Below are 111,028 nucleotides of genomic sequence, written 5' to 3'. Positions count from 1 at the left end.
CTGTCAATGTTTAACCAGCTCTTTCTTTTTTTCACCACATAATTTCCGACGTAGCCGTGCAAACCTCGTGAAAGGGCGTGGCCGACACGTTTCTCTCCGTCCGTGTAACCGTGGCGGTAATATTATTTTCCCCGATGTAGGTACTGGCGTGAGCAAGAGTTCTACCACGCGAAAAATCTGCCTCTCTCCTATTGCACCGACGTGGTGTTCGGTACTCGAACGCTCTACAATAACAACACGCCGGAGGCCAAAGCCAGCGAGAGCAGTTACAAGCTGCAGAGAATGCTTATCACCGACTTGCAGTTACAAGGAAAACTGCGTCACAGGTGTGTAAACGTTTGCTGTAACTTATCGTGCTGTATGTCACTGGACATACGATGAAGCCGAACGGCGGCTGCTGGTCGAATAAATTAATACACACATACCTTTATCGTAATCGAGTAAAGTAATATAAAGTTGAAATAAAAAAGGATTCCTCGTATTTCTTCGTTTTCTAAAAAAAAAGAATAACAAAGCGGTCTATTGAACCACGTTCTTAGCCGTTTCTTGGTTTAGAATTGATGAACCTGAATATTATTAATATTAAGAATAATATTATTATTAGTAATACTATCAATAGACAGAGAACTAGTGCCACCTGTTGACCTTTTTGGCCTTCGGCTCCCTTTGGCAGGGTAATTTAATCGCCAGTTGCTGTGTAACGTCGCCGACCTTTGCCTGTTGAACGCTGAAGGTGTAATTGTCTCTCGTTGTGATATTTCCCTAGGGCGTCTATAGTTAAGATCTGTGTGGTAGAGCTCTTCCTGCGGCTCTCGCGTTGCTTTTAAGCGTGGGGATTGTCTTAGTTTGTATAATTTCTTGTCCTCCACCGATTGGTGACTGGTTACAGACAAAACCAATGTTGAAGACCAAGTACATCAGTTTACGGAGTTTGTATTGAGCAGTATGCTCAAACACATTTCGCAGCACTGACCTAAGCACTCTAAACATCCCCACTGGTTCTCATCTGAACTTATAAGTGCCCAACAGCATAAAGTTTGCGCGCGCCAAAAACCTGTGCTTAATGACTGTAGAGAGTTCGCGCTTTCTGCAATCGCCTCTATACCTATTGCTGCGTTTGTTTAGTGAAAAGCTCGTGAACGAATGGGAGAGAGGAAAGGGGGGGGGGGGGGGCTTTCAACGATTGAAGTGTTCCCTTTTCTGCTGTCCCGAAGGCATCCCCTTCTGAATTACTAGAGCTTACGAACGTATACTTGACTGAGTGCTCATATCTATATTTAATATGGTTTGCGTACGTTCACTACCCCTCGCATGTTAAAAAGTGCTTATGTTTTTTCTGCATTTAAGCCTGACTTTAAAACCGATGCCGCGAATTATCGGCCGATTTCTCTTCTCTGGGCTACGTCTAAGAAAGTTCACCTCGTTCTTCGGAACATATTACTGCGGTAGCACTTATATGGACACTCCAAGTGCATTTCTGCCGAAGGCGTCGCCATTGCCGGGTTGTTCCGTGTAAAGTCCAAACACGATAACATCGTGTTCAAAGTGGCTGGTTGGTTCATCATTAGAAAAGTACATAAACAGCGCGACACATGACAAGTAAAGAGCGCCCTGTCCTGTGCTCTTTACTTGTCCTGTGTCGCGCTGCTTCTGTACTTTTCTAACGATAACATCGTCGCCGTACGCTGTGTGCGAGTGAAAGCTTACGAGGGTCAGCTGACGACTGCGGCTAAATCTCGTGCACGCGAAGGTGGAAGGCAGGGCAGAAGCGCGCCGTCTGCTTTCGCGCGTGAGGCACGGCGGGGGGGGGGGGGGGGGGGGCGAGGGAGAAGGCGGCCGTTGCTTACGGCGTGGGCGTGGCCACGCGGGCGTCGTTTGTTAAGAGCAGTCTGCTGTGTGGACAAAGCGCGCCCGCACTGCCTAGTCTTCAAAGAGATGTGCAGTGTGGACAAAGTGCTCCAAATGTCAGTAGCTTCGCATGCGCTGTGCCCTCGCACTGAAGCGAGAGACAGCACGAAGGTCAATTCGCTCATTGCTGCTGCCGCGCTTCCTCACTCCAGCGTTCTTACAGGGAATTTTCGCGGTCATGGAGCGAGACATGCTTGCTTACTTGCGCGCGCATGACACCGTGGTTGCTAATTTAGTCAGTAAGTGAATGTTTACAACATTGTACAGCCGATAAAACTACTATCCTTACTTCGCATAGCTGTCTACTCATTTCCTATCGCAATCGATGCTCCGACTTTCGGGCGAAACTGCGACTATTTGTCATTTACTGTGAATAACTCCTACCCACCGCGGTGACTCAGCGGCTATGGCGTGGCGCTGCTAATCACGAGGTCGCGAGGTCAAATATCGGCGGCGGTGGCCGCATTCTGATGGGGGTGAAATGCAAAAACAAAATCCCGTGCCCTGTACATTACGGGCATGTTAGAGATCCCCGTCGTGGTCAGCAATTATTCCGAGTACCTCACTACGGCGTTCCTCACAATCAGATCATGGTTTTGGCGCATAAAACTCCAGAACTCAGTAGCTGCTTTTTCCCAAATCAGCATGCATTTCTCTGTCTTTGCTATGAGAAATTCTGAAGTTGAATGATGCAGACCTCCACGCCGGTATTTCTGAGGGGGCAGATCGACACAATTCATTGTCACCTCAGCTTTAGGTAATCAGCCATTCACTGCTTCTCGTCAAGCTTGAAGGAATACTCTACCGTTTTTCAAGGACCTTTATTTTGTCGCGCGATAGAAAGCCTACTGTTGCCGAGCCGCTGGGAAAGTCCGTACATCCGGAAGGAAATCAGACAGCGTTTCCAGGCATAATGCGACGTTTTATTGTCTCGGAAATATATAGAAAAGGCGGGGGGGGAGGAGGAGGAGGTGGGAAAGAAGAAAATGTGGCACACGGCGCAAGGGCAGCTGCCGCATGCCGATTCGGCTGACGTAAGTGATAACATTCCTTTCCCCTTAATAACCGTAGCGCTCTACCGGCTTCTTCGTACGAGTGGAACGCCGCAGTTGGGGCGGGGCTTCTGAGCCGTCCGACGTGGTACTGGAATCCAGCGCCCTCTTCTCTGTGGGCATCGGGTCTTCCTGGGGTTCGGCGGATGGGGTCCCGGATGTGTCGGCAGAACGCTTGCGCACTTGATCCGTGTGTCTGCGAACCACACCTTCATCCGTCTGAACAGTCACAAACCGGGCACCTGTGGTAGACTTGACTTTACCAGGTGTCCACTTGTCCCCGACTCCGTAGTTGCGGACGTAGATGGTGTCGCCTGGGGCGAAACTCCCGGTAGTGTCGTCGGTGGGTTTCCGCCGATGTTCTGTCTGTTTCCTGGGTGGAAAACACATGTCTAGTCTCGTCCGCAGCTTGTACCCCAAAAGCAATTCTGATGGAGACAACCCCGAAGGCTGTGGCGCGTTCCGGTACTTGCACAAAATTCTAGCCAGCGCAATCCCGAGATCCACTCCAGTCATTTTCTTTAAACCGTCCTTTATAGTTCTGACGGCGCGTTCTGCCAATCCATTGCTCTGTGGATGATAAGGCGGCGTGCGAATGTGCGTGATACCGTTCCGCAGCATAAAACGGTCAAACTCTGACGCGGTAAATGGCGTGCCGTTATCCGAGACCACGGTACGAGGCAGTCCGAATCTGCTAAACAACGCCCCAAGAGCGTCCACGGTGTTTTTAGCAGTGGCCTGGCGCATCGGTATAGCTTCTATCCACTTGCTGTGCGAGTCCACAATAATCAGAAACATGGTGTTATTAACGGGCCCCGCGAAGTCTATGTGCAGTCGCGACCATTTCTCGTTCGTACTGGGCCAGCTTACAGGCTCCTGTGTCGGTGGCATGGGTAAAGCTTGTACACAGCTGTGACATTCATCCCCGACACGCTGAATGGCTTTGTCAAGACCGGGCCACCAGAAACTAGACCATGCCACGGTCTTCATGGTTGAAACTGCCTGGTGGGCCTCGTGTAACAGTTTTAACAACCTCCCACGAGCATCTTTGGGGATTACTACCCGATGGCCCCAGAACAGTAACCCTCCTTCCACGGACAATTCATGTCGCCGTTTGTAGTACTCGGACAGTGCCACGTTTCCTACAGGCCGTGGTGATGGCCAACCCCCGATAACATACCGGCAAACACTTGATAACATCTCGTCTGCTGCTGTCAGTGCTTTCAACTCCTGGCGTGACACCGCGGGATGGTCCCATCCGTCGATGGCGAGCACCATGTCATCGCATTCTTCAACTGCTGGTTCCGGCGCCTGCAACATTTGTGGCAAACGGCTCAGTGCATCCGAGTTGAGCATCAGTTTGCCGGGTTTAAACATCAATTTATACTTGTAAGCTCCCAGCAACAGAGCCCACCTTTGAATTCTTGCAGCGGCCATAGCCGGGGTCTGGCGATCTGCCCCCATAAGGCCTAGCAAGGGGCGGTGATCAGTGACCAGCGTGAATTCACGTCCCAGGAGGTAATCCCGGAACCGAGTAACTCCGTATACTAGCGCTAAGGCCTCGCGTTCGATCTGGGAGTATTTCCTTTCGGCTACGGTCAATGTCCGAGATCTAAATCCAATCGGTCTGTTCTCGCCATCTATGCGATGAAAAAGCACTGCACCGACGCCATGCGGCGAAGCATCACATTCCAAGAGTAGCTCCCGTTTTGGGTCAAAATGTGTTAAGACCGGTGCAGCGCACAGCTTATTCCTGGCCTCTTCGAAAGCTCGCTCTTCTTTCTTGCCCCAAACCCATTTTGCTCCTTTCTCTAAAAGCCGATATAACGGCGCGAGCAACGTAGACAGATTCGGCAAGAACTTGTTGTAAAATGTTATCATGCCAAGAATTGACCGCAATTCGGTGACGTTTCGTGGGGCCGGAGCTAGCCTTATAGCGTCAACATTTTTTTCTAGCGGATGCAATCCCTCTGCGTCGATGCGGTGACCAAGATAGGTTACTGATGACTCAGAAAATCTACATTTGTCGGCACGAAGCTTGATGCCATGCTCCTTGAAACGATGAAGTACCGCTTCAACATTAGCATTCTGATCCCCGGCGGTGTCTGCTATTAGCACATCATCTAGATACGCTTGGGTACCTGGCAGACCCTTTAGCACCTCCTCGATCTTGCGTTGAAATATAGCGGGTGCCGACGCTATGCCAAAGGGTAAGCGATTGTAGCAGAATAGTCCCTTGTGGGTGTTAATGACCACCAGCTTTTTGGAGTCGTCGTGAAGCGGGATTTGATTGTAAGCGTCTCGGAGGTCTAGAATGCTGAACTTCTCGCCCCCACAGAGATTACCAAATATGTCATCTATAATCGGCAATGGATATTGTTCCACTTCGCACACGGGGTTCAAGGTGGCTTTTAAAGTCACCACAAATCCGCACCGTCCCGTCTTTTTTCAGCACGGGTACTATGGGCGTAGCCCATTCAGAATGAGGCACGGAGGAAATTATGCCCGCCTCAACTAGCCTGTCCAGCTCTTGAGACACTTTTTCGCGAAGTGCAAATGGAACCTTCCTTGCCTTGTAAAACTTGGGGTTTGCTCCTTCTTTGACGTGTAGTCGGGCCGGAGGGCCTCTCAGCGGTCCAGTTCCGTCGGTGAACAGCTCCGCGTAGCGCTCCAGTAGTGCTGCGGACGGCGATGCAGACGTGCTTTCCGTGCTTGTTTCTTTGACGTGCAATACAGGGACGCCTTCTGCACGCAATTTCTACAAAAGATCCCGCCCACAAAGGCTGGGGCCGTCACAATTCAGAACCGTTAGGCTACAGTTTACTGCCAAATATTGGTAAGAAACATTCATCTTGAGCACTCCAAGTACCGGAAGCTTGCCGAGATAACATGATAACTTTATCTGTGCTTCTTGCAGCTGCGGCCATCGTTGACGGTACGTTTCATAAACTGCCCTGGGAATTACACAGACTGGCGATCCTGTGTCGATGTCCATCATCAGATTGATGCCACCCCAATTGAAACATTTCCTGATAGGTGGAACCAAAGCTGGAGCAGTGGTCAATGACCAAATCTGCGATGCGTTGCTGTCGCTATCTTCAGTATCGTCCTTCGTATGCGCTGTTAATGCTAGCGCTCTGTCGGTGGTGGTTTCGGGCGAGCACATTCTGGCTAAGTGACCCTGCCGCCTACACTTGAAACATCGCCGCTTCTTTAGCCTGCACGTCGAAGCTTTGTGCCCATAGCTTCCACAACATCTGCACAGTGCTTGTGACGTTACGGGTTTCTTTTTACTCGAGCCTGGTTCACGTCGCTGGGATAATTGTAGCACGTGCGTCTGCTCGTTGTCGGCCGAAATGCCTTGTGAATCAAGTTCTGCGGTTTCCGCGGCAAGAGCGAGGGCCTCAGCGTCAGCCAAAGACAAATCCTTTTTTGCTAGTAGCTGTTTCTGTAAGCTCTTGGACCTTACACCACACACTATCCGGTCCCTTATCATGTTGTCCAACATTGACGCAAATTGGCAATTATTCGCCATTTGGCGTACGGCCACAATGAATGCGTGCATAGGCTCTCCCTCTTGCTGACAGCGATGATAGAACTTGAACCGCTCGGTAATTTCATTCGGCTGTGGGTTATAGTAGCTGTTTAAGGTCGTCACAACCTCATTGTAGCTCAAAGAACTTGGCGGTAGGGGTGCAACTTTTCCACATAATACTTCAACTGTCGAAGTTCCGAGCGCGGCAACAAGCAAGGCTCTTTTCATCCCATCTTCGGTGATACTGTTAGCTTCAAAGTACGCTTCGATTTTTACAATGTAGGGTTGCCACTTATCTCTCGTATCGTCGAAGTCTGGTAGCTTGTGGGCCATGGCTGGCGTTGGTTCCGGGCGGTTGTCAGGTCCTGCAGGAACCTTCGCTTGTTTCAATCCCACATTCGTCGCCACTGTTGCCGAGCCGCTGGGAAAGTCCGTACATCCGGAAGGAAATCAGACAGCGTTTCCAGGCATAATGCGACGTTTTATTGTCTCGGAAATATATAGAAAAGGGGGGGGGGAGGAGGAGGAGGTGGGAAAGAAGAAAATGTGGCACACGGCGCAAGGGCAGCTGCCGCATGCCGATTCGGCTGACGTAAGTGATAACACCTACCATTCGAAATGTCTAAATGTGCAGAGGCCTGTGTAGAAAGCAAGTAGATATTTTATAAGAGAATGTTTCTATCTGTGCAGTCTGCTCCTTTAACTGTGTACGTACTCCGACAACCCTGATTACTCAGTGCGATGGCAATCTCGAAGGCCATGCATCAATGCCCCACTCCACTCACCTTGACTCCATTCGCTTGCACAAGGCAGCACACTTTTCAACAAGCGTTGGCTAAAAAGACCAAAGCTACTTGCACACACATATAAAATTTCGCAGAAAATAGAAAATAAAATTTCAGGCAATACAATATTGCATAAAATAACTCTCTCGTTGCGGTTTTTGGTTACGTAACGATACACCGTCGAGCAGCGCCATGATGAGAGGGTCTTTCACTGTCGAGCAGTGCCAGATGTTGTTCTTGCGCACCTTTCAAAGCCAAATTAAATATATAATTCCTTGTTTACGGAATACCAGCATGCTCGTTTTCTTCAATGTGGCGCACATTCATCTTATTCCCACCTCCATCTAAAGACATGTTCCGAGTGGTAGACAGTCGCTTTAAATACTTTGGCGTTGACTCGTCAGTTTTCATTCCCTTGAGCAGTTATCTTCTTGATAGATCTTGGTATGCTGGCGTAAATGACCAAACGTCTTCTTTGCACATGGGAAAGAGCGGCGTCCTTTAAGAAGCACTATTACGACCGCTCTTCTCAAAAAGAACAATTTATTCATAACTTTTTTTGCTATTCAGCATTCTTCCTTCTATATGCCGATAGCATCAAGATTTCAAAGGAAATTCATACTGTTGATGAGGATGGCATCCTGCAGTTTAACATGTTTTCTTTTTCTAAGTTCTAAATATTCTCACCTGGAATGCTGCGAACCCCGGAGTTATTACTTTCACTCGCAAAAACAGCAAGCATTCCGTTTTCTAACTCTATAGCGTGGACACCCTTGTGTAATGTCTTTGAGATGAATGACCTCGGTGTACACTTTCATAGAATCTTACACTTTCGTACTCGCACTGAAACGGATCACAGTGCAGAGTACGCGCTCTCTAGGCCATATTGTCACGTAGTAGTGACGGGTAAGGAAACAGTATCAAAACTGTGAATGACGAACGGACTTTTTACTGGGCGAACCTGCGCCCACAAAACCAAGTTGCACTCGAAGCAGAACGATAGCGGCGAACACAGTCGGCGATCGTCGAACTCTGATCAGCTGCGAAACGCGTCGGCTTTTAAACATGAGTCATCGAAGGTTCCAGATTGATCCCTGGTGCCCGCGTGTCTTCCAGAAAGTACTAGAGTCGCTCATACAATCAGATTACATAAGCGTCGGTAACAACAGACAACCCATAGAATCATCGATAACTTTCGAGAAACTTCCGATACATGCAGGCGCGTCCTGTGCCTTGCGATAACGTTTAACATTTGTTAGCCGGTGAAAAGCGGTCACCGGTAAAAGATAAACATAAACACGTGCCAATACCCACCCCTTAAAATAACATCGTCCCGATGCTACAGACAAACACGAAAGCGAAAACAAAACCACGCGTAATAAAGAGAAAAAAAACATTAACAAAGCAACCAAGTACCTAAGTTCGTCAGCGGGCGTAGAAAGGCTTAAGACGCACCACGTGGATGACTTCAGGCCGTGCCTGGCGCCGCTGTGATTACAAAATGCCGTCGGGCACGACGTCATATAGTCCAGCACGTCAATAAGTCGGATGATCTTATAGGGTCTGAAATAGCGGCGTTACAGTTTCTCGCTAAGTCCTCGTCAGAGTATCGGAGTCCAAACCCAAACACGGTCGCCGGGCTGGTACTCGACGTAGCGTCGTCGAAAATTGTAGTGCCGGCTGTCGGTCCTCTGCTGGTTCTTGATGCGCAGGCGGGCGAGCTGTCGACCTTCGGCACGCTGCAAATAGGTGGCAACGTCGAGATTTTTTTCTTCGATGACGTCCGGTAGCATGGCGTCAAGCGTCCTTTCCGGGTTCCTTCCGTGGACCGGCGCCATGTGCGTCGTTTCTTACACGGCCGTGTTGTGTGCGAAGGTCACGTACGCAAGGATGGCATCCCACGTCTTCTGTTCGACGTCGACGTACATTGCCAGCATGTCGGCGATGGTCTTATTTAGGCGCTCGGTGAGGCCATTCGTCTGCGGGTGGTAGGCGGTAAAGTCCCCATATAAGAAAAGTACCGCCATCATTTGATAAACGCCGCTTCGCTCTCTCCCTTATCTCCGATTGGAAGATGATAGCGCGCGCTTTTCACTTCTTTATATTTTCTTTTTTTCCGCCTCAGAGCCATGTTGAAAGTCCTCTGCACAGCCGCCGCCGGCGGCGGCGGCGGCGCGCGCCCGGCCTGAAAGCTTCAACGTGGACTGTCTAGGTGCGCCACCATCGACTTGGCTTTCGCAAGCAAAAAGTAAAGAAAAAAGCAAGCGCTTTAGGAGAGGAGGCGGCGGAGGAAAGAGTAGATGGCGGTACTTTTCTTATATAGGGACTTTAGTAGGCGGTGGTCCGGCGATGGCTTATCTGCCTTTATCGCCGGATGGCCTGAGTTCTGCCGTAAAGGCCGTACATCTGTCGGTGATGAGGACTTCTGGGGCACCATAACACTGGAGGATGTTCTCAACGAAGAATATGACTATCTCGGCGGGACTGTCTTTGGACAAGGCTTTTGTTTCGGCGGAGAGGGTGAGGGCGTCCATAGCTACGACGATCGATTCCCGAACGTCGAGGTCGGGAAAGGCCCCAGTAAGTTCATCCCGATCAGCTGGAACGGTCGGCAAGGTGGTTCGATCGGCTGTAGAAGTCCGGCTGGCCTTGTCGGCGGTGTTTGAGTCGCTGACAGTCTCGGCATGTCTTTACGTAATGGGCGACATTGGCAGTGTGGCGACGTCCGTAGTATTTTTCTTGTATCCTCGCGAGCTTACGGGAACAACCGAGTTGTCCAGCCGTTGGGTCGTCATGGAGAGCTTGCAGAACCTCTCGGCGCAATGCTGAAGGTACCATGAGGAGGTAGTTGGCTCGGAGTGGCGAGAAGTTCTTCATTGGGAGAATGTCGTTTTGCAAAAAAACGACGCCAATCTTCGCCTGAACACCTTCGGCCCAACGACGGTCTTGCCTTCCAGGTAGTCTACAAGGCTCCTTAGTTCCGAGTCGAATCGTTGTTGTTCGGCGAATTCGTCGGCACTGATGGGTCCCACGAAAGTGTCATCATCTTGGTGGTCCTGAGGCGGGGATAGGACGGGGGCGCGAGACAAGCAATCGGTGTCGGAGTGCTTTCGCCTGGACTTGTAAACGACAGTGATGTCGAATGCTTGAAGTCTCAGACTCCAACTTGCGAGGCGACCTGATGGATCCTTTAAGTTAGCTAGCCAACATAAGGCGTGGTGGTCGCTAACTACGTTGAAGGGCCTGCCATAGAGGTAGGGCGAAACTTTGATGTAGCCCAGATGATGGGGAGGCACTCTGGTTCTGTGGTGGAATAATTTGCTTCCGCCTTCGACAGCGACCGGCTAACGTAATTTACAATCTTTTCTAGTCCGTCAGTCCTCTGCACAAGCACGGCACCGATTCCTACGCTGCTTGCGTAGGAATCGTCTTAGCTATCGGCGTTTTCGTCGAATTGCGCAAGTACTGGCGGCGATTGCAGGCGTCGCTTCAGTTCTTCAAATGCTTCCACTTGATGCGTCTCCCACTTAAATTCGACGTCGGCCTTCGTGAGGTACGTCAGTGGCTTGGCGATCCGTGGCCCGAAATCAAGAGCTCCTCGTATGCAAAGCGTCACTTTATGGCTTCAACGTGAGTCCAGAGGCCTTGATTGCTTGAAGAACTGTTTCAAGACGCTGGAGTGTTCTTCGAAGCTTGAGGCAAACACAACGAAGTCGTTCAAATAGACGAGGCAAGTCTGCCACTTCAAGCCTGCCAGTACTGTATCCATGACGCGTCGGAAAGTCGCAGGTACCGAGCAAAGACCAAACGGCATGAGCTTGCACTCGAACAGTCCCTCTGGTATTATAAAGGCAGTCTTCTCCCGGTCCTGTAGCCGGTTTTGAAGTCCATTGACGAAAAATGCTTTGCGTTGTAGAGTCGATCCAAGGCGTCGTCTATCCGTGGGAGAGGGTATACGTCCTTTTTCGTGATTTTGTTGAGGCGACGATAATCGACGCAGGATTACATCCTTCTTTACTAACACCACAAAGGATGCCCACGGACTTTTGGACGGCTGGAAGATGTCGTCGCGTAGAATTTCTTCGACTTCTTACCTTATTGCCTTGTGTCCGCGGTCCGAGACTCGGTACGGGCTCTGACGGAGTGGGCGGGCATATTCGCGGGTTATAATGCGGTGCTTGGCGACAGGGGTTTGTCGAATTTTTGATTACGACGAGAAGCAGTCCTTGTATTGGAAGAGCCGGGCGTTTAGTTGTTCTTTCTTATGACTGGGAAGGTTCTCATCTACGTTGAAAGCTGGTTCAGGTACTACAGTCGTCGTAGCAGGTCCTGTAGAGTCCGGAAAGGCGAAAGCACTGCTGCCTTGTACTATTCCATCAATGTAGGCGACCGTGGTGCCTTTGTTACTGTGCTTGTATTCGTGGCTGAACTTTGTGAGCATCACTCTTGCTTTCCCTTCCCGTAGCTCTGCTATGCCTTTAGCGACACAAATCTCATGGTCGAGCAGTAAGTGATGATCGCCGTTGACGACGTCCTCCATGTCTGCAGGCACTTCGGTACCGACTGATATCTTTTCGCTTCAGCGAGGCGGAACGGTGACTTGTTCTTCAAGCACATTCAAGGCATGGTAAATAATGTTTGTGTCCGGCGGTATCGCTTTTTGCGTTGAAAGCGTTATCGACTTGGACCTTCAGGCGATAACTGCACCTTGTTGGTTTAGAAAGTCCATGCCTGGAATGACGTTACTGGAGCAGTGCTGCATGATTGGGAAGCTCGCCCGGTAAGTGCGATTGTTAAGCGTGACTCGCGCTGCGCAGATTCCAGCCGGCGTTATTAGGTGGCCGCCCGCTGTCCGGATATCGGGTACTTGCCAGGCCGTCTTCACCTTCTTCAACTTGGCGCCGAACGGGTCACTGAAGACGGAATAGTCGGCTCCAGTGTCGACAAATCGGTGACGTTATGGCCATCGATTAGCACGTGTCGTCTAGCGTTGCGGTAAAGTCGTGGCGTTGGAACACGGTTGCGTAGGTTTGCTCCGCTGCTGCTACGTCGCTTCGGTAGGTCTTCTTTCGGCGGCGAAGTGTTGTCGTCAAGGCTCTTGCCAGGCGGTGTGCTGATACCTCGTTGTGATGATGCGCGAATCGTTGTCGGCGGCGGCGGAGGATCTTCGGTATTGCGTCGTACAGAAACCGCACCTCCATCGCTTGCTGCTTTTAGGTTCCCGGATGGGGGCCCACGGACCGGCGCTGGGCTGGCCCACTGTATGGTCGGCACTGCGGCGACAGGTAGCATCCTGGCGATGGCGAACGCGAAGGACGTCGGTGTCTCCACTGCGTTCCGGCGATGTAGCCGGCGAATGTCATGTGCCCGCTTGCGAAGCTGTGGATGCGGTGCGTTAGCGGCGAACCCTCGTAGGCCCATCTAACGGTATAGGCATCGGCGGTAGACATGGCCGGCTTCCCCGCAGTGATTGCAGAGCGGGTGGTGGTCGGGGGCGCACCAAATTTCCGTCTTTCTCGGGTAGCTGCGCTGGGCGACGGGCGGGCGTGCTGGCGGCGGCGGCGGTGGACAACGGAACTGCGTCGTTACTGGGCCATGGTGCGGGCGCAGAGGGGGGCTTTGACGGCGTGCGACGGCGGCATATGTAATTGTTTCCGGCTGGGCTTGCGGTGATTGCTGCTGCACATCGGGAACTCCAAGTGAGCGCTGAATTTCTTCTTTCACGATGTCGGCGATAGATGTCACTTGAGACTGCGACCTGGGAAAGAGCTTTAGCAGTTCCTCGCGAACGACCGCTCTGATGGTCTCGCACAAGACGTCGCTGCCAAGTGCTTGAACGTCGATGTTGTTCGCGGCCAGTGTTCGGCGGTTATATTGCCTTGTCCGCATGTCAAGCGTCTCCTCAATGGTTGTGGCCTCGGAAACAAATTCAGCAACAGTCTTGGGCGGAATGCGTATTAATGCGGCGAAGAGCTCTTGCTTGACACCCCTCATCAAGAAGCGAACTTTTTTCTCTTCTGGCATGTTGTGGTCGGCGGGCTTGAACAGGCGAGTCATCTCCTCCATGAAAATCGTGATGTTCTCGTTGGGCAGTTGCACCCGGGCTTCTAGGAGAACGTCGGTCCTTTCCTTGCGCACAACGCTTGTACAGGTCTGCAGGAAGCCATGACGGGACAGGTACCTGTTTTCAAGGTCGACACCCGATTCTCGAACCACGTCCTGGCGGCATCTTCCTATGAGAAGAAGACATGGCACAGCTTGCCGTCACTGTTGCAGTTGTTAAATACAGCGACCCTCCCGTACGTCTGCAGCCAGTATTCCGGATCCGCAAATGTTGATCCGCGGAACGTCGGTGGCTCCAGGGGGTGCTATCCAATGTCCGGTGCTGGGGTGCTGTCCCACGACAGCACCCCCATAAGCACCCCCAACGGGTGCACCCCCAACGGGTGCAGTCCAACGACAGCACCCCTTCCGAGGGTGTTGACCGGGGGTGCCGACCAACGGCGATAACCTCGTCGCCGCGCGCCGTATGCTGTATGTGCGACGGACGCGCGCTTTCGCCGAGAGCGAACGCATGGCGGAAAGCAAACACTCCAGTCGTACGAAAGGCCGTAGGGGTATGGGAGGGAGCGAGGGAGGGAGGGAGGGAGGGAGGGGAGGCGACGTTTAGCTGCAGCACTAAATGCGTAAAGGCCAACCTCCATGGAGCGAACTTTCGCGACGAATCTCACGTGACAAAAAATGCAGCGCGAAGCGCCGTCGCGAATTCGTCACACCACACTCCATGTAACGAAGAGCTGGCGAATGCCGCCGCCCATGCGGTCGAGCCAGCCCGCGAGGAGTCTTTGTGGCCAGACGGGATAGGCTACGAAAGCGATGTTGGTGAATGAAAGCAGAAGGCAAAACAGCGCCTAAATCAATATTCTTACACGTAAAATAAGGCACATCACCTGAAAAAGTGCGTACAATAAGTGTTCGCTGTTAGCCGGAACCTATTTAGACTTTAATTTTTTTTGTGTGTGTGAATATGTGGCACGTCGGTATTTCGCCGATACTTATCCCTCATCTGTCACCCTGTGTTCGTTTACGGCTCTCTCCGCTCGCGCCCAGCTGAGTTTTTCTCCCGTCAGCTTCCGCCTTCGAGCCTACCCTACCATCGAGGAAACACGGAAAGCTATTAGACAGTTTTAGTATAGCAGACACAACTAATAGCGTATGCTAAGCAGCGCACGTTTATTAGCTTTAGCTGGCCTGCGAAATCTTCCGATCTCAGAGGCCATATGCCATCGTCGCGCCTACCTCTCGACTTCACCAATAGGTGGTGCTGACATATCTCGAAGGTTATTAAACAGTCATTACCAGGACTGATGTATGCGGATGACATTGTACTTATGGATGACAGCAAGGAAGACTTGCAGAGATTAATGGACATCTGTGGTAAAGAGGGAAATAGCTTAGGTTTGAAGTTTAGTAAAGAAAAATCGGCAGTCATGACTTTTAATGATAATCAGGGCAGCGAGCATAGGATACAGGAGGTTACGCTGGAGGTGGTGGATAAGTACAAATATCTTGGAGTGTGGATAAACAATGGGGCTGAGTACCTAACGGAACATGAAAAATATGTGACGGCTAAAGGTAGCAGAAATGCAGCTGTTATGAAAAATAGGGCACTGTGGTATTACAATAGGTACGAAGTGGTGAGAGGGATTTGGAAAGGGGTGATGGTCCCTAGTTTGACTTTCGGCAATGCGATCCTGTGCATGAGATCAGAGGTTCGAGCAAGGTTGGAAGTTAAGCAGCGAAGGGTAGGTAGACTGGCTCTGGGAGCACACGGAAATACACCAAATCAGGGGGTACAGGGTGACATGGGATGGACGTCATTCGAGGGCAGGGAAGCCAGCAGCAAGATAGAATTTGAGGAGCGATTGAGAGAAATGGCAGAAAAGCGGTGGGCACGGAGAGTTTTCAGTTATTTGTACATGAGGAATGTTGATACAAAATGGAGGAAGCTGACCAGAAAACTGTCAATCAAATATTTGGACTGCAGGAGGGGTGCAAACCAGGAAACAGCGGTTAAGAAAAGGGTTAAGGAAACAGAGAGGGGTCTGTGGAAAACGGGGATGCAGACGAAATCAGCACTGGGAACATACCGAACTTTCAAGCAACAAATTGCCAAAGAAAATATCTACGATAATTCTAGGGGAAGCTCTTTGTTGTTTGAAGCCAGGACGGGAGTATTGCGGACTAAGATGTACCGAGTCAAGTACCAAGGTATAGACACGTTGTGCTGTGCGTGTGGAGAAGAAGAGGAAATGGCTGAACACCTCATACTTTTCTGTAAAGGGCTTAACCCTACAGTGCAAGGCAACGGGGCTGATTTTCTCAAAGCATTGGGGTTTAGGGACAGTGAAGGCAAAATATACTTTAAGCGGGTAGAAATAACCAAACAGAGGTTATCTGATTGGTGGATAAAATCAAGGCAGGGGTGAAATTTCACCCACCACAAAGTACAAAATCGGTTAATAGTCATGGCTAGGTGGCGTATGCCACCGCCCGGTTTAAAGGGTTCAGCCTCATCCATCCATCCATCCATCCATCCATCCATCCATCCATCCATCCATCCATCCATCCATCCATCCATCCATCCATCCATCCGGTTTCCCTCGTTAGGCTTCGTGTCGTTTGAAACGAGAAACGATCTCGAAAACTCCACAAGGTTATCCATAATAGACTGCCTTCGAAGCGGCCTGAGACTAAGCGAAGCCGTTTACGCAGTTACTTGCTACGAACGAGGCGAATTCTACAAAAACCACGCCAAATTCAAATCAAAGCGGGAAGCGGGGACCGCCGCCATGTTTCACGTACGTGGTTTGCGAGAAGGCTCTTGACTCTTAAAGTAGCGAGCTACCCATATGCCGCACCTACGCGATGCTTCAGCTCGCGTTTTTCTCGGATGTGCCAGTGAACGACACCCTGCAAACTTCAATCAAATGGTTTTCCAAAACACGGCAGTACGCAATGTATCATGTTGCGGGTATGCATGGGCACAGCATCATCGGGAAGCGAAGCCTCTAAATACATGGAGTACACAAAACAAGCAGTGACCAGATATTATTCACTAGAACATTGAGGCAGAACAACCAACACGGAGTAGAAACAGCGCTCGAAAACAAGCGTTTGCAACGAAGGTAGGAAATATCCGAACAGTAGCCAAGCGTCAACAACCAAAATTCTCGTCCACGGGCGACCGACGTGAGTCAACCTCGGTGCTATATGGTTCGGTTGGTCCACGCTCTCGGCCGCGCGCGCCGACTTCCGGCGGCGGCGGTTCGCTGGGCGGCGAATATCTGGAAGGAGTGGATCGGCAGCTAACAGCCAGTTTTTGGCCGTCGGGCGGCGGGCGGCCTTCGCCGAGCGGCGGCCGCCGAAAGTTCGTCGAAAGTTCGTCGCATTTTCGCTCCATGGAGGTTGGCGTTAAAGGCGCAAGGGGAACTGGCGACTCAATCTCCCACGCGAAAGAAGGAAAGCGGGAAGACAGCGCGGGAGGGAGGGTGCGCGGCTTCTACTCTGCCAGGAATTGCGTATTTGTACTTCGCGCGGCTGAGGGCTGTCGCGCGCACCGTATCTTGAAAGCGATCTCCACACGGCTTTGACCTTTGTATGCGCTGTGCTTTCGCCGCTCAGTTTCCGTTGAAGCGATACACCGTACGACGAACCTTGGCACGCTGCTTGCTCACGCCAGCGTTTTTACAAACGGTTGTCTGCAGTCATCGAGTGTGATCTATTCATGTTAGCTAGTGCGCGCTGACGCCAAGCTTGCTACTTCAGCTAGTAAGTGAATGTGTGCAAGTTTATGCAGCCGATAAAACTATTATGCTGACTCCGTATAGCTCTCTTCTAGTTTGCTATCGCAATAGATGCTTCGCCTTTCGGACAAAACTGCAACACTTTTTTTGTTAACTAGCGCGTCTGCTCAACTAGGCACTCATTGGGGCATCGTCCCGTCTGGCCAACGTAGACTTTGCCACATGTGAATGAGATTTCACAAACTACCCTGTCCTAGATTGTACGTTGGGTGCTCTGACTGTATTATACATTGCGTACCTTTTTTTTACCTAGCATGCGCAGAGGCTAGCAAACTTTCGACGAGCCGAGAACTACCACATCTGCTCCGTACTTATAGGCTGGCTTCTTGAGGTTGTGGGAGGTTTTATACACATATGGTATTACCTCCAGCGTGGTGGCGTGGAGCAGAGGTAGAATACCCGGCCTCTAATCTGAAGATCGTAAGTTCGAATCCTACTCCAGCCCACCACATTTTCACGCATGGAGTGGTGCCTGACACCGGCAAGAAAAAAAATTATTGCCGAGAGCTAGTGCGGCTATACTAGTTCAGGTGCAACCAAACTAGGAAGGCCCACTAAGCTTCATCAAAGTCACTCCCTCACCAGAACAGGAATTGGCCTCCCTGGTGCAGTATTCGGCCACTACCTCCCTCATGACTCCGACAATTAGACCATGGCCCTCAGTCCCCAGAGGCTGCGGAGCACCTGACGAAGGCGGCGGTCAGACCTGCTACGCGGCAGAGGGTGCTAAGAATCTCTGGGTCCGGACAGGCCGCCAATGGAAACTGAACCTGGCAACGTTCAACACGCGCACCCTCTCGAGTGAGGCTAGCTTAGCCGGACTATTTGAAGAATTATCATGCATTGCCTGGGATATTATTGGACTTAGTGAGGTTAGAAGAACTGCTGAGGCTTACACAGTGCTGACTAACGGCCACGTCCTCTGCTATAGAGGTCTTCCAGATAAGAGAGAATCCGGGGTAGGACTTCTAGTCCATAACAACATAGCGGGCAACATTGATGAACTCTACAGCATTAATGAGAGTGTAGCAGTCGTCGTAATTAAGCTTAATAGGAGGTAAAAAATGAAGGTAGTACAAGCCTACGCCCCAACCTCTAGTCACGATGATGAAGAAATATAACAGTTTTATGAAGATATTGAATTAGCAATACGAAAGGTGCAAACTCAGTATACTTTAGTCATGGGCGACTTCAATGCAAACGTGGGGGAAAATGCTGGTTGGTGGGCAAGCAATTAGCAACTACGGCATCGATTCTAGGAATGCAAGACGAGAGATGTTGGTAGAATTCGCGGAAAGGAATAGGCTCCGAATAATGAATACCTTCTTCAGGAAGCGCAGCAACAGGTAGTGGACCTGCAAAAGCCCTAATGGAGAAACAAACAATGAAATAGATTTCATACTCTCTGCCGATCCGATTCTGCAAGATGCAGAAGTGTTAGGTAGGGTAAAGTGCAGTGACCATAGGTTAGTGAGGCTTATGATTTCTCTCAATTTGAAAAGAGAAAGAGTAAAATTAGTCAAGAGGAAACCGGCCAACCTAGAGGCAGTAAGGTTTTAAAAGCAGACGAATTCAGGCTGGTGCTCTCAAACAAACATGTAGCTTTAGAACAGGAAGATAAAGACAGCATAGAGGTAATGAATGAAACGTAACTAGGTTGATCTCAGAAGCAGCAATTGAAGTGGGAGGTAAGGCACCAAGGCAACCAGTAGGTAAGCTCTCCCAAGAAACAAAGGACCTAATAAAGAAACGATAAAACATGAAAATTTCCAACTCAAGAGATCAGATAGAATTCGCTGAACTGTCAAAACTGATCAACAAGAAGAAAGTAAGGGATATTCGAAATTATAACGTGGGGAAGATTGAGGAAGCCGTAAAATATGGACGTAGCATTAAATAAGTAAGAAGAAAGCTTGGCAAGAAGTATGCACTGAAAGATAAGCATGGTAATATCATCAGCAATTTCGATGACGTAGTAAAAGCAGCGGAAGAATTCTATACTGACCTGGGCCGCGATTTTGTAGAGAGGCATTATGACTTATTCTACTCTAGTCTTATCATCCACCGCTCATGGCCGGCTGATCCCGTTGATAACGCGAGCGGACCGTCGCTCCAATCACTGACAAAGCGCGATAAGCGCGAAAAGGCATTATTACTTTAAAGGCATCGCTACAAAATACCGGCCCTGGGCCGCGATTTTGTAGCGATGCCTTATGACTTATTTTGGAATAGTGTTATCATCCACCGCTCACGGCCGGAAGATCCCGTTGATAACGCGAGCGGACCGTCGCTCCAACCACTGACAAAGCGCGATAAGCGCGAAAAGGCATTATTACTTTAAAGGCATCGCTACAAAATACCGGCCCTGTACAGTGTCCAAAACAGCCAAGCTACTTTCATTCGAAATAGTGATGAACCGCATACAAAGGCTCCTTCTATAACCAGCGATGAAGCTAGAAGGGCCTTGAAAGACATGACCAGGGGAAAAGCTGCTGGAGAAGATGGAATAACAGTAGATTTAATCAAAGATGGAGGAGATATTATGCTTCAAAAGCTTGCGGCCCTTAATACGCAATGCCTCACAACTTCAAGTGTACGAGAGAGCTGGAAGAACGCCAACATTATACTAATCCATAAGAAGGGAGACGTTAAAGAATTGAAGAATTATAGACCCAGTAGCTTGCTTTCAGTGTTGTATAAAATATTCACCAAGATCACTTTCAATAGAATCAGGGCAACACTTGACTTCAGCCAACGAAGAGAACAGGCTGGCTTCAGGGAGGGGTATTCTACGATGGCTCATATCCATGTCATCAATCAGGTAATCGAGAAATCTGCGGAGTGCAATCAACCTCTCTATATGGCTTTCATAGATTATGAAAAGACATTTGATTCAATAGAGATACCAGCAGTCATAGAGGCATTGCGTAATCAAGGAGTACAGGAGGCATACGTGAATATCTTAGCAAACATCTACAAGGATTCAACAGCTACCTTGGTTCTGCACAAGAAAAGTAGAAAGTTACCTATCAAGAAAGGGGTCAGGCAAGGAGACACAATCTCTCCAATGCTATTCCCTGCATGCCTAGAAGAAGTATTCAAGCCTTTAGACTGGGAAAGCTTAGGAGTGAGGATCAACGGCGAATATCTCAGCAACCTTCGATTTGCAGATGACATTGTCCTATTCAGCAACAATGGAGACGAATTACAGCAATGATTGAGGACCTTAACCGAGAAAGTGTAAGACTGGGGTTGAAGATTATTATGCAGAAGACAAAGATAATGTTCAATAGCCTGGCAAGGGAACAAGAATTCCGGATCGCCAGTCAGCCGCTAGAGTCTGTAAAGGAGTAACGTTTATCTAGGTCAATTACTCACAGGGGACCCTGATCACGAGAAAGAAATTTACAGAAGAATAAAATTGGGTTGGAGTGCATACGGCAGGCATTGCCAAATCCTGACTGGGAACTTACCACTGTCGTTGAAAAGAAAAGTGTACAATCATTGCATTCTACCGGTGCTAACATATGGGGCAGAAACTTGGAGGTTAACAAAGAAGCTCGAGAACAAGTTAAGGACCGCACAAAGAGCGATGGAACGAAAAATCTTAGGACTAACGTTAAGAGACAGGAAGAGAGCGGTGTGGATCAGAGAACAAACGGAGATAGCCGATATTCTAGTTGACATTAAGCGGAAGAAATGGAGCTGGGCAGGTCATGTAATGCGTAGGATGGATAACCGGTGGACCATTAGGCTTGCAGAATGGATACCGAGAGAAGGGAAGCAGAGTCGAGGTCGGCAAAAAACCAGATGGGATGATGAAGTTAGGAAATTTGCAGGCGCAAGTTGGAATACGCTGCCGCAAGACAGGGGTAATTGGAGATCGCAGGGAGAGGCCTTCGTCCTGCAGTGTAGATAAAATAGGTTGATGATGATGATGATGATGATGATGATGATGATGATGATGATGATGATGATGATGATGGTATTACCTCCTGCCTTGAAAACTTCTTTCCTGCTGCTTGTCGGTTTACTCGCTAACCTTCAGCTTTTTCAGCAGCGTTTCGTCGCGCCGAGTACTAGCGACGTGGGAAAAGCTGCCTTTTGGAGCCGGGACTCCTGTGACGTAATTTTTTATTGTAAGAGCTGGTGGCAGGACTTCGTTAGTGCAGACCGAATACACGGAGACGTGATGGCCGTCTTTACATTCTTAAAATGACTACAATAATATGGCAGCAAATCTTCTTTTTTTTCACGGGGACATTATCTCGAGAAAACATCTGAAGGGTGAAAGGTTAGGATCACGTCCATAAACTATAGTTGATTATTACTGCTGAGCAGTTCATGAGTAAAAATGAGTCCCATGCCATTACGACGAAGCGTATCTAGAACGTTAGCTACTGCTTCGCCATAACTTCGATCACTTTACTTCAACAGCACAAGGCAGTCGTCTACATATCTGAATACGTGGACTATAAGGTCCGAGTAAACAACGTCACTCAATGTCTGATAAAAAGATATTACAAAGTATTGGGGCTACACAATGCATATCCCTTGCTTTTGTAGATATATTTGGTCGTTAAAATCAGTAAAGGTGGCATTTAGATTGACTCAAGTAATGACATGAAGTTGTCCACACTGAACCTGGTAGCGTTTTTAAACGCTATCACATCATTCCTACCAATGCAGTCATGCACCGCTATAAAACGTTTTTGATGGGTCACAGAGTAAAAAAGATCTGTTATCGCAATACAATAAGCAATGCAAGCCTCTTGTATTGCTTCTAGATGACGCTATTTAGTGGCATACATATGTTAAGCTTTACTTACTGGGCGCAGGGGTCAAACCACGTCGGTGTACGAGGCAATCGGCGGTGACCGGAGAGACAGCCGCAACTTCTCCTACTTCCTCAGCAAGGATACCTCGCGCTTCCTCATCGCCGACTTCTACACAGCCGGAAGAAAGGACACGCTAAAGGTTCGTCTGACGCTGCTCATTCGAGGTGTTTCCGTGGGCAATTATTGCTTAGAGTCGAAATATCTCCGAAATCAAACAAACCAATTTTCACAGAGAAACGCGTTGGGATTCACATTTTGTTCTTATGGACACACTCGAACAATTATTTGAATGTTTTCTTTTTGCGCATATGCGGTACATTTTCAGTCATTAAATTTTTGACGACATCCGCTTCTTGTAAAAAGACAAATAACTGAATTTCCTGGGGTCGCACCGAATCTAAAACTACCTTGCTTTTTATTCTGTATTAAAATTATCTCGTTCTCCTTGCCACACCCTCTGGATTCCCGCCTGAACCTTTCAGAATTTGCTTTTGGGCATAGTGAGCTTAATGTAGCTAACTAATTCTTTTGTTCGTTTCTATTCTTTTCTAATCATCCACCGTTCACGACTAGATGATTCCAGTGATTACGTGGGCGGAGCGCCATTGCCTTTAGCACCACTGATGGGGTCCGTAAATCAGTACCATTGGAGGAGAATCATTACAAAATTCCAACCGGGGTTTCAGGTGCTATCAATTGACATCAAATTGGCATAACAAATGTTTTGCCATATAAGCGAAGTGGGCCTACTGGAACCCATTTATTAGAGCTGCTGTACATGTTTAACAGGTACTGATGGGCTATAGTTGGTAATTCATTTAATGTAATGCAAGTGTATATTCATGAATACGAGCATTTATTATACACGATTGAAACGCCACCGGTGGGTGCTGAGGACACCAAGCGATGCATTCTGCATCACATCAAAGCGAAAGCATTTGTGATGCGTTGTCACTGCGTTCGGCATCTCACAGATAACACGCTAATTATTCACGCAATAAGCGTCGGCTTCAATGTAGTCCCAGTAGCACGTGCCACGTTTCAATCACTAAGCACTGCACTTGCTCACGTGCACTGCACTGCACTTGCACGAGCAGAAACACGTGGTGTTCTGCCCTCTTGTATTGAAAGTTAATCACAGTTGTGAGGATACTTCAGCTGAACAGAAGCGAGAATCGCTACAGCAGAAATCATGAGTTAGTGTTCCGCACGCTTCATGTCAGATACTGGCATATAGTTGATTGCCAACAAAATACATGTGACGGGTCAGGTTTGTTCGCTTTCTTCCGCGCACGCATGGGAATATTACATAAAAGGCGAGTTTGTAAGTTTGTAATCCATAATAAGCGAGTTTGTAACCCATAATAAGCAAAAATACGACAGAACCGACATCACGATGAGCGTATAAATGTTAACTGGTGAGCGCACACGCGCAAACGTTGCTTTGCTTCGAATTTTTGTTTTGGTGGAGGACGGTGTTTTTTGTTGCTTTTGCTTTTGTCCCATTATATGGTGATGTATGGTCACACGCAACATAACTGAGGCTGCCCAGCCAGGAGTTTATGCGAAGCGGAATATTATGGCTATTTATTCTATGTATTTGCTGAAATATTCTATGTATTTGCTGAAATAACATTCTACATTTTACAATCTATATTTCAACGCTTTAAATTGTTGTATGCCACTAGAAAAGACCAAGACCGATCACACCTCCCCTACCTGCTGTAGGTAAGTAGTTTTTGACTTGGAGATCTGACACCAGTGCCTCCTTTACTAATTCTGGAAACCATTTGTTTGCAGGATTCCATATGTCAGTGGTAAAGTCCCCTGTCAATATCCTTGGCATTGACTTCTTTTTGGTGTTGCACTATGGAAGCACTGTGTTTCGTGTGTAAGTAACTAGGTGTGTAGAGATCCCGGCAAGCACTAGGGGTGCTGAGCGATTTGGCATGCGGCTCACTGACGATTTGGTGCTCGCATGGTATGTAACCTAAACTCACCTTCTTGAGGTGTTTCTTGTGCGAGTCGTTGCCGTTGAGTCGTTGTCGTCTCGCTGTTATAGCCGGCGTTCTCTGGACGCCCCGTTTTGGCGGCATAGCGAAGACGTTCTGTTTCAGCGCGCCGCCGCTTCCTGTCTTCAACCTCTTTTGCTGACGGAAGTCTCTTGCTAAGACCCCTTCTAACTGATGTGACACGTGGTGTCCGGTTTTATGTTTAGCTGTAAAGGCGAAGGCCTTCCTTTTCAAAAAATTACACTATCTTCCCGTAGGGGAACCCTGAGTAGTGTGCGAAGCAGCCATGGGGTCGACTCAAGTTCCCATTAGTTTTCAGATCGGCCTGTCGCCGCTGCCGTTTCGTGGAAGCGGCTCGAGCCCTCTTCTTCGCGGCGCTGTCCGCGGCGCTGTCACTGGCGTTGGCGCTGGCGCTGTCCGTGGCACTCATCGCGGCGTTGCGGGAGGAGAATGAGAGGACGAAGTGAATGAGGATGAGTGGGCGAAGCACCGGGGGATCATTCGGGCAAAACGCCGGAAGCATTCTCCGGAAGCCGGAAGCTGGTGTAGAAGGGACGTGACGGCGGCTGTACGAGCCGTGCCGTCGTCCCTGATCAGAAGGGCGAAGGCGGCGAGCCGAGCGACGGGGCTGCGACGACCAGCGTGGCTGGCTTTTGGAACGACACTGCGCGTACCGAGCTTGCGCCTCGAGCACGCGCTGCGCTTCTTTATTTTTCTCTTTGTTTACAGCGCCGACCATAGCGCTCCGCGCTGCGGCGTTGGTGGGCGCTACAGGGCCCCCCACCCAGACGGAACGGCGATACATTAAATGCCAGCAAAAAGCTTCAAAATGGTCCGGGGTCAGTCCAAGTAGCGAGTCCGTTGGAGGCGAATGGAACTGGCAAGTCCTTCCGGTGGACGAGGCTGCGAGTGGCGTTGCGGACGCACGGTACACAGAAGGCCGGCACGGAGAGGGTGAAGGCAGACGCCTCTGCAGCAGTTCACGCAGACCTGGCGGAACGAACGGGAACCGCGCGCAGTCATTGGTGGGCACGACAAGCCGCTAGCACGGTCGTCACGCGCTCGCAGATGCGTCAGCTCTGGTGGGTGTGGCTTAAGCACGCGCTTGTCAGGGTTTGCCCTACCCATCGTAGAGGTCGCAAGCTGCAAACATCTGCGCGCGACACCGCCCGAGTCAAGAGAAGAGGGTCCGGGACGCGCGGGCCGGAGTCTCAGTCTTGCCACGGTCAACGGCCTTGGACAGGATTGGCGCTCGTGACGGCCAGGAAGGCGTCGTCGGACGACGCTCGATGATGGCACCGGTGCGGGTAGTCAAAAATCTGGGACAGCCGCAGCAGAAGCAGCCGAGTCATGTTGCATGGAGATATCCAACGTGGGCACGACGCGAAGGACAGGATGAGACGGTGGACGCGAGACTGCATCGCGGCTCGCGTCGCGGGATCATGGTGTCAGTCTAGCTGCCCTATCCTCGTCGCGCGACGATGGTGCACAGCCCCCAACGTCTGACTTGGCAGCGTGGTCGCCAGAAGGGCCCAATGGCAAGTCGGTCGAATGAGAGGACGGGCAGCGCAGGGCAGGGCCGAAGGTTACAGCTGCTGCGTCACTCTCGATGGCTTGTAGGTGCCGCGGTGTATCGACAGTTGCCAAGGTCGGAGGCAGCGGAGACGGCACGGGGCAGGGCTCTTGCGTTGACCCGGAGGCTTGCTCAGCCGGCAGCGTAGACAACTCGGGTGAAGCGTTGGTCGGGGACCGAATAGTAGGAGCGACGTCATTGGCGCCAGACCCGATGGCGTGAGGCACGGTAGCCGGCGTTGGGTCGGCGAGGTCTCCACTGTCGCCTGCCACCGTTGGGGGCGAGAAAGGAGATGACGTGGCCGGTGTCATGGTCGTGACGATACCCTCGGCGACAACATTGTGCGCGTACTCGCACGAAAGAGACCCCTGGAGAGAGCCGGAGGCCGGGGACTGTGCGGTAGCGCATCGGGTGGTCGCCGAGACGGTATCGGGGCAAGTCGAGGGAGGAAGGCCTGCCTGATGGTGGCTTCCTGGGACAGGTTTAGATGCGGGTAGCGCTGGCGGTGGGAACGCAGGCAGCGATTCGCGCACCATGCGGTCAGCCACTGGAAGAGGGTGGTAGGCAGCGCCGAAGAAGTCGAGCACGCGCTGCCGCAGTTCGTCGTACGGGCGCGGGCCAGGCGATGGAACGCCGAGGTGGAGCTGGAGAGCAAGCGGCAGGACGTCGAGGAGTACCGCGTGCTTGAACTCCTGGATCCAGATGTGGTTAAGCTCCAGAGCCGCCTCGAACTGAGCGAACCATGCGCCGACGTAGCTGGACGAGAACGGCGGCAGTGGTGGGGCGAACTGCGGCTCCGGCCAGGGAGCCATGGCAGCGTGTCGCTCGGTGGAACGCGCGTTCTCCCGGGTCACCAATGTAGAAGGGACGTGACGGCGGCTGTACGAGCCGTGCCGTCGTCCCTGATCAGAAGGGCGAAGGCGGCGAGCCGAGCGACGGGGCGGCGACGACCAGCGTGGCTGGCTTTTGGAACGACACTGCGCGTGCCGAGCTTGCGCCTCGAGCACGCGCTGCGCTTCTTTATTTTTCTCTTTGGACCATAGCGCTCCGCGCTGCGGCGTTGGTGGGCGCTACACTGGTTTCCGGAACCGGAAGCGGAAGTGGAATCGGAAGCGGAACCGGAAGTGGACGCCGCATGGCGGAGGGAGGGAGTGACATAGCCCCGAGCATAAGATGAATCGCATCTAAAAAGCCGACGTTATTCGCTCCGTACCAGCGTTCGCACTTCTCATACCGTGCTTGCCTATCCTTCGTAATGAGAGACATCACGGGTTCGATTCTGTACGACGCCTACTTGGTAGCAAGCATTACGCACCCCTTCCCCAACCGTTGGCGTGGTTCCAAGGAAATACGCTTGCTCAGTATGCTCCGCTGCGCGATGAATTCCACGTAGGGGGCTGAACTTTTACAGAGCAGTTCTTAGGCGCACGTTTCTGCGGTGAGCGTCCGCCTCGGCGTCGGCGTAACCGGTAAAACTAGCGAGCGGAGCGCCTCGGAGGATAAGAGACGCCGATAGCGCTGAGAGCGCTGAAGGGAAGTGGATGAGAAACGTGCAGAGGAAGCATGAGGAGGTAAGCGGGAGATAAAAGTATGGCGAAAGGGTAAGGAGATTAGCGGACTGCTGCACGACACGTGCTCCACGGCGGCGGCCCGCAGCGAGATGGCGCCATTGTAGCGCGCGTCGTCACCCGGTCGCCGATGACTTCATTACTAAGGCATGTGGCGAGCGCGTCCCCCGATACGATATACGGAAAGAAAGCGCTGGAGTGGGCTTTGGGCGATCTGCGCCGCCACAGCTAGAGAATGCGCTGCGTGCGAGCGACTTGTTCCCGTGTTTACGCTTCATTTCTCAACAATGAACGACGCTAACAGTGGAATTCAAAACAACTGAAGAGCTGCGCTCAAATTTCGCATTACGGAGTAGTGTAATTATCGGTGAATTTTAAATGCAAAGCATTTCTTGGCGAACATTTGCTATTTTGGCAGTATCTATCTATCTATCCATCTATCTAGCAACCTACGCCTTTGTGATCTCATGGTCGTTTCGTTAACTTCATCATCAGCCTTTATATATGCCCACTGCAGGACGAATGCCTCTCCCTGTGATCTCCAATTACCCCTGTCTTGCGCTAGCTGATTCCAACTTGCGCCTGCAAATTTCCTAACTTCATCGCCCCACCTAGTTTTCTGCTGTCGCTGTCGTCGACAGCGCTTTTCTTCTCTTGGTATCCATTCTGCAAGCCTAATGGTCCACCGGTTATCCATCCTACGCATTACATGGCCTGCCCAGCTCCATTTTTTCCCACTTATGTCAACTAGAATATCAGCTATCCCCGTTGGTTCTATGATCTACACCACTCTCTTCCCGTCTCTTAACGTTAGTCCTAAGATTTTTCGTTCCATCGCTCTTTGTGCGGTCCCTCACTTGTTCTCGAATTTCTGCGTTAACCTCCAAGTTTCTGCTCCATATGTTAGCACCGGTAGAATGCAATTTTTGTACAATTTTCTTTTCAACGACAGTGGTAAGCTCCAAGTCAGGACTTGGAAATGCCTGCCGTTTTCATTCCAACCCAATTTTATTCTTCTGTAAATTTCTGTCTCATGATCAGGGCCCCCTGTGAGTAAATTACACAGATAAACGTATTCCCTTACAGACTCTAGAGGCTGACTGGCGATCCCGAATTCTTGTTCCCTGGCCAGGCTATTGAACATTGTTTGTCTACTGCATATTAATATTCAACCCCACTCTTACACTTTCTCGGTTAAGCTCCTCAATCATTTGCTGTAATTTGTCTCTACTGTTGCTGAAAAGGACAAAGTCATCTGCAAACCGAAGGTTGCTGAGATATTCGCCGTTGATCCTAACTCCTAAGCCTTCCCAGTCTAAAGCTTGAATACTTCTTCTAAGCATGCAGTGAATAGCATTGGAGAGATTGTGTCTCCTTGCCTTACCCCTTTCTTGAAAGGTAACTTTCTACTTTTTTTTTTGTGGAGAACCAAGGTAGCTGTGGAATCCTTGTAGATGTTTGCTAAGATATTCACGTATGCCTCCTGTACTCCTTGATTACGCAATGCCTCTATGACTGCTGGTATTTCTACCGAATCAAATGCTTTTTCATAATCTATGAAAGCCATATAGAGAGGTTGATTGTACTCTGCAGATTTCTCTATGATGACATGGATATCATCCATCGTAGAATATGCCTTTCTGAAGCCAGCCTGTTCTCTTGGTTGGCTGAAGTCGTGTTGCCCTGATTCTATTGGTGAATATTTTCTTGGTGAATTATCTTGGTGAATATTTTATACAATACTGAAACCAAGCTAATGGGTCTAAATTCTTCAATTCTTTAATGTCCCTGTTCCTATGATTTATTTATTTATTTATTTATTTATTTATTTATTTATTATTTATTTATTATTTATTTATTATTATTTATTTATTTATTTATTTATTTATTTATTTATTTATTTACAGATACTGTCGGTCCACATCAGGACCAAGACAGGAGTGGTAACAATACACCAACATACAGCAAGCAGTCAACGGAACAATAGAATACAGCGATACAGAGATATATGCCCTATTGTTGAAAAGATTCCGACACTAGTGCGGAAAACTGCTCACGAGTCCCTGCGTTTACAATGTTTGCAGGGAGACAATTCCAGTCACGTGCTGTCGAAAGGAAGAATGAGTATTTGAAGCAAAGCTTGTGAAATCTATTTTCCTTAACGTGTCTGCTATGTTTATTTCGCACTATGCGGGTCTTAGATTCATTTACGTAGCGAGACTTAACAATTTAAGTAGCAGCTCATTACTGATTAAATAGAAAAAGCTAAGTCGTTTCTCCTTCCTCCTGACATTAAGTAAGGGCAGGTTTGCCCTCGCGGAAAGTGGTGCTATGGCGTCTTGCCGACGGTATCGGGAATAAATAAACCGCAATGCACGTCCTTGAACTTGCTCTAGTTTTGACACTGAATCTTTCAAATACGGATCCCACACTTCACATGCATATTCTAATATTGGGCGCACGAGCACTTTATAAGCAGTCAGTTTCGTGGCTGGAGAAGCAAGTTTAAGGACACGTCGAATGTAACCTAATCTCTGGTTGGCTTTCCATACTACTTTTTAAATGTGTGGTGTCCAACTAAGGTCAGATGTTATTAAAATTCTGAGATATTTGTACTCTGTTACACGATGAAGTGGTTCACCTTGTAGAGTGTATGTGAATGACAGAGGTTCATGTTTGTGTGTGATGGTCATACAAACTGTCTTTGCTGGGTTACGAGACATCTGCCACATGTCGCACCATTCGTGAACTTTTCCTAAGAAGTTATTTAAGAGTATCTGGTCACTAATTGATTTCACTTCTGTATATATGACACAGTCATCTGCGAATAACCTCGCTGTAACTGTGGCCGATTCTTCGATCAGGTCGTTAATGTATACCAGGAACAACACAGGCCCAAGAACTGAACCTTGAGGCACCCCTGATTTTACTTCACAGACCCCGGACCTATTTTCATCAATACTGACGAACTGTCTGCGATCAGTAAGAAAGTCTTTCACCCATTTCACTACACCTGTATCTCCTAAAATAGCCTTTAATTTAATTAACAGTTTTCTATGATTAACCTTATCAAAGGCCTTTTTTGAAGTCGAGAAAGATCAGATCTATTTGTCCCCTGCCATCAATAACTTTACTAAAATCATGAACACTTTCTAGTAATTGTGTTACGGTTGACAAGCCCTCGCAAAACCCATGTTGATAGTTACTAAGAATTTTGTTTTGTGACAAAAACAGCCGAATGTACTTAGAAACAATATGTTCTAACACTTTACAGCAGCCTGACGTTAGCGCAATGGGCCTATAATTTGCAGTAGACGTGGTGTCACCGTCTTTATATACGGGTATAACTTTACTCATTTTCCATTCTTCGGGAAGTGTACCTGACCGTAGTGACTTCGAGGAGATAATGAAGAGGTACCTCGCAGTCCATTCAGCATATCTTTTTAAAAACAAATTTGGTATCTCATCAGGACCTGCCGATTTCTTTGTATTTAGGTTCAGCAGCAAGTTTAATACTTCTTCGTTTGTTACCCGCAATTCCTCTGCAACTGGAAGCTGTTGGTGTACCTCAAATTTTGACTGCTTGCCATCATCATTGGTGAAGACACTAGCAAAAAAGTCATTGAAGGCGTCTGCTATATGACATTTATCCTCAATAGGTCCCTGTTCTGTGCATATTTTAGTGACTGCCTTCTTAGTTGGAGCCAGGTGCCTCCAAAAATTTTGAGGTGATTCGCGTAGAAAAGTATCCATAGTGACACCATAGTACTTGTCCTTGGATTCCTTCATCATTAATTTTAGCTGTTTACTTAAGTTTGACATGTCATCATGAACCGCGGAATCATGTGTACGCTTATAAAGTGCCCTACGCCTTGCCACTTTTCTTTTCAGTTGTATGATCTCTCTCGTAATCCATGGGCTGTGCATCCGTTTTGTTTCACATTTGAGAGGAACAAAGCGGCCTATACATTTGTGAACCATTCTCATAAAGTTTAACCACAACTCATCGATATGCACAGATTCATCTTGACTTATTTTTTCAAACTTCTCAAAAGAAAAGGCTAGTTCATCTATTATTGAAGTATCATCAGCTTCATTAAACTGTCTGTAATATGAAACATGTCTAGGGACCCTTGAAAAGGAACTTATATTTAAATACAATCTTACAATCGAGTGATCCGAGATCCCGGGCAGAATATCAACTCTATAGTATCTCGATACAATGCTATGGCTTAAAAAGAAGAGGTCAAGAACAGATTTGCTACGACCGCAGACCCTAGTAAAGTCACGTACTACTTGTGTAAGTCCATGCGAAAAGCACATATCTATAATTGCTGCGCCTGCATCACGGTCTCGCGTGCCCGTTTCCATTTCGTCCCATTCAACGTCTGGAACATTAAAATTCCCCGTTATGATGACGTTTTTGTTCTTAACGCTAAGTCATGCAGTTTCTTATTCAGTGCATTAATACTGGCGGCAGTACTTCCCCTAGCGCGATACACGCATCCCACAATCAAGTCGGGGCGTCCAAGAATTTTGCAACATATTGCTTCAATGTTGGACGGTTTATAAAGGACCGTGTATTTAAGGCTGCATTCCAGAAAGATGGCAACGCCCCCACCCCTGCTACTGCGGTCATTTCTGATAACGTTATATCCAGGAGGGCATATTTCACAATCTCGGACGCCCTCATGTAGCCACGTTTCTGTTACAAATGCAATATCTGGGTGATGCTCAAATAAAACGTGCTCCAGGTCTGCAGCCTTATTAGCAAGGCTACGGGCATTGACGTTCAGTAGCCGAAGCTTGCCCGGATGCGCATGTCAGTCATTTAAGGAAGCAGTAGTTCTTGCAGCTGTATTAGACGGGCTGTCAGTCACCCGATAGCGTTGGTTTGTGGCTTCATCCCATGCATACGTCACTCCGTTTATCTTCATTTTATCATACAGAAGTGCAACCTTCTCTTTTCTTTTTCTGTTTTCCAATGCGCTGTTCCACAGGCATTGTCCTTTCCTTCTTACATCATGCGAAAAGTCCTCATTGTTGAAAATATTCGTGCCCCTGAGCTTCTTGCGATTGCGTAGTACGTCCTTTTTTTTCTGTGAGGCTTCCCAGGCGCAGAATGATGGGTCTTGGTCCGTTTGAAGAAGGTTTTCCAATTAGATGTATACGTTCGACACTTGTAACTGATAGATTCAGTTTTCCCTGCAGAATTCCCACTACAACCTCCTGCTTCAAAGTTTGCTCCGTCTCATTCTGCGCATCTGGAATGCCTCTGATTACAATGCTATTACTTCTGCTGTGATTCTCTATTTGGTCAACCTTTTTTATCAGTTTCGCCACAGTGGATCGCAGAGTTAATAGTTCTGTTTCAGTCACTTCTACCCTTGTTACCAGTGCAGGTATCTGGGACAAAGCCATTTCGGCACTAAAAATTTTTTTGTTTCATTTCTGCTATTTCTGCTTTGATTTCCCGTTGCCCCTCTAGCAGCTGTAACAGCAGTCCCTGCGTTTCAGGGCCAGGGTTTCTTTCCACGTCTCCACTACACGCTAGTAACAATACAATACCACGAATCTGGATGATGATGATGATGATTTATTGGCATCCCCTTTCAAACGGAGCGGCGACAAATAGTCACCTAGCCTGCTTGATTTAATCAGGTATACTATACATGTTCTTTATCTAGCATTTTTGTATACCTCTCATTATTTTTATTTTTCAAAAATTTACCTTGTACCGCTGCCTATGATTTTAAGAGATCAGGTCGTATCCATCTTTTCCCTGCTTTTTTTCCACCAGTACTCTAATCGTCTCTTGCTGATCTCTACGGCTGATCTGTTGATGTTTCCTTCCACTTTAAACCCAAGCGCTTCTGGGAGTTGCACGTTACCTACGATTCTCGCTGGGTGGATCCCGTCGCATATCAGTAGGATGTGCTGAGTGGTCTCTGGATCTTTACTGCAGCATACACATGTCTCATCTAGTTCCGAATATTTGTTCCGATATGTTTTCCTCCTTAGGCAACCGGCTTGAGCCTCAAATAGCAAGGCACTGCCCTTTGTGTTATCGTACAGATTTTCCCATCTAATTTCTTTCTTCTCATTCTTGTAAATCTCCATTGTCCTTTTCGTTTCCATTCTTTGCATCCAATTCACGGTCTTTATTTCTCTCACTTTCTTTCTGAAGACCCCTGGTTGTCTATTTACAGTTTCGATTATCCTGTACTTGGTTGCCAACTTCCTTGACCTCTTCCTCCATTCTGTGTCCACGCTTTTCATGTAGAGATACTTGTGCACTTTAGCCGCCCATTTATTTTCATCCATGTTCCTGAGCCTTTCTTCAAAACTAATTTTGCTTTGTGCTTCTCTGACTTCAAAAGAGGCCCAACCCATGTCACCATGCACTGCCTCATTTGTCATATTACCGTGTGCTCCCAAAGCCAACCGGCCTACTGTTCTTTGGTTAACTTCCAAACCCGCCAATATATCCGATTTTAAGCATATAATGGCATTTGCGAATGGTAGCGCTGGCACCATTACTCCTTTCCAGATTCCACGCACCACCTCATACTTATTGTGGACCCACAGTGCTCTGTGTTTCATTATTGCTGCATTCCGCTTCCCCTTTATTTTCAGATTATCTTGGTGGTTGCCTGAGTAATTCTTTCCTTCGTTTATGTGTACGCCGAGGTACTTATATTGCTTCACTATGGGTATTACTTGCTGTTGAATTGACACCGCGAAGTTACTCGTGTGTTCATTAAAGATCATAATCCCTGATTTCTCTGTGCTAAACTTAAGGCCTACATTTGTCGCTGCGTTCCCACAGATATTCACAAGTATCTGTAAATCTTTTTTATTGACCGCTAGTAGCACAATGTCGTCTGCGTACATCAGTCCAGGGACCATTTGTCCATTACGCATGTAGGATAAATCAAAACCTAATTCGCTGTTTTCCAGTCGTCTTTCTATGCCCTTGACGTAAAGCGTGAACAACAATGGTGACAGAGGGCATCCTTGCTTCAATCCTTGGTGAATTCCCACCATTTCATTTCCTTTTCGGCCTTCCCATGCCACTTGTACTTGGTTGTCTCGATATATCTCCCTCAGCAGCTCCACAAAATCGTCATCTATGCCTTCGTATTGAAGAATATCCCACAACAATTCCCTGTCTACGTTGTCATAAGCTCCTTTAATATCTAGAAATGCTATCCATAAAGGTCTTTTCTGAGCTACTGAAATCTCTATGCACTGAGTTAGTACAAACATATTGTCTTCTAAGCGTCTGCCTGGCCTGAACCCATTCTGTAGTTCCCCCAATACACCGTTTTCCTCCACCCACTTCGACAGTTCTAATTTTATGGCTTGCATTGCCATTCTATATATCACCGACGTTACTGTAACTGGCCTGTACGAGCTCGTCTTATCCTTATCTCCTTTGCCTTTGTAGATGAGATTCATCTTGCTTTCACGCCATCCAACGGGAATATTCTTTGTTCTAATCACTTGCTCTATGGCATTAGTCAGCAGTGCCTTGCTTTTTGGACCGAGGTTTTTGATTAGCTGTATTGGGATTTCATCGGGTCCTGCTGCCGTGTTGTTAGGGACGTTTTCTGCTGCCTTTTTCCAATAAAAGCTTTCTATGATAAATTTTGATCTCTCAGGCCTCTCTGTTGTTGCTGGATCTGTTTTCTGAACTACGCTTTTTCTCGTGCCGAAGTTATCCCTAATAACGTCTGTGATTTACCGCATATCGCAATCATCTCCTTGGTAGATGTTACCGTCTTCATCGCGTATAGCCGTTTGCGAGTTTTTAGTTGGAGCTCCGAGTGCTTTTATATGGTTCCAGAATCTTTTTGGAGCGCCTTTGTCTCTTTTGCGAATGTTATGCACCCAACGTTCACTTGCGCATTTAATTTTCTCTTGCACGAGCTCACTCGCAACCTTTTTTCTTTTCTCGGTATGTATTCCATCTAAGGAGCACCTCTTCTTGTGATCCCAACTTTTTGGCTTCTAGATGAACCCTAGATGCCTCTTTACGCTCTTCTATAGCTTGTTTAATTTCCTTGTTCCACCACTTACGTGGTTTCCTCTTTCCAATCCAACAATTGCTTTGCCGTGTCCGCCTTATTTCATGCTGCATAACCTCCACCAGTTCCTTATATTCCCAGACTGCTGTAGGAAAAGCCTCAATTTTCTTCGCTATGTTGTTTGCGATCTCTGTTATTTGCTCGTCATTCATTTTTAAAAACTCTGAGGCTATTGGTTCATGTTCTGCGCTGGTATCTCGCCCAAACTTTAATGCTAAACGTCTATGATCGCTTCCCAGGCTATTTTTTCCATTTTCGTCTATTATCATTTGGTCTAGTTGTTCGTAGACCATTTCTGAGACTAAGGCGTAGTCGATACATGACTGCCTGTTTCCGCATTGCCACGTTACCTGTCCATGACACTTATTCTCCCTGTTAACTACTATAAGGTTCTGTTCATCACAGAAATCCAGCATTAGAGAGCCGTTGTAATCAGTATATCCGTCTAAATCGTCCATGTGCGCGTTCATATCTCCGACTAATATCACCTGGCCCGAGTTACTGAACTCATTAATATCGCTTCTAATACAATCGACCAATTCCTAATTTTTTTCTCTGCTATCACTACCTGTCCATAGGTAAGCTACTCCCAGCCACGTCTTTTTACCTTGCGATGTACCACTAATCCATAAATGCTCTTTACATGTCTCGTTTACCCTTCGCCACTTCAGACCTCGCCTAATTAGTACGCCTACGCCTCCGCCTTTCCTTGACCCGGTCATTCTGTTGCACCCTTCCCATACAAAGTTGTCAATAACAGGCGGCTGCTCCAAATCACGTAGATGCGTTTCGGTCAAAGCGTACACGCTATTCGCTTCATCATTCAGCCGCGTTTGAATTTCCAGCCATTTTTCCTGCTTGCGACCACCCTGCATGTTAATGTAGCAAATGTTACCTTCTCTATTCTTATCCTTTCTGCGTCTTTTCCTTACTCCTGGTCACCTAATTCTGCCCTTTACTGGTGTTTCGCCATGTTCAATACTCAATCCTGCTTCCTGATTGCCTGGGGCCCGCCTGACATCGCCGAACAGCGCCTCTAGTGGCCGCCTCTGAAAACATGCGCATTTTTTATGGGAGAGCGTCGTTTTTCCCAAATAACTAATCATAGAAGCCATATTTCAACATATTACCGTGGAAATGGGCTCTAGGAGCTCAGCCCGACATCTCATGCAAGCAGTACCATTACTTACGACGGAAAACCCGTTCCAAATTGCGGGCGAAGTTCGAAGTGTGGGAGTCTATCGAAAAGGCCAAATTTTGGAGGCTTTTTTGGCCAGTAAAAAGCAATTTGCGATGAGCCTATTGCATCGATCGACGTATTACCGGGGATTTATCAACTTCAATCACTCATTTTCAGCTAGTTGCAGCAACAGCTGTTGAAATGGCAAAAAGTCGTTCCAAAATCGCAGTTTTCATAAGAAGGTCGCAGAATTTATTGTGGTACGTATATAAACATAGTTTTTGCCTCCAGTAGCACGTCGAACCGATAGCCGAGCGTTCTGCGTGACCACAGATTAGGATCACTGATACCACGATGGTGAGTTCGCAGGTTCGTAGCCAGCGGCGCCGCTATTTTTTTATCAGTTTGTCGCTGCTTAGTTTGGCGGTTTCCCGCCAGATGGCATATTCCCAAATGCAGGTCATTTAGTTACGGTTCTTGTTTCGTTTCTTTCTACTGTACCAACGTCTTCCTAAAAAAATTGCTGGCTGGTTTCGTGAACATGCGAACGTGCTTCCAAACTTCTTTTGCACTTTAGGTGTAATGTATTTGAGACAATAAACCCAGGTTACGTGTTTTGAAAGTTCATTTCTTTCTTAAGGCAAACATTTATGAAGACATTACTAAGAAATATTTTTGCGTCTTCAGTTATGTCATGGAAACGGCGTGTTTGTGCGATTCTTGTGCAGCTTGAAACGTACCACAAACATAAACAGTGTCCAGTGTGTGCAATTAAAAGACACAGAAGTAGAAAACTTGGCTGCAGCCCCAGACGTAGTATTCTTACAAATAAATACAGAAGCTATTTGACTGAGTATATTTGCATTATATCAAAGCAGAATTTTTGCGTACCGGATCTTCAGTGCAAATGAAGGCTGTCCGAATTATTTCACAAGCTTTTTTGCTTATTACAAACCGATACCTCGAAACATAAACATTCTATCCTCAATATCCAGCGCACGTGTCTTTTCATTTGAGCCATTCCCATATACCTTTACAAAATTCCAGAAATACTAAAGGTCTTCATATCCTTTTACCACGAAGTACGCAGAGGAGTGTTGGAAATTATGCGAAAAGGCACCGGGACGTGTTAATGTAGTTTGTCGTGTAAAAATAGAGAACGATTCCAATCACAGACCACACCCGTTTTGAGTTATGCCCACAAAGTGTTGCAAGAACACATTGTTTTCGGCTAGAATCACCAAAGTTGCAATGGCATTTTGCTGTTCTGTTCTTAACTAACTCTATTGCTGAATCAGATCGCAGCACCATGATATATTTACTGGTACAATTCTTCAGTAATTCTGTAAGAATATTCTCCTACCCTAAATTTAACGTGTTTGAACAGTTGAGGAAACATGAGAAAGGACCGTGAGGGTTTGCAGAAATGTTCCTTTTATTAGAATCGTTCACGACCCATATCGGTACGGTGGTATTGTCATGATGACTCCAGCGTCCACTGACACCATTTATCACTTTACTGCCTGTAAATAAAATACCAAAGTGTCGTTCCTTGTGCGTGAGTAGCACAATCGCAGCTGATCCTTTCATATGGGCCCACTAAGCTACACCTTCCCTTTTCTGCCATGGTGCTACAAGAGATGTCAATTTCACCCTTGAATTTCTCCCTTTCAGTTTGCTAGAAAGTTTAGGGACGTACACAAGAAGAACAGGCGAAGTTTTGAAGTAGTCTTGAGATTTTAGTAAAATTTCATAGGCAATGTTATTATCCTTTGTATGCTTACATATTTATTACACCTGATTGGTGATAATAATGACCTACTACATAATAGTTCAGCTCTTCTACTTAATAAGTCATGTCTGAGATGGCTGTCCTGAAAATTAACCAGGTGTAAGCACTGCATGACGTTAGCTGGAAGGCCATTCATTAAAAAAATTGTGTGCAGAATAAATAAAATGCAGGTGTTGAATCGCACAGTCGCCGCCAAAAGTTTACGCGGCCGAGGTTCTGCGAATAAGTTCATTTTCAACGCAGCTAGCACCATGCAACGCAGCCAGTAAAACTATGCAAAACTTTTGTTTTGTTTACTCTAGACCAGTATACGCTGTAAATCCGAATACTACGATGCGTGAATAAGGCGTAGAAATATAAACATTTTTTCACCTTCCGGGGTACGAAAGCTTGTGACGCTGACTATACGTTCTGAAGGCGACGTTGCTTTTTAGCTTATTCGTGATGACAACCGCGAACTCTTGATGATGGAATATTGGAGCGTAGAATTGTAGAACTTGTGCAAGCTCAGGCGACTTCACGACGCCAACATAGCGATGAGGGGACGTCGCGACTTGCCTCGCCGCCGCCTCACGGGTGTGCCACTGACACCATTTCCCAGGTTTGGTCGTCAAGGGCGGAGCTCCGCAGAGCCTCACGTAATCTCGACGAGAGGGTCGTGGTGTGAATGTGAGTGTACTGTGCTGGGCACTCCCACGGCATACGCGGAAGCGTAGCCGGGTGAGTGCCACAGCACCGGCAGTTGGGGGTACTGTAAGCTTTAGGGAATATAAGGTGGAGGCAGGCGGGTGAAGGGTACGGATTTGTTTGTAGCAGACGCAGGTTGGTAGCCTGGGCCCAACTGAATTTGGGGTGAGGTGAGGGGAAAGATCGGCACAGCATGCGTTTTGTTTATTAACACTGATGATAAATGATTAGCCAAAGTAAATGAATGTTACTGTCCGATTCTGGACAGACTCGAGTGTAACGCATACGTTCTATATCCCGGTAGGCTCCATACTAATTCCATACTACGTATTCCTATTCAAATTTGGCCTGTCTTAAGCTTACCGATTTTCAAGTAATCAAAATAGGCAAGCAATTGCTTCTTGGGAGGTAGCCGAGGCCATGGTAGATGTGATTAGTAGTGCGGTATATGTTAGTAGGCTCACTGGGATTATTACATGAAGTGCGCCAACGTACCTACCTAAAGTCACGGTGGAAATTACAGAGCCCTTTATTGTTTATATATTGCCTGACACATGACCTTTATATTTTAAAATCTACCCCGATGACGTAAGTTACGTTGCGGCAAAAAATAAATACGCTTTCTAAAGAAAGAACCATAACAGCTTCCCGACAAAGCGCGGTACGTTGGCGCAAGTCGTCATTTGTGATAACCATAAGAGCGACAGCCCGCAGTTAAAAATGACTTGTCACTCCCCGGTTTTTCCTTTTTGCTCAAGGACGCGACTAACCCATAGAAGGGTAATCTCTCCCTTCGCATGATGCTTGCGACCTTTTTGGTTTCAGAGAAGCGCGTTGCTTATGTATATTTCAGGCACGCTTGGCATTGAAAGGCTTAAAGCTTTAAACAGCGAAAGGCTGTCACAGTCACTTCGGTAGCTATACGGAAAGCGCGGACAACCAGTTCACTTGCAGCAAACGTGCTCTCAACCAAGACATAATTGTGAGAAAGGGGCTCCTATATTACCCATAGCGCGAAATGTATCCAGAAATTACACCTCATTATCCCGATGTGTTTATGAGCCGCAGTCTGCGGCCTGTATTCCGTATTATGACAAAAAATATAGTTTGTGCAGTGTCAGTATAGCGTAAACATAAAAGAGGAAATTGAAGTCATCACATCAACTATATCAGATATCATAAATTGAAAGAAATAAAACGGAAACTGTACTTCGTAATACTCGCACTGCAAACTTTGATGCATGTGATTCATTTCAATTTCCTATCTGTCCCAGGGTAGAAATATGCTGTTCAGTTGGTAAACACAGATCATTTTGCAAAATTTGATAAGAATCTTTGCCTCCAACATATGTTCCTATTGGTCATGCACATTTCTATATCGAATATATGGTCGAAACATCACAAAGTCGAATTCTGAATCATTTAAAAGTTTAACTGGCTTCTCGACATAGGGGAAATGCCGTAGGAATTTGAAAATGTAATAATACACAATCATTTGGTTGCATAAACTTCCTGGCTATAGGCATGTAATGAAAAGCTCAAATGTATTTCATGGCTTTGTCTCTTCGCGGCAATTTGATCCACTGCACTTATAAAGCAATGTACGTTTTTTTTTATTATTTTAGCGCGAGTCCAAAAACACATAGCAACTTATATACCAAAGCGATATGAGTTTCAAGAGCTCGTTAATTAGGTTGTCATTTCAGCAAATAAAACGAGAGACTTTCATGCACAGACAAAATAAGCGGCTAAGAGGAACAGCTGACTAGTCATTTCAGAAGAATAACTGAGTTTGGCTATGTAGTGTTAAACTATGGAGCTTTAAATAATGCACATATTTTATACATCGCTGGATAGGGGTCATTGGAGATCGCTGGGCGAGGCCTTCGTCCTGCCATGGACATAAATATAGTCTGATGATGATGATTAAACATTGCCGGAGGTGACCACCCCTCATCCAAGAAATATTTTTTACAGTTTAATAATATATTTATTTGCGCCGTCAGCACTCGAAGGCATTACGGAAGGAAGTGGGTTGAGCAGGCAAAACAAATAATGCAATTATTAAAAAGTAACTTTCTAATCATATAATTTTAGCTGGTGGTACGTGGAAAAACTTAAGTGCGCACGACGAAGGCAGCTTTACAATTATACCATATTACCTGACCTTACAAAGAATTTAAAAGGAACATAGTAAGTAATTAACAAATTCAGATTACACAACGTACGCTAGTTGATGTTGCATGAAACTTGCGTTTATTAGTACTCTTTAGGATTTCGTTGGGGAGGCGATAACATTCAAGGGCTGTTCGAGGCCAGAAAGAGCTGAAGGAAGTTAATGTGACTACATCTGATACGCATTTTGTACAGCTGATCAATACGATGCCATATATGTGGTGACGGAGATACAGTCGTCCGCGGATATATCAACCCAACTTATAACGAATTATTCTGTACATCGAACAGCTGTAAAATACCCTTGATTATTTCATGCAAATGTATCGGGCTGGTGCACGCGTATAAAGAACGCTCGTTCACCAGCACATTCGATATATCGAACGCGGTGCCACGCACAAGACCTCATAGTGCATTTATTTGTACACGTTGAGGTATTCTGGCACCTGGAGGTGGAGAACAGATAGTGCAATCAGTTGAGCCCTGTCAGCCTGTTCGGCTAGCCCTCATGCTACCTCGGACGTCAACATTCCTTCTATCCGATTTTCGAGGCGTCGTCGTGTGGGCTGAGTGCCTATTCATAAGTTCATTTTCCGCAAGCGATGGCCCCTACAAGTGTAAAGAAAAGAATCAGCTTGAACTTTTCAATGAAGTTGAAAGTGAACCAGCAATTTTTTGTGCGGGTAAATAAAGTGTGCTTGCTTTTTTTGCCCCGAGTTGCGTGCAGTAAGTTAGCGGCTCTCGGATGCACTAATCGGTAAGCCACCGTTTACCTGAGGGCCTATTATTTTATATATATAACGAACTTTTTGTGATCCCCTTCAGATTCGATATATCCGGGTTCGAGTGTATCAGTTTACGAGTTACAAATTCAATTTTGGTTTTATTTGGGGTTAGAGTAGCTTTTAGATCATAAGTTGAAGATATAAATACAATGGAATTACACACATTGGATGTATACTCAAAGTTTGTCCTATTAGTGTTTTCTATAGTAGTGACATGAGAGAGGATGGTGGCATTATAAGTGTAGAGGAGCCAATAACCCAACGTTCGATCCGCATTGTTACTAATCTCGATATGCCATGGAAGATTAGCCGTACTATGAACACGTGAATACTTTTAGAATATACAGGCTGTAACTGCGTGTTGTTAAGTAAGCACGTCGAAGAGCTGTTTTGAATGGGAGTTGCTCAGATGATGTTGCTGCTACGTCTGGTGTGCCGCAAGGCTCCGTGTGGGGGCCGATTCCTTTTCATTTTTTAATGCGAAAGCATTAGATGCCCCATTACGCGAATACCCGTAGTTGTAGTCGGCGACGCTACCAAAAATGGCCTACGGCAAAGAGTAAAAACGCGTAAAAAATGCTCGAATTGATGACAAATTTAGCAGGCAGGATCATGTAAACAAAGTAAACTAATCCCTTTGAAATAAAAAAATAGGTAAATTTTGATCTGGGCGGGAATCGAAACCGGGCCTCCGGGGCGCGGAGGAGACCAGACTTTGTCCCCTACGACCGGATAAACTCATCCTAGCTCGACTCGCAACTCCCGCCCCACCACTACTCCGAATTTCGCCGCTGCCGAGAAATGTATGCAGCCATCTACGCCTCAAGCTCTGGCGAGGCACCAGCAGTGGCCGCCCCAACTCTCTGCCCTACGCCACCCCAAGCTACCCATCGATGATCATAAAATCATCCTCCGTCCCCGTGGCGGCCTCAACCTTCGGACCGTGAAGAGCGTTGCGCTTCGCGATGCCATTCTGCAAGCAGCCCGCCTCGGACACCAAGAGGCCAAGCCAAGCACCGTAATCATCAACACCCTCCAACACGTCGTCCTCATCAACATTCCCGACCCGCAACATCGACACCACTACCTCGCCATCAAGTCCGTACTCATCAAAGACACTGCCTACGACTACTCCTACCAAGCGGCCCCGTAAGACTGCACCCGCGGTGTGGTTCACGGGGTCCCTCTCGCTCACTCTTACGAAGACATTCAGGATCGTCTCAATCGCGAGCAGAACCCTCCCATCCTCGACTTTATACGCATAGGCTCCACGGAGTCCATCATCATCCTTTTTGAACAAGACTGGGTGCCCAAGCACATCTACCTCTCCTCCGTACTCTATAGGTGCTCCCTCCTCAAAAAGAATATCGAGCACTGCCCTAACCGCGGCGCACTCGGCCACCACGTGGATGTGTGCCCGGCTCCCAAGCAACGCCGCTGCTCCGGCTGTGAACAAGTACACCCCCTACCTCAGATTAGTAGTAGACCCCCTACCTCACACGTAGTAGACCCCCTACCTCACACAGTAGACTCCCTACCTGACATTTACCCACCGCCTACCTCAAGCAGGTGGTGTAACACCCGGGAGAATCTGGGTAGTGATCACTACGTTATTGAGATTCTCCTACAAGCAGGCCCAGCACGCAGACCCGCTCGTGGTGCTGCCATCACGAAGTGGGACTCGTTACGCACTTTCCGAGCAGCCCGCACTCTACACACCATCTCAGACATAGCTACTTGGTCCGACCAGCTCTAGTGCGACGTCCGCCCCGTGACTCGCCCCCTCCCAGAGGACTGCCCTGCGAACGCGATGGGTTCCCATCTCCTGCAGCTCAGGAAAGCTAAGGCGGGACTCGAGCGGAGGTGGCAGCGCCAGCGCTGGAATACAACATTCAGACGCCGGCTGACCCAGTTCAACAAGGAGACTGAGACGCATGCTGCGACTCTCTCTCGCCAAAATGGGGGATCCCTCTGTAACAGGCTGGAGCACAGCATAAACCTGCCCCAGACATGGAACCTATCCCGCCATCTCATTGATTCGACTCAGTCCAAGACACGCCAGAAACAGATCATGACGAAGCTCATAGACGCATCCGAAGCCTCCCCGCAGGAACTCCTCCAGACGCTTCGTGGTCTACACTTCCCCGCATATCCCCCCGGAGACCACCCACTATACAGGCTCCCCAACGACCTCCTCGACAAAACCATCAGAGAGGCAAAAGTTAGGGCAGAACTTCAGCGCCTGAATACGTCTCAGCTCCCAGTCCCGACGGAGTGCACAACAAGGCACTACGCAACCTCTATTCCCCCTGCCTCACAGCCCTAACCGACTACTTCAATGAATGCTGGGTGCGCGGCGCCCTCCCAACCCCAAGTAAAGGACGCTAAGGTAGTTTTCATTGCCAAATCAGGCAAACCACTTCGACCCGATAATCTCCGTCCTAGAGCACTGCACGGGCCGATTTCTTCAGCCCGGGCCCGGCCCGGGCTCGTTTTTACGTTGGGCGGCCCGCCCGAGCCCGATCAAAACTTTTATGGCAAGATCCGAGCCCGGCCCGGGCCCGGAAATAATCGTCGTTACCCGCCCCGCCCGGTCCGCCACCTCTTTACCTTAGGCCCGAGCCCGGCCCGAGCCCGACTCGAAACCGGCCCGAACCCGGCCCGAGACCGAAAAATAAGGTTTTTCAGAGTTGAGACGCCCGAGAATAACTCGCTGCACGTTACATGCACACCACCAGAAAGCCCGAGCCCGGCCCGGGCCCGCGTCAAAAAACCCGAGCCCGGCCCGGGCCCGGGTCAAAAAGCACACGCCGTGCCCGAGCCCGGCCCGAGCCCGTGAAAAAAACTGTTCTACCCGGCCCGGCCCGACCCACGGGCCGGGCCGGGCCCGGGCTTTCGGGTAAGCCCGAGCCCGTGCAGTGCTCTACTCCGTCCCATATCCCTTACGTCCTGTGTGGGCAAGCTTATGGAGCACGTTCTCCAGACCCGGCTGAGCCGGTATCTGATAGATGCCAAAAGCTCCGTCTCCGTGTACGTGAAAAAAATGACTATCTCTATCATCTCCTCATGTTAGCTGCGGTAAAAACTGCATTTCATTGTTTAAACGCTGAGATGAAGATGTAACTACGTGTAGTACATTGTCATATTGCTGCCGCGTCCGGTATTTTCACGAAATCTCGGTGACTTCGAAATAAGTACATTGCCATATTGCTGCCGCGTCCGGTATTTTCACGAAATCTCGGTGACTTCGAAATACGCCTCGACGTCTTTCGGCCGTGTGGGACGACACAGAGATCTAGACCAATTTATTGTCAAATTTCTCGAAAGCGGATGACAAGAATATTAGTAAACCCCTTCTTTACAGTAGTCACACATGCATCGTACTTCAAACCCAGAGTGAATATTTTGCGTAATCACTTCCGAGTGAATTTCGAAAACAAGTGGAAGGCAATGTGCAATGTATTGTACAAGGGGTCTCAGGAGGATATACTTAAATGTTTACACAAGAAACCGCATCGAAAGGAACAACACTTTTGCGTTTAATTAATGCTGATTCAATATTGCAGTATGAGTAGAAAAAGAAATGTCCAGAATATATATTCTAACTTTAGTAAAGACCCTTGTTTGAACTCGGCAATGGTTACATATCGATGTTAGTGTCCGACAGGCCGCCATGGCGGAAAGAAAATACAGAAGGGAGCGTCACGTGACAATCTTGAAGCCTAGTCATAAAAAAATATAATGCAGAATTCGCGAAAGAAAATGCACAGTAGTCACGTGACAGACAAGCGGTAGTTCTTTGCGCCCTGCATGATGTGCTGCATACATGCGTGCGTCGGTGCGCCTGTTTAGTGCCGTGGAACGTTTACAGAAGGAACGCCGTTCCCTCTGCCATTCCTTCGCAAAAATAACGAGTTACCGTTACACCGACCCTTAAGGAAATGGTGGCATTCCTCCGTTCCTCCCAAAAGGAACTAGTTCCTGGAACGCCGTTCCGTACAACACTGCACCAAAAGGAATAAATCGCTTTCGCGTACCCACACGTAAACAGTTTGAAATGTGTCTGCCGAATTTCTTCGTTTTTTTTTTTTTTTTTTTTTTTTTTTTTTTTTTTTTTTTACAGCGAAGCTGTTTAAGCCAGCCGTAATTTGTGGTGCGTATCAAGAAACTGCCAAGAAAGAAAATAAACTTTCTTGCCGAGGTGGGTTTCGAGCCCGCTTACCTCCGGGTCCCAAAGCGAGCGTCGTAACCACTAGGCTATACAGCCACGCTGCCAGAACATGCATTTATGCGGATCATATTGTTACGGAAGGATAGGAGGAAAGAAAAAAGAAGATCGAGAGACACTGGCTGCTGCGTGTTGTTGCTGGTCAGCTATCTTAACCACACTAACCCTACTTGTGCATATATTGTAAATACATCCAGTCTATACTCCCAACATCCCCGTAACACATTGGTGAGAGGTGCGGGGTACCAAGGCTGAAAACGGAGCTCCGCAGTGGGCGTCGCATCACCATCCCCACCATGGCTGACGGTGAGCACGTGGGATCAACGTCGTTGCCGCCTCCAACGTCAACGGCACCGTCGCCAGCTACGTCGTCATCCCCATCGGCTGTGATTGTACAAGCGAAAGATCCCGGAACTTTCTGTGGTACCGATGACGCCGACGTTGAAGAGTGCCTGGTTATGTACGAACGCGTGAGTGGAGTCAACAGATGGGACCCTACGCTTATGCTAGCGAACGTGTTGTTGTACCTAAGAGGCACGGCAAAGGTCTGGTACGAAAACCACGAAGAGGAGCTGACCAGCTGGCACCAATGCAAGGAGAAGCTAAAAGAGTTGTTTGGCCAACCAGCCGGCCGTAAGATTGCTGCAAAGCAGGAACTCGCCTCCCGTGCCCAATCCCCCATAGTCCTATGTTTCGTATATCCATGACGTGCTGGCGCTTCGTCGTAAAGCCGATGACGACATGACTGAAGCTGAGAAGGTCGGGCACGTGCTGAAGGGAATCGCAAGCGACGCCTTTAATCTGCTCATGTGCAAAGGCTGTTCTTCAGTTGATGCCATCATTAAAGAGTGCCGACAATTCGAGCAGGCCAAAATCCGCCGCGTCCTACAACCATTCGCCAGACTCGCCAATACTGCCGCAACGTCTACATGTGAAGATCAGTCCGAACAGCAGCATGCGTCGCCATCAGAGGACGTGGTGCGAATCGTTCAACGTGAACTGGAAGCGATGGCGCCCGCAGCTTTCTGTTCGCGTCGCCCTGACGCTACCCCTCTTTCAGTTCCTCTCGTTCAAGCCATCGTTCGCCAGGAACTTGAAAGCATTGGTTTACATTCTGTCTGTGCTGTCGCCAAACCCAGAGCCAACGAACGCCCTTCTACTATGTTTGATCCACCGCGACGCTTCTCTCCGCGTTATCGCAACTCGACTGAGTGGAGAACTGCGGACGACCAGCGGATATGTTTCACCTGTCGCCGTATTGGTCATGTCGCCCGATACTGTCGCAACTCGTGGCCCTTAACACCTCGCACACCGACCAACCTGAACCGTTTTGATGGAAATTCCCGCCGTGTTTCGCCCTCCGCCGAGTCTAACAGTGCCGACAACTCTGCCATGAACACGTGGTACAGTCGCTCACCATCGCCTCGCGGACACCAGTCTCGTTCACCACAAACACGTCGCCCATCTTCCCGTTCGCCGCAGCCACGTCGCCTTTCGTCCCCTGTGGCTTTCGACCACGTTCCTTCGGAAAACTAAGAACTGCAGCCCTCGGAGGTGGTGCTGCATTGACAACTACTGCAGCAAATCCTCTGTCTGTACCCACAAAGAGAAGTATAATTGACGTCAAAGTAGACGGCGTACCTGTCCAAGCACTCGTCGACACTGGAGCCCACATATTTGTGATGAGTGCTAGCCTACGTAGACGTTTAAAGAAGGACCTCACCCCAGCAGCTGCACAAGTGCTTCGTGTGGCCGACGGTGGCGTGCTGGTTGTTCTCGGAATGTGTACTATACGTTTAAGTATAGCCGGCCGCCCTACTTCTGTTCTCTTAGCTGTGATCGACAACTGCCCTCACGACGTTATCCTTGGGCTGGACTTTTTATCCAATCATTATGCTCTCATCGACTGCGCAACCGTGTCCTTCAGTTGGAACTGCCTCAACTCGCCGATGCTCCAAGCACCGCGCCGCCACCGCGCCTGTGCTGGCTTCAAGATGTGCGTCTGTCACCCGAGGCAGTCACTTAGGTCGCTTTGACCGCACAGCCACAGGTTCCTGACGGTGAATATGTGCTTCGCCCCATCGCCGACGTGCTTTTGAACCGAAACGTTGCTGTTCCGCATACGCTGGTCACGGTTACGAATAATGACGTCGTTCTCCCGCTTCTTAACTTCAGCCTGTGCCCTCAAGTGCTTCCGGCCGGCATGTTCTTGGCCAGCGTTTCTAGTACGTCCGAATTTGACATTGAGAGTATGGATGCCGAGAGTTGATTATTAGCACCAATTGCAGCTCACAGCTCTGATTCTTTCATGGATGACTTCGCCAAAATGATTACAACTGACCTCACCTCTGCTCAGGCCAAGGAACTCCGTCTCCTGCTCGAATCGTACAGCGACATCTTTGATTTTGGCGACCGCCCCTTCGGCCAAACATCTGTTGTTCACCACCGTATAAACACTGGAGACATGAATCCTATTCGTCGGCGTCCCTATCGTGTATCACATGCTGAACGTAGAATAATCCAATCAGAAGTGGACGAAATGCTCCGCAAAGGGGTCATCGAACCATCAGCTAGTCCTTGGGCTTTACCAGTCGTCGTTTTTGCGATGACTATCGCCACTTAAACAAGATCACGCGAAAGGACGTCTACCCATTACCACGCATCGATGACGCCTTGGACTGCTTGCACGGAGCTACATACTTCTCGTCCATTGATCTTCGATCCGGCTACTGGCAGATTTCTGTTGATGGAATGGACCGCGAGAAGACTGCCTTCATAACACCTGATGGTTTATATCAGTTCAAAGCAATGCCATTTGGCCTATGCAATGCTCGTGCGACATTTGAACGAATGATGGACTCTCTTTTGAGAGGCTACAAATGGACCACCTGTCTTTGTTATCTTGACGACGTTATTGTTTTTTCTCCCACGTTCAGCAGCCACCTTACGTCACTCGCTGCAATTCTTGCGGTCTTCCGAAAAGCCGGCCTTCAGCTGAACTCTACGAAATGTCAATTCGGGCGCCGTCAGATTACCGTGTTGGGACATCTCGTTAACGCAACCGGTGTACAACCAGATCCGGATAAAGTTCGCGCCGTTCGCAGTTTCCCTGTGCCTCGTTCTGCTTCTGACGTGCGCTGCTTCCTCGGCCTTTGTTCTTACTTTCGCCGTTTCATCAAAAACTTCGCCAACGTTGCTCGCGCTTTCACAGATCTTCTAAAGAAGATCACGCCTTTCTCATGGGGCCTGGAGCAGGCTCACACGTTCGCCGCTCTCATCGGCTTTCTGACCACCCCTCCCATACTTGCCCACATTGATCCACCTGCACCGACCGAAGTCCACACTGACGCCAGTGGCCACGGCATCGGTGCTGTTCTCGCCCAGCAGCAGAATGGTACCGAGTGCGTAATAGCTTACGCCAGCCGCCTACTCTCACCTTCTGAGAGGAATTACTCCATCACCGAGCATGAGTGCTTGGCTTTAGTGTGGGCTGTCGCCAAGTTCCGGCCATATTTGTACGGCCGCACGTTTTCGGTCATTACAGACCACCATGCCCTCTGCTGGCTGTCTTCCCTCCGGGACCCGACAGGACGGCTGGGTCGCTGGGCTTTGCGGCTCCAGGAATTTTCTTTTATTGTCATCTACAAGTCTGGACGTCTGCACAAGGACGCTGACTGCCTCTCTCGTCATCCCGTGGATCCTCCTGATCCTGTTGCACATGATCCGGAGACCTGCGTGTTGGCTTTCACTGACATGTGCGACATGCGCGCTGAACAACATCGCGACGAGTCCTTGGAGGCCATCATCGCCGCGGAGTGCAATCTGGCAGCACCGACGGCCCGTGCCGCATGTTCGTGCTGCACGACGGCTGCATTGCGTTCGAGCGTCGTCGTATTCGTCCACAGCTGGCGCGTTTGTACGCTCGTGCTCTGCGAGGTGAAGAGGTTTTGCGTGCTATGAGAGCGAGAGAGAGAGAGAGAGCGACGCATTCACGGAGCGGGTCTCCTGGAACGCGATGTCGGCATTTGAACGCGGTGTCGGTGTTGCAAGCTGCGCTGTGCAACGCGCAGTGTCGGCCGTAAATCCGAGACGCACGAAGAGAAATTATCATCTACATGAGTGTAAGATGAAAAGTTCGCGTGCACTTCCGGGAAAAGCTGGGCTACGATCACACAGCTTCGCTGTTTCAAGCGTTGCGCGGCCGAGTGCAAGGTTCTTTATTAGCAATATGTGTGATATTATCGAACCGGGATACAATTTTTGTGGTTGATTGTGTACTGTGTGCAAGGGCATTTAATGAGTCATTGTGTTTATTGGCGGCCGACTTGAAGCGAGTATAAAAATGGTGTGTCACTAATAGCATGTTCCTAAACATAAATAATTATGTAGACATTAGCTTCACTACAAAAATGTAACAAAATCAGATATAAGTATTTGTTAAGTGGCCAGTTGAAATAAAAAAAATAATTCACCAGTGAAATATTTAGGTCTTATGCTGTCAGATCGAGGATGGCTCTTGGTCATAACATGTTAATACCGTAGTTAGAAATGCAGGGCAAGAAATACCGCAGTTAGAAATACCGCAGGGCAAGAAATACCGCAGTTAGAAATGCAAGAAATGCCCTTCACTTCTTGCAACAAAGTTTAAAACACATTAGTATTAACGTAAAAGAGTAGCGTAAAAAGCAAGTTTTACCAATGTTGGTGTAGGCATGCCCTGAGTTGAATGCGGTTTCTGATGTGCATATCAATGCAGCATTGCGTGAACGTTAAAGAAACCCACGTGGACTAAATTAATCGGGAGTTCCCCACCCCAGCGCGCCTCATAATCAGATCGTGGTTTTGGCACGTAAAGCCCAACAATAATTTTTTTGCATAATAATGCTCTAGAAAAAGTTCAATCCGTCGCGACCCTGTTCGACCTGGGGATATACAACCGCTTTCTAAGTGTAAGGGGCAAAAATAACGACTGGATATTTTTGCTTGAACAGAGAAGCAAGTTACGTCTTAAGCTGCTTTATTCAATCTTTCATAATCATATTGACACGTATACATGTTTATCTTTCACCGGTTACCGCTTTTCACCGGCTAACAAACGTTAAACGTATTCCCTAGGCACAGCACGCGCCTGCATGTATCGGAAGTCTCTCGAACGTTATCGATGCTTCTATCCGTTGTCTCTTGTCACCGACGCTCATGTAATCTGATTGTATGAGCGATGCGAATTATCTAGAACTTTTTGGAAGACACGCGGGTACCAAGGATTATTCTGGCACCTTCGATGACTCATGTATAAAACCCGACGCGTTTCGCCGCTGATCAGATTTCGCCGTTCGCCGTCTGTGTTCGCCGCTTTCGTTGTGCTTCGAGCGTAGCTTGCTTTTGTGGGCCTGCAAGGGTTCGCCGTCAACGCGCCACGTCCACAGCTTGGCGAGCGGCCACGTGACATCGCCGACTACCTCACCATGCAGAGCCCAGTGGCAACCACGACGACCCTCAGGCTCGCCGTCACCTGGCCGCTACATCTCGCCGCATTACCGGCTGTATGTCGGCCCAACCCGGGGCCGATCTCCCAGCCCTTACCCGGGAAACTAAAGGCAGCAACCGATGGAGATGCGGTTGCTGTACGACGCAATGCTGAAGATACTCCACCGCCGACGAACTAGATTCGCGAATCATCATGACGAGGTATCAGCATAGTGCCTGGCAAGAGCCTTGACGACAACACTTCGCCGCCGAAAGTATACCTACCAACACGCAGCCGTGATCCGACGCCACGACTTAACCATAACGCCAGACGATGGTCTACCGATCTAGACGTGCGATTCGATGGTCATAATGTCACCGCTCTGGTCGACATTGGAGCAGACTATTCCGTCTGTAGTGGCGAGTTTGCCGCGAAGTTCAAGAAGGTGAAAACGGCCTGGCAAGGACCCGTAATCCGGACAGCGGTAGGACACCTAATAACGCCGGCTGGAATCTGCACAGCGCGAGTCACGGTAAACAACCGCACTTATCCGGTGAGCTTCTTAATCCCGCAGCACGGCTCCAGGGATGTCATCCCAGGCATGGACTTTCTAAACCAACACGGTGCAGTCATCGACTTAAGGTCCAAGTCGATAACGCTTTCAACGCACAATGCGATACCACCGGATACAAACATCAGTCACCATGCCTTGAATGTGCTAGAAGAACAAGTCACCGTTCCGCCTCGCTCCAGCGCAAGGATTTCCGTCGGTACCGAAGTGCCTGCAGACATGGAGGGCGTCATCGAGGGCGATCATCACTTACTGCACGACCGTGAAATTTCCGTTGCTAGAGGCATAGCTGAGCTACGTGAAGGGAAAGCAAGAGTGATGCTCACGAACTTCAGCCACGAATACAAGCACATTAACAAAGGCACCATGGTCGCCTACATCGACGAAATAGTACAAGCCAGCAGTGCTTTCGCCTTCACTGATTCTAGTACACCTGCAACGACGACTGTAGTACCTGAACCAACTTTCAACGTCAATCAGAACCTTCCCAATCATAAGAAAGAACAGCTAAAAGCTCTGCTCTTGCAATACAAGGACTGCTTCTCGTCGTCGTCAAAAGTTCGACAAACCCCCTGTCGCTAAGCAGCGCATCATAACCGACGAATATATTCGCCCACTCCGTCAGAGCCCGTACCAAGTTTCGGCGCGCGAACGCGAGGCCATAAGGCAACAAGTCGACGAAATGCTACGGGACGACATCATCTAGCCGTCCAAGAGTCCGTGGGCGTCCCCCGTGGTGTTAGTAAAGAAGAAGGACTTAACACTAAGTTTCTGCGTCGATTATCGTCACCTCAATAAAATCACGAAGAAGGACGTATACCCTCTCCCACGTATTGACGACGCTTTGGATCGACTCTACAACGCAAAGTTTTTCGTCAATGGACCTCAAAACCGGCTACTGGCAAGTTGAAATCGACGATAGGGACCGGGAGAAGACTGCCTTTTTAACACCAGACGGACTGTTCGAGTTTAAGGTCATGCCGTTTGGTCTTTGCTCGGCACCTGCGACTTTCCAACGCATCATGGATAATGTACTGGCAGGCTTGAAGTGGCAGACTTGCCTCGTCTATTTGGACGACGTCGTTGTGTTTTTCTCAAGCTTCGAGGAACACCTCCGGCGCCTTCAAACAGTTCTTCAAGTAATCAAGACCTCCGGACTCACGTTAAAGCCAGAAAAGTGCCGCTTTGCATACGAGGAGCTTTTGTTTTTGGGCCACGTCATCAACAAGTCTGGAGTGTGCCCTGACCCACAGAAAACTGCAGCCATATCGCTGACTTTCCTCCGCCCACCGACAAGAAGGCCGTCCGTAGATTCCTTGGACTGCGCGCCTATTACAGGCGCTTCGTTAAGGATTTTTCACGGATTGCTGAGCCACTGACGTACCTCACGAAGGTCGACGTGGAGTTCAAGTGGGAGACGCTGCAAGTCGAAGCATTTGAAGAACTGAAGCGACGCCTGCAATCGCCGCCAATACTTGCACATTTCTACGAAAACGCCTATACCGAAGTGTACACCGATGCAACCAGCGTATAGGACTCAGTGCCGTGCTTGTGGAGAGGACTGATGGACTAGAAAGGGTTGTAAGTTAAGCTAGCTGGTCGCTCTCGAAGGCGGAAACAAATTATTCCACAACCGAAAAGGAGTGCCTCGCCATCATCTGGGCTACTTCAACGTTTCGCCCCTACCTCTAAGGCAGGCCCTTCAAAGTTGTGAGCGACCACCACGCCTTGTGTTGGCTAGCTGACTTGAAGGATCCTTCAGGTCGCCTCGAACGATGGAATCTGAGACTTCAAGCATTCGACATCACCGTCGTTTACAAGTCAGGGCGAAAGCACTCTAACGCCGACTGCTTGTCTCGTGCCCCCTCGAACCACCGCCACAGGACGACCAGGATGACGACACTTTGTCGGGACCCATCAGTCCTTGTCTACTTGTCTCGCGCCCCCGTCGAACCGCCGCCACAGGACGACCAGGATGACGACACTTTCTTGGGACCCAACAACAGTGAGCTGACCCGGAACTAAGGAGCCTTGTAGACTACCTGGAAGGCAAGACCGTCATTGTGCCCAAGGTGATCAGGCGAGGATTGGCGTCGTATTTCTTGCAAAACGACATTCTCTTAAAGACGAACTTCTCGCCTCTTCGAACCAACTACCTCCTCGTGGTACCCTCAGCATTGCGTCCAGAGGTTCTGCAAGCTCTCTATGACGACCCAACGGCTGGACACCTCGGTTTTTCCCGCACGCTCGCGAGGATACAAGAAAAATACTACTGGCCTCGCCTCTCTGCCGACGTCGCCCATTACGTAAGGACATGCCGAGACTGTCAGCGAGGCAAAACACCGCCGTCAAGGCCAGCCGGACTTCTACAGCCGATCAAGCTACCTCGCCGACCGTTCCAGCTGATCGGGATGGACTTACTGGGGCCTTTTCCGACGTCGACGCCCGGGAATAAATGGATCGTCGTAGCTACGGACTACCTCACCCGCTACGCCAAAAGAAAAGCCTTGCCCAAAGGCAGCGCCGCCGAGATAGCCCGATTCTTCGTTGAGAACACCCTCCTGCGTCACGGTGCCGCAGAAGTCCTCATCACCGACAGAGGTACGGCCTTTACGGCAGAACTAACTCAAGCCATCCTGCGATACAGTAACACAAGTCATCGCCGGACCACCGCCCACCACCCGCAGACGAATGGCCTCACCGAGCGCCTAAATAAGACCATCGCCGACATGCTGGCAATGTGCGTCGACGTCGAACACAAGACGTGGGATGCCATCCTTCCGCACGTGACCTTCGCACACAACACGGCCGTGCAAGAAACGAAGCACGTGGCGCCGTTCAACCTGGTCTACGGAAGGAACCCGGCAACGACGCTTGATGCCATGCTACCGGACGTCACCGACGAAGAAAATATCGACGTTGCCAGCTATTTGCAGCATGCCGAAGAAGGTCGACAGCACGCCCGCCTGTGCATCAAGAACCAGCAGAGGACCGACAGCCGACACTACAATCTTCGACGACGCTACGTCGCGTACCAGCCCGGCGACCTTGTTTGGGTCTGGACTCCGATACGCCGACGAGGACTTAACCAGAAACTGTTACGTCGCTATTTCGGACTATACAAGATAATCCGACGTATTGGCGCACTGGACTGAGGTCGAGCCAGACGGCATTTCGCAATCACAGCGGCGCCGGGCACGACCTGAAGTCATCCACGTGGTGAGTCTTAAGCCTTTCTACGCCCGCTAAAGAACTTTGGTACTTTGTTACTTTGTTATTGTTTGTTGTTTTTTTCTCTCTCTCTGTACGCGTGGTTTTGTTTTCGCTTTCGTGTTTGTAACATCGGGATGATGCTTTTTAAGGGGAGGGTATTGACACGTATACATGTTTATCTTTCACCGGTGACCGCTTTTCACCGGCTAACAAATGTTAAACGATATGGCTAGGCACAGGACGCGCCTGCATGTATCGGAAGTTTCTCGAACGTTATCGATGCTTCTATCCGTTGTCTCTTGTCACCGACGCTCATGTAATCTGATTGTATGAGCGACGCGAAGTATCTAGAACTTTCTGGAAGACATGCGGGTACCAGGGATTATTCTGGGGCCTTCAATGACTCATATATAAAAGCCGACGCGTTTCGCCGTTGATCAGATTTCGACGATCACCGACTGTATTCGCCGCTTTCGTTCTGCTTCAAGTGTAGCTTGCTTTTGTGGGCACATGTTCGCCCAATAAAGAATTTCTCGTCATGCACAGTTTTACGACTGTTCACTTCAGCGTCACTACTACGTGACGGTATGGGAATCTGCTGATCAGACTATCAGAAGTAGAGCACTGCACGAGCCGGTTTTTCAAGTCCGGGCCTGACCCGAGCCCGAAGTACCATACTTTGGCCGGCCCGGTTCTGTTCGACCCATTAGGCTTTTTGCCTATACGAAGCGAGCTCGAGTTCTCGATTATTGTGAAGATACTGTGATGTGATCAATGGCCGCCGGGCGGTCTTCAAGCTGCATCAAAGCAGGTTTTTGCCCCGCATCCCTTCTTGTTGGTTACTTGATAATCTAACTGTGAGAGAAATTAACATTTCATTACTATAGCCTTGCACGCACATATTATGTGAATATTTGGTATGAAAACAAACCATACAATTGACAGTTAAGGAAATAGGGAGGGATCAGACTAACAACCACCGGGAGTGGCAGAACCCCGGCTTACATTTAGGGATGAAGTTGTAGAAAAGCACATCGGTTGATCACCATGTTCGTGCTTTAAAGAGTGTGGCAACATAATATCGCGAAAGCATAGGTGAACACTACCGTACACGCCGCGGCCCGCCATTTAATCTCACTTTTGAATCTCATATAGTCATTCAGATACAGTGATGGAACTTGAGCCAATAATTTTGGCGCGAATTTAAATTTAGATACGCTGTTACTGGCTTTCAGGAATACGATAATACACGGCCACTAGAAGCTTTTTTTTTTCATTAAACAGAAATTGTTGAGCCACAAGGCTAACGCTCATCATATTTTCACACGGAACATGCCATTTATATTGCTTTATTCGGCTTCATTATAATTATGACAATTGTTTAATCGACAATTTAGGCATCCTTGTTTAAAAATATATGCAAATTTAGACTCTGTCTAATTGTGTTTCGATCAGTACAGTGCATCTACAACGTAGGCTTTCCTTGTTTTTGTTCTCCGCCCAGATTAAAGTATGATCTGCTTGCTTATTCACGTAAATTCGCAGACAACGCACCTAGTGCTTTCAAAAACATATACAAGGCTGCGAACACGAGGGTCGAGCCACTTAACGAGTGCAAATACATTCAAAATAAAAATTTACTGAGGCAATCAAATGCTCTGCATTTCTATTTTGTTTTTCATATTCCCCTCCCCAATGTTGAGAAATTTTGCAGCATCCGCGTAGACTTAAAGTATTTGTCTAAGAATAATATACACTTGAAAGTCTCAGTTTAATTAGTTGGGCTAATAGTGAATTAACCTACGGCAGAATATTCAACTCGCTTGAAAATATAACGAAGAAAACTAATGGAAACGAGTAGGAAGTTGCCCTGTGCCTTAAATACAAAAAAAACTTCCAAATCAACTTTTCAGAATTTATTTGCTACAATTTTCTCGAGGTACTTTAAGTAATTCTTGAAAACTTATTTAATTTTTGTTTTTCCTTTAAAATGATCGCGCCGAAAATCTATATATTTTGTGCAGCAACAAAATATAGCAGCCGACTCTGCCTCTAGGCACGTCTTCCGCTTTTGAAATATGTAACGAGCTTTATCGAAACTCACCTCATTGATTTCCGTTAAGGATAGCTCGGATACCTGAAACAATCTAATGAATGTTTTTGCAGCGAATCACACACCAATCCAGTAGTTTTCCATTTCTTTAGCGCGACTGCAATGCATATATATTTCAAACTCTTTGTCAGGTTGATTCGAATCTGTGATGCCTAGCAACTCCTGAAGTGTGCCTTTCGCCGCTATTCCCACCCATCCAAATGTATTTTCCCTTGTCGATAGGCGGCGCCGCTGTCGAAATCATACCGCTACCTCCATCTAAATTCGGGACGTCCGTCACTTGCCTGAGCACGATCACCGCTAGGAATTTGAGGTGTTAAAAGGCTGGGAACAATGTGGACAGGAGTTCGTTAGTGTCGCGAAGACGAAATAATTCCTGCAGAACCGATGTTAAGATGACTATCGAAGTTAATGCGATTAACATTCACACGATCTAGCGAACAAGAAGCGACACACCGTGTTAGCTAAGACACCTTTATTTAGAATCCGTAGTGTTTCCCCTGATGTTTCAAGTGATTCGGCTATATGCGGCCATGCACTGTCCCCCTGATTGACCCGCTTTCTTATGATCATCCCTCGCCAATGTTACCTCACGATGGTAGAACAAAAACCGCAGGCCGACGGTGCATGCAGTGACGACGATGGAATTAAGAAGGAATGATGTCGATAGAACGACGAAGGCTTATGAGGACGACGGCATGACGACGATGAGATGATTCTGAAGTGATGGCCATAAATAATTGCGACGGAATACAATGCCATGACGCCGGTGTTCTAATCTAGATTGATTGACAATAATTGCACAATACTAGCGGAATGAAATAGAAATTATGCTGGTGGAACCTGAAGTGGTATGACGACCAAAGCATTTAGTAATTTTTAGCCAACCAGACACGCTTCTGAATAACATACCAGTCTTCTCCCTTTCTTTTCTCCTATTCCTTCCCAAGACGCTTTACAAACATACCCTCGGCCGTTGAGCTCAGTACGCCGGTGCTCTAGCTCATTAGGCCACGAGCACACGTTTACAAACGTATCTTGCCAACAAGTATATTAACACGAAAGTGTTTTATGCCGGGGTCCACCAAGACTTCACTGACGTATTTCCGTCACGGAAATACCTCAGCTTACAATGTACACGAACATAATACAAAGAAAGAAACCAGAAGAAAAAGTTCCACAAACATGCAAAATTTGGAAATCGAACCCACGACCTCTCGGTCCGCGACGATAGATCGCCGAGCGTTTAACCCATTGCGCCACAAACGCATTTGCAGAGAGCTACACAGACGCGCCTTATATATCTAACACTCCTCCGTGTACCCGCGCTCTTGCTCGGGGCGGTGCCGCCGCCTACGAGCAGAAAAGAGAAGTACTGCATTATGACACTAACGCGCACCGACAGTGAACGCTTCAGTGGTCTCAGCACTACGACGCCTCGATGCCAGCATTCGAAGGGACGCTGGCATCAAGAAGCACTACCAACGCCACCTAGGTGGCGTTGGTAGTGGCGTTCACCGTACTCAGCACAGCGGAGCGTGGCCTCCGCAATTAGCTCTGAAAATGTTTCTGAAGTTTATCGCGGAGGCTGCAATTACGACGCGCTGTACGCGCTGATTTGACTCGGTGACGATTCAGTTACGTGCTTTGTCTTGCGCGTTGTATTAGTGTGTCAGTTACGTGCTTCGTCTTTCGCGTTGTGCTAGCGTGTGCAGCGTAGTGCAGCTTCCATATGCACGACGGTTGCTCATGGTCATCGACGTTGGTAGTCGTGATGGAGGAGACGTGCCACCAGGCGTCAGCGTGGGTGCATCAACGCCTAAGGGCGCTTTAGCCACAAAACACCAATAGACATTATATATCAATGTGCAATAAACATTACACTACTTCTGTGAAGACACGTTTCACTTTCGTGTTCTATACCGATTCCTATATAAGAGGGATCAACCACATTTTTATTCAAGCTCGAACTTAGGGGGAACGTTGACCTTGGGGGTTCCTATCGAAATACATGGGAAATCGGCAATAGTTTCTCAGAGCAACCGATGCACCAAATCTGATGAGTTATGTTAAAATATAGAAAAAAAAAGTTAAAATGTAGTGATTGCAGAAAGGGATATTTTATTATAGGCTGTCTATTTTTTTACGTAAAATTTTAAAGAATTAATTTCGAAAAAGAAAACTTGACTTATAGAGCTATGTACCTCAGCAGCTAAAAATTATATCGGAATTCTGTAAACTGCACCTAATAATACATCCAAAGCGGATAGCAATCATATATCATACACCATCCTGAAATATACCACTATGTTGTGAATGTTGCATTTGCAAAACCCTTCCAAACATTACAACAAATTCACTTAAGTTTTAAGGTGTAGCAAAAAAATTGTTCGCTCTTGATGCTCCAATGGGTGCAGTTTATAGAAATGCCATATTTGTTTTTAATGGCTAGGTTGCGGATTTGGAAACTTCATGCTTCTATTTTTTTTTCAAATTTACGAACATCCTGCGATTGTTTGAAAACATTACCCTATATAAACGAAAATTCTATTTGCTGCAGTCTCTGCACTTTAACTTTCCCTCTTAATGCAACACATTTCATTCAAATCGGTTCAGCGGTTTTCTCATTAAAGCATTCCTGCATTTTACGTGTATTTGAGAACCCGGCATCGAAGATAGGCCCGAGCTAAAGCTTCCTCTTAAACAATGGATCACGCCAGTTCTATAGAAAACCCATGAAACAGAACCCTGGCGTATATGCAAGACCGTGGCCACAGTGGTGCACAAATAAAAAGTCTGCTCAAGGAAAAAAATATATATTAAACGGAAGCTTCGCGGGAGCCTTTATCTCGGCCAGACATCTCTCCAGAATGTGGACGAGCTTTATGGCCAGGTGTCTAGCAAAACCGTCGATTCATTGTCAGTAAAGAGCAAGTAGCTGGCTGTCTTCGAGATAACGCTGATACACAAGTGCGCTCGTTTCCAAGCACCGAGGTGAAGCGATAGCTTCAGGGTGTGTTTCTTTTTATTGCGCTTTCTTTAGCTGTGCGTCATAGCATACGTCATAGCGGGAATTTCGAATTCTTTAAGGTCGATACGCCACGTGGTGGCGCAAAAAGGAAACTTTACGAAATGTCCCTAATTCCTGGTATTGATGACCTCCCAACAATCGGCAACAAGTACACTGATTGCCTGTGGGCTCGGCAGCACTACAAGACAACGACAGTCATCTCGAATAGAGTCAGAGTAACGTTTCGCACCAACCTGCGCAAGTAGCAAGACAGGGTTTAACATTCTTGTCTCTCCGGTGCTGCCAAGCCCACTGACGGCACAAATAGCATCCTGGCTCGAAGAAACCGCCCCCTGGGTTGATGTCGATGATCCTAGGGCCTTCACTGTCCATGCACCTTTTGCGACAATTGCCCGTTCCGTAGTTCCGTAGATTTCGTGAAACTTGCGCACGTCCAAGCACCAAGCAGCATGTTCCGACGGAGTAAAGCCGTTATCGGCCTGTTGTGTAGCCGAACGAAGCAGCAGCAGGCCCTGTGCAAACAGCAAGACAGGGTTAGCATTCTTGTCTCTCCGGTGCTGCCAAGCCCACTGTAATGTTGGCGTTCTTCCAGCTCTCTGGTACACTTGTAGTTGTGAGGCATTGCGTATAAAGGGCCGCAAGCTTCTCAAGCATGATATCTCCTCCATCTTTGATTAAATCTGCTGTTATTCCATCTTCTCCAGCAGCTTTTCCTCTGGTCATGTCTTTCATGGCCCTTCTTACTTCATCGCTAGTTATAGAAGGAGCTTCTCTATCCTGTTCATCACTACTTGGAATTAAAGTAGCTTGGTTGCTCTGGGAACTGTACAGGTCAGTATATAATTCTTCCGCTGCTATTACTATCCCATCTAAATTGCTGATGATATTACCCTGCTTATCTTTCAGTGCATACATTTTGCCTTCTCCTATGCCAAGCTTTCTTCTCACTGATTTCATGCTGCTTCCATATTTTACGGCGACCTAAATCTTTTCCACGTTATAATTTCGGAAATCCCTTACTTTCTTCATGTAGATCAGTTTCATCATTTCAGCGAATTCTATCTGATCTCTTAAAAGACACTGCACTCACCTTCAATGAAAATATCACTTTATGAGCAACCACTCATGGTCCATAAAACATATCTCACATCAGTCTATCAGGCAGTACAAAAAAGGAAATAATTATCTGACATAGTCGGTATGACGGCCAAGGCTACCACCGAAGTAGAACATTATCAACTATTTAAGTTATGCATTAATCGGTATGACGGCCAGGCTACCACCGAAGTCAGACTATACCATCAAACTGTTGACTTCCTAGAATGAACCGGTAAGACGGCTGCGGCTACCACCGGAAAAAGACAACTCACAGTAATGAAATAAATTCCACATCAGGAAGAAAACCACAGAAGAAAACAATAATGAAAATTATACCAAAACTGCCTGTTTCACTTTATCAATAAATTCACATTGGAAGATATTAGACCTCACAAGGTAAAAATGCAGACACCCTCGAACTGGAATTGGCCTATTGCAACACGAATATTAAAAAATCAAATGAATCAGCTCCTCCAAACTCTTTGCTTCTCAAGATCCTACCTGCAAAATACTTTCTATCATTGAAATTTTATATTTGTGAACATCATGTGCCATCAATTTCCAAAAAAAAAAGAAAATGATAAATGATACTCAAAAATAAGAAAAGGAAAAAAAAGAAAAAGAGAAAAGATAAAAAAAAAGGCTGTTCAAAACAGAAAAAGAAAAAGATAACAAGGAAAAATGAAAAAAAAGAAAAGAAAGAGAAACAATAAAATGAATATATGCATACACTGAATGCCGATGGAAAAAGAGGCAAAGAAAAAGTATGTTTTACGACATAGTTCTTTTCAATTTTTGCCAAGATATCTGAAGACATGAAACATGATTGTAAGGGCTTCTGCAGGATGTGGAAACTGGTGGGGGGAAAAAAACAAATTCTACATCTCCTTGAACAAAGAAGACGCCATAAACATGACAGAAGACATCATCAGCACAAGATAGACAAGACAAGAACGGACAAGACAACAGGGACATCAACAGAATGCTTCACATCAATATTGTCAGTCAAGAAAAGTTCAAGACCGAATTAGACTTTGTATAAATCTGCATGCATAAGAAAGCAAAGAAGAAACTATGTACGTCAAGACAATATCGCTATATTCTGTAATATTGTAATTTATCCATGATTTTCAATAAATCCCGCAGCCATCCGCTCCCTTGGCCGTGGTTTCCCTGGTGGTAGACCCCCCCCCCTTTTTTTTTTACGTTATACAAAATTAACTGACTACTGTCCTTTTTATTTATCTTTCCAATTTGGCAGCCTGCAATACTTAGGTGCAGCAGGCAGGGCTTAGTTTACTATTTTAATTATTGTTATTTTTATTAATTTTTATTGCCCAACACAATCCTTATGATCTCTCGAGTTTGACACTCTCATGTTTTGCCGTTTCTTTATTAGGTCCTTTGTTACTTGGGAGAGCTTACCTACTGGTTACCTTGATGCCTTACCTCCCATTTCAATTGCTGCTTATGAGATCGCCCTAGTTACGATTTCATTAATTACCTCTATGTTGTCTTCATCATCCTGTTCTAAAGTTACATATTTGTTTGCGAGCACCAGCATTAATTGGTCTCCTTTTACCCTTGCTGCGTGTATAGGTTGGCCTGCTTCTTCTTGATTAATTTTATTCTTTCTCTCTTCAAATTGAGAGAAATCCTACACCTTACTAACCTATGGTCACTGCATTTTACCCTACCTAACATTTGGATCGGCAGAGAGTATGAAATCTATTTCATTCCTTCTTTCTCCATTACGGCTTTTCCAGGTCCACTTCCTGTTGCTGCGCTTCCTGAAGACGGTATTCATTATTCAGAGCCTATTCCTTCCCGTGAATTCTACCAACATATTTCTAGTGTTCCTACAATTGACACCGTAATTGCAAATTGCTTGCTCACCAGCGTGCTTTTTCACCCGTCTTGCGTTGAAGTCTCCCATGACTACAGTATGCTGAGTTTGCACCTTTCTCATTGCTAATTCAACATCTTCATAAAACTGTTCTATTTCATCATCGTGACTGGAGGTTGGGGCGTACTACCTTCATTCTATACCTCCTATTCAGCTTTATTACCACTACTGCTACCCTCTCATTAATGCTGTAGAATTCAACAATGTTGCCAAACCCTTGCATATCGTCATCATCATCATCTTCAGCCTATATTCATGTCCACTGCAGGACGAAGGCCTCTCCCTGCGATCTCCAATTACCCCTGTCTTGCGCTAGCGTACTACAACTTGCGCCTGCGAATTTCCTTCATCATCCCACCTAGTTTACTGCCGTCCTCGACTGCGCTTCCCTTCTCTTGGCATCCATTCTGTAACTCTAATGGTCCACCGGTGATCCATCCCACGCATTTTATGGCCTGCCCAGCTCCATTTCTTCCGCCTAATGTCAAGTAGTATATCTGCTATCCCCGGCTACCTGCCTCATCGGGGGCGTAGCCAGAAATTTTTTTCGGGGGGGGGGGGCGTTCACCGGCCCGACCGGGGGGAGGGGGGGGGCAAGCGTCTGCTTTCCTCTACGTGGCGTGATCGATAATAAATATCGGTAGTTTAAGCAGACTCTATACATGTCTGTCAAAGACATGGGACCCCCCCTCCCCCCCCCCCCCCCTCGCGTGTGCTTGTGCAAAAATTAAGTAAAAAGTAAAGCAAGCTCAGTAAAATACAGTAAGCACGACAGGTACAGTGGGCGTTTGGAGCAACGGTCTCTCATCGCACCACTGAATAGACCAGTCTTCGAAAACGCATCATTGAGACAACCCGCCCGATTGGAGAAGCCATCATTAATTGTTAATCTTCGTGAAGCGTAGGTGGCGTCGTCCTCGTCGGGGCGAAGTGCGTTTCACAAGTCAAGGTCGGCTGTACACGTGAAAATGCATGCGTGACCAGGCTATACATACTCCCATAGCAATAACTTGTTCGCTGCGTCTTTGCGCTAGAAAACTTAAGTACGCGCAAAAACGGGGAAGGCTTTTTTTTCGAAGCTTTCGTGACCCTGCTCCCTCATACGAGAGGGTTGCATTTCCTGCGGCAAGTGCATGGGCCGCTGTGTCTTCCGCTGTGTGCGAGTGTGCAGCCGTCATTTGCCTTTACGTCATCAGATTCAGAATTGTACAGAATATTTCACCGCACAGCATAGATATGGCATGTGTACGCATTTTAAGTAGTGCGTGCAACTCATTTCTGCTTCACTTACGCCGGTGCAAACAGGAAGCGGCCTTGTACCTCACAAGATCTCGACTGATTGGTGTACTAGTGATGCAGGAATAAACTCCGGTCTTGTTCAGTGCATAGTGCACATAATTAATTTCTCAGGACGCGTGAACTCCGACGAGAACTGTCAGCGCCTGCAACAAGAGTTTACTTACGCTGTCTGCGCACAGCAGTAATTCATGCTTGTCGGCTGTCTGTTTCGTTCATTCTGTTCCGAGTCGGTGGAATTTCACTGCTGGCACCAACCCCGTCGTGTGTGCATTGCTGGTTTGGGATTCCACAACACAACAGCAACTACCAGCCTTGCGCAATTGCTGGTTTGGGATTGAACAACACAACAGTAACAACCAGCCTTCCGCAATGGCGCAATCGCATACAAGAGACGTTTCGCGCGCAGACTGGCTACGTTCACACTTGGGAAGCGGCAAGCGGGCGAAAAGGCCAAAGCGGCCGGAAAATCATTTCCGCGCATGTCCAAGTTGTTCACATTTGTTTTGCTACCGCCGCTGCCGCTTTTGTCCACATCCATGTAGTCTGCGTACGTTTGTCGGCGTGGTGGCGCTCATTATCGCATTTCGAGCGGTATGTTCATTCTTTGACCCACCCGTCATCAAAAGTGATCATCTTTCGCAACTTCGCGTGTCATCTGCGACCTTCGGTAAATTCCCCGTTGGCATTCCGTAATTCTCCTCATACGGGCGCGGTAGCGCTGAGTCACAGGTTGGTGCCTAGGCGTGATTATATTTCTTTAATAGCTTTTATTTACAAGTTGTAATAACATTTCATCATTTCGTATTATTGTCGGCGCCTCCAGTACACCAAAGCAGCAATGGGAACACAAAGCTAAAACCCGGGCTCGCCCTTGTGTTGGGGCTCGCCGAAGCCTGCGCGTCCTACGTGAGATCTACGCTCCCAATCTATCGTCGCGACGAGAAAAGCACCCCGCGACTTCTGCAACATACCGTGCACGTGCACGAATTATGGAGCGCCAACGAGGAATCTGTCCAACTATTGTCTGCCATGGAAGTGGAAGAAGAAATGGCTTTTATACTTCTACCTACTTGTTTTCTAGAAATGGACAATGAATAAACGGAAGACGCGGACACCTTGGAAACGGTGGTGGTGGGTTCGCCTGGCTTTGCAAAAGCGTGAGAAGTTGGGTCACGCCAAGGCTTCGTTGCCGCACCTCCGGTCGCGCGACATACTATCGCGAGTATTGCTGACAGTACGTTTTAGTACCACTCTTGTCGTAGAGCAAGGGGTGGTTCTTGATCGCGTCGATCAGCATTGCAGCCTACACTTTTGTTGCCATGTTCATTTTTACGACCGGTTGTTTACATGCTAGTGTAGCTTCCGGTCGAGCAGAACGACTTTCCGCGGCGTTTCCGCTTCGCCATAGCGAAAAAATCGGTCCGAGACCGATTTGGCTCGCCGCTCGTTTTTCTGCCTGTTTTGCCGCCTATAGCGGGTGGATTTTTGCAAGATTTTGCCGCTTCCGACAGCTCCGAGACCATGTGTGAACGTAGCCTAAGATCCTGCGCGAGCGCGGCCTAACCGGCACCTGAAGGGAAGCGGCGGAGATGTATACCGAAATTTCGACCACCTGGGGTCCTTAACATGCGCCTAAATTTAAGTAAACGGGCCTCGAGCATTTTCGCCTTCATCTAAAATGCGGCTGCCGCATTTGTTGCTTCAGAATGCGACCGCCACATTCTCGCCCAAAACCTCAGAGAGCGTCAAAGCCTTGACAAACACCGTGACAGTTTTTTTCCCTATGCAGAAATTATTCGCTGTAAATTACCAACCCAAACGGAAGCGCCCAGGCATGAAATTGTGATATAGTAGCACCGGTTCCTTGAATTATGTCAGCGCGAAGCGACGTGAACAAAGGGTGGGTAAGTGGGGCAGGGGGTGGGGGGGGGGGGTTGCGGAAAAAATTTCGGGGGGGGGGGGTTGAACCCCCCAACCCCCCCCCCCCCTGGCTACGCCCCTGTCCCTCATGACTCCTACAGTTTACCCACGGCCCTCAGTCCCCAGTGGCTGCGGAGCACCTGACCAAGGCGGCGGTGAGACCTGCTACGCGGCAGAGGGTGCTAAGAATCTCTGGGTCCGGACAGGCCACCACTGGAATCTTAACCTAGCAATGTTAAACACGCGCACCCTCTCGAGTGAGGCTAGCGTAGCAGGGCTATTTGAGGAATTATCGGGTATTTCTTGGGATAATATTGTCCTTAGTGAGGTTAGAAGAACAGGTGAGGCTTATACGCGTACAGTGCTCACTAACGGCCTCATCCTCTGCTACAGAGGTCTTCCAGATAAGACAATTCGGAGTAGGATTTCTAGTCCATAAGGACATAGCGGGCAACACTGATGAATTCTACAGCATTAATGAGAGGGTAGCAATCGTCGTAATAAAGCTGAATAGGAGGTATAGAATGAAGGTAGTCAAGCCTACGCCGCAACCTGTAGTCGCGACGATGAAGAAATACAACAGTTTTATGAAGAGGTTCAATTAGCAATGAGAAAGGTGCAAACGCAGTATACTGTAACCATAGGAGACTTCAATGCAGAAGTGGGGGAAAAGCAGGCTGAAGAGCAAGCAATTGGCAACTACGTCATTTGTTCCAGGAACACTAGAGGAGAGATGTTGGTAGAATTCGCGGAAAGGAATAGGCTCGGAATAATGAATACCTTCTTCAGGAAGTGCAGCAACAGGAAGTGGACCTTGAAAAGCCCTAATGGAGAAACAAGGAACTAAATATATTTCATACTCTCTGCCGATCCCAACACTTGCATATAATGTCTCATTATTTCCTAAGTGTAACAGCTTTTGTGGCGTCCATGTCTAATGGCCTGAAGTAACGAGTAGGTGAACTCAGTTTCACCCACAATAAAGCTGTGTCGGCTTTGTGTCGTATGTAATATGAAGCGGAGCAGAGAAGCATACAGTCGATCCCACTTATAACAATATTCAAGTGGTCCCATTGTTACAATATCCCATGATTATTAACGAATAATTGTTATAGCAGGGTTGCAGAAAAAGAGCAAGGGGACAGATATCCAAAGGTGTTAATTGGATATAAAGAATACAGTCAAGCCCACTTATTACATTACCGGTTTTCAAACTTTGCTGTCCGCGCCTATTCCAATCGACGCCCTGCTAATGATGTATGCAAATTCGTATTTCGCCACTTTCCGAGCGCTCACCCACAGCTACCGCCATCTAGTGGATTTAAGAACTATTTAGTTAGTATTGGTGTTTTGTTTTCTTCTTGCGCCGCGCGCAGACATAAAAACGCTTCCAGAGAAGCAGCGTGGTCGGCTGGTTGTTTCCAAGATATGCGCTTGTAGTTTCCAAGATGGTATTGGCAACGCGCACTGCTCATGCAGAGGACGTTGCATTTCTATTGATTATAATGCAACTGCACGCGAGTTTTTGGGCTTTCGATTTGGAAGCAACACTGTCACGGAAAACAACTTCGGTTTGTCAGATTCACGAATGGAGTTACGCATTCTTCGCCGAAGTGCTTTAAAGCCACCGTGCGCCAATATAAAGACATCCTGTGCGTTCTAAAAGTCGCAGTCATTACCTGCGGGGTGTTAACAACACTCAGTTGGGATCATTTGCCGGTGGGTGCGCAGCGATTCGAGTTTCCCGCGAAAAGACAGCAGGCAATCAACCGTGCAATCATGCTAGAGCTACTCACTAGGGTTATAATGTTATTTTATATCTGAAGAAATGTTTTACATAGAAAGGTTATATTTGCTGTGCTATTCCACAAGTCCTTTGCTTCGTAAAGGTATATTCTGAACAATTTTAAGGTATTTCTTTGCAACACAACAATGAGGTTTTACAGCGCCGCTGTTAATGAGCAACTCCGGTGATCTTTCCACGTTCCTTGATCTCAATAAAATTTTGAATATATGTTCTCTTTGACACTCTGCTTGTATGTTCCAAACGATACGACTTCAAGTCGCTTGTTTTTCCTGAAAATGAATTTTAAAGATTGGTTGTGGTTGCGTGTTCCCAACTCATGCCCACGAATTTGTAACTTTTTACTGGCCACCCTGTTCTTGTGACGTGCGCACCTACAGCGCCGCCTCGCCCAGTAGACGACGAGGCGCTTTTCTTCTTCATCGAGACGGCGGCCGACGATCGTCCTTTTGACAGATGCTCGTCGCTGCAAGCGTTCTTCTTCCGTTTGCAGGAATTGTAGGCAGTAAAGCGATGGGTGAATGCCGGTGTTGTGCTGACGGTTGCAAGAACACAGCCGTGAAGGTGAAGCACGGTGTCTGTTATTACAGGTTTCCTTCCAACAGCACTCTCCGCGAAGCGGCTTTGTGCTCTTCGGCGCGCCGACTGGTCCCAAACTAAAACGCGTGTATGTGCTCTGCTCACTTCCCTCCGGGGTGCCATAAAGACAGCTTGTATGGTGTCCGCCGCCACTGCCGCCGCCTCCGCCACCGGTGACCGTAACCGCTATCGCTGGAAATGCGGAAAAAGTACCCGGTTCCCGCCGGGATCGAACCCGCGCCCGCTACTTGGGAACCAGGTACTCTCCCACTGAGCCACGCAAGCGCTTGCTTTCGGGCACCGGAAAAATGCCCCATAAACGCAGGCGCAGACCATCCCATTCTCCGCCAGTATGGTGGCGCCATCTAGTTAAGGCGCCTGCAAACGCACCGTGTGCAGGCGCAGACGGCGAGATGCCATTCAGACGAGGCGCGCAATCAAAAAACGAAAAAAGAAAAACGCGATCCCCAGCCTCCGCCTGTATGGTGGCGCCATCTAGTAAAGGTGCCTATAAACGCAGCGTGCGCAGGCGCAGACGACGAGATGCGATTCAGACGGTGCGTGCAATCAACGTGATTTCGTTGTGAGATGTGCGCCACGTGTTCTGGATACCTCTTCGGTACACGTTATGGCGTCTCTTCGCAAGGTAGGAACCGCTGCTGCAGAAGCGAATCGTAGAGCTACGTGCGCGGCTACCAGCAGGCATCATCGGGCTCAGCAGACTGCTGTGCAGAGAGCATTACAAGCCGCAGCTCGCCGTCGACGCCGGACGGACAGTTCAGGTCGTTCTCGTCAAAACAAGGCGAAGAAACTTTGCCGCGAATTCCCTGTTGTGCGTAGTGCCGAATTTGGAGCTACTCTTGATCCGCTCCACCAGCTTACGCTGTGACTGTGCTGCGTGTGCCGCGCAGGCCTGTGACTTTTTCTTCCTTCAATATCTGCCTTGTGTGCCTACCTATGACTGTAACAGATCCGGTGGTGTTAAACTCTTCCCTGTTTTTTTTTTTGTTTCACCAATACACGCGATGTGACATGCGCGCCGCGTAGCGTCCATACGTGCACATTTTGCATTGCAGTTGCATAATATTACACCAGGTAGAACGCCATGTAGGAGATGGACAGGTAACGGTAGAATGCAGAACGTTTTAGGAACCAAGATAATTTTAAGAAGTTGTGTAAATGAATGCTAGAAAAATATATATTGTGTACCTGATTAAATCAACCCATACATCATCATCACAATTAGCAACAGCAGCAGCATCGTATCCTGCCACTTGTCTTGCGGTGTGAGATGCGCGCCGCGTAGCGTCTATCCGTGCATCATTTGCATTGCAGTAGCAAATTATTGCAACAGGTAGCGCGCCATGTAGCAGTTGCATAGATAGCGTTAGTACGTAGATGAACAAATCTAGAAAAAGAAGATTATGGGGAAGTATAAATATCGATGTAAAATATGCATGGTATACCTGATTAATTCCAGCAGGCTAGGCGACTGGTTTTCACCGTCCCGTTTCAAAGAAAATGCCATTATATCATAATCATCAACATTAGCATCGTATCGTGCTATTTGACACGCCATGTAACATGCATGCCGCGTATTTTGGATATGTACAAAATTTGCTTTGTAGTTCAGTAACATTCCTCCACGTGTCCCGACATGTAGCCGTCGCAATAGCAGTTGCATGCTGCATGTAGCTGGACCTGGTTAACTCAAGCAGGCGAGATGACTATTTGTCACCACCCCGTTTTAAAGATGCCAATAAACCATCAACAACGACAACAACAATAACAGCGTACCGTGACACTGGTCAAGGGATGCTAGATGTGCGCCACGTATTCTGGATACCTCTTCGACACACATTATGACGACACCTCGCAAGCTCCGAACCGCTGCTGAAGAATCGAATCGTAGAGCTACGTGCGCGGCTGCAACCAGGCATCATCGGGTTCAGCAGACTGCTACGCAGACAGCAGTACAAGCCACAGCTCGCCGTCGACGCCGGGCGGAGAGTTCAGATCGTTCTTGTGAAAACGAAACAAGTGACTTCGCCGCGAAGACCCTGTTGTGCGTGGTGCCGAAATTGGAGCTACTCTGTGGCCGCTCCACAAGCTTACGCTGCGACTGTGCTGCGTGTGCAGCGCAGGCCAGTGACTTTTTCCGACCCAACTCTCCTTCATCCCGAGGCTGGTGAATTTGTTTATTCGCTTCTCCTCTTAAATGGGGAGGTGACAAATATTAATAATCCAGCTTGATCTGATCGGGTTTAAGTACATCTATCACTGTCTAGCATTTTGCTTATCTGATCTGGGTCATTACTTTCTTTACTAGCATTTTTATGCTACCGTAGACGCCGCAATGGCTGATGCCGAGAAGATCAGGCACATCTTAAAGGGCATTGAAGACGACGCCTTCCAGATGCTGCTGGCAAAGAACCCGGCAACAGTGTCAGAACTCGTCAGTCTCTGCCAAAGCTTCGATGAACTACGCAAACAACGCGTAGCCACCCGCCAATCTCTTCCACAGGCCTCTTCAATGTCGAGCTTGGCTGTTGCCCCGGATAACACTTCGCTGTTAGCACAGATCAAGGACTTCGTCCGTGAAGAAGTTGCCCGTCAGCTTTCGCTCATGCCGCTTACACACGGCCCGTCGAGTTCTCCATTGGCGCCCGCTCTGCAATATGTCATAAAGGAGCAGGTAGCCGACCACGTCCCGCCTCCGTTCCATCAGGCTCCGACTGCCGCTCCCCTGACGTACGCCGAAGTCACTGCGAGACCAGGACTGCAGACCTACGGTCCACTTCGCCCGCCTTTGCGCCCGCCTGTATCCCCTCCCGCTCGACCAGAGGTACAGCGTGCACGACCTCAAGACCATTGGCGCACGGAAGACAACCGTCCGATTTGTTCTTATTGTGGCCGTGCTGGACGCGTGGCACGTCACTGTCGCCTGCTTGCACCGAACGTCTCCAACAATGTGCCTCCATATGCGCCACGTGTCCAACAACGGCGCAATTATTCGGACAGCTACGATTCTCCTCCTGCCGCTGAGACCGCCTTCTCCGCTCTCCGTTCACCATCTCCTCGCCGGCACTCCGTTTCGCCCATGCACCGTTGGCGAAGCCCTCTGCACCAGGAAAACTGAATATCGCAGTTCAGGAGGCAAGAACTGCGGTGTCGGCAAAATATATAAGGCCTCATAGTTCACCGAAAAACGTTATTGAAATCTCAATAGAAGGAATATTGACGCTAGCCCGTGTCGACACCGGCGCTGCACTTTCAGCGATAGATGCCCGTATTTGCCGCAAAATTGGAAAAGCGACGACACCGTTTTCTGGATTATCCCTTCGGACGGCCAATGCGCAGCACGTCGAGTCATCCGGTGCCTGCACCACTCGTGTCGTCATTCAGGAGTTTCTCTACGCCATCGAATTCATCGTGTTGCCATCATATTCTCACGACGTCATATTAGGATGGGACTTTCTCTCCTCACATCATGCGATCATCGACTGCGCCCGCGCCGAAATTGAGCTGTTTCCGTTTTTGACAAATATTATCCATGCCAACGAGGACTCTTGTCGCAAAATCACCGTTTCAGAAGACACCATATTATACCTGCCTGGTCTTCTGCTCTTGTCAGTGTATCTTGTGCCTCTGTAGATGCCGGCACAGTACTCTTCACGCCTTCTGAACTTCTAGTTCGCCGCCGATCACTACCACTGCCATTCGCTGTTCTCGAGTTAATCACTGGCGTCTCTTTGATGTGGGTGTCAAACCCGTCGGCCGAACCAATTACTTTACGCCGCCGTGAAAGCCTTGGGAGAGCAGAGTCACTGGCTTCGCCTTCAATCTTTGGCACAATGGATGACTCGGCTTATCTTGCCGCACTCGAAGAATCGCCTCCTCAGTCGCTGCCGCGTTCTTTTACGCCGTCTATTGCCAGTGACCTTACGACGACACAGCGAGCCGAACTTCTTCACTTGCTTCAAGGCTTCTCTTCCTCTTTTGACTGTCAAGCAACGTCACTCGGCCGCACAACGACTGTTTCGCACACTATCGACACCGGTAGCCATGCACCCATTCGGCAGCGTCCGTACCGAGTATCGGCGAGCGAAAGACGCGTTATCGATGACGAGGTGAACGATATGCTCAAACGCGGTGTCATCCAGCCTTCTAGTGCTCAAACGCGGTGTCATCCAGCCTGGGCATCACCAGTCGTCCTGGTTAAGAAAAAAGATGGCACCATACGATTTTGCGTTGATTATCGAAGGCTTAACAAGATTACTCGAAAGGATGTTTACCCGTTGCCACGTATAGACGACGCACTTGACTGTTTACAAGGAGCGGAGTTCTTTTCTTCCTTAGATCTCCGCTCTGGCTACTGGCAGGTGCCCATGGCTGACGCTGACTGTCCAAAAACCGCGTTTGTAACACCAGATGGCTTGTACCAGCTCATTGTCATGCCGTTTGGTCTCTGCAACGCACCCGCCACCTTTGAACGCATGATGGACGGCATCCTGCGCGGCCTGAAGTGGCATACTTGTCTCTGCTGCCTCGATGACGTTGTCGTGTTTTCTCCAGATTTTCCGACCCATCTTCGCCGTTTACATCAAGTTTTCACCTGTCTCCGGAATGCTGGTCTCCAGCTTAACTTGAAGAAGTGCCTATTTGCAGCTAGAAAACTGACTATACTAGGCTACGTTGTCTCCAAAGAAGTCATTCTTCCCGACCCTGCTAAACTTCGTGCCGTATCCGAATTCCCGAAGCCAACTAACTTGAAAGCACTACGCAGCTTCATTGGACTATGCTCCTATTTTCGACGATTCGTTCGCAATTTCGCTATTGTGATCGCACCCCTCAACTAACTTCTCCAAGGCGACAATGCACTTTCTAATTGGTCGGAAGCCTCTGAGGAAGCGTTTACCACTCATCGCCGCCTACTTACGTCTCCGCCAATCTTGCGCCATTTTGACCCAAGCGTACCTACAGAACTTCACACTGACGCCAGTGGTGTAGGCCTTGGTGCCGTGCTCGCACAACGTAAGAACGCTAATGCCGAATACGTGGTCGCTTATGCCAGTCGTGCCCTTACAAAACCTGAGGTCAATTGCACAGTAACCGAAAAAGAGTGCTTGGCCATCGTATAGGCACTTCAAAAATTTGGCCCATATCTCTACGGTCGACCCTTTGACGTGGTGACGGATCATCACGCTCTTTGCTGGTTATCTAACCTCAAAGACCCGTCGGGTCGCCTCGCTCGGTGGGCCCTCCGCCTCCAGGAGTACGATAGCCCTGTCGTTTATCGCTCTGGACGCAGACATTCTGACGCTGATGCACTCTCGCGCTTCCCAGTTACTTCAGACGCCAGTTCTCCTACCGACAATCGTGATATCTCCCCACTTGACATCATGGGAATGGCCTCGGAGCAACGAAAAGACCCATGAATCGTCACGATATTCGATATTTTGTCCAACCCTCCGGCGGCTTCGGCAACTCGAGCGTTACGCCGACAGGCCCAGCATTTCGCCATCCGCGACGGACTTTTATACCGCCGCAACTACCACAATGACGGCCGCACATGGCTCTTAGTCATGCCCCGCCACCTTTGAAACAATTTATTCTCCGCTTTTCACTCCGACCCCCAGTGTGGTCACGGCGGAGTGTCGAAGACCTACACATGGCTTCGCCTACGCTACTATTGGCACGGCATATACACCTTCATCCGCAAATACGTACGCTCCTGCATTGCTTGCCAGCGACGCAAATGTGTCTCGCACCTCTCCACCGCACCTCTCCAGCCACTTCCCTGCCCCGCTCACCCATTTGACCGTGTCGGCATTGATTCATACGGGCCTCTTCCATCTACTGGCGCTGGCAACCGATGGATTGTCGTCGCCGTAGATCATTTGACACGATATGCTGAAACCGCCGCCTTACCTGCCGCATCAGCAAAAGACGTCGCCTCGTTCATTCACACAAGTTTGTTCTCCGCCATGGCGCACCTTGTGAACTGCTGAGCGATCGGGGTCGCGTATTCCTCTCGGACGTGCTGCAGTCACTCCTATCAGAATGCCAAATTATTCAACGCACGACTACTGCTTATCACCCACAGACGAATGGCTTAACTGAACGATTCAACAGAACTCTTGGTGACATGCTATCAATGTATGTGGCGTCAGACCATTCCAACTGGGATGCTGTACTTCCCTTTGTCACATACGCATATAACACTGCTTCCCAAGCCACTACCGGGTTCTCACCATTCTTTCTGCTTTACGGCCGCCAGCCCTCCAGCACCATTGATACGGTTCTCCCGTACCGGCCGGACCTTGCCGACTGCTCACCTGTTGCTACGGCCGCTCAGCACGCCGAGAAATGCCGACAACTTGCCCGTTCGTTGACGTCTGCTCAACAGTGTCGCCAAAAACAGCGTCATGACCTCAAACCACCTCCTCACCCTTTCGCCATCGACTCCCTCGTGTGGCTTTGGGTCCCGCCTATTGCTGCTCCTGGTCTTTCGTCAAAGCTCCTTCCCAGGTACCACGGGCCCTACCGCGTGGTTGCGCAAACATCACCAGTTCATTACGTGGTTGAACCCGTGTCGCCATCTTCCGATCTCCGTTGTCGCGGGCGAGAGACTGTACACATTGACCGGCTCAAGCCGTACTACGATCCACTGCACTCTCCCTAGGTCGCCAGGATGGCTAGTCTTCCATACCGGGGGGTGATTGTGAGGAAGAAGATCGGCACGCTGAACAGCCCCGTTGCCGTCGTGTGGCTCGTACCCAGTTCGCTCTCTGGCTATGCCCTACTTGCTGGTGCTGCGTTTCTCGCTGCCGCTCTACGACCCAAATAAACCCCCTTTACAGTACATTCATTGTAAAAACCTATGTCTCTATATTGTACCATTAGCTATATTGTACCATTGCCGACTCAGGCTCTACCAATCCGTTTCCTGATTTTTAATGCGACAGCGTTAAGGGCCCCATGTCGCAGAAAAATCGGGTATCGGCGTTAACATCGCCGTGGGCGGCGTTGTCCGTTAGCAATAAATCATCCCGAAGCATGCATCCCAAACCACCCAGGCACTCCACGTGGCACACAGGTGTTACTGAACTAAATTAAATTTCTCAAAGTAAAATGCGTCAGAAAATCCGTAAAGTACGACTTAAACACAACCTACAGACATGATATCGCCGCAGTGTGATTTGAATATACGAGAAAACATAATTCTGTTACGCGGAAACTCACACACAAACCTCTTTTCCAGCTGCCGTTTCAAGTCTGTCTGAGCGGGAGCGGAGCGCCTGATTTTCTCCATGCCGTTTTTGTAAATCTCAATGAACTTTTTTGTTTCCGTAGTTCGCATACACTTTACCGTCTCTGTATCTGTTACTTTCTTTTTGATCATTCCAGGTTAACTATTTACGCCTTCAGCAGCTTGGTACTTTGTTGCCAACCTTATCGACCTCTTCCTCCATTCCGTGTCTACGCTTTAGTGGTAAATATAAATGCTCACTTTAGCCAGCTATTTTTTCAGCAATATTCCTGATTCTTTCTTGAAAACTAGTCTTGCTCTGCTTTGACTCAAGCCCAAACTTTGTCACGCTACGCTGCCTCATTTGTGGTTTTACCGTGACCCTTCAGTGCTAATCGGCCCACCGACCATTGGTTAACTTGCAACTCCGACAAGGTTTCTTGTTTCAAGCACAGATTTGCGCTTGGCGAACTTTACCGCTGGCACCATTCCATCTTTCCCCCAATTCCTCGCAACACATCGAATTAGGGCACTTTGTGCCATCTGGCCGTTGGCGCGGCAGGCAAATTACACGGTACTTTGCGTAGGCATGACAGAGGGTGACAGCGGCACAGACACTCATATCGCACCGCGTCTATGGCTAATTATACTCATTTGGATATTTACCTTGAAAATAACCTTAGTTGCTGACTATTACTGATTCTCATGTCCATACCTCACACGTCACGCAACCAATGTACAGGATGTTTCAGCGAACACATTCGAAAATTTTCAAAGATTGCCTGTGGCAAATAGCCCAATTCTAGTTCATGAACTGGTCTACTTGAAGAGGCGGACATTACGTGCACAAATAATTGAAATGCACAACCTACTAATTCAAAAATAGAAATTAAGTTTAACTAATTACCTAATGGCTCATATATTGCATGTACAAACACTAGCCGTGGAGTTCAGAAGGCGATCATCCACTTGAAATAAATTCTCAGGATGACAATAATTTCGAGATATTAATTCCACAACTTTGCTGAGAAATGCATTGGTGTTCCAGTTACTTTCTTAACAAAGCGCCGTTTTATGCAACGACGCACAAAAGTAACTGGAACGTCAGTGCATTTCTCCGCAAAGTTCGGGAATTATTATCTCGAAACTGGTGTCATCCTGAGAATTCATTCAAAGTGGATGTGCCTTGCCAACTCTTAAAAACCTAAGTAATGAACTTTTGTTAATTAGTCGATTATTCATTTCAATTTTTGTACTAATAATGTCCGCTTCTGCGAGTAGACCAGCTCATGAATTATAATTGGGCTATCTGCCACAGGCAACCTTTAGAAACGATTCAAAGTGTTCGCTGAAACACCCTGCATATTTCTTTCTCGATCGTGGCAATATGTCGCATGGGAACAGAATGGCAAGAATAGAGGAAAGGGTGCGTTTGAGAATGTTCTTCTCCATGTTCAAGAGTTTTTGTGCGGTCTCTTCTTGTCCATGTCGACACGGTTTGTGTGCGCGTACATTTTCTTTAAAAAATTAAATTATTGGGTGTTACGTGCCAATTATGGGGGTTTTACGTGTACAGTAGTAGTGTTGGTGACAGGCGGTGCATGCCTTGAGCCAGAAATAGGCAGTATAGACCTCGTTGCTTTCGTCCTTTACGCGGATTGTTTCTACAAGGTTAACGTGCGCACTTGAAAAACAGTTATGGGATTTTACGTGTCAAAACCACGATCCGATTATGGGGCACGCCGTAGTGGGGGACTCCGGAAATTTGGACCACCTGGGGTTCCTTCACGTGCACCTAACTCTAAGTACACGGGTGTTTTCGCATTTCGCCCCCGTCTAAATGCGGCCGCCGTGGCCGGGATTCGATCCCGCGACTTCGTGCTCAGCAGCCCAACACCATAGCCAGTGAGCAACCACGGGGGGTCGTGCATTTTCTTGGCCGAGTTTATTCGTTGCGCTGATATATACCTAAATGCCATTCCCCGCTACGCAGGGCGTGTACCTGGACTGGGACTACCCAGGCGACGCGTGCGGGAGCCCAAATGACACCGAGAATTTGATCGCCTTTGTGGCCGACCTGCGTTCTCTGAACCTCTCCGTAATTCTGGCCGTACCACCGGAGCCGGCGCTTGTGTCGCATTATAATCTGCCTCGCGCGATGCCGCTGGTCGAGTACGTGGTGGTCAAGACGCACACGCTGCGTCTCAACCGCGCCGTCTACTGCAGCGGGGCCCGCCGGTATGCAGCCCGCGTCTTCACCGACGTCCGCAGCTTGTTGCCGCCGCAGCTGCGCAACAAGCTCGCCTACTCTATATCGGTGAGGGCTTGCTCACGTGATCAGAGGGTGCCGAGCCAACACCACCTAGATTAGAGCTCTGCACGTGCCCGGGCCGGGCCGTCAGAAGCGTTTTTCGGCGGGCTCGGGCTTAAAGCCGCGGGCCCGGGCCTGGCTCGGGCTTGAGGCCGCGGGCACGGGCCGGACTCGGGCTTGAAGCCACGGGCCCGGGCCAGACTCGGACCCGCTCAGTGAAGGGCCTAAGCAGGCCTTCGAGCACACGCGACCGTTATGCATTGCATGGTTCAATGCATTCTGTGCCAAGCTGAAGTTGCACGTGCAAAATGACTGTCATCATCATCATCAGCCTATATTTATGTCCACTGCAGGACGTAGGCCTCTCCCTGCGATCTCCTATTAACCCTGTCTTGCAATAGGTGATTCCAATTTGCGCCTGCGAATTTTCCAACTTCATCACCCCATCTAGTTTTCTGCCGTCCTCGACTGCGCTTCCCTTCTCTTCGTATCCATGTTGTAGCTCTAATGGTCCATCGGTTATCCATCCTACGCATTGCATGGCCTGCCCAGCTCCACTTTTTTCCCGCTTAATGTCAACTAGAATATCGGTTATCCCCGTTCTCTGATCCACACCGCTTCTCTTGACTGTATATCTTTTCAGATGACTGTATATCTTATTGGAGAAAATAGTAAAACAGATCATGTTCTCATTTTAACAGCGGAGCTGTTTCAGCCGGGCGTAATGTGTCTGCTGAACCCAACAAAAGTGGGCCGATCCTGGTAGCAGTGCAGAAAGGGTCCAAGCGCAGTGCCACATACACCTGTGAAGCTGAGCCTAGATAAGTCTAGCTAGGAATGGTGGGGACTACTTAAACTTAGGCAGTCATCGATGGGCAATTAATAGCCAATCAATAGCTAGTCGATAATCGATCAATAACCAATAAATTCCGGGAAATTCTGTGGATGACTTGGTAGTGCTTAGCCTAGCTAGCCCAAATACGTGGTCAATATCTTGCTATAGACAATCGACAGCCAATCAATAGCTAATCGATAATCAATCAATTATAAATAAATTACGGGAAATGCTGGGGATGACTTGGTAGTGCTTAGCCTAGCCCAAAAGCCAGGAGTAGCTAGGTGCCCATCAGCTCCACTGTCTCTTTAGCATTGCGCCGGCAGTGCAAGCTACGCTATTTTTTTTCTTTTCCACAAAAACGAACATTGTTTCCGCGTAAGGAAAAATAAATTGTACAAAGAACCACTCCTCAAACCATTTCCATGTTACCGCTTTTGCGATTGCACCATTACCAGCGTCGATACTATTGCATTATTTTAGCGCTAAGGCCAGTTACTTTTGTGCTTCAATGCATAAAACAGCGTTTTCCTGAAAAGGTTGACTGGAACGCCCATTCATTTCGTCGGACACGTTGAAAATTAATATCTCGAAACTGGTTCAGTCCTGAGAATTCGTTCGAAATGGATACGCCTTGCGAACTCAGCGGCTATAATTGGTAGATTGAAAGATGTGCCGTAAAATTATTCAAAAGTTAATTAGCGTAATTATGTTAAATATTCAATTAGGCGTTTTGACCATCCATTAGGCCATCCATGTCATAATTAGCTTGGAACTACATAAAACAATTATCCTCCTTAGAGCGTCGTCGCATTAATGCGAACACAAGAAATCCTGAGATATGGTCAATTCCATACTTCAGAACACTCTATAGGCATCAGTCGTTAATACATAACCTATCATTCACTTTGAACAAATACAAAAATGTCGATTATTTCAGTAAGAACACAGCTCATACTTTGGTCGCTTGTAATGTTTCTGATGTGATTATTATTCTGCCTTCGTGTATGGCTCTGAGTATATAATGTACACCCTGTTTCGTTTTCTCAGCAAATGTTAATCTTGTAAAATTTTGTCTCGTGCTATGTTGTAGAGCTAGTATTGCTATTATATATTGTATATTGTATACAATATACAATATATATATATATATGATGATGATGATGATGATGATTGCTATTGTAGTGTTGTTTAAGATGCCTTCTGATAACACTTTTTCCAATTGTGTTGACTCGCCGTAACGGAAATATTCTCTGTTTTTCCGTTCATAGCTATTTCGTCCATGAGGAATTCCAGCGACAGCTGGAAATCCTCATCGACTATTGTGGAATATGTGAATTATTGTACATGTGCGCACACTGTTTGCTGTACTATTGCCTGCCTGGTGTTTTGGGTCACGTCAAGCTACGTATGTAGCTTTTAGTCCAAAATGACCGTCCAGCATGTAAACTGGAGAATAAGTTGATTTGATTACTTTCGTCGAACACTTTGAAAATTATTATCTCGAAACTGGTTCAGTCCTGAGAATTCGTTCCAAGTGGATACGCCTTGCGAACTCCGCGGCTATAATTCGTAGATTGAAAGATGTGCCGTAAAATAATTAATTAAAAAGTTAATTTGCCTAATTATGTTATTTCTTCAATTAGGCGTTTTGTTTTCTCGTGGAAGTAATGACCGCCTCATCGAGTAGTTTGGATCAAGGATTATTATATAATTGTGCTATCTGCCACAGGCAATTATTAAAAATTTGGTTAAGCTAAAATGAAACACCCTGTATATTTGCACACTAAATGACATCATAGAACCATATCGTACAAATCAAGGTAAGTGCATGCGCACCAGCGGAAAAATAGCAGCACAGGCAATGGGGCCGGATTACTGATGTTCCCGTGGGAGAAACAAAAATTTCGGCCTTTTATTGCTTATATACTGCAGCTGATTCAACCTCGAGAACGTGAGGCTGACAGATACGGTACAATCTGTAAGTAAAAAAAATTTTTTTTTCTTACAGGTCGGGCCTGGTCAAGCACACGCGGGCCCTAGCTAAGCTTATATAGTAATGAACGCCCGGGCCCGGGCCGGGCCCGGGCCGGGCCCGGGCTCAGTAGCACGGGCCCGGGTCGGGCCTGGGCTTGGAACCACGGGCCCGGGCCGGGCCCGGGCTGGTCTCGGTTATGTACGCCCGGGCCCGGGCCGGGCTCGGGCTTTGTATTATGGGCCCGGGTTGGGCGCGGGCCTTGTTAAGCAGGCCCGGGCCGGGCTCGGGCCGAAAAATCAGGCCCGTGCAGTGCTCTAAGTCCTAGATATCACAGGCCTACACTCCGATCTATTAGGTGATGCTACCTGGCCCGAAAGTTCCATTATCAAGGCTGGCGTGTCGAAAGCGGTGACGTCAAAACGGGGGTTATATTCTATCTATGGGAGTGGGGCCAGGTATCATGATGTCATGGATCGGAGTGTTTAGGCCTTGTGCTATCTAGGTGGTGTTGGCTGAGCTAGGGTCGGTATCTGAGCTAGTTGGTACGACGACATTTTAAGACAGCTAAAGCGCAAAGTGCGTAGCCTCAGGCGTCGAGGCGACGGGCATTGCCTCGATTGGCAATGGTGTAGTCAGACATCTAGATATGAAATGATTTCTGACGCATGCGCTGTGGCTATGAATGGTGAATGCGGGGTTTTCTTGCGCAATACGTTCAGTTGGAAGTAGCGCTCTGAATGTCCTCATTCCTTTCACTGTACGTATTTTTTGCGCTTTACCTGCCTTAAAAAAGGGTACAGGGATTGCTGCGATGTTCGGCGGCTAGCTCAATAAATTTACATAGGCATTGTTGCTTTCTGCGTGTCATCCCGTATACGCACGTGTTTAACGGGCCCACATGCTCAGGCAATTATTAAAGAGAGCATGTGTTTTCAGCCTTAAATGATAATATCGACCACAATTATGCTATTAATATTCCTTTCCACTTTGAACCTATCTTAGTAGTCTTTTACGCTGATACAGTGACCGGCGTTGTCTGCTAGTTGTGTATATAGGTATTTGCTCGGCGTCATGATGCCGTCGTGGTCGTTCCATCGTGGCCATTCCAACATTGTCATCCGATTGTCGTCATGCGATCGTCATTACGCCATTGTCTTGATACAATCGTCGTCTTGCTAGCGCCGTCATACACTCGTCGTCGCATCGTTGCACCCGTGTCGTAGTCGTCACGCTGTCGTCGTTGCACTGTAGTCGCCACTTTATAATCTCCGTCCTGCTATCATCGTCAGAGCGCTTTTATCATTGCTCTGACATCATTCCTTCTTGGTCATGTCATCATCTTCACTGCGTCGTGATGCCCTCATGCGTCGTGATGCCCTCATGGTTATGGCCGACCCTGGCGTGCGAGTGTCATATCAAAGCGATCCGATCCCGGAGGCAGTGTTTGTCGCAAAGAGGCGAAGTAATGGAAATCTCGGAATGTTCGCTACAGATTCCAAAGGAAGGTGTATTCGGTAATACGACGTGCCGCTACATTCTTTGCACGCTAATCGTAATAACGTTGACTGTCATCGTGAAACGACTTCTGCAGTAATTTATACGACATGAATCAAGCTGGCCATAGCGCGCTGCTAAAGACGGGCCTGCTCTCGTGGTTGCCGCACTAGCACTATTCGTCGATAATGCTGGCGAATAAGCTCGAAAGCCGAGCGGCTCCATTTTGACACTGTCGTGAATTGGCCTCCTGCAGCAGTGAATATGTAGAACACTCCATCAGCTTAGCGCGCCACCATGAACTGTAGGCGCAATCGTATGAGCCTCATTCATACCAATCTAAAAAAAATTAATGGCGCAACACAATCGGGTGCGTTAAAAAGGGTGAAGAAAAAGCGTTCGAACCACAAAGAAAGACGATTCATCGGGACCAGAGGAAACCGGCAAGCTTGATTACAACGAACACGAGAGCTCATATTTGGCCAAGTAGGTGTAGATACAAGACCCAAACAGAGCGCAACGTTTTACGCAGGCGGAGACAAAGTAGACACACACCAGGATTGTTGTGTGTATCTGTTCAAGTAAGATGTCACTGGTGCACTGTCTCCGTCCATGTAAGATGTATGGTGATTTAATGTGACCATGATGATTTACCACGATTACGACCAAAGCGAAACTTAAGCGGAAGTGTGGAATCTCGTAAATGGTGCGCATGAAGAAAAAACATTGGGCCGAACTGAACGCAAAAATGCCCATAACCATTTTCCAAATGCCACTCCTGTTTCGTCCTAAAGTCATCCCTCGTCTCGAGAAGTGTACACGTACTCAAAATGCTTAAAACGCTGCTCACCATTCGAGAAAGGTTCCTCAAAGCTTTTTTTTTCCACTTACGGGCTTCTCTATCTTGCCCACGCCAATAAGCTAAGTAGTGCCCCGCCAGACGAAAATAATAATTGAATGATGAAGCTAGTTTCGCGGCTCCTAAAGCACTGCACACATTGTGACAGATAGCTTTGATAACAAACGATAAACATCCCTATACTTCTTTATGCGCTTGCGCGTTACTAACGGTACAGACCAAAACAATAACAGACGGTTGATGCGCAAGCTTACAACTGGTTTATTCTTGCCAAGTCATATGCAGATAAGGGTTTACAATACGATTACAACAAAACTGGAGAAAAAAGAAAGAGGTACAAAGATATCCATGGACATATCTGCTGATGCTAGACAATTCTATAGGCTCAACAATTAGCTTGCGCAAACTTCATTTCACCTTGAGTTAGCTAGCGCATAAGAAAGCATGCAGAGCCACTAGCTAGCTACCTATGAGCAAGTCATCGCGAACTTCGCACACATGACACAGTGATAATCGCTTCAATCATAGTTAGCGCAAAAAAACGCACATAAAACGGCCGGCAATGTTTTCGCAACGGTGTTTGTACTACTCCGATTTTATATCTGTGGAGTGGTGCATAGCAGGGGCCGAAGTGCAGAGTATGATGATGTGAGCCTAGAAACAAGCAGGAACACGGCAACAATAGTAGTGCTGTTCGACAGGCGGTGCATGCCTTGAGTCAGAAATAGGCAGTACAGACCTCGTTGCTTTCGTCCTTTACTCGGGTTGTTCCTACAAGGTTAGCGTGCGCAACCGCGGCAGGTGTCGTTTTATGCATAAAAGCACAAAAGTATTAATAGATCGATATACAAATTATGGGGTTTTACGTGCCAAAACCACGATCTGAATATGAGGCACGCCGTAGTGGGGGACTCCGGAAATTTGGACCACCTGGGGTTCGTTAACGTGCACCTAAATCTATAAGTACACGGGTGTTTTCGCATTTCGCTCCCATCGAAATGCAGCCGCCGCGGCCGGGATTCGATCCCGCGACCTCTTGCTCAGCAGCCCAACACCATAGCCACTCAGCAACCACGGCGGGGTGTGCGCACTTGAAAAACGCAGGCTAGGTTATGTAATATTCAGGACAAAATACCATGGTAGGTGGTACCAAGCCAGGCTATGTGGTAATAATTTAATGCAATAATAGCTAGAACAAAAGCTAAGCCTCTACAGATGTTAGACCTCATTGCGCATGCATGTGCACTATTGTGTGCCTCGTGCAGAATCTGATCAAATGTTTTCTACCATTAATGAAGTACTAGTTAGCGCCTGTCCCGTTTACTTGCTTGCCTTTGTTAACGCGATACCGTTAAGGGCCCCGTGTTGCAGAAAATGTGGTGTCGGCGCCGTAGCCGGCGTTGGCGTAGCGTGACCAAAAACTGAGCTATATATTCTATACGGCACTAAAGTTCTTCTATCACCCAAGTTGCGCATACCTTGTCTTACATTCTTTAAAAAGGTATTCCTCGGTATTTTGAGAATGACTGCCCACAAACAAATGTCATGAAAGAAAACACCGACAGCGTATGGCTTTCATGTTGAATCTTCTCAGACTGAAATATTAAACGTGCGAAGCAATAGAGAGAGCTCAGCGGGTTTACGGGCCAGCGGGCTCAGCGGGCGAGCGGAGACGCCACTGCGCATGTGCGGTACGCTGGCGCGGCCAGCGTGTTTACGGTAAAATTTACGGAGCGGGCACTTTGCTACGCTGGTTGCCTTTCCCCAGCGGAGCGCGTGCAGCGGACCAGCGTTCTTGCGACACAAACATGGCGACGTGCACCCGCGCGAACAGCCGCATGTCGTCGGCGTCGTATTCAAATGCGGTGCTGGCTTGCCCGCAGGCGAGAAAGCCTTGGATGTGTTTCACAACCTCTGTATACTGCGAGATGTTTCAGCAGCGAGGCCGTTTGGCGACCATTCGAAGTGGATGACCGGGATCGAGAACCTGCAGTGAGCGCTTGGCCGCGAGCTGACGCTAACTCCAACCTTGTTCGACAGGTGGCTGAACAAGGGGTCACTGGGCTAAAACTCTTTCTTTCGTGTCGCGCTCCGTTGCCGTCTCCGCTCGCACGCTCTTCCGCTGGCCCGTAAACCCGCTGAGCTATAACTCTCTAATTAGTAATAACAGAAGATCGGCCCACGTTTGTACCAGAAAGCTGCTCGCGTTCGTGCAAAGCGTTCGGCACCAGCGTTTCCAGTAGACATTAGGTTACATAAGCTGCAGTTACCGGGGAGCGTGAGAAGCAGAGTGAGGGATTTTTGAATGCTTTCGGGATCTTTGAATGCGTTCTACTCTTAAAGGCGAAGCATAAGCGTCCTGCAAGTTTTTTTTTTTTTTTTTGGTTGCGCGTCCAATATTTAAAAAAAAACAAAAAAAAAACTAGCGTAACTTGCACTCGGGGCGCAATGCTAAAGAGGCAGCGGAGCTGATGGGCACCTAGCTAGTCCTGGCTTTTGGGCTAGGCTACGTACTACCAAGTCATCCCCTGCACTTTCCGGAAGTTATTGTTTATTGATCGATTATCAATTAGCTATTGATTGGATATCGCAAGGTATTGGCCCCGTATTTAGGCTAGGTTAAACACTACCAAGTCACCCCCAGCATTTTCCGGAATTTATTGATCGATTATCTATTAGCTATTGATTGGCTATCGCAAGGTATTTGGGCTGGGCTAAACACTACCAAGTCATACCCAGAATTTTCCGGAATTTATTGATTATTGATCGGTTATCGATTAGATATCGATTGGCTAACGATCAAGTGGTGACGATCGAGTGGGTACGTGCCCTATGTTGAAGGCAGCGTCTGCTCCTGACCTGGATAGCGTGCAGCTTCTCATTTTAAACGAATTGTGTGAGCTCGAGAAAACAAAAATGGTACATGAAGCACCTGAGCCACAGGCGCTGGTGGGTATGCTCTGTTGTAACATAATTGAAACTGGTGTGCGACATTGCTCCGCTGAGCTTCTAACACGCGGTAAAACAGGAAGGCGCCTATTTCGACGGCCTTTGCTGTTACGTCACGTTGCTCCGCCCACATCGCACCGATGGCTGTGATTCAACGACGGAGCTTCCAACATGGTGGAATCCAGTCGCGGAGAGCCCGCGACGTCGCGGCGGTCGCTGAGCGACAGAATTCGCTGTGTCAGTGTATGAAAATCGCGCCATGTGAAACAGCCTTAAGCTTAAGTACTCCTAACCATGCTTAGCTAGACTTCGCCAGGCTCAGCTTCGGTAGTTCACAGGGGTATGAGCCAATGCGCTTGGACCCTTTCTGCACTAGCGCCAGGATCAGCCCACATTTTTTGTGGACAACTAACGGAATAACGGTCATCTTAAACAGCTCCGCTGTTAAAAGCACCATTTCAGCTGCAGTTCGATCTGCACAGGTTGCTCCCGACACATTTACGGCCCGCCAGGCAGTCATGGGCACTGTAAGCCTGGGTCCTTCGACATGGGAGAACTACACCAAGAAACCCGACAAGACGCACTACGCTGCCATTTGCCACATGAACGCCACGCGGTTCCCTGAACACCCCGAGTGCGCCCTAGTGTCACAAGGGAGCGGCACGAACTTCAAGGTTTGTGTTTGGGCGTTTGAGTTCAAGTTGCTACCCGCAATACCCGCCCTTGAGAAAGGGCGAGCGAATCGCAGCACCGGATCGTCTTGCAGCCGCTCGCATCAACGCAAACTAAGCCGCGAAAAACAGCACAGAGCGGTGTTTGTCCCCGCCCCAGGTGGTTTTCAAGACACAGCCACCCGAGGCGCGCGCGGCGTAGAACGACTAAAGTCACTGGAACCTGGAAAGTACCGCATCCCTTTTCTCTTCGCCGCCGCGCCGCCGATTGGTCAGTTGCCGTGAGGTAATCACTTTCCGCCATAGATGGTCCACGCCGCCCCGGAGCGGGCAAGCAGACGAAGGCATCGCTCGCACACGCAGCGCGTATGAGCCATCGACGAGGTCGGAGTTTTCGTCTTGTGTAATTTAGGGCATATGTAACTTTCGTAGACTTGAAATAAAACGACAGGAAATGTCCGGTTGCTGCGGTTTCGGGTGCAGCAACCACCGGGAGCCCTAGAAGGCGCTTTTCGCGATACCAATTAAGCGGGAAGAGCTACAGCAAGCGCCGTGCTATCTGGCTGCACCGAATAAAGCGCGCTAATTCCACTCCCACTAGGTGAACTTGATCGAATTGCGTAAATGCCATATTGTGATCGAGATGCTTCACGCGTTTTCTTTGTAGACTACGGTTTGCCTTGCGCAAACAAGGCGAGGAGATACCCAGAAATACGCAGAACCGAGCAAAATGTCAGCGTCGGAACGCGGGCGGGCGGCTGTGTAAAAAATAACAATGTAGTGAGATAACAGCTGCAATAAAGATCAATCGACCTGTCAATGTCTAATATTAAAATATACATTTTCCCTTGTGTTGTTGTTTATCACTGCTTAAAACAACGGGAACGTGACCTGGAAAACTCCGTTTTAGCATCCCTTTCCTTGTACTGCAGTCAGCGACAGTTTATGTTCGTCGAAGTCGATCTGTATCAATCGTTTCGAGCGCGGGTAAATCAATAGCCACGTTATAAAGCGACTACATCCACGCTTATAAACGATGAGTGGCAACTCTTGATACCTATAGTCAGCCTAAAAAATTCAGTGTGACACACGAGCATCGGGTGGGTTTTGCATTTAGAACCGGGGCCGCGCAGTTGAATGCTTCACTTTCTGAGTACATGTAATCTATAGCGTAGCTATCTCAGCGAAACATGGTTTTGTTTGTGGATTTCACAGTGCCCACTGCGACAACCATAGTGCCGGTCTTCACCGTAGGAAGCCTAGAAAACCCGAGGAAGAACTGCTCGCGTTCTTTGCAGCGCGTCGAATAGCTACGAGCTAGCTACGAGGATAAAACAGTCAATGTAAGCAAACCCGAGATTCACGTAGGCCTGCGACGTATAAGATGCTTAAAACATGAGTAACGTTGCTTAATTGTGCAATTAAGCAATTTAGTATATGAAGTTACCACGTAATCCCAAGCAGAGCAACCGACCAAAGAACGTTTATTGCGGGTATCGCGTGTAATATATAGCACACAGCAAGAAAGAGGGGAAGGGACAAAATAGAGAACGAGGGTAGAAAGCGATTACATCAGGTGCCCAGATTCATAGGCACGCGCGGTGCATGACGCTATAACAATATATTCTTTGGATGGCTCCCAAACGAGCACAAAACTTATCTGGAAAAATAAACGAAAGGCCGGCGGCTCGAGCGCTCGTCCTGTCGCTGGTCTCGCTGCATCCAATTTGGCGCCCGTAAAAATCTTCCGATCGTACTTATCTGTACTGCTTCGCAGCATAGAAAATGCACCATCTCATCTTTTATCTAAAGGACGATGAAATGCGTTTCGATTAGCGATAATATAAACCGCTGAAAGCGAAGCTACATAGCTGAGCTGCTGCCGCCCGACATACGCGTTGCACCAAATCTGGCAACAACAGCGCAGTGTTGCCTGCGCGCGCTCCAGCGATTGCGGTTGTTTCCAGGTTCCAGTGACTTTAAGAACGACTAAGAACGACCCTCCACCCTTTCCCGACCCTCCGCGGCTCTGCAGGCGCGCCTAAAGTCTCTATATAAGAAAAGTGCCGCCATCTACTCTTTCCTCCGCCGCCTCCTCTCCTAAAGCGCTTGCTTTTTTCTTTACTTTTTGCTTGCGAAAGCCAAGTCGACGGTGGCGCACCTAGAAAGTCCACGTTGAAGCTTTCAGGCCGGCCGCGCGCCGCCGCCGCCGGCTAATGCGGCTGCGCAGAGGACTTTCAACATGGCTCTGATGCGGAAAAAAAGAAAATATAAAGAAGTGAAAAGCGCGCGCTATCATCGTCCAATCAGAGATACAGGAGAGAGAGAAGCGGGGTTTATCAAAGGATGGCAGTACTTTTCTTATATAGGGACTTTAGGCGCGCCCAGAGTAGGTCGCCCCCCCCGCCCCCCTCTCTCTTGAGTGTTACGCGCGACTGGAAGACGGAGCGCTTTCTTCCCGCTTCGCTCCTATGCGTGTGCGAGATTGAGCTGCGATCGCCGCTTCACCCTCGCACTCTTTCACTCGCACATACAGCATACGTCGCGCGGCGACGATTTTATCGCTCGTGGACTTTATACGGAACCTCATGGCGACGGCCACAACGACGCCGACGGCATAAATGCGCGTATATAGTGGCCACATAATTACTATGGCAATAAAATTTATTATTGTCACGCGCGCATAGGCACGGCTGAACACATCTCACTCGATGACCACGGACAGTCACTATCAAAACGCTGGCGTGAGGAAGCGCGCAGCAGCAGCGAGTGAATTGACCTTCGTGCTGTCTTTCCCTTCGTGCTGTCTTTCCCTTCAACGCGAACTAAGCGCCGAGAACACAGCGCACACGAAGCTGTCAGCCCACGGTGCATCTACTCTGGCTCCACGGTATCTTACACAGTGTCTGGCACCATCGCAGATCGCTTTCAAGTCAGGGCCCGCGTAGCCGCCCGCGCTCAGCCGCGCCATACGCAGCCAATGCCAGAGCAGACCCCCCTGTGCCTTTGCGTGCCATGAAAGACGTCGCCCTTCTTCCCCGCCTTTCTCCGTGGCGCGCTCGCGATCAAGCCATCCTAGGCTCACCCTCGCAAACTTTCTCTCGCACGCATAGCTTTCGGTGCGCAGGCACAATGTTATCGCACTTGGACTTTATCCAGAACATCAGGGCGACGACGAAAATACTCCTGGAGTGTCCATACAATTGCTATCTCCGTAAATCTTGCTTATCAGACATGCGTCAGACCGAAACGAATATGTTTGCTCCAATTGGCATTTGCCACGGGTATATTTACCTACATAATCAGTGGGTGTTCAAAATCGCGCCACTCGCTTTTCTGCTTCGGGCTATTCCCCAAAAACGAGCGTCACCAAATAAAACGGACACTCTACTCCTCCGACCCTGAAGTCTCGCCGAGTATCTTCTGCGTTCCTTCTGCTACCACGCGAATTCAAGACACGCATTGCTAAAAACGATGCACCAGACGTCATGACGCCTAGGTCATAGTAACGCCATGGCAAGCATTCGTGGCCATAAATCAGCAGTTACTGTCTTTCCTCGCAATATGACGCATAGGTGAGGTAGTTGGTATTGCATTAGTAGAAAACTTATAGCGCAAGAATGACACTGGACGAAGAAAACGTATAAACACCACACGCGCTCAGTCTCAACTGATCTTTACTGCACATGGTATGTTTAAATGCGTGCCGCCAATGCCAAGGTAGAGGCCCCCTCAACCGCCTTGCGCACGATGGTAGACGTCGAAGACATAGTATGTTTCCATACGTGCAGCAAAGACCACTTGTGAGTGAGCGCGTGTGGTGTGTTCCTTTTCTCGGTCCAGTGTCTTTCTTGCCCTCCAAGTTTTGTAATAATACTCTTTCTTCCTCCATGCTAATATGCCCCATTATTTATTGTTTTAGGGTCCTGAAGGGGAAATAAATAAATGGCAAGAAATGAAATTATCCAGTTGGACGTTTTCAGCGAGGGTATTCATCATTTATGCACGTGCTACATAGGTGCTGATTACGGTCTTCACTAAATATAGGTCAAGTTCGGCGGACTGATTCGTATGCTCAGTTTCCCTAACCAGTTTCTTCATTAGGTGATTGAAGCTCCCTTTAAACCTGGAGTTCCTCATTTGTATTTATTTTGGCAGTTTCGCAATTGTTCACCACATGAGAGGGATCCTTAGGTAGCGGCCCACTCCGATGTCCCTAATCACATATAAAATGACGAAATGCTTTAATCAGACATTCGTTGAACCGGCTTGAATAAATTTGTTGCGCTTGAAGGGAAAAAAACTTTACGAACTCTGGGAAGCAGTACTTTAATTTAGCATCCCCAAACTAATTACAGAAAATTTGTAGGATTAAAAAAATATATACAAGCACAAAGTTTACAAAACCGTAACATTCCACCAAGAGCATGTGTCGCATTTTTTAAAACATCTGTTTAAAGCATCTGAAAGGGAGAAATGTTCTATACGGGTTTACAGCTCACGTGATAGTGTCCCTATGTAAATAAGGGTATTGTATAAGTCCTAGTCACGAATTAGCTTTGTATTTCAGAGAGGAGTATAATACGACAATATTGCCCGTTTGAGATGTATTATTAGTGGAGTTTACAAAAGAGTTAGATCATAACTTTTTATAGGAGTTTATTGAAATATTTGTTTTAAGAATTTTTATAAAAACAATTATCGCATAAATTGAAAATACAGCTCCTCCTGCGACTAGGTATTAACTTTTGCGTTTAGTTGAAACACACCCATTCAGTATCACTGCTATGGTGGCCGGAAAAAAACTTTCTTTTTTACTGCAATGTGTTTACGTAAATAAGAGCTCCTGATGTAAGGTTTCTTAAAAGCACAAAGAAAACATAATCTAAATTAGAGCATTGGCTGCAGCAGGTGTCAGAAAATAAGTTTGCCCAAGTTGCAAATAATATCGAACCAAAATGCAAATGTCAGAAGTAGGGTTCAGCTTGCATTCCTTGAGCGGTAAATGCATCTGGAATATAAAGTGGTAAGCTACCAGCGCCAATTGTCAAACCTCGGGCTAACAGTAGCAGTTGGCATGAAATTAAACGCCATGGAAAGACTTACTGTAGAAGGTCGAACGCCGCATGTCATTATGAAGAAACGACAGACTGGCACTGTGTCGACAACAATCTGGCACATTATTACACGGGGAAGTTCACACATTTGAGAAATGTTACAGCATCAGAAGCGATAACGGCTAAAGCAGCCACAGCGAATATTGCATTCCAGCTGCGAATAAATGCTCACAGGTCACGTAAACAGCGTTTCTCTCGCTGCAAGAAGAGCATAAAAAAGTTGGCAGTATGAATTTCCTAAAAGAGAAAAATGAAAGAAATTCTTAATATCTGTAAACAAGTACATTGCTGAAGTTGGCCTGCCTTTTATTGGGGCGTTGCTGAGAGTCAGTTCGGGAAAACAAAACTTGTGTCTCCCCTATGATTCAGATTTACGTAGCTCTTTTCCCTTGTTCTGGTAGTTGGGCAACAAGCCGAACATTGAAAGGCGTTTCAGTAGTTCCATTTCTAAAGCGAGTTTTTCTAAAACATGTTGGCTTTATTCTGCATTGTTATTTGCTTACTTATTTAACTTATGAACGTTGTCACTGTAGACTCTTTACATTCCAACACGCAGGTCGCCACTTTCGCGGGACCCGGGGAATTGCGGACCCGTATGCGAAAGGCTTACGACGACGGCATGGGCGACGTACCCATTGTGGTATACGACATTGATTTGGACGACTTCAAGGGTCATTGTCCTGCCGGCGTCATGTCCCCTCTCACACGTACCCTCGCCATCACTACGTACAACACGTGAAGGTGTACAGCATTGTTATCCTACAGTGACCACAGCTGGCCAACTTGGGCTCAACGGGGGCCCTTCTCTTAAGGCTGATGGATACCGACTTCTCCTGTAGCATTTATTTGTTTCATCTATTGCTTTCGCATCCCTTTCGTAGCTGACTTGTCAGCGCCATTCTGCAGCCTCATATGATTGATAAACGTGATAGACGTAAACATTGCTTGATGCTTCCGATAATGGCACATAAGGCGAACACAGTAAGAGCTGCTTCTGGTTAATGAAACAATGTCCATATTGTCGATCGAGCGTGTTTATATTGTTTATAGCCTCCTGCGATGTTGAGAACTAAGCAGTTGATTTAATAAAGGCAACACCGCGTAATCAAGCACTATTTCCTCACCGTGTTTTTCTGAATATTTTGTTCCACTTTTCTTTTTTTTTTTTGCCGTATGTATAATACTTTGTGCATTTCCCTTATTGTTTTCAATGATGCATAGTTGTCTTGTACTTCATATCGCTTCTCTCGAATTGCAATATATTGTAAGCTAATATCTGAGATGGCTAGTTTTGCACTTATCTCTATCTTGCGGTTGTTTTTTATTGCGATAGCCGTAATAAAATGGATGGACATTCCAAGCGGATTTCTGCCGGCGGCGTCGTCATCGCCGTCACCGTGAGGTTCCGTATAGAGTCCAACGGCGATGAAATCATCGCCGCGCGCCATATGCTGTATGTGCGCGAGGGACGCGCGCTTTCACGGTGAGCGAACGCACGGCGGAGAGTAAACGCGACTTCTTCCGTCGCGCGATAGGCCATGGGGGGCCGGGAGGGAGGGAGGGGAGGCAACGTTTAGCTGCGGCACCAAATGCGTATTTATATAAAAACGTTTAGAGGTGAGAAGGTGGTAAAGACTTCCGACGCTGCTCGACGAGTGTCCCGTTCTGATCACGTCGAAAACCTGCAAGCCGCCCAGAGAGGCAGCGGCAACAGTCACTAACGCCGCGCGCGTTCGGTGCGGGCAAGACGCCGACGGCGTCGACAACAATTCTGCACGTTGCTGGTGCTGCTGCATGTCCAAGTTTATACAGCTGATAAAAATGCTATCCTTACTCCGTATAACTCTCTACTAATTTGCTATCACAATTGCTGATTCGTCTTTCGGGTGAAACTGCGACATTTTTTTGTAGCGAGAGCTACATTGGCCGCATTCTCGCCGTTTCGCTGTGGTCGGTGGCCGAACCGCGAGCTGAGCCGTTGCCGGCGTTTGCGCGTTGCCGGCGTTGCATCGTATATATAAAAGGGGGGGCACGGTGGGATTCATCGGCAGATATGGAAAGTGAATCGGAGAGACTGAAAGAAGCCCGGCTTCGTCGTCGGAACGAATGCAAGAGGAGGCAGCGAGCCGAGGAGACGGAGGAAGAACGTGCCGCACGCCTCGAGAAGCGTCGTAAGTACGAAGCGGCCAGGCGAGTGCATTCAGATGATGTGATGGTTGGTCGTCTAGTTCGGCATCTCGTGCCAGGGCCGCGGATCAACCATGGACTGAAACACCAAGCTAAACAATAACAGTAACTGTACCTCTCGCTACGCACACCCAGGCATAACTGAGTTAAGCCACAGCCAATTTTTTATTGGTGTCCTACTTTGTCTAGACTTTTGTATTTGGTCCCCCTTGCACAACGCCTCTGTTGAGCCCTATAAGGTATATGTAAATAAATAAACCGTGTTAAGCTTGTATAATTACCCGCCACGTTCGCTAAGTGGCTATGGTGTTGCGATGCTAAGCACGAGGTCACGGTATAAAATGCCAGCCGCGGCAAATATCTCAGGCGAATATCTCAGCAACCTTCGGTTTGCAGATGACATTGTCGTGTTCAGCAATAATGGAGAATTACAACAAATGATTCAGGAGCTTAAACCGAGAAAGTCTAAGAGTGGGGTTGAAGAATTATATGCAGGAGACACAGACGATATTCAATAGCCTGGCAAGGGAACAAGAATTCAGGATCGCCAGTCAGCCTCTATAGTCTGTAAAGGAGTACGTTTATCTAAAACAATTACTCACAGGAGACCCTGGTCATGAGAAGGAAGTTCACAAGAATAAAATTGGGTTGGAGTGCATACGGCAGGCATCGCCAAAGCCTGATTGGGAGCTTACCACTGTCGTTGAAATGAAAAGTGTACAATCGTTGCATTCTACCGGCGCTAACATATGGGGCAGAAACTTGGAGGTTAAGAAAGAAGCTCGAGTATAAGTTAAGGACCGCACAAAGAGCGATGGAACGAAACATGTTAGACCTAACGTCATGAGTCAGGAAGAGAGCAGTGTGGATCGGAAAGCAAATGGGGATAGCCAATATTCTAATTGCAATTAAGAGAAAAAATGTTGGCAGATCGCACGCCCTGTGGGAATCGATGTTATGCGAAGCAGTGTGCGGGGAGCTCACCATGTTAACGAAACGACCACAAGACGCCAAGACGTAGGCGGCTATTTCATCACCTACATGACATGTATGTAATGACATTCATGTTATGAGCTACGCCCAAGAGACCCAAAGGCGAAAGCTTTAGTAATGATTATGACTTTGACTTCGACCATCGACCTTTCATACACCCTTCTGGATTGAAAAAGCAATTGTGCGAAACGCGCAACACGAGACACGAATTGTGGTGGGGCTGTACTATGGTGGCTAGAAGGGCCACCATAGCTGTACTCCATGTCGTGACACGGCCGTGTGTGCCATCCGTGGTCCTGCTACAAGGCATAGGCCTGATATTAAACTGTTCAATGTTCAAAAAAATCAATTTTTAATGAATTGAATTCAATGTTCAATGAATGTATTGAATTCAATGTAAAAAAAAAAATGTCACAGTTTCGCCCTAAGGGCGAAGCAATGAAAACGGGTGGTTCAATACAACACAGCAATGTCATACGAAGTAAGGTGAGCGGCTTTGGTAGCAATATGGATTGTAGTAAACATGAGCTGTTTAAGTAAGCAGGTGTGCTGCGGCGTAAGTAGACCGACATGAAGAGAGACTCGATGACCACAAGAAGGCGCGTGTGAAACGGTGGTGTTGATGAGAAGCGCTTCCCGTGGGCAGCGCGTGCGAAGGGACACACCTGTAGCGCTGCACTGCCGATCCGGGCAGCATTACATGTGTAGCGTGCGTTGGAAAATGTGGCCCGACTATTACTAACTGAATGAACAAGCGTGGTGTGACGCGCACAAACAAACATGAATAGATCACACTGAATGACTGCAGACGACTGTCAAAACGCTGGCAGCAAGCCCATACGCTGCAGCGGGCGAAGGTACGTGCGGTCTATCGCTTCAACAGAAACTGAGCGGCGAATGCACAGTGCATAAAGTCAGAGCCATGTGGAGATAAGAGACGGTGCGGGCGAGCGACGAGCGCGGTTGTTGGCAGAGTAGAAGTGCGCCCCCCCCCCCCCGCTCCCTCCGGCGCTGGCTTCCCGCTTCCTTGCTTGCGCGTGGGCGAGATAAGAGACGGTGCGGGCGAGCGACGAGCGCGGTTGTTGGCAGAGTAGAAGTGCCCCCCCCCCCGCTCCCTCCGGCGCTGGCTTCCCGCTTCCTTGCTTGCGCGTGGGAGAGTGAGTGCATTCGCTCTCCGTGATAGCGCGCGCCCCCGCACGCTTCCGCTCGGGCAAACGGCGCGCGGCGAAAATTTTATCCATACGGAACCTCACGGCGACGCCGACGGCAGAAATCCGGTTGAAGTGTCCATATAATTGCTATCGCAATAAAAATATGCGCAGATGCGTACAAAACAAACGCCCAAGCGCAGCTCTGAAGCATTTATGCAAAGAGCACAGGGGCAGACTTTCTCATTCTTTGAAAGTCACAATTAGCTTGTATGCGCGGTTCTAATCATGACTGAAACCGAAAAATAACAGTTCAGTTATTTTTACGTTATCAAAATTTCTGAGGATCGGGTCGTGTCGCCGTAACCAGAAAAATACTCCACTCACACCGAAATAAATCGGTGCCAGGGGAACTCTGAACCGGTAACCAGAACAATGATCTTGAAAAACGCGAATCACCATAAATCAATTGTCTAGTGTTGCGCACTAACCGCAACTGAAAACAAGTCGCTCTGCCGGATTGAGTCCCTGTTTAAAATTACTACTGCGTTTTTTAATGATAAATCTACGCGCAGAGCGAAACATTAAGAAGCAGTCGATACATCCTTACATTTAGACGGCTTGTTCAGGTCTCTTGATGACCACGCAGCATACCTCTCGTTGACAGGCAGCCAAGGACCTCTCAAAAAGCTTAAGCTCATCGTCTGACTTCAGGGCCGGTATTTTGTAGCGATGCCTTTCCGGTGCTCATGCCTTTTCGCGCTTATCGCGCTTTGTCAGTGGTCAGAGCGACGGTTCGCTCGCGTTATCAACGGGATCAGCCAGCCGTGAGCGGTGGATGATAAGACTAGTATAGAATAAGTCATAAGGAATCGCTACAAAATACGGGCCCAGGCAGCCATGTGAGTAGCCGTCTTCATGATGATGTAACCCTTGGAGGTACTTTTCGATCACCTTTTGTCGGTCAGGAGGCTCGCTCATCGCTGCATTCCGCGCTTTCACAAGCGAAACGAAACAACGCACGCCGCGAATATGATAAGCGCGCCAACTTCTCGCTCACGTGAATTGAGCTGATCCGAACTGAGGCGCCGCACACCGACCATGCTGCCAAACGGAGAGGAGAAAAAAGAAAATTCTGATACGTCATCGAGGCGAGGCCCCGTCCCTGCACAGTCGCACCCGTACGCGGCCGCTCCGACGAGACAGGATGCCATGAGGCGACTTTAGACGTTTCAATTTGCCCGCTAGGGGAGCAATAGGCGTTTGTGTCGCAGGCGGAAGCTTGAGGATCGCAACTCCAGAATCAATATTCTGCAATATACAGAGTCCTGCGGCGGCACTTTCGCTTGGTGCTGTGCTCTAGATTCTCGATTGTGGTGTCGAATTGATGTACTTCGTCGAAGCCAAAAGGATCCTTGCTGCCGATCACGTCATGTTCATTGGTCTCAAGGATTTCAGCGATTAAACCGCAGAAATAGTTGGGCTGTGCGTGCGAACGTCCGGCGTGTTCGGCGAGCCGCATCAGTTTTTGTTGCGATAGCAATTATATGGACACTTCAGGCGCATTTCTGCCGTCGGCGTCGCCGTGATGTTCTCTATAAAGTCCACTCACGATAACATCGTCACCGCGCGCCGTATGCTGCATGTGCAAATGAAATCATGCGAGGGTGAGCCGACGATGGTGGCTTAATATCGCGTGCGCAAGGGAGGAAAGCGAGGAAGAAGCGCGCAGTCTTCCGTCGCGCAAGGCACCAGTGGGAGTGGAGGGAGGCGTTCTGCGGCGGCTGCTGCGTGTGGCGCGGGCCCTATCTTGAAAGCGATCTGCCTTGGGGACAGAGTGCGCCGAGTGCGGATAGCTTCGTGTGCGCTGTGTTCTCACAGCTTAGTTCGCGTTGAAGCGAGAGGAGGCACGAAGGTCAATCATTCGCTGCTGCTGCAACGCTTCCTCACTCCAGAGTTTTGACACCGAGTGTGCGTGGTCATCGAGTGAGATGTTTTCATGTTTGCTTGTGCGCGTGTGACACCATGCTTGTCAATTTAGTAAGCGAATGTTTACAAATTTATACGCCTGATAAAACCACTAAGCTTACTTCGTATAGCTGTCTACTAATTTGCTATCGCAATGGATGCTTCGCCTTTCGGGCGAAACTGCGACATTTTTTAGAGAGCCTTTCAAATGAGCCAGAGTTTGAAGGAAGCAAATGTTTGTACTTCCTCTCCGAAAGGTGCAAGCACTTATGCACGACGTTGCTCCACTGCTACAGGCAAGGTACTTGACTGTTTTCGACCATCAAAGACAACTCCGTGCAGCGACTCGTGTTGCAGTATATAATATAGCATCCCATAATGTATAGGCAGTAACATCGATTGTCATTTAAGAAGCTAAATACGCATGTTAGACACTGGTGTAACGAGGTTAAAAACTTTAAGGTTACCTGGTCAGTGTATCTTGGGATAAAAGCAAGTGAGAGTTCCGTTTGAGAGTCGGGATGCACCTTTCTGTTTCGTTCGCCGATCTGTGTGATAAGGTCGTCTGCTTCCGATGTCTGGCGCCTGTTTGTGTATGCAGTGCGCAGAGTTCGAAGTAGGGCCCTGGCTTCAGAACACACCAGACACCGGCCGCTCGAAGGGGGTCTCCAACCCCCGTCAAACATGAACAACCACCGATCGGACCAAGTTGCGTTTCTTCCAACAGATTTATGAAATTTAGCGATAGTTTATTTTGAGCAAAGTCATTTTTTATGAGTGTAAACGCATGACTTGGAACCGAATCTAACCAGTTGTAACGGTATTTAGCTGCGTGCACAGAGCCGGAAAACAAACTAGCAGCGCATGCGCAGGTTGAATGCTTAAAAGCTGGAACGAGGGCTATTTGCAGTTGCTCTAAATTTCTTCCGAGCAAATAAATTGCTAACTCGCCGCGTTGAATGCGAAAACATCCGCTTACACCGCAGAAGTACAGCATTCTATCAAAACGATATGTCGCCTCGCGGCATAACGTGTGTCATGAGCTACTGCAGCCCTTCCGAGCTAGTTATCGTTCACGGCTACCGTATATGCCTGGGGACAAATATACATTAGCGAAAATACTCCTGCTGCTTAAAGCATTCGTAACACAAAGGCTAGGGCAGAAAACTAAATTAACAAAACGGACTTAAGCTGAATGCATGCATCCCTATTTTTAACACGAAAGTGTTTTATGCCGGGGTCCACCAAGACTTCACTGACGTATTTCCGTCACGGAAATACGTCATAGAACATAATACAAAGAAAGAAACCAGAAGAAAAAGTTCCACAAACATGCAAAATTTGGAAATCGAACCCACGACCTCTCGGTCCGCGACGATAGATCGCCGAGCGTTTAACCCATTGCGCCACAAACGCATTTGGGGAGAGCTACACAGACGCGCCTTATATATCTAACCAATGCCTCCTAAAAAAAAACTATGCCTGGGACGTGAGCCGGAGACGCGGCGCCCTACCCTTTCCGTTTTCCTCCTCTCCACATAGTACAACCCCTAGATCCTCTCGCGGCGAACGCTTGCAACACACCTGCGGCGGCGGCGCGTCGCCGTGCCATGGTAACTCGAGCAGACGACGCACACCCGCCCTTGCCTACCGTGACCTTTGCTTCACCAGACGACATTCATGCTACATATTGTCGCGTTGAAGTGGCGGTCTTTGTCAGTTGGCAAAGAGAGGAGGTGACTTGGGATAACAGTAGCCTTTATTTGGACGAACTTGTGTCCATAAGCGAGCTTCTGGCAAAACTATTCGGCAGCGGCGAACACAGCATGCACGGTTGACCGTCGGCAGAAAGAATGCCAGCGTTCTTATCTCCAACGCGCTAGCGACGCGGCGCTGTACAGGAGTTAATGACGAGATAAATTTTGAGCGTAGCTCTCTTCGCCACGCATTTTTTTTTCCACGATTTCGCCACGCATTTTTTTACCACGATTTTACCAATCTTTACAAAGTTTTAACTCTTCGAAAATCTGCCAAGTGACTGTAATGCTCAAAACTTCAAAACTCATTACACGGCATTGTCGAAAGACGGCCGAAAAAAGCTTATAAAAAAGCTAGGACTTGGACTCGGCCGGCATCTTCTGCCGGACGGCCCAGAGCTGGTCTTCCTTCGAAGAAAAATTTTGTCACGCAGCAGGCGCGCGCTCTACGCCGCACCTCAAATGCACGCCACGAGCGCGCAAGCAACCGCCTGCACAACGCGTATAGTTACAGTGATTCTGGCCACTGTAGCGTACTTTCTGTAACGTAGTCAGCTGCGCCGACACAGCGTTGCCGACAGCGTCACTCCGGCAGTACAGTCGCTAGCGCCAACACGCGGCGCTAGCTCGCAACGCACGGCAGCGTACCTCCAATGGCAAAGCAAGCGACGTCCCAGGCATTGTTTTTTTAGGAGGCATTGATCTAACACTCCTCCGTGTACCCGCGCTCTTGCTCGGGGCGGTGCCGCCGCCTACGAGCAGAAAAGAGAAGTACTGCATTATGACACTAACGCGCACCGACAGTGAACGCTTCGGTGGTCTCAGCACTACGACGCCTCGATGCCAGCATTCGAAGGGACGCTGGCATCAAGAAGCACTACCAACGCCACCTAGGTGGCGTTCACCGTACTCAGCACAGCGGAGCGTGGCCTCCGCAATTAGCTCTGAAAATGTTTCTGAAGTTGATCGCGGAGGCTGCAATTACGACGCGCTGTACGCGCTGATTTGACTCGGTGACGATTCAGTTACGTGCTTTGTCTTGCGCGTTGTATTAGTGTGTCAGTTACGTGCTTCGTCTTTCGCGTTGTGCTAGCGTGTGCAGCGTAGTGCAGCTTCCATATGCACGACGGTTGCTCATGGTCATCGACGTTGGTAGTCGTGATGGAGGAGACGTGCCACCAGGCGTCAGCGTGGGTGCATCAACGCCTAAGGGCGCTTTAGCCACAAAACACCAATAGACATTATATATCAATGTGCAATAAACATTACACTACTTCTGTGAAGACACGTTTCACTTTCGTGTTCTATACCGATTCCTATATAAGAGGGATCAACCACATTTTTTATTAAAGCCGCCTGCCTAACCTAAAGACTGCGCAATTTGAAAATCCTGCACATAAAATGAAGGCAATGGTCTGCTCACCGTGAAGAAAGTAGTAGTCCCGAGTGAAGTGTTTCGAACAAACCAGCATGTGCAGGGTGTCTCAACTATCATGCACCTTGATTTAAAAATATGCAAATATCACGTAGCTGGACAGAACGAAGGTAATGTTTGCCGTCGCTTGGAGATACATTATTTTTTGCACTCCACCTAATTACACAATTAGTCTTAATTAATTGCTCAACTTCTCAAATATTATAATTAGATGAAAAGTGTCTATGAGAGAATGGTAGAGCAGCATGCAGAACTCACGATACAGCTTTCTGTTGTACAATACGCGCTGCATGAAAGTGTTTTTCGGAGCGTGAAAGAAGCCCGCGAATACCCGAGACACTTTGCCTCGAGCGGCCAGGGAAGTTCGGACATCACTGCGCGGCGAGTTAACTATGTGGACTTCTCTATTGGTACGTGCGATCAGATGCGAAAGAAAACTAACGCCAGCAACCGGCATATACGCGTATGAGCGGCTGGGCGAATACGCGAGATGCTATATGCAAGGCGCTTTGCAGTCAGCAACACACCTGTGCGCCCTTTGCCGTGCTCCAGTCCTCTAGTCAGCCTGTCCTGCGAGATCAAGCGCTCCCGCTTTATTGGTGGCAAACAATTCCGCACCAATTCACCAGAACGCCCGGCACAATCGGATACCTTTCTCTATGCGGCATGACATTTAGCGAGGTGCGATTCGTTTTTGAGAAGGGTGGTTCAAGCGAATGCCGGAAAACGATAGGTTAATGCGGCCTGCCAATTCAATCACGCGTGCTGCGTTCAACAAATTCTGGCATGTGCCCCCACTCTTGCCGTGTTCGTTGTCGACGCGACGTGCTTCGCTCCACGGCCGTTTAAGCGTGTGCTCTTTGGGTCCACGAGAAAGGCTGACTGTGATATACGTGTTCCCGTATCAACGCTGCGAGTATACCGCACCCGTTGCACGTGCTGCGCTAGCTGGACCATGATCGAGCGCATCTGGCACGACGAATAGAGGCGGCAAGCTAACAGCTGTGCTGGCTCGAGCTGCGGCATGGCCCTCTCCCGGTGGTTTTTTATTTTTTTGCGCACACAGCTATACAGCATATAGCAGCACAGCAAGCTGCTGCGGCGCAACACGATTTCCCCACTTAAAGTCGGTGGTCGACGTTATGCTTTACTGGACCTCAGTCAGATGCCCTGCAGGCCACGATGTGTGAACATCCTTGCGTTAGATCGCGGCGACAAAGCGATTTTCATGACCTCGACCGATAGCTTACACCAAAAAGTACATCCTCCCATAGAGCTTTCGACAAAAAATCACTAGAGGCAACTATGGCTCTATGGAAGCTGCAAAGATGGCCTTTCAGCCAGCATGGGAAGAATGATGGTCGGTATACGATCCCTATATTTAGCACGTGGAATTTGCCTAAATTCTGTCTTCCTTGCTTCAAACGGATCTATTACTATGCAAACTGACCGTCTTCAAGAATATCATTGCGTTATAACTGCAACAATCCGCAATAATTCTGCATGTACGCAGTCTCACCGCCTTCTGCTCGTAAAAAGATATAGGAATGCTGCGTAATTTAGGCCGACAACGGCAGCTTATGCGCCGTAAATAAAGTTGCAATAACGTTTGAAGCCAGAAGCACAAGGGATTAGAGAAATCCATGCACTACTAATCTCCATGGATGCTGAAAGATCGAGTTCCTGCTAGGAATTTTAGTCGGACGCTATGCATCCTCCTCCACTGGAACACGCCTTTTGTAGCGAAACATACACTGGCCGCATACTCGCCGTTTCGCTGTGGCCGGTGGAAGCACCGCGAGCTGAGCCGTTGCCTAACAACCGCCGCAGCTGGCTGGCACCATTTCTTTCTCTATGGGGCTCCTGCTTTGCCCAGGGGGCGTCTGCGGAAATTGTGCTATTGTGAAATTGGTCTCACGAGTGAAGCCGACGGGAGCGGACGTGTCGAGTTGAGGTGCGGTTTCAGCGCAGCAGGGGCAGCGTGCCAAAGAGATAAGTTTTCTTATTTCATATTTCCTCTTAGTTTTTTTTTTTTAGGAGGGTTAGCCTAGCCAAGCAATCTTCATATATTATTTTCATGCTTTTTCACTTTCTTGGTCTTCTCGTTTAGGTAAAAGTAGGTAAAAAAACTTTTTTGGTCACATCTACGCCTTGTTAGTACGAGATGATGGTTGGTACTAGGGGAAACCCACGCGTGCGTTGTTCTGAGTGCGAGCGTTCTTACGCGTTAGAAGAAACGCGGTTTAAGTCTGCACGCGAAGCGAGCGGTGCAGATTACGCTGCAGTTATGTGTATGCTGCAGTAAAGATCCAGAAACCACTCAGCACATCCTGATGGAACGCGACGGGATCCACCCAGCGAGAACCGTAGGTAACGTGAAACTCCCAGAAGCGCTTGGGTTTAAAGTGGAAGGAAACATAAACTGATGAGCCGTAGAGATCAGCAAGAGACGATTAGAGTACTGGTGGAAAAAAGCATGGAAAAGATGGATACGACCTGATCTCTTAAAATCATAGGCAGCGGTATAAGGTAAATTTTTGAAAAATAAAAATAATGAGAGGTATACAAAAATGCTAGATAAAGAACAGGTATAGTATACCTGATTAAATCAAGCAGGCTAGGTGACTATTTGTCGCCGCCCCGTTTCAAAGGGGATGCCAATAAATCATCATCATCATCATAAAGACCGCCCTCTGTCCTGAACTGGGTAGTACCAAGCTCGGTCGTCTGCTTCGGAAAGCACGTTTACAATATAGACGCGCCACTTTCGGTTGTGTTGTACCACGGCTTGCAGCGAATATCGGGCGCCCAAGATTTTTTCAGGGGTGGCACGCTGCGTAAAGGCAAGAAATTATGCAACGCCGAATACGTGTACGCCGTTCAAGAAATAAGCGGCGAAGTTTTAGCGCAGTGTCAATCGCAAGTGAAGCGAGTCGCGTACGAAGTTGAGCTTCAGGTAAGGTTTGCACGCTGCTATATTCAGGCGCACAAACGCGAGGAAATGTTTGATAGAAATTAATTCACAGCAGCGATAAGCAGACATCATGTGTACGGAATTGCTCGAGCGCACCACGGTACGCGCCGCTACGGCAACGGTCTTACAGCATGCCGCGAAACGGCGGGCCTCCAGTGATCTTTGTTAACTGCATGCCTGCGCTGTAGCAGCGGCCATCTGTCCCTTTATTAGCAACTGATAACTGATGTAACGTATATGAGCTCGCAGTAACGTACGTGCGAATCGCGTGCTGCAACACGAGCTCGTGCGCTGCTCGCTTGATGTAGCTCTTAATGACAGCGCTCGAACAACGATGTGCTGTAATCAATACTGCTTTGCTGCGCTGCGTTAACGTATTGGCTTGAGGTCGAAGATGATCACATTTAACTCTCGAACCTGTGCTGCTCGTAGTGAGGTAGTGAAGTTATCCAGCGCACCCGACGCTCCGCTGCGTGAGGCCTCGAAGGAAAACGGTAGAATCTGATGTTGGGATTCAGGCCTTCTTGCTCGTGGCAGCTCATAACGCAGCAGTAACGACGGTGACGCTTTTTTGAGGCTGAGCTAGGTCTCTCCGGATCGGCGTCGCCGATTTCTTCTGCTTCCAGCATTACGTCCCACGGGGAGTCCCTTTTCAAAAGTAGGCTGCGGCCAGCTCACGGCATGGTCTGTGAGAAGTGACGAGCCTTTTCGCACTCGCAACAGGGCAGAAAAAAGTGCGAATCAACGCAAAACTCGGGCTAGAAATGTGCTTCGCCACAGCCAGGGCTCAATACTACTCAAGCTGGTACTACCCAGACAACTTTTCTCGCCGCCACAAGGCGCCGCTACTATACCTCAAACTCTAGGGAGCCTGCATGTAGGCTCCCTATCAAACTCCAGCGCAAGAGTCCCATAAGGTCCCTAGATATTTTTTGAGCAGAAAACCTAGGGACTTTAGAGGCCCATGGTCTGACCACCCCGCGGCGTCTTACCGGCGTCTGACCACGCCGCAAGCGGCGTCTGACACGCGTCTTTCGCCCGGCAAACTGCTTCACAGGAGAGGGTCCGGAATGCCAAGCGCGCGAAGCTAACGTCGGAGACTGAGGAAGAGCTAGCCGCTCGGCTCGCGCTCGCAAAACGCTTGGACTTGTCGGCTTATAATTTATACTTTACTTATATTGACGAGTGTATACCTAAGTATAATAATTAAAGCTAAATCAAAGGCTAACCAAGTGAAACCAAGAGGCTAAACCAAGCTTTCGCTTTACAAATCCAGGGTTAGCTGAGCTAGGCCGCAGCAATTTTCTTCCTTCTTTTGCAGATGATGATGTCAATGCTGGTTGGGGTGTTTTGAATATGCTTACTTTATGCATAATCCTTCAAAGCATTAGTTAGCGTTAAAGGGGCACCTAAGACACGCACTAAATCGGTATAGAATGGTATAGTCTTTCCAACTCTACCCTTGTTAATTACGCGATAGTAGGTTGGTTATTGAAAGAGATAATGAAGGTCAAAGTTCCATTTCTTGAACTTCGCACCGCAGCCCCAGCTGTGACGTAACGGATTTTGGTGTATTACTTTTTGTATTCCGGCCGCAACTTGAAACTTGCTAAATTATGTCTAAATTTGGCTCCTTTAGAATAGTGTAGTAGATCAATACTGCATGTTGTTGCGCGAGTCGATCGTATACATCGTTAAGCAAGGTGCTGCGCGTTACAAACATGGACGAGAAATACGCAAGGACTGCGGTCCTTATTGAGCTCTTCTCGTTTATGTTTGTATCGCGCAGCACCCTGCTTAACAACGTAGTAGGCCTTTCCCGATAAAAAAATTTGTCCCGAGCAGACGCGGTCAAAATTCATGACGCCACGGCGAGCTGGTGCGTTAAGTTCAAGACGGCGTCGGTACCCGACTTTTTTTTTTTTCGTAGCTTCTGGATATATATATATTGCAGAAGGGTAATTTACTAATACAGCGCAAAATAGCTTGCGCTCTGTAATGGCCATTTAAGACGCCAGATACGTGCTTTTATTCGGATTGTCTGGCGGCTGCTGTACGTTGAACGGTACATTTAATTGCGAAGCGCGTCTGCGAACCACCAGAACCTACACCATATGGACTACCTGCGTCCTGCCATCCCTTTCACCGGGCCCAGGAATTACCGGATTGCATTGAGGGGTGCCTCGATCCACTGAGACGAGCCTTGCTTCCTTCCCTCCCGTCGAGCTGGCCACGCGCTTAACTTAGCCGTCTCCTTTTATCCAACTCCCTTCCCCCAACACCGAAGTTGAGGTTTCTCCACCAATGAAACAGCTATCGCGGTATTTTTTATGCAGCTACTTCCTCCTCCCTTCCCAGTTGCCAATCTAATGCGCTGGGATGGTGCACTTGTTAATATCCGGTGGTTTCACTCTTGAAAGCTTGGGCGGCGAGAGAGAACTGAGCTAGACTCCAACGACGTCTTCGGGCCATCCGACTGGCCTTGCACCAACGTCACCAAGTTACCTAAACCAGTTGCTCTTCGGCCTTAATCAGACCCCTACTCCTCACTTCAGCCGTGTCAGTGTGAAGAGGTGGACGACAGCAGTGGCCAGCCACCCCTTTTGAGATGCGCTCGACACCACCTCTTACACCGCGTGAACGTAGCCGAATGCACTAAGCAAATCTACAAACCTGACATAAACACGGCCTAGAGGTTACACAGGTTAATCGTCAATGCCTAGTACTAAGGCAGCGGTCTTGTTTCATAGAAGTTTGTTTCGTCGACCGAGACACTTACCTTTTCTGGTAGCGACTGCCGTGAAGGAGGAAAATTCACACAGAAGCTCCTCTGAGCTGTCCAAGTCTGCGTAAGCATTGTGCCACTTGTTCATCTCCAGGCAGCCCGGTGTCATTATCATTATCCTTCTAGTAAACCCTTCTACCCTGATGCTATGGCTGGTTTTCGACGTGGACGGTCTTCACTAGACAACGTCATTGATCTTGTGACCTCCGTGCAGCAACAAAAAGCTATGAAGCGTCCCTCTGTGGCACTCTTCTTAGACGTAAAAGGTGCCTACGACAACGTAACCCACGAAGTCATTCTCCAAGCTCTTGAGGCTGCAGAACTTGGAGGCCACGTTTTTAGATGGATTAGGAGCTATCTCTCAAGGAGATCAGTGTTTGTTCTTACAGAAGATGGCCCGACAAATAGATATATTTCCAGTCGTGGTGTCCCACAAGGCGGAGTGTTGAGTCCGACTCTATTCAACCTCGTTCTAGTGGGGCTTACCGAAACGCTACCACAGACCGTCAATGTCTCGCTCTATGCAGATATTTGCATCTGGGCGTCCGGCGTGATACGGCCACAAGTGCGCGCTAGAATACAGAAAGCAGCAACCCTGACAGTGGCATACCTTCGCCGACAAGGTCTGACAATATCAACGGGAAAATGTGCACTAGTGGCATTTACACGAAAACCGATGTTTTTCTACCCGGTGCGCATCGAGGGCCACTCAATTGCATATAAGAAAACTCACAGGTTTTTAGGCGTTATTGTGGATCGAGACCTCACCTGGAGTCCCCATGTTTCCAACATGAAAGAAAAAACTCATTTGTATTGAGAATATGTTCATAGCTGGAAAATCGTGGGTACCATCCGTGCGCTCCATGTTACAGCTATACACGGCACTATTTCTCGGATATCTTCGCTACAGTCTTCCAGTCTTGTCGAACACATGCAAGACTAATCTCCTTGCACTACAGAGCGTACAAGCCCAAGCACTTCGGACATGTCTTGGCCTCCCGAAATGTTCTTCGACAGCTGCGACGATTGTCATTGCACAGGAGCATCCGATCACCACCCATATCGTCGCAGAGACGCTAAGAGCGCACATTCGACACCTTTCACGACTACCATCCCACCATTTAGCCAGTTTGCCAGCACGACGACCACAGGCTACATACTGTAGTATTGTGACGAGACAACACGAGTCAATACCTTCTGGCTTCAAGCCTGCAAAACGCCCAACATCGGCATTGTGGTGTCTCCGACAAATTCGCGTGTGCCTCTCAGTTCCTGGGATTGCTAAGAAATCAGACTGTCACCCTTAGCCCTGAAGCAGTTGTCCCTGCTTTGCCTACACGAGTCTTATCTGGACCGAATACATATTTACACGGACGGTTCCACTAATTCCAACAGTTCAACCGGAGCAGTGGTTGTTCCATCGGACGCCGTCTCTTTGCAATTTAAGTACTCTCATAACACCACGTCGACAGCAGCAGAACTTGCGGCTCTTCAAGGTGCAATCCATTACGTGCTCCAGCAACCACCAAATCGCTGGGCCATTTTCTGTGATTCGAAAGCAGCCCTACAAACTCTGCAGTTTGCCCTACGTCGCGGGTTACACGAACAGCTAGTGTACGAAATAAGACAAGCTCATCACCACGCAATTGAGAAAGGATACGACATCGTATTTCAGTGGTTGCCGAGCCACTGCGGAATTGTTGGTAACGACAGCGCCGATGAAGCTGCTCGCTCGGCTCACCAAAAACATCAGCGAGTGCCTATACCACTCTCAAGAACGGACGCTGCGCGGCAACTTCAATCACTTGCTCGCCACATCACACTTCAAAGATGGAATTCACCAGGTTTCAGCAACTCACGCTTGCATTCTCTCGACCCTAAATTGCGACTTCGCCTGCCACCTGGACTCTCCCGTGGTGAAGCAACTTTACTGTGTCGCGTGTGGTTGGGCGTCGCATTTACAAATTCCTATTCATTCCTAATAGGAATGGCTAACAGTGCGGCATGCAATTTGTGCGGCTGCGATGAGACGCTAGAGCACCTTCTGTGTCATTGCCCAGCTTATGACGCTCAACGACGGATTCTTCAAACTCAACTCAGCATGTTAGATAGCAGAGTGCTGTCAGAGGAAAAGATTCTGGGACCATGGCCTACGCATTCCTGCATGCGAAAGGCCACAAAAGCTCTTCTTCAGTTCTTGAAGGAGACTGGACTATATGAGCGCTTGTGACAGTGGACCTTCCTCTGCGACTGACTGTGTGAATAACTGACTCTTTATGTGTATTTTTTCGTATTCTCGCTCCTTATCTATTCTTCCCCTTTCCCTCTCCCCAAGCGTAGGGTAGCCAACCAGGCACGTCCTTGGTTAACCTCCCTACCTTTCCCTTCTCGTTTCTCTCTCTCTCTTCTAGTAAAAACCCTTATCGGTCGTTATCAACCTGATCGGACATGATTCGACCCTTATCAACTCTTCTCGCTTCTTGACAACCTTATCGGACTCGATCCGACCCTTATGAACATTTATCGGTGCTTATTAAGCTTATCAGAATTGCTCCAACCCTTATAAGCCCTTATCGCTCTTTAGCACCTTATGCATCCGCGTCGAACCATTGTCAGCAGTGATGAGACCCATATAACCCCTCATATCTCCTTATCAGTTAACTCATTGACTGCTTATTTGTGTGTTTTGCGACGTGAAGCGCGTGAGCCCTCAGAGATCGGTGGCACTTCGGTCGGTGAAGGAACACTCCAACGGAAGGCGCACCCCGCGACCACCGAAACGCATCGTGGATGTGGCGAGTCTAGCATCAAATTTTCGCAAAATCGGAATTTTTCTGATGTCTACAGTGCTCCAAGTCGGCTCTACATGTGGGCCTGGAGATGGCTTTTATTCTACTTTCTGCAAGCGTGGGTGTTCAAGCCAGTGGGTAAGACACTCGGCCTCTGATCGTAGGTTCGTAACTCGCCACCGCAATTTCGAATTTATTTTGACTTGTACATAATTTCTTTATAGCGATTCGTTTTACGTGCCAGACACACGGATTTCCTCTTCGGGTAGACATGGAAATACGCATTTAAAATCGGTACACTAGAGTACAGCTTTGACCAAAGATCCACAGCAGAGCCTAAACAAAGTCTGATTCCCGCCACCGCCATCATCCCATTGAACCTTTTAAATTTATCCCCGGCTGACGAAGACTAAAAACTACCGGTGAAAAAAAAAATCAGGCGCGAGAAATG

General features: G+C 48.2%; 1 protein-coding gene across 1 annotated transcript; it reads left to right on the top strand.

The window, feature by feature from the left end:
• Positions 1-12,016: 12,016 nt before the first annotated feature.
• On the top strand, positions 12,017-93,405 carry LOC125944161 (uncharacterized). Its single transcript, XM_049664371.1, has 5 exons — positions 12,017-12,060; positions 21,985-22,123; positions 78,321-78,644; positions 87,236-87,427; positions 93,098-93,405. Exons 1-5 carry the CDS (start codon positions 12,017-12,019, stop codon positions 93,278-93,280), a joined length of 882 nt encoding a protein of 293 aa, XP_049520328.1. The 3' UTR covers positions 93,281-93,405.
• Positions 93,406-111,028: the final 17,623 nt, after the last annotated feature.

The sequence above is a fragment of the Dermacentor silvarum genome, chromosome 3 (genome assembly GCF_013339745.2).
Source record: "Dermacentor silvarum isolate Dsil-2018 chromosome 3, BIME_Dsil_1.4, whole genome shotgun sequence".
In the NCBI taxonomy this organism is placed as follows: Eukaryota; Metazoa; Arthropoda; class Arachnida; order Ixodida; family Ixodidae; genus Dermacentor; species Dermacentor silvarum.
The sequence above is the reverse complement of the archived record's forward strand: the minus strand, read 5'-3'. Positions and strand labels throughout refer to the sequence as shown.

Excerpts from the sequence above, each read along its gene's own strand:
- LOC125944161 (XM_049664371.1), top strand. The coding sequence starts at position 12,017 with ATGACGTTACTGGAGCAGTGCTGCATGATTGGGAAGCTCGCCCG. Across the intron at positions 22,124-78,320 it reads GAAGAAAGGACACGCTAAAG|GGCGTGTACCTGGACTGGGA; the intron begins GTTCGTCTGACG and ends CCCGCTACGCAG. Across the intron at positions 78,645-87,235 it reads AGCTCGCCTACTCTATATCG|GTTGCTCCCGACACATTTAC; the intron begins GTGAGGGCTTGC and ends CGATCTGCACAG.